Consider the following 144,179-nt stretch of genomic DNA (forward strand, 5'->3'; position numbering starts at 1 on the left):
ATACAGAAAAGCACATGAAAAAAAATAAATAAATAAACCAAACAAACATATACCATGACAATAGTCATTATATGAAAATAAAGAAAATATTTGTTTTAATCAGATGAATAAAGTCCTTCCAAACACAACATTTTATTCAGTTGTAAGGACAACGTATAAATGAAAGAGACCAAACATTAATACTGTAAATAAGTGCGAATAAGAGGAATGCATTCATCCCCCGTCCACATTCCCTTTATTTTCCACTCCAATGATCACATTAGAATATTTTGAAAGGAGCGCCTCTGTTTGCCTTATCATGCATTATTCGGCGGCATTACCTGGGCTTTAACGCCGCAATAAAGATGCACACAAGTCTATCTCCCTTTTTTTACACAGATGCATAACAGTAATAATATTCATACACAACCCAGCCTTGAGAAGTGCTTTCTTTTGCACGCGTTAGTTGGAGACATTTATCAAGTTTGAGTGACAATGAGGCGGGCAACTTATCCATTCAATGAAGAAGAGTGAAGTCATTTAGCATGCAAATACCCACAGTGATATATACAGTAATCCCTTGTTTTTTCACATGGGTTTCAATCAGGGCCGATTTTAGGTTGAGAAATTCGGTGGCCCTGAGCACTTAGAGTCCCCGGCTGGTTAAAAACTATCATTTCACAAGTGACATATCATGAGCTATTGAGATGCCAATTTAATAAAATATTTTGCTAAAGGCTTTTTATCAAAAAAAAAACAAAAAACGTTTTAATAAATTGAATGCTCCTTTATGGTTGAAGGTCATTTTTATTAATTCAATGTTATTTTTTTTAAAACTGAATTATGGTACTCTTGGGCTTTCAGAATAACATATTCTCACAATATACACTGGAATCTTTGCAGACTCCAGCGCTATGCCAAAGTGACTTGAGCTGTGCAAAAGAGGAGCAGTGCTAGGAATTAAATGGACTGAACCATTCAAAGGCAGTAGAGTATTTCAGACGCTTCATTGTTCACATTTTTTGTATGTTTTACATCATTTTATATTACAATTTTCATTATCTCTGAGCTCATCCTACCCTTTATTAAGGAAAATCGTTTTTAAATTATTTTGGGTGGTGCTTGGGTTGAATTTGTGTCACGACCGGAACAGGCAGTAGACCCAAACTCGTAAAGTTTCACACAATGCTTTATTGAGGAATTAAGGAAGTCAGGCGCGGGGAAACAAACAACAGCAATCCGGTGCTCGCTGGGCAGGAGGAGCAGGAAGCCCTCACGAATGAAGCGTAGTCGTAGAGCGAAAGCAAGTCAGGCAGCCGGGACGGGAGAACGGAGCGTGGTTGGAGGGCGAAAGCAAGTCGGGTGGCCGGGACGGGGGAACGGAGCATGTTCAGGGGGCGGAAACAAGTCGGGTAGCCGGGACAGGAGAACGGAGCGTGGTCTGATATCGGAACAAATCAGGTAACCGGAGACGATCGGCAAGCCAGGGACAGACGAGCAGGAACCAAGAACAGGGTGGGACAGGCGGGAGCCAGAGTCAAAAAGTGCTTGCCTTGCGTGTGCGGAGGTTTACTGATGGATTGACCAGGAGTGAACGAGAATGAGGTGTTTAAATAGGAGGAGGACTAATTAGGGAATGAGTGGCAGCTGGGGCTGAACGAGTGAGCACAGGTGAGGGCAATTCGCAGGCTGGTTGCGTTTCCTGCCTTGGCGAAGAGGAGAAATCCGTTCTGCCGCTCTTGGTTCCTGTCTCAGCGGTGAGGAGAAACCCCTTTGGATGTTCCTGGTTCTTATCTTGGTGGCAGGTTCCTGTTTTCCCTCACATGGGTCCAGCCACAAAAGCTCGACACCAACGATATTAAAAAAACCCGCAAAGTAGAAATCTTTATTCATTCTCTAATTACTCTACTATACATTGAAAGCAAAGGACAAACCCTAGTTAGAGGCTCAATCATTTGTTAAACCAGTTGTTTTTTTTACAAATAAATTGTGTACTTGTCAAATTGTTATTTTAAAAATCGTCTTCTTGCTATAGACCTATCGATTTAGGACACTATCTCTTTTTGACTTTGGATAAAATTTTTTCGCTATCATGTGGACGTTATTGGTAAACAAAAATGTGGCCTAAAAACTAACAAAAAAACATTCCAAACAACAAATAATAGTGATGTTCTTGTAGTGTTATTGGTATGTTGTTGAGCTAAACCACTAAAAAAAGAAACTTGACCAAAGGAAATGTGTTATTTTAGCTTCAAGTTGTTCCCTTGATCGTGAAAACTGCAACAAAGCAATACATTGGATTGAGACTATTTGCCAATATGTTCGCGAAATACAGTGCATAAACGTTACATCTTTTTTATTTATTACAATATATAGTTATTTATACATCTCAATATATAGTTATTTATACATCTTACACAAATATTTTTAGAAACATATGTACGTGTGTTTTATGTACATGTACATACGCAACGTTATTGATGCACAGGCAGACACGGGCAGAAAAGGGATGTGGCAATTGCTTAGCCAATCACAATGCAGAACACAATGCTCGTAGAAATCAGCAAAATAGAGTAACCGCAAAAAGTAAACCATACAGCAAGGTATTACTGTAATACGTTTACAGTAAATTAAATAGGTAAAATGTGAGCAAGAACATGATTGTAGATTATTGGTGGTCGGATCGATCTAAATATTTGTGTTATCTATGCTAAGCAAATACTTGGATCGGATCAATACTATTTTGTCAGGATCGATACTTCACTCCTCCACCAATTTCTCCAAATCTCCGCTTCTCAGTGCAGTTCTGTATTTCTATTTGCAAATTCTGTCAACATTCTAAAAATGTTGTGCAATGGGAGGTATTATAGCTCTCATGTTAACATTGTTATGTTTGGATTTTTGTTATATTGCTGATTTTTTGGTTTCAAGGGGGGTTACACGTTCAAGCTGAATATGTCTATTTAGGCCGGAGTCACATCAGCAGAAAGCAAAATTGCCTAAGATACATTAACACTGGAAAGTATTTTGATGTCTCAACACCCATAAGAGTTGATTGAAAACTTGTCAAGAATTACTATCTACTTTTAGTCAACAGTTTATATATTTAACATTATATCAGGGTTACTGCAAACTCTTGAAAGGTCAATGAAGGCGCTGAATTAGGCATTGAATTAATCATTCTTAAAATATGGTCTTAATTGGCTTTTAAATGTCCTTAATCCAATTGTCGAAAGTTTTAATAATGTAAACACATTAATACGATGTATTTATCTCTTTGACTAAAAATATTTTGTATTCTTTATCAATTGTCTTTATTAATAATTTACTGATTCACTTTAGTGGACAAAATCGCATGACCACAAAAATGGAAACGTTGATGTGGTTTCAGTCGGGCCTTTAAGAGCAGCTGCATGTCTTAGGTCTACCCAGGATATACATAGCAACTTTCACAAGGCATTAGAAAGTTGTAAAAAATCTTGAATTTAACTTGCCTTAAGGTGTAGGAACTCAATATATGCTGTTGGATGATTGGGGGAATACACTTCTGGATGAAAAAGTGAAACCAAGTAGAGTGTTAATTTAACACCCACTTTCCATAGCTATACTATCACAGCTTTGTTCTCAAACTGTTGTTTAGACTGTTCATGTTTGCATTGTGGCAGCACAACAGCTGAGTGGTTAGCACATCCACTGCACAGTTCTGAGGTAATTTGTTCAAAACCTGCTACCAGCCTTCCTGTGTGGAGTTTGCATGTTCTGCCCGTGCCTGCGTGGGTTTCCTCTGGTCACTCTGATTTTTTCCCACATTACAAAAAGGTGCATGTCAGGTTAATTGGCCGGTCCAAAATGTGCCTAGGTGTGAATAGGTGAGTGAGTTGTCTCTCTCTGCGTGCCCTGCGACTGGCTGGCAACCAATTCAGGGTGTCCCGTGTCCCACTGCCCGAAGATAGCAGGGATGGGCTCTGGCACCCCTACTGAAGATAAGCGGTGCAGATGATGGAAGGATTTATACATTGTAGTTATTCAATAAAAAATAGTACATTTTAGTGCCTCAAATCTTTAGGGTGTGTTATTCTAATAATAGTAAACTAACTCATGAGGAAAAGTCAATATTTCAACTTCCAAGCAAAACGTTTTGGTATCGATCAAATTTACCCGTTATTTACTTGGATCATATCAATACAAAAATTCCAAGTATCACCCACGCCTGTCGAAGATACGTACTTACCATTCTGTTTTGTTGTTTTGTGTTATTAATTCAATGGACTTAAGCTGAACATTCAACTAATGTTTTTACAGTTCACCAGTGTAGAGCCCCAAATAACTTCTGAAACTTACGTTTTGTAAAATTACTTATTTTTTTCCCTGACTTTAATTTGCGGGGATGAAAGAGCTGTAATTATAGGGACACGTACAATGAACCATATCCTGTCACATGTTATCTGCTTTATGTGAATTAATTCATTTACTCAACAGAAACAGGACCTGATGCCAAACGGACACAGCAGCGTTAGATCATTTCATGTAACACGTCGCGTTTATTCGCTAATCTTAAACGTCTGTCATTATGAGGTGTCGTCATATTGTGTATTTGTGGAGGTAATAAAAAGATAAAAAGGTAAGTTTTAAATGTCCAATATGATAAATTAAAAGTTCTAATGCCACTGCACTCCTGGCATGTTTATTGAATGTGGATTTACAGCATGCTTCATCAACTTTGTGATTGATGTAGTCCCAGCTAGCCACGTGCACGCAAAACTAGTTGCAGAAATAGCAATCCAGTTGTGATTTTCTAGGATATTTCAAGATGCAAATGAAAAGGAAAACATTTTTTGAGATGACTTGCTAGTTCCAACTATTTCTTAATTGCCCTCGCCTGCTTAAAAATGTTAAATACAAATTAAATATGAACTTAAAACACACTTCTATTCTATAGCATATGAATAACCTATATTTTATGTTGATAATATGTGTATAATTTGCCCTCATGTAGGTTTTAGATGAGTGGATGGTGTCATAATAGTCTGTAGTTTGCAATCGTCTTTGATCTGTGCAGCCCTTTGAGACTCTTTGTGATCAAGGGCTATACAAGTAAACATGACTTGACAAATAAACAGTAGTTACATCAATTGGTACTACAACTACTATATTTCACTCCCCCTTTGTTTTTTCTCTATGCTTTGTTCTCTTTTTCTCTCACTGGTTTTTCCATGTATTACTTTCTAGACCCCAGATGTCTAGCATCAAACGTTTGTAGTACGTTCCAAATTCTGCAGCGAGGCTTTTAACTATGAAAAAAAAGTTTGATCTCATTACCCCTATTTTAGCTGACCTGCACTGATCCCCTCTCAGTTTAGGATGTGATTTTGGGTTCTGATGGTATTATACAAAATGTTGAATGGACTTGCCCCCTTATATCTTTCATTGTGATAGCTGTTTACATTCCTCCGGATGCTAACGCTAGCACAGCGCTAAACCTTCTACTCGCTGCCATAAACATTCAACAGCTTGCACACCCCGACGGAGCTTTCATTATCGCTGGCGACTTTAATAAGGCATGTTTAAGGACTGTTCTTCCAAAATTCTATCAACATGTGAACTGTGCAACAAGGGGTGAAAAAACTCTGGACCGCGTTTACAGCAACCTCAAAAACGCATACAAAGCTTCCCCCCTCCCCCACCTAGTAAATTCGGATCATCTATGCCTATCCCTTACCCCCTCATACACCCCCATCCGAAGGAAAACAAAACCTGTAACGAGGACAATACAAACGTGGCCTGAGGGAGCCCTCTCCAAGCTGCAGGACTGTTTTGATCAAACTTGCTGGGAGGTATTTGAACACCATGACCTCCAGAAATTCACTGACACTGTTTTATCCTACATCCGTTACTGCACGGATGAAGTCACAGTATATAAAAAAAATCAAAAACTACCTAAACCAAAAACCCTGGATGTCCAGCGAGGTGCGCACCCTCCTCAAACACCGCAACACCGCCTTCAGGTCTGGAGACAAGGCTCTTTACGGGGTGGCCAGGGCTGACCTGAAGAGAGGCATCAAGGAAGCAAAAGCAGCCTACACAAGGAGGATCGAGCACCTCTTCGCTGGAAATGACCCGAGGAGGATGTGGCAGGGCCTCCAACACATCACCAACTTCAGAGGCCACAACCTGGCAACTGTTGAGGCTGAGGCTTCACTAGCTGAGGACCTTAATCAGTTCTTCGCTCGCTTTGAAGCTGGTAGGCCACAAACAGCCACATCACACCCACCAACAACCAGCAGCAACTCCCTCACATTTCAGGAGCACGAAGTTAGGCGTGCGCTGAATACCATAAACCCCAGGAAGGCAACTGGCCCGGATGGAGTACCAGGGAGGGTACTCAGGGACTGTTCCAATCCGCTGGCTGGGGTCTTCACCACCATCTTCAACCGGTCCCTGTCACAGGCGACCGTCCCACCTTGCCTCAAAACCTCCACCATCATTCCCATCCCCAAAAAGTCAGCAGTGGAAAGCCTCAACGACTACAGGCCTGTAGCTCTTACGCCTGTGGTCATGAAGTGCTTCGAGAGGTTAGTGTCCCGGCACATCAAAAACTCCCTGCCACTCACACTGGACCCCCACCAGTTTGCCTACAGGGCAAACCGCTCCACTGACGACGCCATAAACACAGCACTTCACACCGTGGTGAAACACCTGGATCACCGGGGGAGCTACGCCAGAATGCTCTTCCTGGACTTCAGCTCAGCCTTCAACACCATTATCCCGGAGATCCTGGTGGAGAAACTTGCACACCTAGGACTCTCTCCCTCCATCTGCCACTGGATAATGGACTTCCTCTCCAACCGCCCACAGTCGGTGAAACTCGGTACCCACGTCTCTCCCACCCTAACACTGAACACTGGCTCCCCCCAAGGTTGTGCACTGAGCCGCCTGCTTTTCACCCTCTACAGCTCCGACTGCTCACCGACCCACCCCACAAACACCATCATTAAGTTCGCTGACGATACCACCTTGATCGGCCTCATCTCTGAAGGGGACGAGGCGGCATACAGGGATGAGGTTGAGTCACTTTCAACGTGGTGTTCGGAAAACCACCTCATATTGAACACCACAAAAACAAAAGAACTGATTCTGGATTTCAGAAGGAATGGCAGGAATCCAGCACCACTCATCATAAAGGGAGACTGTGTAGAGAGAGTCCACTCGTTCAAATTCCTGGGCGTGCACATCTCCGACGACCTCTCCTGGTCTGCAAACACCAGAGCGGTGGTAGGGAAGGCCCAGCAGCGACTGCACTTCCTGAAATTGCTCAGGAAAAATAACCTAAAACAGCAGCTGCAGGTGTCCTTCTACAAAGCCACAGTGGAGAGCATCCTAACATACTGCATCACGGTGTGGTATGCTGGGTGCACAGCAGCAGACAGGAAAAAGCTCCAGAGGATCATCAAAACAGCCCAGAGAATCGTCGGCTGCTCTCTGCCCAGTCTGGAGGACATTGCCTGCTCTCGCTACCTTAGCAGAGCAGGAAACATCATCAAGGACTTTTCTCACCCCGGCCACCATCTCTTCGACCTGCTGCCTTCCGGCAAGCGCTACAGGTCACACAAAGCAAAAACGAACAGACTTCAGTTTCTTCCCCACAGCCATTACCACCCTAAACAGACACCGCACAAAAAACTGAAAACTGTTGCAAAAAACTACCTCACACGTATGTAAAATGGTACTCACGTACATGCTGTCTGCACTATGTTTGTTCACTGCTCAAACAGACACCGCACAAAAAAACTGAAAACTCGTGCCAACACTACCTCATACGAATATAATGTTACTCATGTCTTGTTCTTGCACATGCCGACTGCACTACGTTTAATGCTCAAATTGCACAATGTCTGACCATTTCCTGTTTCTGCACTATGATGTCTATGTTTGCACCAATGCATATGCTGACTATTTTTGCACTATGATGACTTTGCACCAAATGCAATATTGCACAACCGTTACGATACCAACGTTATCACGACAACCCTGTATGAAACATCCCACATGCCGACATTTCTTGTGTAAATACCATGTAAATTATAACTATAGCCTTATCCCCCTTGTCTTATAACATTATCTTCTCTGTTCCTTTATCTTCTTGCTCATACCTCACTATGAATGTGTAAAACTGGAGTGTCATGCCCAATTTCGTTGTCACAATATGTTAGCCCATTTGCAGCAATGACAATAAAGGTATATTCTATTCTATTCTATTCTATTCTAGATTAAATTTCCCCTTATATTCCTGCCTCAAGCCTTGGCTCAAGAAATGTTTGTCTACTAGTGATTCCAAGAGCCAAGAAGAACTCCGCACAATCGAGAGCATGAATTTACTTTACATTTTTCCCCTCTCTTTTGCTTTTGCTCTCTGTATTTCTTTTCTTTTCTTTTTTTCTCACTACGACTATTCATACAATTTTAAAATGTGTTGCACTTGTTAAGGGCATTTTTTTTTCTTATTTTCTCTTTTTATACCACGACTACTATTCATATTCTTTATATTATAATAAAGTGTGTTGCACATATTACGGGCAGATTTTTTTTTTCTTTTACTTTATAAAATGTATTCGTATTCATTTCTATTATATTTATTACTTATTATCAGGTAAAGCTGGTTGCGGGTATTTGTATGATGATACACATAAGAAACAATAATACTTCGGATATGCCTACAAAACCTATATAAATATACAAAAACTCTTCACTGCTTCCAACAACTTTCCACCCACTCCGATGGTAATGTATGGAATGGGTGGAAAGTTGTTGGAGGCAGTGAAGAGTTTTTATGTGAACAGCAGAGCATGTGTAAGAGTAGGGATTGAGACAAGTGAGTGGTTCCCTGTGTTGACTGGTGTGAGGCAGGGGTGTGTGATGTCACCATGGCAGTTTAATGTGTACATGGATGGCGTGGTGAGAGAGGTGAATGCAAGGGTTTTTGGCAGAGGTGTATAGATGATCGATAACAGTGGAATGGTGTGGAAGAGTGTGTCATAGGCGTAAGTTATGTGTGAATGTTGGGAAGAGTAAGGTGATGAAGCGTTCACGTGATGGCGTGGGCATGGCATTAGGAATTAGGTTGGAATGGACAGGTGCTGGAAGAAGTTGAAAGCCTTAGGTACTTGGGTTGTGATGTGGCCTCAGTTGGTGGAATGGAGTGCGAGGTATTGCACAGAGTGAATCAAGGAAGCAAGGTTTTTGGTGCTCTGACGAGATTGATGAGCAACAAGAGTATGAGTATAGATGTTCAGAGGGGACTGTATGAGAGTGTGATTGTGCCGACTGTGTTGTATGGTGCAGAGACTTGGAGCCTGAACGTAGATCTGAGAAGGAAATTAAATGTTTTTAAGATGAAGTGTTTGAGGAGTATTTCTGGAGTGACAAGATTGGATGGATTGAGAAATAATATTGTGAGAGACAGAACTGGAGTAGTAGTGGAACTGAGCAAGCGTTTGGATAAGAGAGTACTCGGTTGGTTTGGACACATGGAGAGGATGGATGAGGAGCGAATGTTGAAGAGCATCCACGGAGCAGAAGTCAATGGAAGGAGACCAAGAGGAAGGCCGCGATGGACCTGGATGGATGGTGTTAGGAGTGCACTGCAGGAAAGAGGTTTAAATCTAGTGGAAGCTAGAGCTCTTGTTGGTGATATGAATGAGTGGATATGTGTTGTAAAAGGATAGTGGGATGTTTGGACGCGTTCTAAGGGATGGGCAGGGCACCTGTATGATGCGGCAGGGGTAAACCAGTGAAAGCTGTCGGGCCCTGCTGTTGAACAAAAGAGTGTGTTGTGTCACCCTGACCCGAGTGACATCGCCGCCTTCTTGTGTCCTGTTTCATCTGGAGGGATGGAAGCATGACCAACATAGGTGCTGAGGTGCCTAACTTGTTTGGGTGTTTGGGCATTTGGGTTGGCCATGGTTCAAAAATGTTTGTGTGTGTTTTTTTGCAATTTTTTCCTTTCTTTATTTCTTGTTATTATATGTGTTTGTCTTGCTGTCGGTCACCCCTCTTGAGGGATATGACCAAGGTACATAGATAGATAGATAGATAGATAGATAGATAGATAGATAGATAGATAGATAGATAGATAGATAGATAGATAGATAGATAGATAGATAGATAGATAGATAGATAGATAGATAGATAGATAGATAGATAGATAGACAGACAGACAGACAGACAGACAGACAGACAGACAGACAGACAGACAGACAGACAGACAGACAGACAGACAGACAAACAGTGAGTTAGTTAAGGTGGGTTAATTGGGTGGGCGTTTTTTCTTCCTAAGGGGCCGGTCACACAGACATCTGCGGCTGAATCACGGCCAGAAATTTCTGCCTTTGAGGCGGACGCTATTGGACGCATTGAGAACGCCATTCAGACGAGATACAGCGGTGCTTAACACGAGGTCGGAAATTCGCGCGCGGGTGGCAGCGCGAACAAGTTTTGCGCTGCTCAATTCTTCAGAGCGCGGGTACACAGTCTTTCACGAGCGTATTGAGGCTGAACCACGGCCAGAAATTTCTGGCCAGAAATTTCTGGCCGTGAAGCAGATGCTGTTGGGCGCTGTTGGACGTTTTGAGACCGCCATATAGACGAGATAGAGCAGTGCTTTACTCGCGGTCGGAAATTTTCACGTGGTTGGCCGCGCTCAAAACTTTTGAGCTGCTCAAAAGTTTGAGCACGTGTTAAACCGCGTGCCGCACACGTGGTCAACACGAGGTAATGACGCGGAAATGATGCGGAACGACGTGCTCTGGCCGCGGCCAGGGCGTGGTTACACATGGGTAGGACGGGAAATTTCAGCGGGTAATCGTGGGTGGAGCATGGTAATAGCATGTTCTGCGCCTGTATCGCGGTGTTATTACGTGAAATTAGCGTGTTACGCGTGTGACGGTCAAACGCCTTTCTCCGCGTATAAACAGCGCGAATGCCGAGCACACGTCAGTTGTGCTCGAGACGTCAAGGGGGTGAACATGGATCCCCGTCAGCGTAGTGACCTCGTCTTAATCCATTTTTATTTCTTGACATTTCTTTTCAAGATAATAAAATAAAAATGATGCCATAGCTTGAAATCTTGATCTTCATGGGACTGTGTCTTGTGCAGTTATGATTTCTACAGCCCGGTGCCGAGATTTGCATCCCCTCGCTACTACAACCACTTTTACCTCGTTTTATCTCACTTTTAGGGAATGTAATGGCGAACATATAACCAAAACCACTTCGTCTTGCATTTGTTGGAAATGTAATACAACTTAAACCATTCCGTCTTTGTTTATGTTGTGAACGTAATCGAACGGTAAATCCTCCCCCCCTCGCGTGAACGCGCATTCTGCTGCGCTTCCAACGAAAGCGATCGTATTCTATATAAAACGCTTATTAAAACTATAAAGCGAGCTAATTATAACAATTGGGAGATCCTAGTCTATATAACGCGTTTATTTAAACAATAAAGTGCGATCGTATTCTACAAAATGCGTTTGTTAACGCGGATGAAAAAGTCAAAAGCGATCGCAGCAGAATGCGCGTTCACGCGAGGGGGTTGGGGGGGTGGTTGTGTTGCGTAGGAGTCGGATTTGGGCACAACACCGGCTCGGGAGCTTTTATACCCGTGGTCCACACGAGAAAATGACGCAGAAATGACGCGATGAGGAAGCGGAACAGTCGCCGGCGTCTGTTTTGCGGGCATACCACCGATGAACAGCGGGTTGGCCAATTTTGCGCATTTTCCATCCCGGGCAACCACGGGCAAAAAAAAAACGCAAAATTTTAGCCGTGATTCAGCCGCAAACGGCTGTGTGACCGGCCCCTAAAGTAGGTAGGTAGCTAGATTACTATATTTTGAATTTGGATAGATAGATAGATAGATAGATAGATAGATAGATAGATAGATAGATAGATAGATAGATAGATAGATAGATAGATAGATAGATAGATAGATAGACAGACAGACAGACAGACAGACAGACAGACAGACAGACAGACAGACAGACAGACAGACAGACAGACAGACAGACAGACAGACAGACAGACAGACAGACAGACAGACAGACAGACAGACAGACAGACAGACAGACAGATAGATAGATAGATAGATAGATAGATAGATAGATAGATAGATAGATAGATAGATAGATAGATAGATAGATAGATAGATAGATAATAAGCAACATTTTCTGAAAACGAGAATATTTTTTTTGAATATGTATCATTTAATTGTAGTTTTTATTATGTTTACAAGTCAATTGTCTAAAATTAAAAATTACGTGCTTAGATCCTCGTTTATTTATTAAGTTGTTTTTCCTGAATCCAATAAATGAAACCAAACATATCTAGAACGCGATTGTGCAGTATAATTATAGTGTGCATTAACATTTCATTCACACATACTGTATAAAAAAAGTTTGCAGTATTGTAGGAAATGCAAAGCTAAAAATTATTGTTGAATATCCATTGAAATCCAAGCCCAGGATTTTTGCATGAGAATACCTCGGCATTCTTCCACTCTGACCTTAAGACTAACAGCCCATGACCACAACTGTCACACGTCCGCTAAAGTGAAATTCTTGAGGCCGTTTCTTCACCTTTGAGAGACATGTCCAGGTAGCGGTGCAGTTTATGACGTAGGAATGTGGATCTAAGGGAATTTTATGAAAGTCAAGTATCGCACAAACCTTAACCATATCTGTATTGGCTTGTATACAAATACTGGGTTGTGAAATCGAATAGAAAACACACAAAAATCCCTTGTGGTGATCAAAAAAATGCTAAAACTAAAAGTAGATACAATTAAAATAAGTGCTATAATAGCCATTTCAAGTCAATTGTTCTTTAAAAAAATCCAATTTATGGAGGACACGATGCACTTTACCTCAAATGATACTTTGGCGCCATCGTGCAGATGCTATGGAAACTGCATTTATTTTACAGTTCTGTCTTACAGAAACCATTTATTTTTTTCATAATCAAACCTTTTTGAAAAAGCACCAGGGAGCCACTAGACCGACACGTGGCACCAGAGCAAGCTTAGCATATCGTGGAGTCCATTTTGTTGGTGATATAAAGCATCTTCCTTTGTCTAGCCCATCAGAATACCGAACACAATCCATGATGACAAACCGCAATAAGTAAACTACGATACAGCAAGGTTTTACTGTAGTTGTGAGATAGTGTTTCTTTAAAAACATTATTTGAGTGTTCAAAAAAGTCATTAGTTATGGCTTTAAAGTCATAGTAGTAAGTTCAAAGTTTGGGAAACATGAGATGCTACCACATAGTCTTGAGCCATCTGATTGCAGTATGTCAAATTGACATTTCTGCTCCTGTAAAAACTTCATAACTGTTTCCAATTCAAAGACATATCACTTAAGCCAAGGAGTTTTTGGTCGGCTAAAAACTAGTTTTCTTCCTCTTAAAATGTCTCCAGCTTCCCTCCCTTTAACCTCATTGCTCTCCTTCCTTCCTTGCCTGCCTCACTTCTCCCCACTTTTCCTTTCGAAGGGCCGAAGATTCCTACAGCCCCACTGAGAGAAGTGTGTGAAAATGGACAATGCAGGTCCCCCGGTGTGCCCACCCCCGGCACAGAGTGTGAGAAGAGGGCCTTGCATTTGATGCCTGACTGACCGAATCTTCTGCCAGATAGCCAGGCCTTTCTATTCCCAGTGGCGCTGTGAGAGCAGGGCCAGAAGTGGTGCGGAAGGAGAGGGGAAGGCGCAGTAATTGTATCAAGGTCTGTAGAGATTGCCCACCCCGCCTACCCTAGGCCGCCCCCTCCCCTTTTCTCCCCACCTAAGCCACCCCTCAACTGCTTCTCAGTTAAAAGGAAAAGGGTCCCTGGGTAGCAAGAAGCAACTTCTCTCCAGAACCACCAAAAAACAGTGTGCAGTCACATATGAATAACATTCAATTTATCACATGAAAGCCCATATTGAATACAACACCTACAATGTCCCCAATTCCATCTATTTTTCAACACCTTTGATAAAAAAAAAAATCCCCCCAAAAAACAATACGTAAACAGAGTTTGACTCTCGAAAATTACTTTTCGATTGTATTCTGTCGTAGAAACATTGCTCTGTGTCAAAAATGACCATTATAAGGAAATTGTTCTCACCGTGTTTTGCTTTGAATAGCAAAATATGTGCTTGTAACAATTACAAATTTTGAAATGATTTTTTAAAACAACATCCAGAACTGCAAACTATAATAGCTTTGCACCATTTGTCTAAATGACAAATAATGGTCTCATGTTTTAGTTTAACAGCCAAACAAATTTTGATCACAAAGAGTCTCAAAGGACTGCTTTTTCATCCGGCGCAACCATATTATTTTAAAAATACAATGAAAATATATATAAAAAGGTTAAAGAAGTATTACTTAAGAAGATGTCGTGATTTCAAATAGATGGCTACATTTTTCTTTACCTGCTGTTGATATCATGTATTTATTTAATTCATTCATCAAGATATTTATCAATTTAATGAAAACAGAAACTTCTTAGCTAGTGGTATTATGTTTCGAGTTTTTGAATGCATATTATCAAGTTTAGTACTTAAAAAGTTGACATCATTCATTACTTTGCTTTAATTTTGCATATCTTAAAACTAATTTGATTAAATGGTCAATAGATAAAAAGGAAACACACAATACAAATGTAAATGTCAATATTTATTGACCAGACATATCATCACTGTTATTCTAAAAAAGATTTATCAGAATATTTTCGTCCTTTGTTTTGCCTGAATGGAATGTGCAAAAAACGCAAATTATATTTTAGAAGTTATTCTAAAAAATAAATATAAACCAAACTGATCTTAAATGTATTGCATTAAAAATGGACACAATGTATTACCCTTCTTTGATTCTGAGCATTTCAAAACTAATTTGATGAAATGGTTTGTTTATAAACAGAAAAAAGAAAATAAATACAACACACTTGTCAAAGTCAGCAGGTTTGTTTATTCATAAATACATAGCGCTGACTGACGCTATTCTAAATAGACTCATCTACACTTGTTTGTAATATTTTAGTTTTTGCCTGAACAAAATGCACCCAAAAAAAAAATTAAAAAACATTTGATAGAAAAAGAGAAAAACATAGGTCAGGTTTATCCATTTTGCTTATGTAATGCCGAGATATGGGATTGAAAATAAGATCAAAAATATTTTTCCTCCGTGCCCTTTTGCTAATTGTTTCAACTGAAAACAGCCTGCTACTCAAACAGTTTGGCCACCCACCCCTGTTATATTTACTTTAACAAATTCAGTACCACACATTTTCACTCTTCTTTATTCTTACAGTTCTTTTATTGTTTTAGGTATTTCAACATAGTATTTGACAAAAAAACAGCAGTTTCAGAACACTTACAATGCAATGCAACACATGTATCCAAATAATTACTTTAAATAGTAAAAATAGATGACTAATATTGGTAAATAATGGAAAATAAGCTGCCTGTGAAGGAAATGACGGTTATTGATTGTCATGCCAAATGTAAGTAGATAGATAGATAGATAGATAGATAGATAGATAGATAGATAGATAGATAGATAGATAGATAGATAGATAGATAGATAGATAGATAGATAGATAGATAGATAGATAGATAGATAGATAGATAGATAGATAGATAGATTGATAGACAGACAGACAGACAGACAGACAGACAGACAGACAGACAGACAGACAGACAGACAGACAGACAGACAGACAGACAGACAGACAGACAGACAGACAGACAGACAGACAGACAGACAGACAGACAGACAGACAGACAGACAGACAGACAGACAGACAGACAGATAGATAGATAGATAGACAGACAGATAGATAGATAGATAGATAGATAGATAGATAGATAGATAGATAGATAGATACTTTATCTATGGTCTAACTATCTGTTTTTGTTCAAGCCAACATCATAATCAGCTACGGGATTTTCATCTCTGGCGGATGAAGATGCTTCAGTGGTCATTTAAGAGAGGATTTCATGAGAACTCCATGTACATTTCAAAGGGCCGTGCTCGCAGCTTCACATTTTCTACATCCCTTCCAATTCATTACCCCCCTCCCTACATGTATTATTCTGCCTGCTACACATCCCCTGTGGTCTCTCGGGGCCGATTTATCGGTAGAAGCAGTTTGACTCTGTTTACCTTTTAAAAGCTGGCATTTAAAGGTCAATATTTCGTCTCAACTTTAATCTTCAATAGCTCCGAGTCATCACTCGGTTTTGACTAGCAGCTTGACTTCATCGGTTTTGATCGTGATTAAGTCAATCTAAGTGTTAATGTAATCGATATTTTTGAGATACCCTTTGATACTTTGCGCTTCGGTTATTGCCAGTTTACTTATTTGTGGATCTTTGATTGAATTGAATTGTCTTTACTGTCACTGATATAACTGTATCGTTTATTGTGTTCTAATAGACAATAGACAGTGGGGTCAGATTAGGGAGGGCGATCTGTGTTGGGTGGGTGTGAATGTCTGTGTTTGTGACTGTGATAGGCCGGTGTATGCTATCAGTCAAATAGCTGCTTTGTGGATGCGCAGTCAACGTCTCCAAATCTACAAACTGGGAAGATAGCGGCTACAAGCTTTAAGCGGCTCGTTACATTAAAAAATAAATCATTGATTACATTGGCTTCTTAGATAGCCAGAAGAATGAAAATAAATACTGAACAGCTTCATGGATTGTGTTGTAAGGGATTCGAGGGAAAGTAATAGCTTGGCTGCAGGTCCGGCCTACTTCTCAGCTAGGCTAACACCTGTTGCTAGCGCGCAACTAGCCAGCACCTTGGTGCCATACTCACAGGCGTAGGTGCCTCAACGTTCATGATGGTGTGGCAAGGGTGCAAGTGTTCTGATTTCCGTGTGGGGGTCCGGGGTGCTTTTGACGTATGTTCTCCAATTTCGTTGACATTTTTTATACTTACAATGGAACCATTCATTCAACTACGATTACTCAGTGTGTGTTATCATTTGAAGATGTATGGTTGTTATTTTGTTACAGTCAGGTCAAGTCAAGTCAAATCATGTTTATTTGTATAGCCCTAATCACAAAGAGTCTCAAAGGGCTGCACGGACCACAGTCTATTGCAAACTAGAGACTATCATCACAAAATCCCCTGATCTAAAACCTACATGAGAGCAAGGGAAAAACTCATAAACCTCAACATAAGGGAAAAAAAAAGAAACCTTGAGAAGGGACCGCACATGAGGTAATCACTCTTCCAGGCTGCAATGGATGTTGCAATAACAAACAACAAAATTTAAAATGAAATCTAAAATGATTCAAGTATAATATAAAAAAAAAAAAAAAACAGAAAGGATTACCAGGTTGAAATGAATGGATCATTTGATATTGTCAACATGAAATATAGGTCATTTATAAGCTATGGAATCGAAGTGTGTTTTAAGGGTAGATTAAAACAGTTTCCCTGAGGCTGCAGATCGAATCTCAGAGGGCAGAGACGTATACTTTCTTTCTGTAATGACGTATTCTCAAGGTAATTTTTTGAAGGTGTGACTCTACTTTGTGGATTTTCACTTTTAGCGGGTGTTTCTGGTCCGCAGTGAACGCGAAACAATCTCTGTATGTTTTTAGTCACATTTAGCCTTATTTTTAGTCTGTATAAAAAATGTTGCGTATCTTTCAGTTAAGTAAGGGAAATGCATGCTGTGCAGATCCTCCACAAAGAAAAAAAACAAAACAAAAGTGAAGCCCGGCCCATTCCAACCTAAATATTTAATTCCCGAACCCTGTCTGAAATGTAGGCCGGGTTTAGGTCCAGGCCCACGATTTTACCTCTACTCGAAAGTTTAGGCTCATGTATTTTTGCTTATTATTTAGACAAATATTGTGTTTGAAAAAATATAATAAAATAATAATAAATAAATAATAATAGATAAGTAATAGTAAATAAAAGTATACACACATATATAAAAGAAAAACTCTTTGATAAAAATCAGGAATATGAACAAACACAAATTTTCTAGATGTTTTTTTTCACATGACGGCAATAACATGCTTATTACCCCCATTTGACCCTGCATTTGTGTTTTTCTGCTCAAACCTCCACAGACAGAGACATTACCAATGGTTGAAGGAAAATTAACTCACAGTGATATTTATGAGGTCATGAGTAGCAGTCACATTATGCCCCACATGAGAATGAGCATATGCATATTTTATATAGATTTATGTCACACCCTGTGGGATACGTTGATGTTTGGATATTATCACTAACAACATCATTTTTATTTATTTTGTCTATTTGTATCCACAAATATGATGGGTATCAAATGACATATTTTTCTTAAAAAATGAAAAATAAAATGGTACAATAGCAAATAGAAGCTTAAGAGGAACCCAACTTTATATTTGTTTCATATGCATTAAATACATATCCAAACAGTTAGTTCACAAAATCAGCCTCCAAAAAGGGTTACGATACTAAATATAAAACCCAAAATTAAGGGTTGAATTAATTATCCGAAAATATATCTATTAAACCTGAAAGTTTATAGTTTAATAGGCACTCAAAATAAGGAGAGAAGACATCACTGAATTTTGAATTTGCAAGTAGAACAGGATATTACTGTACAAAAAAACAAAACAAAAATACCTTCACAATGCCAAATCCCATATCCTTTACTTTTATTAAATCTCCTTGGTTAAAAATATGCAGATCCACCCTAAAGGATGTGGGTGTCAGAGATCAGCCACATGAATGCCTGTTACCAACGCTGACTGGTAATCTCCTTTGTTGAACTAAGAAGCCTCCCACATCTGAGTCTAGCGCAACTGAGAATTATCCTCAGTGGTCCAACAACAGCAACATCAGCAACAGCAGCATGATAACCTAACAGTGATAATTATGTGAATACAGTAGTTCATAGTATTCCGGATAATGAACGGACTGGCGTCCCATGCAATCTTTTCATCTGTCCAGTATTCAAAACCGGAACAAGCAGAATACACTTATCAAAACCTCAAAAGTATTGTTACTTAAATCAACTCATTTGATTTTCCTGGACGCATAGGCTCTTCTTCTTCCAAGACAGAGATGGAAAAAATAAAAATTGAGAAGCACTGAATAAGACAGGTGCATGAAGATTTGAAAAGGGAACAAACAGCAGTTAGTGATCCCAGCTATTAGTGACTGGGGTTAAAATAGATTCTAGTTGGTTGTACTTCTTGTGTTTAAATGCAGTACCTGGAAGCAATGGACACACACGTACATCCACACAATGACAGGTAATGACCGTCACAGTGGTGTGCAGCCAAGACAGAGACATAAATCTTAGTGGCCAAAAGACTGGTGTGGTAATCCAGGGAGACATTTAAAGCCCCCTCACAGCATCTTTGATTTACAGTAATTGTCATCAAAAGGAAAGCGACAACCAGTACTTTACCAGCAATTAAATGCATATGGTGGATCTCAAGCTTACATGAATGACTATTGTCATACCAAAACATACAGACCATGAAGGTATCACTGATCAGAGCGTTTAACCACACTCTTTCTTTTCAACCTATACTCCAGATCCTCGTTTTGATCTTGGATTTTCGTAGAAAATACATTTTAAAAATTGGTCTCACATTCCCTTCATTTTAGCAGGAATGTGGATATTCCGATTATCACTGTTGTAATCAGGCCAAGCTACAGCTGTGCATGGACGGAAATATGGAGAAGCACTTTCAAAATTTTTAAAAAGGCAAGGAAGAATTGCAGAAAATTTGTTCGGCAGAGCTGATAATAATAAACATATCATTACTTTAAATTTAAATCCACTTCGTTACACATCACATTTTTATAGTTCATTCAATTAGGTCCTAAAATGCCCTGTGAAATATTTCATTTGATGTTTTTGATTGTTGATATGTTTAAAATTTAGTAAACTGTCAAAATAAATAGAAAATACATCAATGAATTTTGCGCTTGCATTGAGACCAGAAGACAAAAATATGGGCAAAGATTCCAAACTGTTCTAAAAGTCCTCCCCAGGACCCTTTCTCTTTATTAAATATCCTTGGTTACATAAAGCAGATCACCCCTTATTGGTGTGAATATCAAGGAAGAAAACCATGATTTGCCAATGGTGACAAAGATTTCAAACGTGCATCATAGTCAAAAAAACAAACCACAATCAGCCAACATTCTGAAAAACAGCATGCAATACTTGTTTTTCACGGTTATGTGGACAAGAACTACCTGCAAAAAGTGAAAATCTGCAAAGAATACACGACTCTAATGAAATGACTACCATAGATCTACAAATAATACCACACAACACATAATTGAATGTTGAATGAATGGTTTTAATGTCATTAAAAAAAGCAAAATGAAATTGGAGGGCTCCTCCTTCCAGTGTAAAAAAAAACATTTTACAGAGTGGCCGACTCGCTGCGTGCTAGCATTGGGTGCCCTCAATTTAGAATCCTCAAAAAAGTGAACCAACCATAACAGAGGGGCTAAGTAGCGAAGGGTCCCTGTAATAAGCAAAATAATGACCAGTCTTGGCATCCTAAGAAATCTACTTTGAACGTGTCCATTAGAAAAAAAAAACTGAAACACATTTTTCACTGGAACAACAACAACAATAACATGACATAGAAACAATTCGGAAAAAAACATTAAATGCTTGACTTTCATGTCCCCCTTTTTTCACGGGATATAAATATATAATAATCACAAAGCATTCTTTGTAATAAACAAAAATATTCTCAATTTTAATCATTTAATCACTAAAAACAAAACAAAAAAATAACCAGATAATTTAGGCATTATTTAGCATTAGCAAGTGTCAAGTGTAAGCACTAAAAATAGTATTTTAGGAGGTAGGATAGACATCTTTAACATTATGCTCATCAATATTGCTGTCATCAAACTAGTCTAGTTCCACAAGCAGAGGGTACATATAGAGTGTACACATTTTCCAGATTTTAGTTTGTTTAAAGATGCGTAAACTGTAAAGTGAAGTCAAGTCACATTTATTTTTATAGCCATTAATCACAAAGATGTCTCAAAGAACTGCATAGGATTACATTTACACCATCACCTGATCTTAAACAACAAGCGGGCAAGGAAAAACTCAAAATCTCAGCATGAGGAAAAATAAAACCTTGAAAAGGGTTCTCACAAGTTGTAATCCCCCTTCCAGGATTACCGACGTGGAATGAATTTAACATTGGGTAACAGTACACAAGCATAGTGAACATCAATAAAAGAGAACAATGGGTAACATTATGACATTTTTCCAGAAAGTGCATGACAGCAACGACCCCTCAAGCCTGTAACATAGCCCACTGGTATTTTAGAATCACTCCTTCCTGTAAGCATTCATAGTTATACACTGTAAGGATTTCTAAAGTATTCAAAACAGACATGCCATATACTGTACATATTTGAAATACAATTCAATTCAGGTGGGCTAGAGCACAGGCCACATAGGGGTTGGTTCTTGTCGATATGTGGCCCGCAGGCTGGTAATTTGAAGGACAGTTTACCTCATCGGTAATAAGCCATAGATACTGAAAAATAAGTTCAGGTGAAACACCTTTAAGTCCCATCTAATGAGGATGAAGACCCTATAGTCTTTGGACATGGACATTGCAGGTAGTACCTAGACCAGGTTTTATGGCAAGTCTATGAGGGCAAAGCCACTGACGTCATCAGCACCATGAATTGACAAGCCAGAGTCCATCAAAGATGCAGAAAAGCCCCAGTGCCCTGTGTAAGACACAGTTTCTTCTCCTCACTACCGTTATAACAGGAAGCCTGAAGAAGACTTAAGCACCAAATAACAACACATCTCATTTCTTATAAATGCAACCAAGAGAAAAAAGGGAAAAAACGCTTGAGCGCCAAATTTTTAATGAAAATCCAAATTATCGAGGACTAAAACTGTCATGATTTAAGACAGCCCAGTGAGGATTTGGTGGTCAATTTCTCTGCTTGTCAACACCAAAAAACAACAACAACAAAGAGATAAGACGGCATTTAGGTACGAAACTCAAACAGTAAAAAAAACACTAGCGGCCATTGGATGAAAAAGGTCAGATTCTGGTTAAAAAAATGGCATACAGAAATGATTGAAATTGAATAGTAATCAGTTTTTGGATTATTAAATTCAATTCCTCTTATCCTGAAAAAAAAAAAAAACAGTCAAATCAAGTTACATTTATCTGTGTAGGCATTGATCACAAAAGTCTCAAACGGCCTCACAGAACAACTTTACACAATCCCTTGTTCTGAAACCCACACGAGGGTAAGGAAAAACTCGGTCCTCACCATGAGGACAATTATTAGGTTTGGGACAGGGGTTGGACAAAAGGTGTTTCCCCCTAAGATCACCTGGCTGCGGTAGATGTTGCAAGGGCATTAGCAGACAATACACAGTCAACATCAACATCTAATATAAGTGACAAATGGAATCATGCAAAAGGTCCAGTTGACAGCAACAAAAACTTCATGTCTCATAATCTTGATTCAGCAGGTTCTGAATGATGGCGTGCATCTGGTGCACTTAGGTGTGTCCTTCTCCTTCACTCAGCCAATGGGGAAAGGACAATAAAATAATAGTATGACATCACTCATTTGCTATATAATTTACAGTACATTTGTATCAGGCCTACATTTAAAAACTTCCGTTTAGGTTGCAGGTTTTATCCCAGACAGCAGATAATTCTACAGCAATGATTTTTTCTTGGCTCTTAGAATTACAAGCAGAACAGCATTCTCCAAGTGTAAGCTCCAAGCAGGAACATAGGGCACAATAAACTGACAAAGCCCTCCAAAACTTTTGCCCACATTTGCGCTTTGGAGATTTCTAGCATGATTGACAGGAAGGAATGTCAGTGTGCTCTGTTACATTTGTCCAAGCAGGCCCTGGTTGCATCAGTCACACCTGGTGATCGCCTAAGGCTTACCAGTCTGCAATTTCATGGCTCAAAAGTACAATCTCTCATTCTGTCAACATTACACTCCTGACGGGGCTACGCTCATTTATACCTGCTTGCCTGCTATTACTTTTTTGGGGTGTGTGAAATATATCGCTTAGTAAATTAATTTGACCGTCTGCCATCCAAAATTGTTTAAGTGCATCAATGCAGGCAGGAACAGGAACTTTCATACTAAAAGCATATGTTTACAGTTTGTATTAATTTTGAATGTGCTCACTGGGACTCTTGAGTCTGACATGCTCAGAAATGTAATGACTAAGATGTGGCACATTTCTAATAATGGTGGTCCTCTAAAGACAGTAGTGAGTTTGGCTGTAGGTTAAGAGACGCACTCCTATTCTCATTGCACTGAATGTCTTGCAGACCAAAACACCTGCATACGCTTCACTAAGCCTCAAGCATCCTAAAGAAAATATTATAATCCCGTCATAGTTTACGAAAGGGTGTTTAAATCAAATGGACAGAGGGACATAAAGCGTGATTTGCTACAAGCTGAGACCTGGACTGATATAACGATCATTTTAAAAATGGTGCATGAACTCTTGTGAACCTAATGAACCTACTGATAACCTAACAAATATTTTCTAACACAATAGAATAAATAAAGCAATAATTTATTATGGCTCTAATAGTAATCGTTCGTTTCCAACAGGCACTAAAGCTGGCTAAAACTTTTATTAAGGAAACTTAAGGATTTAGCGGCCGCAACATTTGCACTTGTATAGTTTCTGAGCTCTCTGATCTTCTTTCGGGAGTCGTTGCATCGTTTCCTTTCTATAAAGGCTCTATTGACTCACTCATGAATGAGTTAAATGCTTCCCTGGCTAGTGTCCTGGATTCCGTAGCGCCCCTATGGCTTAAATCACGATCCAAAAGATGCACGCCTTGGTTTACTGATGAAACTTGATCGCTTAAACAAGACTGGGGGAACTCTGAACAAAATTGGCACGCTAGCAAGCTTGAGGTTTTCCGTCAAACCTGGTGTGACAGCTTGTTAAAGTATAAAGCAGCCTTTGCCTCTGCAAAATCAGCTTATTTTTCGAAGGTGATTGCAGCACAAAAGAATAACTCCAAAATCCTTTTCAACACTGTAGCATCGCTAACGAGGCAAGAGATTATTTGTGATAGTTTTATCCATTGAGTTCGTGACTTTATGGTCTTCTTTAATAAAACGATTCAAAACATACGGGAAGACCATGTAAATACATCACATATCAAAGGAAAAAGAAAATACATGATTCTTGGTGTATTGTACAGTAATGAATAAAACCCCGTCTCAGGGACCAAAGAAAACCTTTTTGGGAGCTGGTTGTGGCCCACAGGCCTTGACTTTGACATAGGTGGTTTACAAGATGGTGGACAAATAACCACAGAGGAAGAAATTTGCATAGCAAATTAGTTCATATAAAATCTGATTACATTTTAATCATGGCCAGAATAATGTTTTACATATGTTAACAAAGAGAAAAAATAAATAAACAAAGGAACAAACCCATTAATCAATACAGATGTTTTAATGACGACATCTTGCAAATAAATATAAAAACAGTAAATTGTTGTCAGGTTCATATTCGGCTTTTTTATTTTAAAGGGACAGTGTGCATTTTTTAACGCGCCATAGTGGTGAAAAAAGAACTTCACTCATTGAAAAAAAAAACGATTATTGATTTAAATAATTACAAAAAACAAGGACTGGAAAAGGACAATCAGGCTAGGCAGGCTTATTCTCAGGTAGACATTTTCAATATCATTAATTTATTAATATTCAGCATGATAACAATAACACATCCATCCATCCATTTTCTGCACCGCTTATCCTCAGTAGGGTCACGGGATAATAATACATATTAGATACAGTAAATAATGTGCAATGATTGATTCACTCCGTTTTTAGTTTTCGAAACCTGTAAAATAGATTACCTAGCATGCTAATTCGTTATTTTGTCAAGATACCACAATGTTGTTTGTTATTATGCACTGTTTACATGATTGTCACTGCCGACCTTTAATGTTGCTGTGAATTGATAGCCACACTCTTGAAGATGGATCCGTTTTTGTAACCTAGTAGATTCAATAAAAAGCAAAGGGTTCAGGGGAGGGCTTTTAGAACAGGAGGGAATTTCTTATCTGAGGTTTGGTTCCTCTCCGGTTCTCCTTGTGTAAAATCAATGGGTGTCGCCATTTCTTATTATGAGTGTCTACTAAACTGCAAACATATCATACATGGTCATGAATAACTTAATTAGATATGAAAAATGGTATCTCAGACAGTCATGTTAAATAAATTAAATAGGAAGATGTATTACAATTTGAAATATTAAACAGGAGAAAATTTTTACTATGCATAATTTGCTTTTTTTTACCTTACATAGCTTTTTAATTGTGCCTGTTCACCTAGTTTGTGGATTGAAAGAAAGGTTCTTTTAGCTACTTTAACATTCAGTCAAGAAGATCTGTATCTGTAAACAAACAAATGCAAACAAGAGCTAGCTTAATGTCCGTATTCAAAGCTTGAGCACTGATTTAGTGTCACATTGAACTCCAGCAGTCGTGTGTGGCGTTGGGCCAGGGGCAAGCGTGACCAAAGTTCAAAGGTTAGGCAAAGTGCGACGCTTTATTACAGCTGAAAAGTAATTTTCTATCCATCGATTTCAAATGATCATAAGCCTTGGGGTGGGCATCAATGATTTAATACGTTCTCATAAAAAGCAATCGAAGAAGTAAATCTGTTTCGATTAGTTTGAATCTGATCTGATGTTTTTGTCCCTATGAAGAATTGGTAAACGTTAGTCCAAAAAGGAAACAAGTGCGAATATTTTTATTCGTGGTTGAAAAAAAATAAATAAGGAAAACGTTTAAGCGCGGCTTGTTGTTGAATACAAGCGTCCTGTCTGAATACGGAACAGTCTTTAGATCTGCGGCTGATAGCGTGTCACGCTCAAATGGATCCTCCTCAGCAGTGACACCCCAAGTCAGGCTCTTTGATGGTTCCTGACTTGGATGGCCCCACATGTGATTGACAGTTGGTAGATTGCCTGCCTACCAAACACAAATGTAAGGGAGAGACTGTCCTCATGGTAGATACCTGACCCACTAATGTGTCTGCATTTTGTTTTTTTGGCATCATTTCTAGGGACTGTCTCTTTAAACCGAGAAAAAAAATATATATAAATGAAACAATAAATACATACAATGTTGCAAATAAGCTGTGGACCCAAACACAGAAAGCAGGATGCATTGCAAGGTGCCCAAAAGAGATGACATTTAACCACAAAATATTTAATAAAGAAACAACACTTGGTCAAAAACAACAATAGAACTGTCTGAACCAAATAACAAAACGCAAACCTCAAAAAGCTCAAAAAGGATAGAGTGGAAAACAACCTGATATTGAGTGCTGGTCAGAATGTCCTTATAAAGGATGCTATTTAGGGACAGGTGTACTGTGGTTGAACACACCTGTCCCACTTACGTTCCAATTGGGCGCCCTCTGGTGGATGGAGGTGCGCCAGACCGTAACCCACATAATACATTTCATAAATATATACATAAATGTGTTCGGCTACCTGGCTAGTTAGATTCCCATGACAATGTACAGTATGTAAACATTTTTTTTTACACAGATAAGATTTTCCAAGCATGACAACTCCCTACTTCCTATTTGACTCGTGGAATTGTTATTGTTTGGTGTAAAGAAACCTTTAAGCTGTGTTTTCTTTTGCATCTGTTCCGCAATTGGATGCATATAGACATATTTAACAAAAAAGAATAACTTTATGACCGAATAAGCAACCACGTTATTGGACCTGATTCCATTCATGTGATGGAGTTAACCCATTTCGTAGATTTCAATTTACATTTTTTCCGAAACCCCTCCCATTTTAAGGGCCATTTTTTACAGTTCACACACTTGTTTGGCTCTTTGTTCACCTAATACACTGTTTTCTGTTTGACCAGTAGGTGTCCCTTAACCAGATGTTATTACTGTACTATTGTTTGTTCTTCACAATCACTACTTCATTATCCTATTTTTGTCTGTATGACAGGCACACTGATAAAATATTGGTGTTTTTTGCATCTCGTAAAGTATTTGTGAATAAATGGACGTGTTGGGTAAATGTAGTGTAAAGTGTTTCTCAACTTTTTCTGAGCCAAAGCAATTTTTTACTTGACACAAATCTCACTGTCCATCAAAAGCTTTGTTTTTTTTATCTTAAATGATGATATTGCCTAAATAAACATTATAAGTTTTTTCTTATAAGTTTATTTGGTTTCATTTGTGTTAATAATTTAGCTGTTAGTTAGGATTTTGATATATTACTAACCCTACTTTTTTAGTTTTAGCACTGAAGACATTACTTCCCATTTCCCCTTGCCTTTTCGTTTTGTTTATGTATCCACATCCCTTAACACTTCAGAAATGATGTATATACTTCCTGTTTACTACATCATTACTAAGCGCTTTGCTCATTGTAAAGTAAGATAAGCTCCTTTTTTGTCTTTTTTTGTAAAATAAAAAAAAAAAAATCAGCAAAATTATTAATTTAATTTTCCAGTGCAATTGGAACCCTGTAAAACCCAGCAATTAATTACAACGTGTTTATCTTTTATGAAAAGTTTTAGAAATGTTTTTTGTTGTTGATGTTTTTTCACACTAGCACAGTTATGGGTGCAATTGTTCGGACCCCAGTTATTCTGGGTAGAATACTTGAATAAAAGCCTGGCCCACAGGTACTGAATTTTCACAGTCTGCAAAACTTTAGCCGAGCAATAACACTTTTTTACCTTAGACTGGATTTATCATTTACAAGTAGAATGGCCCAAAAATGCCAGGCATTCTCCTTGGACGAGGTTGTTGGGGCCGCTCGTCCGAAAAGGACCCGCTGTGACTCACAAGCCAAACAACCCCTTTTGCCCGGCATTCGGATCCCTTCACAGCCCGGTAACAGCTTGCATAAGTACAGCTCCTCACTCTGCTGTGAAAGAAGCCTCACATGGAGCAAATGTCTATGAAAAAAAAACACACACCACCTCACCAACTCTCCCCACCAATGAGCGATGCCTATACTCACACCGACTCGGTTCAATAGCCAATTGTAACACATACATTTCAACAAACCACGGCGTTAAAGTAGAGTGCCGGCAATGCCTGGCCATGTGTTATCATTCGAATAGTGGAAGTAACTAAATGTGCCAGGCACCCAAGAAACCGACCCAGACCAGGACATATCAGGACTGGACCTATTGAAATAATGATACCGAGTGTAAGATTTGATGCGAAAACAGAAGTCCAAAAGAAGTCTTCAGTGATCTGATAAAGGGGGTGGTGAACGTGACGTGTGTTTGGCGTTGGAGACTCTGGTTTTCGGCAAGAAGGGAGTCGAGGAGCAAGAGGATAGGCAAGGGGTTACCTTCTTGTAATCAAGAATACAAATTTGACGGGTCAAACGTAGATTGTCTTCAACTAACCACGAATGAGCAACATTCAAGCACCGGTTCCTTGTCCCCAGCAGTTTTTGAAGGCTGCAGTCTTGATTAAAGGCGGCTACAGTTGAGTTTATAATGATCCTCCCTACCTGTGCTGGATGAGTTGGGAGGCTGGCCCAGAGGTGAGACCAAAGTGCAACTGTGTCAATTTTCACAAAAATCGGTTCAGCTCTTTTAGAGCCTTAAAGCCATTGACAAACCCATTTACAAACACACACGCACACAATTTGAGATTCATAAAGATTAGATAAGTAATAATAATAACGCTTTCATAAAACTTTACGAAAATAATTTATTTTCATTTAATTTCATTTTTTCCTTTTTTATCTCTGAATGCCTCCTATAACACCATTGAAGTGTTAAAAAATATTTGTTTTTTTTTCTATATCTGGGTCTTACAGGGTTAATCAAACATAAGTTATGATAAAATATAATGACCCAAACAGGTGAACGATAGGAGAAACTGTAGGGGTGGTGGAGGTCAGAGGAGGTACTCAAGTGTAGTGCAGAAAAAGGATTGCAAAGGTGGGAGGAGAAAGTGTGGAAAGGAGAGGTTGAAGTCAAGAGGGAATAAGTCCCACTGCCCCTCTTACGCATTCACCACTCAGGTCATCTATGAAGTTCCTCCTGCTTTGCTTTCAAGACGCACCTCCGCCATCCCTACCTTTGCCGTGTATTTTCCGAAAGGATTATCCTCAATTCATGTAACGCTTTGAGGGGATCTTTGCCAAGGAATTGAAAGAAAACACATCAGTGTATATTCATCTAAAGATGTATTGCCGTTGTATAAATCGCAAAGAGGGAAGGGGGTGGAGGGTTTATTGCACGAGGAGTGCAGATAGAATGAAAAGGTCATCACGTTGCCGGTGACCAGAGGGGGTATTTTGTGCAGGGAAATTGCACTGTATTGCTTTTGTGACAGAGGAAATGTAAACTGTCTGTGCGGTCGCGTGACCTCTCTCAGAGAAAGAAGGCGGGACTAAATGGCCACAAAACAGCCCTTGGGAGACTTTTCTGTGTAACTAAACCAGCTTTATTGGCATGATGACGAGCCGGCTGATTGTTCGTTGTTTTCCCACAGGTTGGCAGTTTGTAGAATGAGACTAAAAGAAAGGCAGGACCTTTCAAAGTCACACAAAAGTGGACAATGTATGCTGCAGAAACCAAATAACATGATGAATATGTGTATTGTTCAAATGAAAATGTCAGATCTGCTATTCCTTTCAGTAAACGATCCTTGCAAAGTCCTTTATTTGCATTGGTTCGTTTCTTTCAATCAAAATAGTACATCTGCAACGTCTTCAACCATGTTTGAAGTTCTTTAAGTGCATTTTTTAAGGTTGGATTATGAGAATTCAACATCTTCCTGGTCAAGGCTTGTGGAAAGAGTATAAAAGCTGCCACCTCCTGGTTTCTTGAAGTGTTGCAACTATGCCGGTGCGCACCCTTAAACGTTTCTCAGGCAATCCATCCATCAAATAGTATCGGGATTCATGTGTTTAAGTATGTTTGAGTTCCTCCAAACAATAATAATTCTAAATACATCAAACATATTATTAGTTGCACAATGGGTCATGTAAATTAAGGTTGTATCAAGTCATATTTATTTGTATAGCATCTATTCACAAAATGTCCCAAAGGACTGCACAGGCTACAATTACACTATCCCCTTATCTGATACCGACATGGATCTTATGGACAATTTTACATATTACCTATGTTTTTTTTTAATTAATGTTCACTGTGTTGTGTGTATTGTTTCCCCAATGCAAAATCGTATGTTCCTCCTTGTGAGTTTTTTTTTCATGTAAATGAAAACTCTTCATGCGCAGCTCGTCAAGGCAGAACTAAACACTTTAATGTGACATCAAAATCTCAATGCATGACCAGGCATAATCATAGCATGATAATGCTTCGACGTTTCACCGCCGACCGCATCTGCAGCCCACAAAATGAAATGAGATTTAATAGCACATGGACTACTAACCCCGGCCGCAATACAGACGCGCTTGCGTGCACACAGATAAAATACACTAATACATATCAATCTAAATATAAATGCACGTTATCTTGTGAAATCTCATATTATCGTGTTATTATTGGGAACGTTGAGTTTTTAGTGTTGATTAAATGAATGTTAAACTTTTTTTTCAATAATTGATACAATTCCTTACATCAATGTAAATTAATCGCATATTTTGGAACAAGTAATTGCTGATGTTTCATTGTTACAATTATTCTTATTGTACTGACTCTTAATAAATCATTATTTTTCTTTCACACATGTACACTTGTTTCATATTTTTTGCAGTTTGAGTCATATGAGGGTTGACAGCTTTAACTGAACCAATAGAAACTTAAATTGGCCTGCTGACATCTGGTGTCACGTATGGTGTCAGGTCAGAATCGATATTCCAGAATAGACTAGAGTGTCCCGTTACTCCTTCTCCTCTATTTCCTTTCCTCTGTCGTTCCAATATCCATTATCTCACCATCATGTATAACGGATGTTCTTTTGCTTCTGAAAACAGGGTGTCCCAGAAGTCGAATAAAATAAACAACATAAAAAAAAAACAAAAAAAAAAACAATTGTGAATGGTAGGGTTTATAACAGTTTGACATTTATAGCACTTTTGAGGAATGCAGCACAAGAGTCAAATATTAAATTATGGTTCCCCTAAAGTCTCTAAGGATTGTGTATCCATTCAAAAGGCCTGTATGGTAAATACTTTAGTTTTGAGGTCAGAAGAAAACATAACATCCTGTCTGTAACATTTTACCCGTCCCGGACCACCCACATTATCAGGTTCAGTTTTAGCGGTTCGCTTACTTGTTGCATCACTCGCCTAAAATACCCTACAAGTTTCATACGTCCACTTTCTTCCACTTTAACCCCATCCCCTTGTAACAGAGACCTCCCAGACCAGGAGCAGATTGCCCCCTCCAATCCCCCGGCCAGTCTTTAGGTTTCAACCTCCATTTGGCTGATCCGTCAGACTCCCGTCAGCAAATGATTCCAGAGCAGTTGGGAGAAAAGCAGCTGCCATGTATATCGTTCATTTATTCATCTTTACATTGATTAATGGACACATGGGTCAGAGGTCAACCTTTTATTGTGCAAGTAGCTTGACCCGAAAACAAATAAATACGGCTGGCGCCCTCCACTGCCGATATCTGACACTCCAGTTCTTGTTAGAGCATCAGTGGCTGACCTTGTTTAGTAGCAGTTGGATGGAAATGAACATCAGAAGAGATAGCAGAGCATCTGTTCCATGTTTGAAACAAGAAGGGCATCTTACAAAAGTAATCTTGTGGTTTGAGGGCCATTACTTTTATAACCTGTGTGTATTATAGTTTATACTTTATGAGCCAAACGTCAGGAGTGCAACCAGTTTGAGAGGCACTCTGAAAAAATGTAGTCTGCAAGAACATGTTTTTGAACCTGATGCCTGGAAAAAAATGTGACTGCTGGTGAAAGTTCAGGTGTACTGCGGCATACCTGTACATTGGGTGCCTTGTTCTCGGCCATTTGAGGATAAGGTGCATAGATATGAAGACATATAGTTACAATTTTATGTCATTATACCATCTATTGTATTTCGAAATACAATAGATGGGTGGATGGGTGGATGGATGGATGGATGGATGGATGGATGGATTGATGAATGGAAAGACGGACAGAAGGTCAAATGGATGGTTTGACTGATGGTTAATTGACGGACGGATGGATGATTACACAGAAGGACAGACGCCTAAACAGATAAATGGATAGATGGCCGAGAGACAGATTGATGATGGATGGATGGAAAAACTGAGAGATGGGCACATGTTGGAATTAATGAATTGATGGAGTGATGGACAGAGGAATGATGGTTAGGTTAAACCAATGAATGGATGGATGGATGATGATGGGTAGATGGCTCTACAGATGTAAGGTTAAACACATGAATAACTACTCATCTCAATACTCATTAGCTGCACCGCTTATCCTCAGTAGGGTTGCGGGGGTGCTGGAGCCCATCCCAGCAATCATCGGGCAGTGGGCAGGGGATACCCTGAACTGGTTGCCAGCCAATCGCAGGGCACACAGGGACAGACAACTCGCTCGCTCATTCAAACCTCGGGACAATTTTGACCAGCCAATCCACCTGAAATGCATGTCTTTGGAATGTGGGAGAAAACCGGAGTGCCCGGAGGAAACCCACGCAAGCACGGGGAGAACATACAAACTCCGCATATATATATATATATATATATATAGATAGATAGATAGATAGATAGCGCATGTGCGGCACAGTTCAAGTCATGGGAACCTCCTGCCTGGGTTCAAATCCAGCTCCAGACTTCCTGTGTGGAGTTTGTATGTTCTCCCCGTGCTTGCGTGGGTTTTCTCAGGGCACTCCGGTTTCCTCCCACATTCCAAAAACATTCATTTCAGGTGAATTGGTCGGTCCAAATTGTCCCTAGGTGTGAATGATCGAGTGAGTTGTCTGTTCCCGTGTGCCCTGCAATTAGCTGGCAACCAGTTCAAGGTGTCCCCTGCCCACTCCCCCCGCGACCCTACTGAGGATAAGCGGTGCGGCTAATGAGATGATATATATATATATATATATATATATATATATATATATATATATATATATATATATATATATATATATATATATATATATATATATATATATATATATATATATATATATATGCTGAAATATAGAAACATTCACAAAGTAAAATGTTTTGTGCTGAGGATAGATGGGATGTTGGAGGTTGCCTCCAAGAAAAAATATATCCATTTTGTAATTACACAATTTAATAAAAACAACCTAATCGCAGTGTATACAACTGCATTTCTTGTTAAAATTAAGTACTTGCAACAAGCAATGCACTTAAACAAAGATATTGATTGTGCAATATCATATTTGATGGATGTGCACTCCTTCGGAAACATAGAGTTGAATTCAGGAAGTTTAAAACACATTCTAGCATAATATGACTTTTGAGCATTTTAAGGCACCTTTATAATGCTTACCCAGTCAACTATGAACTAAAGGCTCCTAAAGCTGTGTGACCGAATGTCCGATATCCCTCTTGGCTGATTGACAGTAATGCTATTTAATCAAATGTCAACACCTCACGTTTATGATAGGCCAGCCAGTCTTTCAGTCGCTGCTGAAAGAAATTTGTGTGTAAAGCGAACAAACACGCACTTGGCTGAAAGCAGTCCTGAGCTGTCTGCCTATTATGTGTGTGTTTTTAAAAAATGAAAGGGGAGCAAAAGTCGTCAGTTCAACATCTTGTTTATGTGCTTGTCATTTATTCCCTGTCAATGGTTGTGTATGAAGGGGAAATTTCACGTTTTTCGAACACTCCCCTGCCACCTCAGAAATAATTGGCCTATGTTATTGTGCTGAATGGACGGTGTCCAGTAAAATTTTGTTTTTGTTCCCGCCACAATGCAGCTGCCTAGTGTGCTCTCCGTCACCTCTTTTCTTGCTGACAATGTGTCAACATGAAGATGTCAGCAACAGTGACAATAAAAATGTGATCTGAGAATGTTTGAGATCTCTCTTTGGTCAGTTCTTGTTCACTACTGTACAACAGTGGGAAGTTGGAACCAGAGTGTAAATTGAGAGAGAGAGAAAAACATGACTTTTAGTTCACTTCCAAATGTGTTTTTATTTGTGTTGCAAATGCTCCCAAGAGGAACTTATAACAATAAAATCCAGTATTTTTTTCTTTACACACTTAACATTTTGGCGGCCTGCCGGGAATTTGGTAAGAAAATAGGTGTCTATACGATGTCACGAGTCACTGAAATTTGTCACGCAACATATAATTGGAAAGCTGGATGCAAGAAATGACGACTCTTTCAAATATACTCATTACAGAAACATCATAATCAATCTAAAACAGGATAACCGGATACTATAAAATCTGCCTAACTCATCTAAGATTTTTCTTTCAGCCATCATATGCTATGTAAGTACGCAGGTATGGCCTCCTTACATCTGCAAGAGTCTAGTGAATCCAACAGTGTAAAATATTTACCCCAAAACACACGATAATGCAGACAGATAAAAAATATTCTCCTAAAAGCAAGTCTGCTTCGTTCAATGTGAAGTTTAGTCTAGCTTAGTTTAGTTTAGTCTAGCTTAGTTTAGTTTAGTTTAGTTTAGTTTAGTTTCAAAACTCCCCTTTAACAATAAACTGACTCATCTGATGACTTATATGGTATATATTAAATGGTATATCCGCTAGCCTCTGACCTTCCGATTGACACCCCTCTCGGCCAATTGTTGAGGTTTTTTCACTAGCCTATACACTGTGTTCATAGTATACTGGCTTGTTTGATTAAAGGAAGAATATCTTCAGCCAGTAGAAAAAAAATTGAATGATTGACACATTGGTTGGCTAAGGAAAATCCAAAGATAATTGTAAACCATTTTCCAGTGGTGTATTTATATCAAAGCTGAAAATAACGTGCACAAGGCAATCCGTGATTAATTCTTACCCACCATTTTTACGCGCAAGTGTGGACAATCATTGTTTTGACTTCTACATAGAGAAGTCAAACATTTAAAACTCACCATCCAGAAAAAAATTGGCCAACATAAAATACACATTTGGAAAGGTTTTGGATCAGCTCTAATTGGCCACTTTTGGAAATGCCTAAACGTACCCTTAGAAAACATGTGTAAAAAACAAGTTTACTTCTTAAGAGTGTGATCAATTTTGACAGGTTACCTGGTGGGCCTTCAAATTATTATCTTACCTGTTTTCCAGATAAGATGATCATGCTACACTCAACTGAAGGCATTTAATTGCAAAAAGAAATTCAGGCAAGAATAAAAACTGTGTTCTCACTCACATTATTCTATAGAAGCAGAACTTAGAGTGATAATTTTATGTTGGGGCAGAACTTAGGAGTTTACCTTTCAAAAGTGATCAAAACCATTCAAATGTTCTAAATCACAGGTGTCAAACTGGCGGCCCGCGGGCCAGATCAGGCCCGCTAAGGGATTGAATCCGGCCCGCGAGACAACACTCAGAGAAGCACAAGATAAAAACAAGCTGCAGGTTGAAATATGTCAACTTGATGTTGCTAAAGAATGGTGCTTCTCACAAAGACACTACACTTGTATTTATTTATTTATCTCTCTCTCTCTCTCTCTCTCTCTCTCTCTCTCTCTCTCTCTCTCTCTCTCTCTCTTCCACTCCTTTTCTCCCACTCCCTGTCTCTTTCACTCTGTGTCTCTCTTTTTCTCTTCCTTTGTTGCTCTTTGTCTCTTTCTCTTGCTGTCTTTTTAACTTATTTTGCTGTAATTTCCTTTTTTTCCTTTTCTCTCTTTTCTCTTTCTCTCTTCCTACCCTTTGCGCTTTCTTTTCTCTTTTCTCTCCTTCTGTCTTTCTATTTCTGTTTAGATTTCTTTCTTCCTCTCCCTTTCTTTCCCCCTCTCTCATGACTTCTCTTTTTATCTCTTTTGTTTCTCAGGCTCTCCCCCTCTCTCTCTTTCTTTATCCCCCCTCTTTCTCTTATTTCTTTATCTCTCTTTTTCTTTCTCTTTAATCTACTGGTCCGGCCCCCAACAGAATGTTTGTTCTATCGTGTGGCCCCCGAGTTAAAATGAGTTTGACACCCCTGTTCTAAATGGTTCAAGAACAGCGTTAATTTTACTTTGGGTAGTTTTGGATTGGGGTTTTAGGCAAGTGTTACAGGAATGTCAAGGGGTTAAAGACCCAATATGTAATATTTGACCACTAGATGGCACTGTGTTGTCTGTTGTGAACAAGGATCAGTGCCTCAGAGCACAGCGTGGCGGCATCCTACGAGACAAATATTTTAGGGACAAAAGTGGAGATTCCACTGTGTGAAAGAAATACACATTTCCTAACCTATGATTTAATAATTGCCTTGTTGTATTACACAATTAGACAAAGGGTATACTTTTTACTTGAAATAGTCACATATTGGTTTACCAGCTGCACAAGAACCCATTTTTTTCCTCCTGATAAAATCATCACTAAAGTACCATCCCGAATGTTTTCAGGAAAAAGACGAAAAAAGACGAAATTACCATGCTAAAAAATAGTTTCACCCAAAATCTGATGGCAATTTCTGATAACAAACTTCAATTTCCATGTAAACAAGTCACCAACTATGTTACGCCTCCATGCCATCGAATGCAAGGTTGCTATTTTCCACCAGTTGTCTGACTCACTGGATTCATAAATCCCTCTAATAGTTCTCTAGGGTAGCATATCTATTTTACACACTCACACGCGTTATCCACCTCCATCATGACTAAAAATGAAGAGATGCTTAAATGGCTGTGCCAGAGTCCCACAAGCAGCTGTAATAAAATATCTCCAGCGTGCATTCTGATCAATGGAGTAGAGAAGAGACGCAAGCTGGCAGGGTTAATGGGGCCCTCTCTATTTAAATACCATCCGAGGGACTCTGGGGAGCAGAGATTGAGATAGAACAGGAGGAAAATGAAAGGAAAGGAGTGAACATGACTTGGCAAAGTAAAAAAAAAGCAATTGTCGCCAATGTATTTTATGTTCAATCATGTATGAACGAAACAGTATAAATCAAATTTTGGCTAATGTTTTCACAAAATATGTACATCATAGAGCAGTGCACACAGTGAGGTTTGTGTCTAGTCAGGCACAGTCAGATTCACAAATAAATGAACCTACATCTTATTACATATTTGATTGGCAGAGCAAGAACACCAAATATTAACACTAGCAAGGTCAATACATGTTTTATTGTCTTATCCTAACTCATAAATGAAGTCTATACGCTTCACTTTTTAAATAAAAGCATCAATCCTTGGTCTCATTATCGCCTCCTGCCGTGAGGCAAGATAATTGCATGCCTCTTCCAAATCTTTGTAAATATTTGGGGAAACATATGCATTTATTTTTGAAACATCTTTAAACAAAACAGTCTTTGAAAGTTGAAAATGTTATTTTAATTTTCTGATAAGCTGTAAATTATCCATTAACTATTTACTGATTGTTCAATACTTACACTTGGACAAACACAAGTGTTCCCTTTCGGTTGGAACAGCTGCAACCGTGAGCACTGATACCAGCATTGATCCGACCTGGCTTTTTGTAATGGTCTCCAATAACAGCTCCATTACTTTTGGCTCTCGGAATTAGTGTGTGCGGTTGTCTGGAAGATTAACCACTTGGGGGCCCCTACAAGAAGGGGACCCACAAGCTAACACCTTAAGAATGAAAGGAGAACAAATTTGCCCATTTGCACTCACAGAAATAAAGTGCGAGTGCAATATATTAAAGGTGACTCGCGTCGCTTAAAACAAATTAAAGACATTTATTGATCTACTATACCTTAAAACCTTTTGGTCAGACTTTTTCCATTTCATGTCAATTTAAGGTAATTCACAAACTATTTATTACCGTTTCAAAGGTACTTTGATTAAATGTACTAGTCGAACATGTAAAAAAAAAATAACTAGGATATACCTTGTACTTTGTATAAACTAATTGCAAAAGTAGTTATTATCCATCCATATATTACCTGCACCACTTATTCTCACTAGGGTAGCGGTGCTGGAGCCCATCCAAGCTATTTTCGGGCAGTGGACCGACGACACCCTGAACTGTTTGCTAACCAGTCGCATTTAGTTATTGTTATTATTATTATTATTATTATTATTAATTATTGTAGCTGGCATAATTTATCAACTAATACAGGGCAATAAACTAACTTATTTGGTGAGTTTTAAAGTCAAACAATAAGTGACAGAACTTATATTGTCACTTAAGTCAAAAGTATAGTAAGAATGTTTTTTTTTTCAAGAAAGCCGAATCAACATTGACTTTTGATGACCTTGCGACGAACATGGCCACAAAAAAACAACATATGCGTGCAGGGCTTTTGCGTGAGTACCTCACTCCGGGCACCCAAACCAGAGCGCTTTTTGACCTCAGGGTAAATCGGGGATTCGTGCATCCGTCAGCAAGCTTCGCCTTCTACAAGCACGGATCTGAGCCCCGGTTGTGCAGCAGTCACAGCTACAAGGCCAATAAAATAGCAAGTCTTCGCACTGGCAGATGGCTCACTTTAACACTCAGTTAGCCTTTAGATAATTGAGGCATTGACTCGGCAATGGCCGTAAAAAACGGATGGCTTGTTTATACGATTCTCCGAAATAGATCAGCAGAGGTTAAATAAATGAAATCCCATTTGTCAAGAAGAAAAAGCCCGGTAATAATAAAGGCCGACCCCCCCCGCTCCTCTTCTGCAAACACCTCAGCTGTTTGGCCTCATAAATAGAAGAGGAGAGGCAAGATGTTCCCCACTCACCCCATCAGGCCCCGGCGCCTTTCTGCCATTGATAGCGGAGCCGTGCTTAATGACACGCTTCTTCCTCTTGCCCTTGCTCTCTTTTCCGCACTTGTTTTTGGGTTCCTCCTCCCTCCTGCACATAGTGTGATAAGTAGCGAACCAGTGAAGCCTGTAATTACAATCTTAGCGAGGAACCCTGGCCCAATCTGTGTATAAATCTCACCATCCAATTACAAGATGTAATAATTTTGCAGTCAAGCTGGTAATGAGGTCTAATACTCATGCATGTGATAATCCTCCCCCCCGGATGCTGACTCTATCAGATGTTAGCTTTGTAATTATACTGGCAGAAAATCATTATTTCATGTTCAGCAGAAAAATGGGCTTGGTGGGGGGAAGTTAATTTTCTCTATGCTCCGTGAAGCATAGACTAAATTTTAATGATCTAATCATTACCCCCGACTATCCCCGTCTGCAATTGACCCGTGTTACTCGCGTGAAGCAACATTTTGTATGTTTAAGAGTCCCTGATACGCAATAAAGGTTTGCCAGGTAGGAACCATTTTATTAAGCAATTATAGGACAATAAAACTATCGTGCTAATGATATGGAAATCAATATTGTTGGGAAGTCATGTCATTTAACAACTGCTCGGAACATAAATCACATTTTTAATTGTAAGCTGTTAACATTTCCATATTATTGCTTTGCAGTTTTTCCCCTCAACCATTAAAGATTGTGTGCGTGTGTGTGTGTGTGTGTGTGTGTGTGTGTGTGTGTGTGTGTGTGTGTGTGTAGATGTGTCTGAAGAGCTGACATCAACCATGAGTGAGAAGGTCAAACATTGGCATGAACATGTAAACATATCTGTTTATTTCTTCTTTGCTCTTTTTTTGACTGTTGCGTATTCTTGGAGATCAACAATATGTCATTGAATACAGTAACCCATTGTGAGCATATTACCTCGCTTTATCTTGGACCATTGTTGCTACATACTGTATAATCCAACTTGAGTGTTGCATATTCTCTAAAGTATCATGCAAAATAAGCACATATACCCCTACAACTTCTGTATTACATTCCCAATATTACTTTATTATCAGTTAGTAATACAGGTATCTGATTAACATTTAAAGTAACATTGTGTGTTACTTAGCACATCTTAGTGGTAAATACGTTCATTCATTTAAAAAAAACAATATCGATTTGAATCGTAGGTAATAATACATAAACTATTATGTAAACCTGCATTTTTTCTTAAATACTTATAGGTTGAGGAACTGAATTTATTTTTAATGACATGAGGCTCACACAGAGGGAGCATTTATGCTTGTCCCCCACCTTGTTGTTATGGGTACCGCCAAAAAACAAAAACCTAGTAAAAGGCTGAGCAAATGATTGAAAGGAAAACATGCTTTGTAGCATTGGTTTTCGTCGGCACTACACAATACCGCGACATCCTTTGGTCAAATATTCAAAGTGTCTGATAAATTTAAACTCTGGTGGACACTTAAAAAAGAGGAAAGACGACAATGGATAGTGAACTTGTAAGCATTGCAGGGAGAGAATAATTCAGAGAAGGAATCCAACCTGTTTTAGAGGCCCTCTCATGAGCCCTTTTTTTTTACCACATATTTCAGGGTACAGAGGCAGATTAGCCCTAAGGGGTGTAGATATCAGAGAACACCAACATGATGTAATAGTCAAAACAACAAACAACAGTGCACAAAATAGTCAAAATAAGGAATTGGAATTCTATTAAATCTCACTTGTTCTATCTATCTATCTATCTATCTATCTATCTATCTATCTATCTATCTATCTATCTATCTATCTACCTTGGTCATATCCCTCAAGAGGGGTGACCGACAGCAAGACAAACACATACAATAACAAAGAAAATAAAAAGGGAAAAATAGCAAAAACACACATACACATTTTTGGACCACGGCCAACCCAATTGCCCAAACACCCAAACAAGTTAGGCACCTCAGCATCTAAGTTGGTCATGCTGTCAAATGTTAAGACTGAATAAACATATTCATATTCAAAAATTCATATTCATGTTCATTCAAATTCAATTGAATGAGAATATTTGAAATACGTAAATAAGAGTTTTATTTTGATCACAGTTAATGACTTACCATAAGACCGTAATCGTAAATTTTATATCTGTTGTCACGAGGCTGCGTGGAAAAGGCTGACCGGACCAGAACGGATGCAGGAGGCAGGAAGGGAGAACTCAAATGCGTTGACGATCCATAGGTTTTATTTAACAAAATAAAAGTTGTCCATAACTCTGGGACATGACAAAACAAACAAGTTTCTTCAAACTCAACTAAACAAGACAAGGCATAACAGAACGGACAATGTTTAAAACTAAAACAGCACAAGGCATAACAGACCGGGGAATATGTAGATATGTATAATGAGCCAGCCCCCGCAAAGCCCAGAATCCAGCCTTAGATAGCAGACACAATTAGTTGAACTGCTTCAGCTGTTGCCCAGAGGGCGGGGCAGACTGGTCACCAAGGCGACCATGACATCTGTTTGGTATTTCTTAGGTACATTATATTTTATAGACACCGTATAATGATTTTGCACCGTACAATGTCTTGCGTTTGCATTTTACTATTCATGTACTTATTGATGACTAAGCATAAGGGAAAAATCAGGGATTAGTGTCTTGCTCAATGATAATTTTATATGCTCATTGTGGCAGCCTAGGATCACACCCTACAACCTCTTTGAGACTAAACTTGCACCTACACTCACCACCAACAATGTGTTTTTTCCAAGTTTTCTTCGAAATATCCCACAAACTAATTTGTCATTCCTGTGATTTGGAATCTGCGGGAAATAATCAGAAAACTATGACTCTGGAGATTTGCAATATATAACCACATCCACGAAAACAATTCAAAAATAGAAAATCATCAGTTTTCCATACAATTCTGAAATGAGGGAACCATTAAGAACATCAAATAAACATTGTATACTGTGTTTGAAAAGAAGCAAGGATATTCAAAACCAATTTTCCCCCCACTAATTCAATATTCAGTCCCTGTGTAATCATTGATAGCTATACATACTGTATACCACTTGTACCTAGAATCCACCCTCCCCTCAAATATGGTTTAAAAAAGAATATGCATCAATTCAACTATGCATGTCTCTAAATTTAAACGTTTGGATCCTAACTGTAAAAGCAGGCAATAGAGGGCAGCCAATACTGGTATCGGCCATGATCACCGATACTAATACTTTAGAATAAGGCTGGTAGCGGCATTGAGTAAATACCTCATATTGTTACTCACCTATCTACGATTAAAATGCAAGAAAACAATACGATACAACAAAAACAGAAATTTTGAAGCAAATAAGATAGACTTTATTCTCTATTATTCATTTTGAGTTCCCGGTTGTAAAAGCAGCCACTAGAGGGCAGCCAATGCCAATGTGCATGTACATCCTGGTGGTGCCCATCCCTCTCCAGGCTAATTTTGGGTAGGAGTTTGGTTCCCCATATAAAACATATGGTACTGGTTTCAATAGATACCAGTGGCAGGAGAAGCCTCTTAATCTGAAAGAACCTTCATCATCTGGTTGTGGTTATTGTCAGTTTAAAGAGTCCTCATGCTCATCAGAGATGAGCCAGACCAGATCCTAAATTACTAGTGAAATTATTTTTACTGATACCTTAAAATAAGGCTGGTAATGTTACTCACCCGCCTCTAATAAAACAAACAAACAAAACAAAATAAACAAACAAAAATTCCCCCGAAAATGAACAATTTAAAAAAACGACTGCTCTTTTGAAGACTGTCAAACAGATTTGTCCTAATTAATATGTTGATAAATTATATATTCAAGGACATAATATGTTTTAATGTCATATATGCATTGCGAATATGTAACTGATACAAAATGTAGCAGTGCTACTAAATACTCTGATTCTTCCATAGTTTACTAAACCAGTTTATAGCAAATCACCAAGAGAGCATCTTCCATGAAAACTACATAAGAAGGTGAAGAAGAAGAAAGAATCAAGAGTGATAATTTTTGTTTTGACAGTTGTTGATAATGCATTACTGCTATCTGCTGGACACTTGCAGTAACAGCAGGTTTGATGTGCGGAGATAACATTGTCTAAGAACTAGTTAAAATGGCACTCTTAAATGTTACTAGAAAGACATTTTAAAAATATGAAAATTTTCTGTTTTTCATTCTGTAATATGATTATCAGTATTTGGCAGCTCTGAAGTAAGTGGATCATCAATCACTCAGTATTTCATATTGTGCAATCCAGAGTTTGGCCACTGGAGCACTTCTGGCTTGTCTAGGTTACAAGGTGCCCAAATGTGCGATGGCAGCAGGCCGATAAAAGGCAGACAAGACAATAGGTGTCTCATAACAGCAGCGGCGGAGACAGGAGAGAGTTGTACAGTAACAGTGGCTTGTCAGGGAAAGGAAAACGCTGCATGCATGCTGCGATAACATCTGAGCTCAGCTGTCTGGGGGTCATGGCTGGTGGAGCGCGAGATACGGCCGTTATTAGAGATGATTGATTACTGCGGGGTGACCCAAAGGCATCTTTAACAGGAGGAATTAATATAACCATGATCAGTGTCTTTCATAAAAAAAGCTGGGTTTTTTTTATTTGATAAGGCGGTGATAGGGGATGCAGATGGTGTAGATACAAGTAAGGACAGAGGTTAGGCTTTTCGACAGATGTTTGCCTAATCTGAATGTCAGCAAATGTCAAAGATTACACATATTTCTTTGTGTCCCGCATTAAGTTCCTACATATTCTTTTTGCGTTTTTCCTCCCATATCTAAGCTGTTTTTCATTAAAAGCCTGAAAATATCCATGCTGCTTATTATAACTGATTGATCTGTAAATTGTGTTGTCAATCAATCGAATAATCGGATAAACTGAAAGGGTATTTATTTCAAACTATGTATTCTTAAAGGAAGATTGTATAGTATTTGACTACTTGGTGTCAATGTATTGTGTAGTGCAGGGGTAACCAAACTTTCAAAAATTAGGCCAGATTTGCTAAGCTGAAAATGTTTGACAGCCTGGAATTCTTTAAGCAGTCTTTAATACATTCACCCTCTGTGAAAGGTTTGCATTGCTTGGCAATCCTTGTAACTCGCCATTTTAGGATTTTAATTTTACTCACAGGGTCTTGGAAAAAAGTGCTGCTGGGCCGTTAAAACGGCTTCCAGTTGCCTCACTTTTTACAGCTTTCAGTTTCATTTAGCTTTTCTGTACTCAGCATGTTTTGTGTGTCAGTGCTTCTTGCTATTACATACTATCAAAACAGCCACAGCCTCATTGCAAAATAGGAAAACGCAGTTGTGCATATTTTTTCTTGTATTTTGTTTTTTTGCACAGCCTTTCAACACAGCTTCTGGATTTTGTGGATACCCGTGAGAGCAAGATGGTCGACAAACTTGTCAGCTCCCTCTAGGTGAGCCTTACGTTATGTAAAATATATTCACATCTCGACAGACAAGTATTCAAAAACAATCACTATTTTTTACGTGAATCACATTTTTAGGGGAAATTTATTTGAAAAAAATCTAATACCAAAATCATACATGTCATCCTGAAAGGCAATTCAAAATAAAAGTTTGTACACAATACAAATGTTACATGATTAACATGTCTGTTAATTTCTGTAACAATGTAACATATCAGGAGTTATTTAGATAACTAGCATAAAGATAATGCTTACCAAATGATCAGTTTCACTTCAAATCACTAAATTCAAATAAATGTTCATCCTCGGTGTCACAGTAAACAATTTGCCGCTTCCGTCCTCCGCTTCTACGTGGCCAACATCCGTCTCATCGTCACCTCCGCTTTCTGATTTTCAGCCACATACTTCATTAATTGCAGCTCCAAAATCTGAAGAATCCGATAATTTCCTGTGCCATATTTGTTCAACTGTTTTTGTAAACTACCGGTGTCGTTGCAAAATATGCCCCTGCCCCCTTTGGTTAGGATATTTTTACCATCACTGGTATAGATCCAATTGGTCTTTCAATGGAATCCACTGGTATCGGATTAAGCTACTGAAAACTACTACCACTCTGACAGTGTTATTGTACTACAAGGGAGATTTTAATATAGGGTCCTTCAAGGAGCCCTACACCATTCAGCTTTGCAATGATCACCAGGCTACGTGTCACTACTTGCTCTGTGTGATTGATGAGGGTTCTACACTTAAAGTGATATGACTGATTATTTGATGATCCGCCATCCATAGAGAAGCAATAATTTAATATTCGTTAGAAATGCATGAAACTAAATCATACCTATGACCTATTGCTTTCCGAGGAAGCTGAAGATAGGTGGACTGAAAAAACAAAGGCTTAGGAAATATATCTACATTAATGATGAAGCTAAGAGTTTCATTCCTTTTGTAGTGGCTATTGACCAAAGACTAGAATCTTAATGCAATGGAAGTGAATGAGTTAGTTGTCTTTCCCACAAGACAAAAATTGAATTAAATAATTCATGATTAGTGACGGATATATCTATCTACCCTGCTCATGTCCCTCGAGAGGGGTGACCGACATCAAGACAAAGACAGATATACACATGTTTTTATTCACAAAGACTGGCTCTTAACTGTTTTTTAATTGAAGGGAATTTTAAAAATACATAAGACGTTTTAAATAGAAAGAGACAAATCTACTCTTGACTCCCTGCCACAACAGTTATAGATATCAAAGATCCAGTGAATAATTCAGCGCCATTAATCCTCCATGTAAGTATGTTGGGGCTTTGTCTCGATCTTTACTAGTACCAATTACAGTTCATTATTCCATCTTGCCCACCATCATCCCCAGGAAGGCATCAGTGGTCAGCCTCAACAACTGCCGGCCTGTCGCATGTGGTCATAAAGTACTTTGAGAGGTTGACATTCCAGCACATCAGACCCCCTACACCCCACACTTTTCAGGGTGAACCACTTCACTTCATACAGCACTAAGCAACCTGTAGAACGGAGGGAGCTTTGTCAGGATGCTCTTCTGGAGGTTCAACACCATTATCCTAGAGATCCTGGTGGAGAAACTCCATCACCTTATCGACTCATTTACTGCCAATGACTGCCATAAACACAAATATTTCTTTACAATCCAATGCCATTGACAATATCTTTAAGTCGTGTTTCGTATTTGCCTGATAACTAGATACTTTTAATATAATGTAATTCAATTACTAACTCAGTTACTTCTTGGAAGAATTAGTGAGTAACTACAATTACTTTAAAAAAAAATATATCATTCCCAACACTGGTTATAGGTGAGTAGTTGTTTTGCCGTCTCAGTACACGACAGGGAATTAACTCTACAACACTGTAAAAAAAAAAAAATAATAATAATCATCGGGCAGTGGGCTGGGGACACCCTGAACTGGTTGCCAGCCAATCGCAGTATATATATATATATATATATATATATATATATATATATATATATATATATATATATATATATATATAAATATATATATATATAGATATATATATATATTTAAAGTGTGATTGCTCCCTGTAAACATTATACATACATGTTTACGCTTGGCGCAGTGACTACTACTGAGCTGGGCACATGAGCGGGGAATTGTCCCATATTTAGGCCCAAGCATCCTCAACTGGGAGTCTTTGCTGTGCTCAGGTACAGATCAATTGTGCTATTTCTGAAATCTGGACTTGAGCGGTGAGCGTGCTTGGGTATGGTAAATTTGCCTTCATGTGAGCGCACACCGTAAGTGGTTGCGTCGGGCTAAACATCAGATGGTTCAGTGTCTGAACCAAAGTGTTAATTTGATATCCCCTAAAGTCTCTATCCTGTTTCTGTCTGTATCCGTTTCCTTTGAATAGAAAAATAGGTATCTTACCTATTTTACAATTATGTTGGTGCTAAATGTCATTGCACTATTAGTACGATGCATTTACAACAAGGGAAGTCTCCAGCCACTACCTTGTATTTTTGCCTTTTAATCCTGACATTCTTTTTCTCCTATTTCCTCTTTTAAGTCTTCATTGCGCGTTTATCTTAGAGTGCCAAGTCTAATCTTGTTGCAAACATTGATCACTGTCTTTGTAATTATTGACAATAAAAACAATTCTAATTCTAACCTAACTAATCTTGGATCGTAAATTAAGAATCAGATTCAGATATCTAAAAGTAGTAGCTAAACAAGAAGTGTTCCGCTGGTTCGAGAGCGTTCTCCATCCGGGCACCGGTGTTGTGGAATGCTCTTCCCCCTGATATCCGATCTGCAACCTCGGTGGAAATGTTTAAATCTAGGCTTAAAACTCACTTCTACTCTATAGCATACGAGTAACCTAATCTTCTTATATGTAATAACTTGTGAAGCCCTTAGAGACTAATTGTGATTAAGGGCTATACAAATAAAAATGACTTGACTTGACTTGACACGCACTAACACAAAACACAAAATCTGACAATCACCAAAAGTGGAAAGCATTTTAAGAACTGTGGTGGTTCCTAACCTAACTTTTTGGATTGTTGAAAATGGAGTAAATTGGGAAGAAGGATTTTCATTGGTGCAATCTCACGAGGCCATTTCAGAGTCTATTTATTTAGACTCCATTTGCCGTTCAAAGTTTATCCAAACATAATATTCATGGCACCTAAGCCTCGCAAAATATATTTAGTGAGCATTTTAGTCACACATGGAAAGTTAACCAGATGGTTCTTGAGGATTATTTAGACAGCGCACTCACAGTCACACAAACATGTAAGGGAAAAACTCCCCAAAAAGAGCAAGGAGACGATGACGATCCTCCTTCCTTTTGCAGCGCTTACCCTCGATATCATCTTCCGTACTATCTTCATGCCAGTCCATCTCGGGACACATTATTTTAAACCGATCTAATCAGCCGTGTGTTAAACAAGAGTGGATCTTTTATGCATTGGGTGTTAGGACATGGAAATCACAGCTGTAGATCAAGCGAATAAACAACTCCGCCCTGATTCAATTACAACAGTCCGGTTGGCGCTTTTATCTGGCACTCACATCGTTTCAATCAAAATGTAAAACAATCCAATCCAATAGATTCAATAGCCCAGATAGGGCGCAGACTGCTGAGCTCGGTTGTTTTCGAAAACACGGCACAAATACAAGGCTTGCCGCTTGCATTCTCCTCCTTCCTTCTGGCTGCCATCAAGCAGTTCCCATTTCCAAACTATGTCCATAAATAATAACAATGAAAACAACATTGAAAAAAATAGAATACTGTAAATTCCAAATTCCAGAGTGAACCTGATTAAAAGCCGCCTATGCAAATTGAAGGAGAAACTCCACTTTGGTTTTGTACAAGCTGCACCGGAATTTAAGCATTTAAAACAAAATCAGTGGGAAAATGTCTAATAGAGAAAAGTAACAGAGTTTGTCGCGATTAAAACACGGTTGCGTATTGTGTCAGTACCTGTCAATCTCAATCAACTAGCGCAGCAGTCAACATTAAGTGAATTGCCATTTACATTGAGACAGAGGTACGATGAAAATGTTTACACATGAATGCTTGTAATCTCTCTAACAAGTAGTGTCGGCAAAGTAAATGATTTAGTTTCGCTGCAGGTGACTAATTATTGTTTGTTTTTCCCCCTGGGCCAAAAACTGTGATGTCATATTAGGCTGTGATCGGTCTGGTAGCCGTCAACCTGATAATTATCTTGTCCCGCTCCTGAGTAACTAGTGTCGGCATATAAAAATGTGTTATTTTCTTTTTTAATATAGTAGCAATACTTGGTTTCCTCTCTATCACTTTGCCATGTGCGCAAGGGATTAAAAGTATTTGCATGGTATATCAAATGTACAGGCTGTTGCGATAATACGGGCTTCTGAATTTTAATTTACATTCAAGTTTTATTTTGAAAATGATTTTGTCTTATGCCTGCGTTTAGGTTAGAGCCAATTCAAATTATTTTCACTGCTGCCCTAGTTGATTGAGATTGAAAGCTGCATACGGAGTCCGCAAACAAGTGTCTTATTCAAGGCACAATTTGTTACTTTTCTGGACTAGACATGTCCCTGCTGATTTTGCCAAGATAGCAATCTCACTCCATTGCGAGAGTAAGAATCTCATTTATCACTTCATGCACGTCCCTTATTAGATGACGAGGCATTTTACCACGAAAATGAGTCAGTAACACCCACTGTTTATCTGTGCTTCATTAATATTCTTCACTTTGACATTCAAAGCTCTTGGCAGAGATCACATAGCATCATCACCCGGGATGCTTTGTTTTATTCAAACAGTCGGATTGGCCTGGTCTGCACCAGTTCTAAGACTGCAACGGTAGATCCACGGAAAAGGCCCAGCACATATTAGGAGGGACCGCTGGCATTCTTTTGACCATCTGCCTCATCAAATCATATCATAGTGTTTAAAATCTATAAAAAAGAAGCAGCTTGTAGTCCAGAATTTATAGTGATTCAAAATAATAATGTAAATGGTATTATAAAGCCACTCTTTTTCCATTGACACAGGCTGATGCACATTTAATTCATTTAGAAACCCCATTTCCCAATCCTATCATGGGTCTTTCTTAACTTTCCAACATGCAGTAATTATTGTCAAAGATCTTACTTTGTGAGAATTAAAAAGTTGGTATTAATGCTAGGTTCATGTAAATATTTTTTTCTCCATGCTACGGATTTGATAGCGGGAGGTTACAGGCCACTGGACTTTAGCCGATTTTAATTAACTAAGCCAAAAGCACCATGACACATATTTGGAACAATCTTAAGAAGGACGGACAAGAAAAAAAGAGAGAGTGTGATTTAATGGAAAAGAGACACTCACTTGCACTAACAATCCATGTTTGAGAAAATTGAATGTAAGGAAATGTAATATTATTAAAGCATGGTCTCATCTACAATAAGGTAATCTAATAGGAAGCAATTAATTTAGGACACAGGCCACTGCACATTGCACCAATTTAATTAACATGTGGGATAGTTGCAAGAATATTAAGCATTATAGCACACGGGGTGGAGTAATATGGCCCATAATTAAATAAAGTGGAACTTTGTGGTCCTACTGCTCATTGAATCCGTCATAATTGGTCATATTAACTTTTTGACACAACCTCAAGACAGTTTCTCTTCAGTAATGTTTCCTATGTTTTTTTTTTTTTCATCACAACAATTTGATTCTGACATTGTTTATATCTTTATTTGAGTGTGTGCAATTTGAGTCATTTAAGACATTTTTAAAAGTTATTTGAACAGTTGTTTATAAAAAATAAAACAAAGAAAACAAATTAGTTTAGCAATTACAGTAATGGAACATTGCTATAAGATTTTTTAAAATTAAAACTGAATAATTAGGCCACTTAATTACCAGTATTCTATAGAAATATGAACATGTATCTATGTATTACTAATCATTAACAGTTAACATATACCCATATTCAAAAATAAATCATAAATAAGAATAAAAACATGTCACATAAATCATATCTTTATCAATGAATTCATTTTGAACATATATAAAAATAGGCATGCAGACACTTTAAAGAAAGAGAAAAGTATTGATAATAAAGCGACAGCATATAAATTAATATGAATTAACCTTAACACATGTTTGTGGAAGGAGAAGGCCTCGGTGTATACTTTATTTTAATGAATCCTGTGATATATCTTAATCTAATTCTAATTTAATAATAATAATTTGTTTGGAATCTGCATTGCAATGCATATACTGTATATTTATTTATGAAGAATATAAAATTCCAATTGCTACTATTAAAATGTAATGAATACATGAACATGCAGTCCTGTGTAATTTTGAAAAGAAAAAGAAATATATATATTTTATTATTTATGTATGTATACATTCATATATGTTTTCTCATGAACAAGAGCATAGGTAATATCGTGTATATTTTTTTGTTTAATTCAAAGTAGCACACCTTGTTTCTTTTAATTTTTTGATCTACGCAACCCCAAATAAAGGTTATTGAAGTAAGGCAATCATTTTTTTTTCAGGTTTCTTAACATCCAAACAAGCATTTTATAATTCATCACCAGGCCATGACAGATGAGTCCTTCTGGAGAATATTAGAAAATGTCTCAAATCTCATATATATGCTAATAGTATGCTGAGACGGCCTGGAAAGTGTGGCACACTTTTTAATCTGTTCTTGGTACTAGTAGGACCGCTGTGTGAAAGTGGAAGGGACAAGTCATTGCACTTCAACAATTCATGATGAGCATTTCAGGTGTATGACAAATCGTCAGAGAGAAAACGAGAGAGTGAGATTATGTATTGTTGTTTAAAAAACAAAAGCTCGAAATGTATAGGTCATATTTATTTGTATAGATCTGGATCACAAAAAGTCTCAAAGAGCTGCACCATTAGAACATTGCCTGATTTGAAACCTTACTTGGTTTCCATAAAACTTTCACTTTGATTTATGGCATTTATTGAATAACAGTTTTTATGAATCATGATAAGCATGTAGGCTTCATGCTCTGATGTTAGCTCAATACCATTATTTAATTGTGGTTTGTGTCTCGTAAGGCCCAGGTAGCTTTGCCCAAAAATGAACCTGCTTTATTTTCAGGACTATAAATCGCTACGGAGTAAAAGTCGCACCAGCCTAAAAAAAGATGGAAAACATTTAAGTCACGCCTGGAGTATGAGTCCCACTTTTGGGGGAAATGTATTCAATAAAATTCAACACCAAAACCATACATTTCATCTTGAAAGGCAATTAAATAAGACAACATCAACTGAAAACTATTATAACAAATATATATATACAAATGAAAATGACTTGACTTGACTTGACTTAACAAAATGAGTTCATACCCAACTATTTCAAGACCGAGTAAAAGTACTTCACACAGTGCAACACTTAACAATATATTTTCTATATAATATGGAATTTGGAAACAGCAGTGGATTATTGGTCTGTAATATTTCTGATCACCTGCCAGTCTCTAAAGTGTATGATGAATATTTGTGTCTTACCTGTCCATCATGAAAATATGAAAGTAAAAACATCATGAATAGTTGGTATTTTATGTATTGTTTTTTTCAGGGTTTTAAAAAAATGTCCAATGAGACAAATTCATATAACAATGCATCAGTAAAGCATCTGTGAATAACAAAGGGTTTATACGGTGCAGAAGGGACATTTATCCACTTGAAAATACAATTTGATACGATTAATCACAATATGTTTAAAAAAAAACTGTAACGGTATGGCATCATGGGAGTTGCTTTGGGATGGATTTAAAATTAATTGACTGGGAGGCAACAATACGTGAAAATGCAGGATTTGACATCTGGATACTTGGACATCTGTTGAGGAGTGGGTCTTGGGTCAAAGCTATTCAATTTCAATTTTTGGAATATATCTGTTGATTTAAAACTATTAAAATTTGTCATTTGGTCCAAAATTTTTTGTGTGTTTTTTTTGCTATTTATTTCCCTTTTATTTTCTTTGTTATTATATGTGTGTGTCTTGCTGTCGGTCACCCCTCTTGAGGGAAATTACCAAGGTAGATAGAAAATTTGTCATACTTGCAGATGACACTAACACTTTCCAACCTCCCTGGCAGGAAGCCTCTGTATTATGATGAAGATGATGATGATGACTATTATAACTGCTATATGTTATTATAAGTATTAACTTGACTATTATTTTTGTTGTTAATATTATTATCATTGTCAACTATATCTCATCTCATCTCATTAGCTGTACCGCTTATCCTTGTTAGGGTCGCGGGGGGGCTGGAACCCATCCCAGCCATCTCCGGGCAGTGGGCAGGGGACACCCTGAACTGGTTGCCAGCCAATCGCAGGGCATGTCAACTATATGACTACTCTTATTTTTATTGTAAAGTTTTGGAATTTGTATCAACTTTTCACCATTGTACAATGCAAATGTATCATAATAAAAAAAAAAAAAGAGGTATATACATATGTTGGGGATAATGGTGAAAACTAAACAAAAACTAAATTAATGGGGATACAATAAATCTCATCTCATCTCATTAGCTGTACCGCTTATTCATATTAGGGTCACAGGGGGGCTGGAGCCCTTCCCAGCCATCTATGGGCAGTGGGCAGGGGACACCCTGAATTGGTTGCCAGCCAATCGCAGGGCACACGGGGACAGACAACTCACTCGCTCAGTCACACCTAGGGACAATTTGGACCGGCCAATTCACCTGAAATGCATGTCTTTGGAATGTGGGAGGAAACCAGAGTGCCCGGAGGAAACCCACGCAAGCACGGGGAGAACATACAAACTCCGCACAGTAAGGCCGGTAGCTGGATTTGAACCCATGCAGGAGGTTCCCACGACCTCAGAACTGTGCCGCACACGCGCTAACCACTGTGCCGCCGTGTTGCCCCGTATGCAATAAATAAGAACACAAAATAGACAATGACTGTACAACTCATAATTAAGGCAGACAAGTGGGAGCTATGGTGCTGGAAGCCTCTGGTTCAAGCTCTCATTTATTGTTTTTTTAACAGAACAGGACAACAACCAATCGGTGGTCCTGCTGCCTGGAGGAAAGCACCCCCCCAGACCAAGCCTCACCTGACTCATCTGACTGCATCTCACTGGATTATATTATGTGTTCTCCTACATGCATACAATTATACATTTATGTTTGCATTATCATACATAATTTGTGAATCATAAATGTATACATGTTTATTGTATCATTAACTTTTGCAATCTGTTTATCTGCCCTGCGATTGTTGGACTTACCATGGACATTTCTATCCTCGAGGGCCGCATATCCTGCCAGATGTTGGAGGTCTCTGTGCTCCAATACAGGTGATTTCAAGCCTAGCTGGTGACTAGCTGACAATTTGTGTCGCTTGAATTGAAAAAGAGAATCCTAAAAAATCAAGCAGGAAATGCAGCCTTTGAGGACCGGAGCGCCCAGGTCTGCACTATGCAAATATATATTGAATTGTAATGCAATCACTCAAAGCAGCCGATTCCTTGCTCTATCAAAGCTTGAGATTAGGCTTTGATAACAGTCAGCCAGGTCCTTTATTTTGATTAAGTTACACGTGTCGAATATGAACCTATTAATAAGGGCCCACATGAGATATCTGAGACAATGAATGGTAAAGAAAAGTAGCACTTCCACACAGAGATATGATGAGTGCAGAAACCACTGTGCATGTACAACTGAAGTTTACATCGTTAAGGTTCTAAATTAATATAGAACATACATCCACAATCTGTGTCCCTGTTCAACTTTTACTATAAGAAATGATCACAGCTCACAATTTATTCAGCAATTATTCTCAGGTGGGTGCCAGGGGTAATGAAAACTGTCTACTCCACTGAATGTCCAACTCATTGGCTACTCTGTTAGAACCTCACAGTCTTCTGTAATTATCTTTTCTTTTAGATTTTCTGTTTTTAAAGTGCATTTTTTAATTAATTTGTTGTTTTTTTTATCACATCCTTCTTCCAGTTATTTATCATTTGTTCTACAATTACCCTAATAAAACATGACACAAAAACAAATATGAAAGTTGTTAGGTCTAGGTGTATAGGATTCAAATGTGAACGCATGTGTCAGGTTTCCAGTCTTTAATAAGGACCAGGAATATAACGAAAGGTGTTGCGAGACGGAAGTGAATAGAAAAAACTAGTACCAAAAAACACAGTCCATTAAAGGGCAAGGTTAGAATAAATAATGTTTTTTAAAAACAGCGAGGCGTAGAGAGCTTTCTTGAGGACAGTGTCAATGGTCAAAAACATCAGACAATCCCACAAAGAATGTTAGTCAAAGCTGTCCGCACAGAACCCTTACAAAAATGCTTTTCCGAGTTGATCACTGAGTCTTGGTGTATTTCAATGGAGTAATGTTAGGAAATTGATATGTGTCACTGCGTCTAGTCATAATTGTGTGAGTTTTTCAGGTACCGCTTGCCGGTATCAATTTCATTCTTTTAAATCTTCTTATAATTTAGCAGTATTGTATGTACATTATGCATATGCATATATATGAATGTACTTATTTACATCTTGTTTTATTCAGTGGGTGCCACTCTATATTTATTTATCTAGATGTTACATGGTCTCAACATCGTTATGGTGGACTTCTGATTTTTCTGCTTTGGAGGGAGGCCTTAAGTCTTACCAAACCACCTGCAGGATTCAGTCCAAACAGAGGTCTAGTGTGAAGCTGGTGCATAGGGGATTTTCCACTAACTTCTGTGTTCCACCCCTCAGGTGTATAAATCTTTGTCAACGATTTTGAAAGTGCAATGTTTTTACCAGCCCAAAATATGTTCTGTTTTGTTGTTTTATTTGTTTTATTGTATAGCGCGTCTGCCACACAGTTTTGAGGTCATGAGATTGAACCTTCCTGTGTGGAGTTTGCATGTTCTCCCCGTGCTTGCGTGGGTTTCCTCCGGGCACTCCGGTTTCTCCCGCATCCCAAAAACATGCATTTCAGATTAATTGGCCGGTCCAAATTTTGTGTGAATGAGCAAGTGAGGTGTCCCTGTTACCTGCGACTGGCTGGCAACCAGTTCAGGGTGTCCCTTGCCCACTGCCGAAGATAGCACCCTGACCGAGGATAAGCGGTGCAGATAATGATTGGATGGATGAATGTTTTATTGTAATACAAACCTCAATGCAACTACTTCCAGCGATTGTTTTACATGTCTTGTCTCTCAACTTAAATGATTATTTGAACACATGGAGGAAAAATAATCCTCCTTCAGTAAACCTTTTTTATATTCTCACTAAAACCATAAGAGTAGAACTTATTGTAAGAAAGGACACCTTTTACTACAGTTTTCAAATGAACCATTACAGTTCAGAGATTCCTTTTTTATTAGCCCCTATCAAAAAAAATGTCAATTGCCTGATATAATGTCAAAATGTATATAAATTAAGACAACTAATGGGTAAAATGTGCATCAAAATTGCCAAAACATACTAACATAACCATATAGTGACTATTACCCTTGCTTTCAACTGTTTTACATTAGTTTTTGCAGCTTGTACACATTTTTAATTCATCCATTCTACTGCCACATAAATATTTTGTTTGTTTGTACATGATTCAATTGTTTGTTTGTTTGTACATGATTCAAATTGAATCGTTTCTTCCGGCGCCGTCACGAATGGCAGCCACTCCAGCAGCTCCCGTGTTATTTTTCCTCGATTGTTCTCAGCTCAGGGATGCTGCTGGAAATGTGAATTTCCCTTCGGGGATGAATAAAGTATCTATCTATCTATCTATCTATCTATCTATCTATTATTTCGTCATGAGGACCAAATGTGTCAGTCATTAACAAAAGTGTGTCCATAGAGACTGACCAATGTTGTACCTCACCAGTTATTAGCAAAACAACCTTCCATCAGTCTATCACGTTTAACAGAATACCACTTGGATATTTTGCAACACTCGTCGTAGAACTCATTGATCGAGATCAATTCAGACTTTCGATCTCCCTGTCATTTTGGTGTTCAGGTTTCCAAAAACATACCTGTTCTGTGTTATTTTGTAAGACTGGCAAGAGACCGATCTGAGATAAGTACAAAGAATAGACAGCTAATAGAGTGTGAGCTATAATCCCCTACTGAGTTCCTACTCTTTGTTTAATATCCAGTCCTCCCTTGCTGCCTGGCACATTATGCCTCAGTGGGAGAATGATGATGAATCGCTTGGCCTCAAGGAAGCAAAATGTATCCCGTCCAAATGGGTTGGGGAATTGGTTAAGTACTTCTGCAGAGTCTTGACCTCATAATCACTTTGAGCCTGTGAGGACCTCCTGATTTATAAAGTAGGTGTTGATTAATGCGCTTTTAAGTAGACAAGGCGGGCCAAAGCAAAGGCCCTACCATTCAAACGTAAACGGCATGCGTGAGGAGGGAGAGGCGTGTGTGTGTGTGTGTGTGTTTGTGTATTGGTGTTAACATGAATCGCTTGCTGTGGATATGCAACTTAGCAGTCTAGGTAATTGTGGCCTCGGTAGCACCCAGTCACATCTTCCTAGCAATAAATCATTCCTGTTTGGCCTCTCTTTGACATCAATTGCTACCTGTCCCCGAACGCTCGCCTAATGCTGCTGTGGGTCACCAGCAAGCTCTTTCAACCTCTTTTTCAGTGAGTCAATCACTCATGCTGCAAGCCCTGGACTCAACAATGGCAGTGGCAGTAATGTAAGAATTTACAATCTGAAAACAAAAGTTGTAATGATAACAAGCATGATGGCCTGGGGTAGTCAGGCTTGGGGTTGCCAGAATTGGCGTTGCCGGGCATTCTGAGCTCCAGAAGACCACTAAGCTACTGTAACCTAGCTAAAGACAAGACTGGAGGCTTTAAATACTACTGTGTACATTTTCATGGAAATCGATTTTGCCCTTTCGACACCTTTACACCACATACAAATACACACACAGAAACATGCAAACTTTGATTTGTATAATTGTCTAAATAGATTTTATTCATCACAGGCTTTATTTTTATTGAACAAGCATAATGGCCCGGCGTTGTTGGAGATTCTACTTGGTTAAGGTTGTTGGGGCCGTGGTTTGTTGAAAATGCGCCAGAGAGCCACTAAAGCGTGCCAATGAGCCACATGGCTGCATGCAGTTCCAGAGCCACTTGTAAAGCATTTTTTGTTATCTGTAACCAATAATAAAAAATAATAAAAATGCTTGAATCCTTTGAAAATTATGGTATTAGTTTTGATTTTCAAAAATGCAATTACTTTGGTGGGTCCTCTCTCTGTTAATATTCTATTCTACATTTCTAAATTTTATCATATGATGTTTTTGTATTTTTTGTACATTATTGTTGTTATATTTTCAATGTATGTACCTTTCCTTTAGTCACATTCCTTCAAGACTGATACATGCATGTATTTTAGGATGGATACTTGTGAAACCGTCCTCCCCAGTACTGAAGCATATTCAGGGTCAGAGTCGAAACCAGAGATCCAGGGGAGTATTTGAACACTGAGAGAGCAAGAATAACATGAGCCCAAAGACGAAGTTTAAAGATAACAAGCATAATGGCCAACAAGTATGAAAAAAATGACCAGGACAAAATAGTAAACACCAAGTTAGGACACAGACTTGAGGTGACGTAGGCAATGAGCTGACCATGACCGAAAGAAAATTGAGAATTAAATACACATTCAGGGATGAAAACCTTTAAATAAGAGACCTGATGCTGAGGGAGCTGATTCACCCCCCCCCAAAAAAAAAATATATATACTCAATGAGATAAACAATGATTAATACCAATACAACCATTGAACACGTAAAACCAACTAAAATCAACTTAACAAAAATGCAAACAATTAAAGTCTGTTTGTTTTATTTTTAGAAAAGATTGATTCAAAATGATAGTACATAACGAGTAATCATAATGACTGATAATTAAACTCTAATACAATAACACCAACAGTGACATTAAAATGGTCACATAGAAAACATGGTGTATATTTCTCGAAAAGTCTTAGGACAAATACTTCTCATCTCATTAATTTACCTTGATTGGACAGTGTCACTTTCAATTTAAGGGGCATCATCTTAGCTGGTAACTCTTTATTCTCCCTGTTTGGTGCAGTGAAACGAGAAACTGTCGAAGCAACAATTAAATATGAGACAGTTTCATTTGTGTCTCTTCTGTTCACAGATACCATAATCGCATGGGTCACCGGGGAACAGATGAGGACGCGACTGTCAAATGCCTTCTTCAAATCAACAAAAACATAATAGAAGAGAAGAGAAGAGAAGGGAAGAGAAGAGAAGAGAAGAGAAGAGAAGAGAAGAGAAGAGAAGAGAAGAGAAGAGAAGAGAAGAGAAGAGAAGAGAAGAAAATAGAATAGAATATACCTTTATTGTCATTGTTACAAAATGGGTTGAACATATTGTGACAACGTAATTGGACGTGGCACTCCAGTGCCACATTTTACAGTGAGGATAAAAGAAAACAAAGAAGATAAAGGGACAAAGAAGATGTTTGTATTGTCCTTGTTGAATGCTTTGTTTTACTCCAGTGGGGGGGTGTATGAAGGGGGTGAGGGATGGACAGAGATGGCCGGATCCAACTAGATGTTTGATATTACTGTACCCACGGTCCAGTGTTTTTTCCCCTGGTTACTCAGTCCACGTATTGAATGAATTTGGGAACTACAGTCCTTAAGCATGCCTGATTAAAGTCACCGGCGACAATAAAAGCTCCATCGGGGTGTGCAAGCTGCTTTTTGGTTTCTCTGGTGTTGTTCAAACTTCTAACATATGATATACGATTACAAATCTGTTCTGTGGTGCTCCTTCCCTCAGGGTCTTCTAACTCCAAGCATTTGTCCTTAAACCGTTTCTCCTTTGCTTCTCTCAAGCTTTTTCTAATTTTCTTGTTGGCTGCTTTATCCTTGGCTGCTCCTCCAGGGCTAGTTCCTTTCTTTGTTTCTCGCCTCAGGTCGCACTGTTGGAGAATTCCGTTTCCCACCCATGGCTTTATCTTCTTCTGTCTCTTTTTAACCACGAATAAACAAACAAAAAAAAACTTTCAGTGTTTATTTACACCAGGGGTCAGGAGCCTTTTTGACCCAAAGAACCATACTCGCTTAATATATGTTCAATTTTTCCAAAACAAGGTGCAAGCACAGTTCTTTTGTAATCTCACAACATTTTACAAACATATCAACCTTTGTTGCAGATGGTGCTGGGCAGAGAAGTGTGCTGTGTGCATAGCTTAGCCCAACCCTACCCCTAACCCATTTAAAATTGGCCTTGGCTAGTGTTTTTAGGTGTTTACAGTTTGTTTTGTGGGTTTTTCTCACTAAGTGTCTCAACAGTGAACCTAAATCAATTAATGAACTTCCATATAAAGGATTACTTCGCGACATACAGCCAAAACGGGGTCTGTTGGGTCCCTCGAGTGGTCATATTAATCCCTTTGATGTGTGTCTGACTCTCAAGTGATCCTTTAGTTGTTATGTGCTCATATTTGTGTCTTTAATTCTGTTCAATTCACATTTTATCAAACTGTAAGTATGCATGCATCCGTGTGTTCATTCATGCGCATTTTAACTTCATACATTTGTTGTGCAGATACGTACAAACGGATGATTCACCATTGCACTTGCTCACACTGAGTTGCAGGTGAAAGCACTTTAATTTTTGTAATTTATTTCCCCTTTAATGTAGCACTCTTGTTAAATCAGCGCAAGCCACTACCATCTGCATATTGAACAGGTCAGATGCGGAGAGGCGACACATTGTAGGGACACTGTAAATGTTATTCATTTTTGTATTCATTTTTTAATTTTGTATTTAATTCTTATATTAATCTCACTGTAGATCACTGTGTTGTGTTGCTAGAATGTTTCATTTTATGTTCGTCAATGTTGAATTTGTTGTCAATATGCAGACCTGGATGATCGCTGGTAGATTGTACATATATCTCATCCACCACCAAATGTTTGCCACACTATGTTGCAGTTAAAAAAGGCAGACATCTGCACTCCACCTGGCTTTTGTCCTGTTCATCAAAACCAAGTGTTGTGGTGCTGCGGTTGACACTGTTGAAGGCACACCCCGTCACATACCTTCATACTGTACATATAATTTATACATAATAAGTATTAGGGCCATACAATGTTGGCCAGAAGTGGCCTATCTCAGATATACCAATACATATGTATAGTTCTTCAAGTAGAAACTTTCTGTGTTTTTTTTCTAGAAAGCACTGCACTTTTAGATTGACAGCTTGCCCCCAGGAGAGGAGGCTGGCAAAGTATATATGTTGCATTCCGTTCTTTCGTTTTCACCTGTGGAGAGGGAAATGGCGTAGTTGCATGATAGAGATGCAGCCACGGGAGACGAGACTCGGGGCTCAGTGAAAATGGCAGTGTCAATTAAATATCACTTTCAATTTCCTTGTTTTATGATCCCCGGGCTACTAAGCACCAATAATAGCCCCCTAGCAGGCCCTCCTACCTTGTCTTGAAGAAGATTGATTACACTTGTCGTCTACTATGAAAAAGACATTTACATGAAAATAAGAAAACAAGTTCTTTGTTTGCATGGAAGTGAATCAAGGAGGGGCGTAGAAAAAAGCCATTCCCAATTTGATTTTCATACAATGGCCCGGCGAGATAACAATCACACGGCGTCTCATCTGAGTGAGTTTTAGAGTTAGCGCGGAGCTTGGATGTATGTAGATTGAATAAAGCCGGCAAATTATTTTCATGCAACATTGATGCGTCTTGTCACTCACACAATGAAGATGTCTGCGATTCCGCAGAACAGATTGCCTTGGATGGCTGTTACATATTGTCTGAGCCCAGATGCATCTGTCCTCACGGTGAAAACAATGAATAAAGAAAATAAATTGTCAAAACATTTCATGCTAAAACCTAAAAAATGTATTTCTTATTGAAATGTATGTATACACACACACACACACACACACACACACATATACGGAGTTACAAACTCCGGGTATGTATGTATCTATCTATCTGTCTGTCTGTCTGTCTGTCTGTCTGTCTGTCTGTCTGTCTGTCTATCTATCTATCTATCTATCTATCTATCTATCTATCTATCTATCTATCTATCTATCTATCTATCTGTCTGTCTGTCTGTCTGTCTGTCTGTCTGTCTGTCTGTCTGTCTGTCTGTCTGTCTGTCTGTCTGTCTGTCTGTCTATCTATCTATCTATCTATCTATCTATCTATCTATCTATCTATCTATCTATCTATCTATCTATCTATCTATCTATCTATCTATCCATCCATCCATCCATCCATCCATCCACCTATCTATCCATCTATCTATCTATCTATCTATCTATCTATCTATCTATCTATCTATCTATCTATCTATCTATCTATCTATCTATCTATCTATCTATCTATCTATCTATCCATCCATCCATCCATCCATCCATCCATCCATCCATCCACCTATCTATCTATCTATCTATCTATCTATCTATCTATCTATCTATCTATCTAGCTATCTATCTATCTATCTATCTATCTATCTATCTATCTATCTATCTATCTATCTATCTATCTATCTATCTATCTATCTATCTATCTATTTATCTATCTATCTATCTATCTATCTATCTATCTATCTATCTATCTATCTATCTATCTATCTATCTATCTATCTATCTATCTACCTACCTACCTTACTATTCACCTCCCCAATAAGAATGTAACAAATTACACACTCTTGTCACAGCGTTCGACAGGTTTAATTATTTATGTCTGTTTTTCGTACGTTAAACAGCAACCTAATAACGCAAGTTTTCAAAATCTCGATCGTGTTTGCGAGAAGTTAGCACAAATGTATTGAAAAACTAAAGTTAAACTAGTTTTACACATAATATTAACTTGAAATATAAAATAAGCGTAAATATTTGTAATAAATAAAAAAATCATAATTTCAATGACCAAGTAATGATAATAGTAATGTTAACAATACTAATGAGTGTAGTATAGTGCAGTGTGTGTAGTGTAGTGCAGTGTTTTTCAACCTTTTTGGAGACAGGGCATGTTTTTTTACATTGGAAAAATTTTGCAGCACACCACTGACCGAAAATGTTATAAAATGACACTAAACAGTATTTTAAATTACAATATAATTTGTACTACGCCCAATTTTTACAGCATAAACACTTGACAATGACATAATATTTGCATAAAATGATTCATAAATGTTTTATAAAATTTTAATTTAATTTTGTACTCATGTTTATTTTCTAATGCCATAAAATTAATTTTAATTTTGTGCGCCTTATATATCAAAAGAAAGCATACTATTTTAGAAGGTGCACCTTATAGTCCAGACATTATTATTATTATTATTAAATGAACAAAACAACAGCTACAGTCCAAATTGTGTTGAAAAGTTACAAAAGGATTGAGATAAAAAGGGGTTATTTCAAAAACGATCAGCATCTGATGTTTTTTTTTGTGTTTATGAGAAAAGAAAATATATGTAAATACTTCAAGTGCATATATCTACAATCTACAACAACATTGAGATAAATAAACAAGCACCTGATGTTTTTTGCATTTATAGCAATAAATTAATCAAATAATATTTCAAGTACATTTATAATGTTGTTACAACAAGAGTAACAAATGAATAAACTAAACAAGAGCTACAGTACGAATACTGTTTTCAATTTACAACCACGGTGAGATAAAACAATCAGCAGCTGTTGTTTTTTATTTTGCATTTAGGCCATCTTGAGCCATCTGATGCCATCTCACTCATTGTCGATGAGCTTTCATCAGGTCCCTTTCCTCACATGCTTAGTCTGTGCCTTGCCATAATCATATTTTATTTCCATTTCTATTTATTTTGTTTTTATTTTATTTTAACCATTGTGTTTGCCTGTGTATTAGGTGTGCCTAGGTTTTGGTGGGAGATAAACATGGCAATTTTATTGTTATTGCAACAAAAAGTGTTTTACATAGGAATTTTATTTGCTTTATAAGGAAAATAAATGACCAGAGAATACTTAAAATACATTTAAAAAGTATTAATAACACAAGTAATAAATACACGAACAAAACAAAAGGTAGAATATACATTTTGTTAAGAATTTACAATGACATTGAAATACACAAGGGGGTATTTCTCAAAAACGATCAACAGCTGATGTTTTTTTTTCATTTATGGGGAAAAAAAATAGTCCCAGACAGATGAGCTGGAAGCAAATCTCCCCCGTGCACCTTTAAGTCTTTTGTCAGTGTCACGGTGGCTGTGTGTGCGGAGCGTGTTTACATAGAACACAAGAGCATCCGTGTCCAATAATTAGTGTCTCACATGCTCTTTCACTACTTAAACAGGGTCAGAGCGCCAATGAGAACAACGGAGTTATACCCCCACCTAGCTGACCCCCTCCGCTCACTGCCCAACACACATACATAAGCACACATATAAGTAGATCTGCTCTTTGAACAGTAACATATTGTGGCCTCCTGTGTGCGAGCCCAGATAAGCCCTGGCGCTAATGCGGCCCGTAAAACACTAATAAATAAACAGTGTTTAAATTGGCCTGAAAAGAGTCACTGATGCGTAGGAAGCACCCCCGACGCTCCAATAGCTTAATCTGCCGCTTTCTCACTCGGCTTCATCACTTTCTCACAACAGATTAGTTTGTCAATGAACAGACAAAACGGGATTGGGATCTCCTTGACACTACGACTGTTAAGATTTTGCGGTGGAGCGTCATGTCTACATGTTTGCAAGGAGCAGAAAGCGGGGCAAGGTACTCAAAAACTATGGCATCCGATAACAAAGTCATCAACAAAGTAACAAAAAAATGTTAAAAAATAACAACAAAACTGTGAGAATCAGAAACAAAAACCAAACCTCAAAAATAAGTATGACACTGGAAAGGGCCGTGATTTTCTAGAGGGGGCAAAGTAATGTGGAAAATGTAATTCACCGGACACCGGGCGCTATCCAAAATGTCCTCATGCAGTGTCAGGCTAAATAGGGACAGTCAAGTCAAGTCATGTTTATTTGTATAGCACTTGATCACAAGGAGTCTCAAAGGGCACAAATACCACAGATTGTTGCAAACCACAGACTATTATTACACCACCCTCTGATCTAAAACCTACAAGAGGGCAAGGAAAAACTCAAAAACCTCAACATGGGGAGAATGAAGAAACCTTGAGAAGGGACCGCACATGAGGTAATCCCACCTTCCAGGATGACTAGGCTGCAACAAATGTTGCAATAACAAAAAATATAGTACACAGATATTGTCAACTTGAAATATAGGTCATTTATGAGCTATAGAACTCTTGGATGACAGGGGTGGTTTAGTTATCCCAATTCCAAACTGATTGTGAAATAGAGTTGAAATACATATATATATATATATATATATATATATATATATATATATATATATATATATATATATATATATATATATATATATATATATATATATATATATATATATATATATATATATATATATATATATATATATATATATATATATATATATATATATATATATATATATATATATATATATATATATATATATATATATACAGTAGGGGCAGCACGGCGGCGCAGTGGTTAGCGCTTGTGCGGCACAGTTCATGTCGTGGGAACCTGTCGTGGGTTCAAATCCAGCTCCAGACTTTCTGTGCGGAGTTTGTATGTTCTCCCCGTGCTTGCGTGGGTTTCCTCCGGGCACTCCGGTTTCCTCCCACATTACAAAGACATGCATTTCAGGTGAATTGGCCGGTCCAAATTGTCCCTAGGTGTGAATGAGCGAATGAGTTGTCTGTCCCTGTGTGCCCTGCGATTGGCTGGCAACCAGTTCAGGGTGTCCCCTGCCCACTGCCCGATGATTGCTGGGATGGGCTCCAGCCCCCCGCGACCCTACTGAGGATAAGCGGTACGGCTAATGAGATGAGATGAGATATATATACAGTGCATCCGGAAAGTATTCACAGCGCTTCACTTTTTCCACATTTTGTTATGTTACAGCCTCATTCCAAATTGTATTAATTTAATCTCTTATCTCAAAATTCTACACAAAATACTCCATTATGACAATGTGAAAAAGTTTTTTTTTTTACTTTTTTTGAATTTATTAAAAATAGAAAACTAAGAAATCAGATTTACATAAGTATTCACAGCCTTTGCTTAATACTTTGTTGATCCACCTTTGGCAGCAAATACAGCCTCAAGTATTTTTGAATATGATCCCACAAGTTTAGCACACCTATCATTAGACAGTTTTGCCCATTCTTCTTTGCAATAAGTCTCAAGCTCAATCAGGTTGGATGTGAGACATTTGTGCACAGCCATTTTCAGATCTCTCCAGAGATGTTTGACCGGATTTAAGTCTGAACTCTGGCTGGGCCACTCCAGGACATTCACGGAGTGGTTCTGAAGCCAATCTTTTGAGATCTTGGCTGTGTGCTTTGGGTCGTTGTCCTGCTAAAAATGAACCTTCGCCCCAGCCTGAGGTCAAGAGCGCTCTGGAGCAGGTTTTCATCCAGGATATCTCTATATATTGCTGCATTCATTTTTCCTTCTATCCTGACTAGTCTGCCAGTTCCTGCTGCTGAAAAACATCCCCACAGCATGATGCTGCCACCACCATGCTTCACTGTAGGGATGGTATTGGCCTGGTGATGAGCGGTGCCTGGTTTCCTCCAAACATGGCGGCTGACATTCACACCAAAGAGTTCAATCTTTGTCTCATCAGACCAGATAATTTTGTTTCTCATGGTCCGAGAGTCATTCAGGTGCTTTTTGGCAAATTCCAGACGGGCTTCCATGTTCCTTTTACTAAGGAGTGGCTTTCGTCTGGCCACTCTACCATACAGGCCTGATTGGTGGATAGCTGCAGAGATGGTTGTCCTTCTGGAAGGCTCTCCTTGCTCCACAGAGGAACGCTGGAACTCTGACAGAGTGACCATCGGGTTCTAGGTCACCTCCCTGACTAAGGCCTTTCTTCCCCGATCGCTCAGTTTAGAAGGCTGGCCAGCTCTAGGAAGAGTCCTGGTGGTTCCAAATGTCTTCCATTTACGAATAATGGAGGCCACTGTGCTCATTGGGACCTTCAAAGCAGCAGAAATGTTTCTGTATCCTTCCCCAGATTTGTGCCTCAAGACATTCCTGTCTCGCTGGTCTACAGACAGTTCTTTTGAATTCATGCTTGGTGTTTGTGCTCTGACATGCACACTCGACTGTGGGACCTTATATAGAAAGGTGTGTGCCTTTCCAAATCATGTCCAATCAACTGAATTTACTGCAGGTGGACTCCAATTAAGCTGTAGAAAGATCTCAAGGATGATCAGTGGAAAAAAGATGCACCTGAGCTCAATTTTGAGCTTCATGGCAAAGGCTGTGAATACGTAAGTAAATGTGATTTCTTAGTTTTCTATTTTTAATAAATTCAAGAAAAGTAAAAAAAAACTTTTTCATATTGTCATAATGGAGTATTTTGTGTAGAATTTTGAGATACGAGATTAAATTAATACAATTTGGAATGAGGCTGTAACATAACAAAATGTGGAAAAAGTGAAGCGCTGTGAATACATTCCCGATGCACTGTGTATATATATATATATATATATATATATATATATATATATATATATATATATGTATATATTGATTAATTGATTGATTATTGCTCCAGCGAAGGTCGAGGGGTCCCGTCCCTGTGCGTTGAGCCGACCAGATGAACCAGGTTTTTCCAATGCTGGCGGTCTTGTGCCAGCTGTTCTGCATCCTCTACAGCAACTCCGTGTTGTCGGAGGTCACCCGCAACGACGTCGAGCCATCGAGTGCGGGGTTTCCCTCGTGGTCGTCTCCAGCCTGCGGCCTTTGGGTCAAACTGGAGAATGGCTCGTGTCAGATGGTCTGGTGGTAGACGAAGGACATAGCCAAACCAGCGGGTGCGGCGTTGTGCGACCAAGGAAGATGCTCTGGGCTGGCACGAGCGGGCTCTGAGCTCTTTATTGGAGACTCGCTGGGGCCACCTGATGTTCTCGATGGTTCTGAGAGCCCTGCTATCAAAACCGTCGATTCTTGTGGCCAGGGTGTGGTTCAGGGGCCATGTTTCTGAGCCATAAAGCAGGATAGAGAGTACGGCGAGGTTGTAAATGCGGAGCTTCGTCTTGCGTGCGATGGTCTGGTGCCGCCAGATTGGTTTCCAGAGAGACTGCAGAGCAGATGCTGCCAGGGCTCTTCTGCGGAGAATCTCTGGTTTTAGGTCCCCATTGTCTGTCACCATGGACCCCAGATACACAAAGCTCTTGACAGGCTCTACGATGTCGCTACCAATTTGGATGGGAGGTGGATCTGGTCTATCACCGACATACATGAACTTGGTTTTCGTCCAACTCACTTGGAGGCCAAGCCGCGCTGCCTCTTCGCTGTAAATGCCCAGAGCGTCTCTCAGCTGGCTGTAGGAAGTGCTGAGCATGATGGTGTCGTCAGCATACTCCAGGTCAGTCAGGTGGTAGTTGCCGAAAGACACTCCGGGGATGCGCTTACTAACCCTGAACATCAGATGGTCGATGATGTAATTAAAAAGGTCGGGAGCAGCCACGCAGCCTTGACGAACGCCGCTGGAGATAGTAAACCAGTCGGAGTCAATGCCGTTGATACGGACACAGCTCTCTGCGTTGCTGTAGAGCAGCTTAAAAAGGGCTATGATCTTGGGTGGTGCTCCGAGAGCTTGGAGGATGTTCCACAGTGAAGAGTGGCAGACGGTGTCAGAGGCGGCCTTCAGATCAATGAATCCGATATATAGATGGCGATCTTTACGAAATTCACGGGTCTTCTCTATCAGCAAACGGACGGCAGAGATGTGGTCCGTTGTGGAGCGGTTGGGCATAAAGCCAGCCTGCTGGGGACGGCGGCAGCTTCTGATTGCTGGTAGGGCACGGCTGAGCAAGATCCTGGTAAAGACCTTGCCCGGGATGGGGAGTAAGGTTATACCTCTGTGGTTTCCACAGACAAGCCTGTCACCCTTGCATTTCCAGAAGGGCATGATGACTCCTTAGGTCCAGTCGGTGGACAGCTGCTCCGATTCCCACACCTGGTTGAATAGGCAGGTTAGCCACTCCACCATGCCATCACCGCCGGCCTTGAGCATCTCGCCGGTAATAGCACAGATGCCGGGGGCTTTCTTGGTGTTCAGCTTCTTCAGAGCAGCTCTCACTTCCTCGGGTGTTACAGGGTCTGTGCAACAGGCGTCGCTAGGAGGTGCCGTGTTTGCAGCCACTAGGAGGGTGGGATCAGCCGGGATGGTGCTGTGCTGCAAGAGGAGGCTAAAGTGCTCCTTCCAGCGCGCGAGGCAGTTGGCTTCTGTCATGATGAGGTTGCCGTCTGAGTCTTTTACCAGGGCTGTCTTTATGTGTGGGCCGCTACGGGCTTGGCGTAGTAGACTGAATACGCGGATCATGTTGTTGTTGTTGTTGGCCGCGGACTCAAGCTGTTGGGCTTCTGCCTGCCAGAACCTCTCCCTATCTTCAGCAATGGCCACATTGCGCAGGCGGTTCAGTCTCCGATACTCCGTGAGGTCGCCTCGGAGCCGGGCCTCACACCGCTGGTCTATGATGTTTAGTGTCCTCTCTGATATCCAGGGCTTTCTCGGGGAGGATCGCGGGCGTCCGAGGACATTGTGAGCGGACTGGAGGACACTTTCCTTGAAGGCCGCCCAGTCTGTCAGCTTGTCAGGAGCCAGGGCATCGAGAGTGCGGCGGATGGTCCAACTGAAGTCTCTGGCGATGTTGGGGTCGCTGAGTCTGGAGGAGTCGGGGCGAGGCACAGTCTTGTGCTGGTTGGCTCGGAGCTTTAGCTTGAGCTGGGCCACCAGCAGACGATGGTCTGTGTTGCCAAGCTGTGCTCCTTTGAACACCCGGCAGTTGGTTACAAACGACTTCTAGCGTCGTGATATCAGGATGTGGTCCAATGCCTTCCTGGTTCTGCCATCTGGGCTGTACCACGTCCAGTGATGGATGCATTTCCGGGGAAACCAGGTGTCAGCAACACAAAGGTTGTTTTGGTGGCAGAGGAGGAGGAGGCGGTTGCCATTGTCGTTTGTTGTGCTGTCAACGAAGGTGGTGCCGACAGGTGAGCCGGGGGACCGATCATTGCTGGATAGAGTGGCGTTGGCATCAGTGAGGATGATGGTGACGTCGTGTGGTGGGGCTTGGTCGACAGCCTGGTGGAGTTGGTCAAAGAACGCGTCCTTCGCATCCTCATCAGCGACATCGGTGGGGGCGTAGGCGACGATCACTGTCATCTTGCCGTGGTGGTGGAGGAAGCGAGCAGACAGTAGTCTGTCGCTCATTGGTGTCCAGCTGATGAGGGACCTCCGGAGGGCTTTTGGAATGGCAAGAGCCACACCGTAAAGGCCGCTCCGACTCTCGGGGCCACTCCAGACGTAGCAATGGTTGCCAGCTGTTGTTTCATCATTGCCTTACCATCGTACTTCACAGAGCCCTGCCAGGGTGATGTTATAGCAACAGAGCTCTCGGGACAGCAGGGTGGCAGCTCCGGGGCGAAGGAATGTCTGGACATTCCAGGTGGCGACACGGGTCTTACGACGAAGGTCGATCCGTAATCGTTGGTCGGGGGCAGGCTGGGGTCCGTTACCGTGTTGGTCAGTCCGGCTTCTTTCTCTGGTCAGTTTCATAACAAAGGGGGTTTCTCCTGGGTGAGTCGTCAGCCCTCCGCAGGATAGTCGGTTGGTGGGGCTGCCACCTCACAGCGTACCGACACGCTGGGGTCTTTGTTTGTCTGGAACCTACCCCGGAGACCGGCCCGCCATGGGTGACCCTACCAGGAGCAAGCTCCCGACGGTATCGCTCTCCAGGGTCACTGGAACACGCAAGCCCCCTCGCCGCATCAAGGCCAGACCCATCCGAGGGGGATTTATATATTATTTATTGTATTTTTTTTTTTTTTCAAGTACGTCATTTCAAAAAGGTTTACGAGCCCTGCACTAGTGTCTCCTATAAAAAGCAATACCCAAATACACTTGATTCTTCATTCGCATATTCATCTAAAACACGTATGGTACACATTTTTTTCATTTATATAAATTAAGTACAATTTTAAAGTTATCATCTAACTTGTTGTATTAATGAATACCTTTTTTTACGTAGTGATGACTTTCCTATATCGTGCGAGAATATTGGACCTTGGTGTTATAGAGAGTCTGCTATGTGGAGAAACACATGTTGAAAATGTGTTGGAAGATGCCTACTCGCTTTGTATACTACTACTAATAATACTTTAAAATTAGCATGTTGGTTTTTATCAACAGTTATACTAGAGGTAAGTAATACATATATTGCTGATATAATCTTAGTCAGTCATCAAAAAACTTCTCTCAATGATAACCAATTAACAATACAATTCTTATTTTTTCATTTGACAATTTGTAAATTAGCTTTGACATTTAAAACGGTAATTTTCTCATAATTGTTTCCACGTATGCATAAAACATTAATGTTTGTTATCTTAAAAGGAGTTCTTCGATTGTACCATTTTTAGATTATAGGTAATATTTTATAATTGCTAATATTGTGTCATAATTGTTTGCATAGATCCTTTACTTTAGTTGTGTTATTGTTTCTGTTGTTGTTTTATTCCAACAAAACTGTGCTTCCCTTAAAGGGACAGTGTGTCTATTTTGCGTGTGTATTATTCATCACCTCCTGCTGGTGTCATGATACTGATGTGGTATGAAAACAAAAAAAAAAGGCAATAATTAAATTTTGATAAAACAAAAAGAATATTGTTTTAAATAATAAGCAAGCATATATAAAACATCAACGTGCATTTGTAAAAATACTTGGTGTTCGAGAACTAAGGATTTATTTGACATGATGTGATCTTCACCTAGAGGGAGCTGAAACGATTACCCTGAAAACTGTCCTTTTTTCTTGTTTTTTTCTTTTGCACACAACTGTGTTATTTATTTATTCACATTGCATTTTTTAACTATGTATATATATATATATATATATATATATATATATATATATATATATATATATATATATATATATATATATATATATATATATATATATATATTTTTTTTTTTCTCATTTAAATTTTCATTTTTTATTTATACTTTTTTCCATTTATCTTTTCATGTGCATTTCTTGTTCTTTATTTTATTTACGTTTCCCTTTTCTTTCTTTTTCTTTCTTTTTTGTTATTTTCCCCTTTTCTGGCTTTCTTTCTATTTTTATAGTTCTTTCTTTTGCCCATTTCCGCTTTCTTTCTCTTATTTACTTTTTCTTTTCTTTTTCTTAATGTTTCCATATTGTTCTCTCTTTTTCCCCCTTTTTCTACTCCCCTGTATTTCCCCTTTTCTCCTTTCCTTTTTTCTTCCTTGTTTCTTTTCATCTTCTTGGTGAAAGTGTCACGGAACAGAAACAGAGACAGGAGCCAGTAGCGTTCGTTTACTCGTTTTTATTGATAAAGAGGGAGAGCAGGGCTTGCTTCCACGATCCGATGATCGATGGACACGGGTAGCAGGTGGCTGGAAGTGCCCCTTCCGTGTTGAGCGAGAATAATCGTAGACTGCAGGGATACTGGTCATTAGCCGGGACGGGAGAGCAAGGGCGGTATCGAGTTCAGAAACAAAGTCGGCAACAGGTTTCAGGCAGAAACGGGTCCAGAAACAGGTCGGCAACAGGTATCAGGTAGGAGAAAACGGGAAAAATGGCTGAAGGTATGAGCTTGCCTAGCTGGGAGCATCGGTTCGCAACGATCTGACGGCTTCCTCTTGAAAGCTAGGGGTTTAAAAGGAGTCTCTGAACCAATCAGCTCTCAGGGCTGTTGGCGCCAATTGGGCAGTCACAGGTGCCCTGAATCAGCAATCATGACAGAAAGGCTATGCAATAGATGAATAAAAATGATTCTGTATTTAGATCAGTTTCTAGTCTCTGAGTTTGTATTCTGTCTTGTGCATTTAGCATATTTTTTGTTTTGACAAAACCACTAGTGGTCAAATATTACACACTGCACCTTTAAGAGAGGAAATTACATTTTTATGAATATATTTCCTACATTATGAAGTAACTTTTTTAATACTATTCATGGAAAATCAGTATTATTTTATCATTTACCAGATGGCTGAATTTTTAAGCGTTTAATTTTATCAATTCTTCATTTCCTTCGGTATTGCTTTTGTGTGGGTGGTATATGCCTGTCTCCATGTTTCCCTAGAATATTTTATGTGAGGAATAATCAAAGAACATTAAAAAAGCAAAAGAACATGTTTGTTCAAAAAAGCATCACTTCATATATTACGAAGACTGATTTAGCATTTATGAATAACATTATTTATATTTGCTTTAAAAATCAGTGTATAGTCCAAAATAACACTGAAGAATCTCACATAAAAAATAATGTGTATCAGCTGCAAAAAATAAGGAAATAATAGATTTGTACACACAACATAAAATATTGAGGTATAAGAAAAAAGGTCTTTGGGACAAACCCTCGCTGGACCTAACATGGTGCTTATGAAGGTATAGAATCCCTTTAATCTTAATAATAATGATAAGAGACTGTATCTCATAAGTAGGCCAACTGTGACCTATAAACTATGAGTAAAACTCATACATTGTGAATTTTGAACTAAAACAAGTGCAGTTCACCTCTTTTGTTGCTGTACTGGTTGACAACTAGAGGGCAGACGTGACCATTTGTATCAGGTATGCAGTGTGGATTGAACAGAGTGTGGAAGTTGTGTGTGCTTGAGTAAGTGTGCGCGTGTATTCGTTTGCGCTACGTTTATTGTAACTCTATTCGTAATTCCAGTTAAAATTTTAACATTATTGTTGTTTGTGTTTAGAGCTTTTTATCATGATAAATATAATTTTTAATTTAAATACCGGTCGAACCAAATAGTTTAAATTTGATTTGATGCAGCTGTATATGGATCAGTGTGTATGAATGTATTTTATCTCTTCTCAAATAGAATTGTAGCAGGATTCCTTAAAGGGACCGCGTATAATATCTAGCAGCACAGCAGCACAGTGGTTAGCGTGTGTGCAGCAAAGTTCTGAGGTCATGGAACCAAACCTTCCTGTGTGGAGTTTGCATGTTCTCCCTGTGGTTGTGTGGGTATGCTCCCACATTCCAAAAACATGCATGTCAGGTTTATTGGCCGGTCCAAATTGTCCCTAGGTATGAATGAGCAAGTGACTTGTCTGTCTTTGTGTGGCCTGCGACTGGCTAGCAACCAGTTCAGTGTGTCCCCTGCCGAAGATGGCAGGGATGGGCTCCAGCAACCCCCGCGACCCTACTGAGCAAAAGTGGTGCAGATAATGGATAATGGATGGATGAATGTAATATCTAGTGGTACAAAGAACCACTGCGCCGCCGTGCTGCCCCGAACCAGATAGTGGGATTCTGGACGCGTTCTTAAGGATGGGCTGGGCACCCGTATGATGCGGGAGGGGTAAACCAGTGAAAGCTGTCGGGCCCTGCTGTTGAATAAAAGAGTGTGTTGTGTCACCCTGAGCCGAGTGACATGGCCGCTTTCTGGTGTCCCATTTCATCTGGAGGGACGAAAGCATGACCAACTTGGGTGCCGAGGTGCCTAACTTGTTTGGGTGTTTGGGCAATTGGGTTGGCCATGGTCCAAACATTTTTGTGTGTTTATTTTGCTTTTTACTTCCCTTTTATTTTCTTTGTTATTGTATGTGTGTGCCTTGCTGTCGGTCACCCCTCTTGAGGGATATGACCGAGGTAGATATATAGATAGACAGAGAACCTTTATTCATGATTTAAAAAAAAACATTTATTTGAATACTAAGCAAAAATACATATCATAAAAATTCTGATTATACTAAACAAATCCTTGGTCGCGAATTTTTGTTATTACCTTTACTCGTTGGCATCTATAATTAGAAGTCGTTGCCATGTCTACCTCAGGTCTCATTGCTACGGCTACTCAAAGCGACAAAAATTCGCTATGTATTTAGCAAAGCTCCCGTTTTGTCTACAACATGAAGAGCTACCACACAGAAAAATGGTGCGTCCCGCTCAAAACATTGACTATGTGTTCGTGTTTTGAAGAAAATAATATGCCACTTTGTTATATTCAACTTGTGTTTTTAGAATTATTTTCTGACCGCTACTGCTAGCCATGTTATCAGCTTCTTATTTTCAGATGAATGGGACCAACAGACACCCTTGATTTATTCTTACCCGGTAGAAATAGTTTGTTTTCATTTTGGAAAAAAAGATTGCACAACTTTTGAGACGATTATTTTCCTAGAGTTGTTCGCGAAGCAAAACCATCGATCCATCCATCCATTATCTGCACCACTTATCCTCAGTAGGGTCACGGGGGTGCTGGAGCCCATCCCAGCTACCTTTCGGGCAGTGTCAGGGGACACCCTGAATAATTTGCCAGCCAGTCGCAGGGCACACAGTGACAGACAACTCACTCGCTCATTCACACCTAAAGACAATTAGGACCGGCAAATTAACCTGACATGCATGTTTTTGGAATGTGGGAGGAAACCGGAGTTCCTGGAGGAAACCCAGGCGAGCACGGGGAGAACATGCAAACTCCACACAGGAAGGTTCGATCTCATGACCTCTGAACTGTGACTCACACGTGCTAACCACTGTGCCGTCGTGCTAAAACATTCGAGCTAATTGTTAGCTTTACCCTAGGCGTTTGATCTTGATATTGCTTTTGTGTTACATGATCACATTACCTTGGACAACAAAATATATTCATGTTTAATGTTTTTCATATGAAAATCATTAGCGTGTGTAAAAAAGAGTGGGGTACATGTTGAAAGATGGATTGTGTTCTTAATGTCAGATATGATATACACTCTCAATGCATTAAAAGAAGGCCAATTAAACAGGTATATCATGTCACTGCAAGAAAAAAACATCAATGATACTGCAGCTTGTTTCTATAACCTTCGTTGAACAATTTTTTATTTATCTTTTTATACTGATGAGCGCAGCACAGAAATGACTACCACATTCCTTTTTTTCCCCATGTTAATTTTTTTCTCTTTCTTTTCCACAAAACAAAAACTGAACAGTTACAGTTGCCCAGTTCAAATAACTCTGAACTTCTGATTGAATGACTGCGCCCCCTTTTGGACAGTTCCCGGATATACCAATTTGCCATGTACCATAATGAAATCTGATAACATGTAGTTTTGAATGTAATTAAAACATCGAAGTCTATGTATTGACAAAATAAAATTCTCACCTTACGTAATTATGTCGATTGGAGGGACATTCTAAAGTACAGAACATTATGCAAATGTCTCACTTTTTTGGCTTTCTAACATGTATAGCAATTTCAAAAACCATCATCCTATACTGGTGGGATCAGATATCTGAGACTACGCCCAAAGAGGCTTGAACTGGTCGAGCATCACTGGTCCATATGAAAAGAATAGCTGATCGATAAAAACGTAAGCCTATAACGAGGGTAAAAACAAAAAATATTTAATGGCCATATATAAACACTATACATTAAATCACAAATTAAGTTATTGCACTTCCAACCAAAACTTAAGTTTGCCTACAAAATTGAACTCTGTGTTTTAATGTGTAATGTGGAGATAACTGAAATGCAAATTGTGCAATATGATGGCACATTGTTTCAAACATATGCTTCAGAATAAAGGCTTTTGGATGTATTAATAGCCGAAAACATCAATTTATATGGTAGTCGCTCACAACGATCATGCTTTCCTTTAAAATATCATACTGGTCTAAACGTGTATCACTCACTTTCTCTCGAGATAAACGAGTACTGAATGAATGTGTAACAAATATGGTAGAAGACATGGACAGAGAAAGATGGCACCTGTTTTATAATTCGGCGTAAAATAATTTTTAACGCGAAACACAATGTAGCATGACAAGAAATTATGTGTAAACTAACATATACTTTTTATGTATGTTGTTTCATGTATGGTGCTTGACCAACGAACAAAAGTATGACTTACAGTCCAGGAAATACACTGTGTATTACATATGCACTTGGTATTTCCACTCTTTCGGAGGTCAAAGTCCCTGTTGTTCTACAGTATTGAATGTGGAAGCACTGTGTTCAAATACATCATTGTCACTGTGCTATAGAAGTCCATGCATTAAGAAAAAAACAAAAAACAAAAACGTGTTCCTTCCGGAGTGCGATTCATCAGGTTTTTTTCCCAGAGCCCTCCCAGGTCAAGTTTTTATAGTGTTTGTTTGGTTTCCAATTGCTCCTCCAACACCCCCTCCCCTGCTCTTAGCCACCCTATAGTGTCCAAAGTTGTCTACATTTGCCTCCCGTGTTTTTGTGCATGCTAGATGTCCCTTTAAAAAGTCGCATCTCAAAAAAGTCTTTATTCTTGTTTTGTTGGCTCATATTCACTGTTTTCATGAACTCTGGCCTCCACCATGGCAACAGCTTGAAAAATGTTAACATTGATTGACAGGATTAAAAAAGGCCCCCCGTCCCCGTTACGCATTTCAAACGCTGGGGTAACAATGGCGCTTGGTGTGATTGAATTAATGAGGTATTGCCGACTGTCAAAAGAGCACACATACTTTACATAAACCTGATTATCTTTGCATGGCAGGGAGAGAAGAAAAGGGTAAGTAAGGGAACTGAAGGAGGAGGATATATCGAACAATAAAGTGACGAGAGAGGGGGTAAGATTTGGATTTTGGTGGGCATTACCTCTTGAAAAAAAAGGGAGAAAAAAAAGGCATCAAAGTTAACCTAGAGAAGTGATGTTCTGGTTCAGGCATGCCTTTACCCTCACCCGCATGCCTGCACTCGGTTAAGCATAAAGCGACCATAGGGGCTTTAACAAATCTATTCAAGAAGCAAAGGGGGCCCCAGAACAACATTTTTCACAAGCTGCCACCCCTGAGCAAGGCTTGCATTTGCAGGGCGGCTATTGTTCCACTTGAACTGCAGCAACATTTCATCGTTTCCTCGACCCCTCGAATATAAAAATGAAGCCCCCCCTGGAAAAGCACCTGTGCCTCCCGGTGAATGACACCTTCTGTTTAAGGCAATAGTTCTGTTTTCAACTATTTCAAATGCTTCCTCTAGCTTTTTGTTGTCTTTTTTGACCGTTTTCACACTACAAAAATGATTCCCACTCCACTTGTATACCTTTTCGGTGTTTTTCTTTTTCTTCTTTTATGAAAATGTATTATTTTTCTTAGAAAAAAGATTTGTTTGGTTAGAAGATAATAAATCGTTCTGTCGTTTGGCAAAATATTTTTGAGAAAAATAAGACAAAAAAACGATCTACCACCTGGATGAGACATATTGTGTATTTTCCAATCACCTTTAGAAACATTCCTTTTTGAAAGGTTTTCTATGTACGGTAATCCTTTGCTTTTGCTTTTTTATTTATACTTTACTGATTTTGAATTTAATTTATTGTCATTGATGTCATTATGTTCTGCAGTAGACAAACCAAGCAACTCCAATCACGGGGCAGGATGCCTTGTCTGTGGATTAGGCGTGACTCCAAGCAGGACTGTGATTGGCTGGTTTATGCTGTCAAAGAGCTCATGTCGATGGGTCCCTAAACAAACAGCGAAGGAAGCCAGTTTTTTTGCGGCTTGTTACATTGAAATAAAATTAATGAAAGTCAGAAGAGCAAAAATAAATGATGATCACTAGAGGGTGCTCTGTGGACAGAGGCAGTGTCGAGAGAGAATGCAATAGCGGGTCCGCAGGTTCGGCATACTGCTGCAGCTACATAACTAGCCATTTTGGCGTAGCCTGTATCTCACCGATGCCTGATCCACTACCCAGGAAACCGTGTGACCTGGAGCTACACCATTTGGGAAATCTCTACATTTGTGACTCCTGTATTGTAATCATCACAAAGAACCTGGTCATACCGAGGATCCCTGATGCAAGTCTCCGGGTTGCGCCCAAGAGGGCAGGTGCATGCTTCACCTAAAATATGATTCACACCAGGTTTCTTCTATCATTGGTATTGGAGAACTGGCTTTAAACGTCCTTATAGAGTGCTTGTATTTTGCCATGAAAAAGGTGTACGAACCCTGTTTAAAGTTTGAAAAATATGTTATATAGCAAAAAGAAGAGAGCCAATTACGCTGTCCCCCCCCTCTCTTATACGCAACCTCACTTCACGAAAATCCCAGACAGCTGCGGTGTGATTCCACGCGTTGTCAAAAGTCATCTTTGTTTGCTTTCTTTTCCGATGAATGGCGGAGGATTAAAAGGAGGCGTGTTCACGCGTCAAGCCGTAGGTGGGCTTTGCCTCGAGTGCTTTCCGTTACGGGGGGAAATCGCACACCATTACTCCAAGGCCTGCTGAAAGGAAAGAGAAAAAATAAAATCACACATTGCTTTGGAGGCCCCCATTGTCTTTGCAACTAAGCCCGAGCCTATCAGATGCCTACAGACCCACCAACCCCCTCTGCATGGAAACGTATTGCTGACAGCCTGCAGAGAAAGATACAAATTGTCGTCGGCGCTTGAACACTTTGAGAAAGGCGGCATTGTCGTCACTGAGTAATACACTTTGTGTTTTTTGTGATGACGAGCAGATTAAGTGATGCTGGGTGGTAAAACAAAACATAAACTCCCTTAAGAGTACAGAATTGACAAAGGTGATACTTTTGGTGTAATGTATTTTGTCATTTACAACAGTTATGGATTGTGAAAGCTTTCACGTGTGCACTTATGACAACAAAACAAATGACAAAACCATGAATACTATATTATGTGTACGGCTTCTGCGCAGGACAAATCCGTTTTTCATGAGGAAATACACACATTATTCGTATCATTGCCCAAAAATATTCATTTTTTTCAATTATTTCCCGTTTTTCTTTTTCATATACTATAAAGCAGGGGTCTCCAACGCAGTTATCACGGGCACCAGGTAGCCCTTAAAGACCACCTGAGTAACCCGGATTGGTTCTAAAAATATATCACGGGTCATTGTGATGTTCTAAGAAATTTGATCTCTAGTAGCATGATGTAAAGTGGTTGATTGTGCCTGTTTTAACATCTGATAAATTAAATTCAACCTGGTATTAACATAGTCGTAACAAAGTTATAGAATAGTATTAACATAGAAAACAACATTGTAATACCATTTTGCTCTCAGCTTCAAAAAGGTAGGTGGACCCCTGCCATCTGGCAAGAAACAGTGGTTAAATAATACATGGTCCCTTTAAATTTTAAGGAGAGTATTTTCACCCACACAGCCAAGTTTTTGTCACGAGAGCTATGAGAGTTGCAGCATATTTCCAATGTTAACACTGGGAATGCTCACATCTTTCCTTTTTTTTAATTATTTCCCCTCTCTTAGCCAATCAAATGCATCGGAATAAAAACATGAATGTTTTGTTTCCTTTTAAAATTCCATGTATAATTTTTATGCCATTTTGTTTTAGAGATAGGCATAAGTTATTAAACACTGACTAAATGGTTGATGGGTGTGTAAACAATTTGAAGAAGTTTGCAATATCACAGCAGGATAATACATAGGACTCCTCCGACCAGGCCACCACCCCTTTGACATGCTGCCCTCTGGTAAGCGCTACAAATAGGACTAACTCATTGATACTGATAGTGATTTTTCTTCCAAGGCCATCACCACCCTTATAACGCGCACAAGACTCTGAAAAATATAAATCCTATGGAAATAAAAACGGTGATTCATATCTTATTTATCAACCTATTTTGGTATTTTGTTGATGCTCAATGTTATTGCAGTATTTTTCATTGCACAATTGTAATGATGCAGTTTCAGCTTAGGACAGTTTCCAAGCTAGTGAATATATTCGCCTATTTATCCCCACATTCTTTTTAGCTTGTTTTTCTCTTTTACATCTTTATTACGTGTATCCTAGAGTGCCATGTAAAAAATGCTTAGTATGTTGTTATCAATCACAACAAAGACAATTCCAATTTTAATTGTATGATTTTTTTTTTTTTTTTTTAGAAGTAGTATTTATGGGGAAAACAAATATCCCTAAGCTCATTGTTTCTTAAATAGACCGTACGATGTATTACTACCATTCAATACTTGCGGTTATGATGACCGAATTTATTCCTAGGACTGAATTTAAATCATTTTTTGGACACATTTTTTCCAAGTACGTCTTCTTGATAACAGTATTCGATAGATCTTTTGACAGATAACATATATGTCAGCAATCTTACATTACTGCAGACTTGAACTAGATCGCCTATTTACAGTAAATGCCGTCCAGACTCGAACATTATTAAGAATTTTTTTACACATTTTATCAAATCATCAACATTATATCAATAGATTACACACAAGCACACACACTCAAACAGTAAAGATTAATGTAAAAAAAGCTTAAAACCCCAATGTGCATTATATGACCGCTAGATGGCACTGTGTTGTTGGCAAAGTGTGGCAGCATGATGCCAAAATTGGTTAATGTATTTTTGCCGAGTATTCAAATGAATGTTTATTTTTTTTCCTAGATGAAAGTATTTCGTACCACTAGCAGGAAGTAAATATTACGCACTGTCCCTTTAAGCAAAACATTGTGTTTTATTCGTCATCAAACTCAGTTGTGGATTTATTACAAAGCGATCAAATTATGTGGGAATTTTTTACCATCTGCTTCATGCATTATTTTGTTCTTGATTCTTTGGTTGTAAATACAGGCTCCTTCCTCAGTAATTAATCTAGGGTTTGATAAATTACATTCTGCCAAAATAATGTATTTCTGACTACAGCCTAGACTGTCCCATTCTGTCAATACTTTCTTTCCCCCGGTTTTGTCTCACAATCAGACAATCTTGTAAAAGATGACCCCAAACACACACGTGTAGCTTTAGGTTGTTGGAGTCGCCAGTAGTAATTAGGCAGAAGGCCCTGACTTTTACTGTCACTATTCGGGTCAAGTTATAATTTACTGAACCGGACCTTTTGTGCCACTTAAGTGCTTCATTTGCAGTTCGTAGTTTGCATGAACCCTGCGGACATCTCCATCCTCTTCTCCATTCAGAGACGTCCAATTAGTCCCTGTGGATTGATCAATATATCATGTATAGAACATCTTGAACGTGGACGTCTGGCTCTTTTGTGAGCCTCGAGATAATGTTTTTTTCCCTATTCAAACTGGCTTGTAGGAACATGGAGATAAAGCAAAGCGCGGAAGTTATACTGCTTGCAGCCATAAGGAGGGACCTATCTTGCCCAGATTATAAGTGGGTGAACTAAAAACGCATAAAGAGAGAGCATTCATGGTGAAGAAGAGCACAGCGCTGGGCTAGAATGTAACGATCTAAAGACTGTAACTGGCACGTATTAATGCCCTCAGGATTCCAGGAGCAAATACATTAGCCTAGATAAAGCAGTGCATATTGTGAACTGCGGTACCATATGACATATTCGTTTTACCTGTGTAGATATTATTAAATGGGTTTGACCCCATACTACAACTCATGAACACTTGAAAACTGTGTTTATATATAATGTGGACAGTGTTCGTGGAGCAGGTATGGAATCTCAAAATGCATGGTCAGTTCACTCATCCCAAATGAGGAATTCTGATAATATACAGTCAAAAAATGTTGCTTGCCTAACTGTAGAGGTCAACAACACAAATATTTTATATGCAGACGACCGGAATCCGCCGTGATAAGCAGCAATGCAATCTATTGGCCAGTGTTTTACAAAGGGGTGCTTCTTCTTCGATGTCAGAGCAGGAGAAAACAAGAGCCCATAGTTCTACAAAATACCATCAGGTAAGTACAAAAGTAAAAAGTTACATTTTGCCTTATTGATTGTGGTGAGTGACATGATTATACTAATAATTAATTTTATGTATAAGTTAAACGCAGAAACTAAGTCTAATAACATTTACCTGCACGTTGCTGCTTCCAACAGCCTCATTTCCAAATGCCATACAAGCTGAACTCTTGTTAATAGTCGTGTAAACTAAACATTCTGATTAGTCTGAATATTGAATTCTTATCTCAATGTTAGTTAAAAGGCTACCTGAAACTCACCAGCTAATCTTCTATTTATTGCCGTTCTCTTGTCTTTTTTGCTTTCACTTTTGGACACATGTGTGGCCAAGAACACTTACAGTAGGGACGAACTTATTCGGTTGGGTGGGCGTCTAAATTTCGATTTTTCGGGCACTTTTTATACCGGCTATGATATACCGAGCGAACTTCAAAGAGACCCGGCATCCTTGTGGACAGCTATTCCTCTTAATAAACGACGGCAGCGGCGCCGTAAAGAAAGGAAACAGAAGCGTGGTTGCTGTGCAGGTAGATGTGTGAAGCGTGTGAAGTCCAAGCAGCAAGATGGACGCGAGGATGTAACTAATTCCACCATTCATTCCTCGCCGGACAACCGACGCTTTAAACTCAGCGCTCACGAACGGCCACAACGCCGGGAGCTTTTGAAGATCTCGACAAAGACTACAAAGAGTTCAGCTAAGTCAAATGATTCAGCAAAGCTGAAATTTGGTCTGTTAAATATTAGATCGCTTGCTCCAAAAGCTTTACTTGTTGATAACATTACTCGTGATTATAAACTTAACTGTATGGGTCTTTGTGAAACGTGGTTACGCCCGGATGAGCACTTAGCGCTAAATTATGCCTCTCCCCCAGACTACGAGAGTAGTCATATAGCACGCACGCTGAAAAGGGGTGGTGGTGTTGCGCTAATCTCTGAAAAATCGCTCAAATTTAATACACGTACCTCTAATAATTACAAAACGTTTGAGGCTCTTGTGATGCGGTCCCCTCAATTGTCAATTGATGTAATAACTATCTATCGTGCACCTGGGCCATACACAACTTTCTTAGACGAATTTGCTGAACTTTTGTCTGAACTAGTAACCTATGCAGACAAAATTATAATTATGGGAGACTTTAACATTCATATGAACTCCCCACACAGTTCACTTACTATTGCGTTTAGTTCTCTAATTGATGCATTTGGTTTTACTCAACTGGTTGACTTGCCAACCCATAAAAATGGGAACACGCTAGACTTGATTCTGACTCGAGGAGTTTTAACCTCAAACATTATGGTGCTACCGTGTACTACTGTTATCTCTGATCATTATTTAGTGACATTTGAGGTGCTAACTAAATGTAGAGTTAATAAAGCTGAGGGATTTAGCGGACGCAATATAAGCACTGGCACAGTTTCTGAGCTCTTTGAACTCCTTCCTGGAGCAGTTGCGTCCTTTCCTAAATACAATGGCTCGATTGACTCACTCATGAATGAGTTCAATACCACCCAGACTAGTGTGCTGGATTCAATAGCGCCCATAAAACTAAAATCACGTCCTAAAAGACACACACCTTGGTTTACTGATGAAACTAGAACCCTTAAAAAAGAATGCAGGAAATGGGAGAGAAAATGGCGCGCTACCAAGCTTGAGGTTTTCCATCAAACCTGGTGTGACAGCTTGTTAAAGTATAAAGCGGCCCTTGCCTCTGCAAAATCGGCCTACCTTTCGAAGGTGATTGCGTCTCAAAAGAACAACCCCAAAGCCCTTTTTGACACTGTAGCATCGCTTACAAGGCAACAGGCTATCGCAGACAGTTCGACACACTCTGCTCAGGACTTAATGGTCTTCTTCACTAAGAAGATTCAATGCATACAGGAAGAAATTGCAAAAGATATTGTTAGTACCGCACGTATTAAAGGACTGAAATTTACAGATGCACGACAGGGTGGCTGCCCTGGGAAAATGGCCGGTTTTAGTGAACTGTCACTTGATGATCTCAAACAAGTGGTGAATGCGGCCAAACCGACAACTTGCCAGTTCGACCCGCTCCCAGGTTCACTTATTAAAAGTCTTTTTAGCGTCCTTGGGCCTTCAGTTCTAAATATTATAAATACATCACTCTCCTCAGGTGTAGTTCCAGCAGCTTTTAAGTCCGCCGTTATTAAACCCACACTGAAACGACCCAACCTTGATCCAGAAATATTAAGTAATTACAGACCTGTGTCAAACCTACCTTTCCTCTCTAAAGTACTCGAAAGAGTAGTGGCACAGCAGCTGAATGCTTTCATATCGGAGAATAACCTTTTTGAATCCATGCAATCAGGATTCAGGGCTAACCACTCTACTGAGACAGCTCTGATCAAGGTAACAAATGATCTCCTAATGTCAATGGATTCTGGCGCTTCATCACTTTTGCTGCTGCTGGATCTTAGTGCTGCTTTTGACACAGTGCGCCACAATATCCTACTAGAACGGTTGGAAAAATGGATTGGTCTCTCAGGAGCCGTCCTCTTGTGGTTCAAATCCTACCTCTCAGATAGGACGCACTGTGTTAAATATGGTGAAACGACATCTGAGCCCTTTAATGTTACCTGCGGTGTTCCGCAGGGTTCAGTGCTCGGCCCCCTACTTTTCAACATTTACATGCTTCCATTAGGTGATATTATTCGCAAGTACAATATCAGCTTCCACTGCTACGCAGACGACACTCAACTATATCTTCCGTTGGAGGAATCTTCCACACTAAACTGTGGAAATTTGGAGGCCTGTCTCACTGAGATAAAAGAGTGGATGTCACTCAATTTCTTGCGTCTTAACTCTGAAAAGACCGAAATGTTAGTCATTGGTCCTTCTAAATGCCGGGACTTATTCTCAAAAACTGCTGTGAACATTGACAAATGTCACATCGCACAGAGTGACTCAGTTAAAAATTTAGATGTCATATTTGACCCTGATCTATCCTTTGAGATGCATGTAAAGCAAATTACTAGAACTGCCTTCTTCCATCTTCGCAACATTTCTAAAATCCTTTCAATACTGTCTCAGTCTGATGCGGAAACAATAATTCATGCATTTGTTACCTCCCGTCTCGATTACTGCAATGCACTACTCTCCGGTCTCCCGAAGTCCAGAATCAAGTCTCTTCAGCTAGTACAAAATGCCGCAGCGAGGCTTTTAACTAGGACAAAAAAGTACGATCACATAACACCGATTTTGGCTAACCTGCATTGGCTCCCAGTTAGCCAAAGATGTGACTTCAAGGTTCTCTTAGTATTGTACAAAATCATACATGGACTTGCTCCCTCTTATCTTTCAGATCTGATCTGCCACTATGTCCCGGTCCGAAGCCTACGATCTGAGAGTGCTGGTCTTCTGATGATCCCGAGAGCAAAGAAGTCTTCTGCTGGTTCGAGAGCGTTCTCCATCCGGGCACCGGTGCTGTGGAATGCTCTTCCCCCTGAGATTCGATCTGCAACCTCAGTGGAAATGTTTAAATCTAAACTTAAAACTCACTTCTACTCCATTGCATACGAATAACCTACTCCTCTTGTCGGTTGAAAATAGTTTGTGTAATATAGTGTAACAATCTGTGAAGCCCTTTGAGACTCTTCGTGATTTAGGGCTATACAAATAAAAATGACTTGACTTGACTTAACCATAGAAACTTGCATAGCATATTGAAAAAAACAGCGTGTCATGGAATACCAATTAGTTATATCAACTGAACTATCTGATTGTTCCGAATCCCGATTTCTGATGAAACGTAAAAAAATAAAAAATGACAACCAGAAACTCAAAGCGAAACAAATAAACAACACCATAGAAACTTACATAGCAAAAATGGCTAATTGGTGTATAATGAAATACAAATTTAACAACACATGTTTTTCTTCCTCTGTGTGTTCTTTTGAATTGCGGGTAGTGATAAGTAGGTTTTCAAAATAATACCTTAGAGATGAGCATGTCCTTTGTAGGTTTTATTAAATAACATTCTGGGCACAAATGAGCTACATGCAATGGCTGTAAGAATTTACAAATGCAAAGACTGAGGTGGTTTACAGTAATTCTTATTTAAAATGTGCAGTCCAAATGAATATTGTAAATCTATTTTAAAGTTAAACATTAAAGGGGCCCTACAGTTGAATAGAGCACTAATGATTGTTTCGTAATCTTCTGGAAAATCTTGCTCAATCCTTTCATCCTTTGCCTGAGGAAATCAATTGTATTTTGCTCTCAGGGACACTTCTGACTACAAAAGAAACAAACTGAAGTGACATATTTACGACAATATAAACGAAGTAGTTATAAATAGAGAATATCTTAGTACAATCAACTAAATATGGGCAGTGACATAGTTCAATATTACAACATGACAAAGCACAGCTGTTTTTTTCCTTAGTGAGGATTGGCTCCTTTGCTAATATGACATTAGAACGTTCCACGTTGACAGCCCCCAAAGATGCCTAATTTTAAGTAATTTTTTTCAAATAAGAAGAAGGGTCTTATAAGAGCGGGCCTGAATGAATATTTTTCTGAGCTGGCAGAGCGGAGCAAGGTACAGCTGTCTTCCCAACAAACGTACCATCCTTTATTTATTTCTTCTGAAATATTGATGTGTGTTATGAAAGGTTTAAAATAATGCGTCTGCCGTTTTCTGTTGCCCCAGCACACTGTTTTCTAATGCATAAATAATTCTTGCCATGGACCCGGTGCGGACACTGGGTCTGCCACATTATGTGGGGTGTATCCGCTGTATCGCATTTTTTCTGCCTGAGAGAAAATACTCATCCCAAGTAATTTCCTACACTTACACAATCGGGGTTGACGTTAAATAATTCATGTCTACATTTAAGGGCTAAAACTCCAACACAATATGACTACATGTCAAGGGTAAGTCCCTGAAGATTTGAAGGCAAATCATTTCGCAAAATGGATTCTTCCTTGTGGCAAAATGGATATTTTTTGATGAGTTACTCCCTTCCGTTTGGTCACCTATTGCAGAACCCAAGCTGGATTATTTTTCCCTTTGTTCTGATCAGGCATCCAATCTCCGAGCGAGATGAGCTCTGGGTCTGCTCTCCAATATGATGAGGTCAATCATTGCATTGCCAATGTGACATTAACTATTTAGCTTTTTAATAGCGTGTTGTTCTTCCAGACAAATTGGATCGTCAGTCCTACATTCATGTGGGTGTGCATGTGTGTGTCATTTAAAGAACAAGAGGAGGGCATTGTGCAGTCACTGCCCTTTCACATAATATGCTCGAATGTATGCTTATGTCTACATGTTTGCAGAGACAAAACAATGCAGGGACGAGAGATAAAAGAGGAAACATTTGTTTTTTTTTTTGTCTTGATGCTCATTTTGGGACCAGGAGAGTTGTGTTATGAAACCCGACGCTACAGCGTTGGCAAAAGGGATACAATTCTGTAAAAAATAAGACATATTCACAATTATCAGTTGATCGACTGGGACTTGATGTAACTTGTTTGGCAAGCCAAAGCTTCTGAGAAAATGGAGTCTAAACATGCTAATTTTGAACAGGAAGAATATAGATTACACACACAAAACAAACAAGAAAGAGAACGGGAATGTGAACGTGAACGCAAGAGCAAGAGCAAGAGCAAAAACAAAAACAAAAAGAAGAACAAGAACCAGGACCAGAACCAGAACCAGAACCAGAACCAGAACCAGAACCAGAACAAGAACAAGAACAAGAACAAAAACAAAAACATGAACAAGAATGATGATCTTTTCAAAGGTACTGTCAAATCTTCTTTTCAAGATTTACACCCCAAGACATCAAGTTTCCCTCTGCAGCGGTTCTGGTGCCACACTCCCTTCTCATTAGTAAAGTAGTTGTGTTGCTTTTCTTAAATAATTTGATCGCGACCCTTGTATTTTGTCTCCTTGTTGTCCTGCATTTGGGTCTTTCCAACACCTTTGCAGGTGACATAGGAAAACAGCAAGCTTACTTCTATCTATCTATCTACCCTGGTCATATCCCTTGAGAGGGGTGACCGACAGCAAGACAGAGACATACAAGAACAAAGAAAATAAAAAGGGGAAAAAGTAACAAAAAAAAAATCACACACAATTTTTTTTGAAACCATGGCCAACCCAAATGCCACAACACACTCTTCTGTTCAACAGCAGCTTTTACTGGTTTACCCCTACCGCATCATACGGTGCCCTGCCCATCCCTTAGAACGCGTCCAATCATCCTACTATCCTTTCACAACACCTCTCCACTCATTCCTATCACGAACAAGAGCTCTAGCTTCCACTATATTTAAACCTCTTTCCTGCAGTTCACTCATAACACTATCCATCCACATCAATCGCGGCCTTCCTCTTGGTCTCCTTCCATTTACTTCTGCTCTGTAGAGCCTCTTCAACATTCGCTCCTCATCCATCCTCCCCATGTTTCCAAACCAACCGAGTACTCTCTTATCCACACGCTTGCTCAGTTCCACTATGAGTTCTGTCCCACACGATCTCATTTCTCAATCTATCCAATCTTGTCACTCCTCACATACTCCTCAAACACTTCATCTCAAAAAATAATAATTTATAGATTAAAAAAACCAGAAACAATTATTTTAGCATGTTTTTTAGTTCTTTATCCACTTGCAGTTAATTATGTGTTGCGTATTATGCGTACATAGCACTGCATGATTTCACAGAATTCAACTATTCTACAGATGGTTTTACAATGTCAAAGAAACTGTTACAATGTATGCAGCCCTTTGAGAGTACCTGTGATCAAGGGCTATACAAATAAATGTGTTTAATTTGAAACAAAAGTGTCATATCCCACTGTCTTCCTATACCTTATATCTGTATGTACATGCCTGACAACAATCTCACTGTTAGCATTGGGTGGCACTGGAGGGCAGAGTAGAACTTGGTACATCCCCTTCATCAATGGAAAGCAATTTTTCATTCTGAAATATTTTTCCACTTCTCAATTAAAATATGTATGGCAAAAAAAAACCTCTGGATAAATACTGCACCAATATTAGCAATATATGATGACGTTGTCGTCTGCAGCCAATGACCGAGATGATCCGGATCAGAGAACATGATGTGCAAAAAGAGATTGGTCCAACAAAAATGAATATAGAGTTTTTGTATTAATATATTTAAACAGAAAAAATAAAAAATCCAGCAGAAATACTGTTATATGGCGTACACAATTTTTAATGATTAAAACATGTATTAAATACAAGGGAAACGTGTAAATTGACAGCTATGTTTTTTGCTAATGGGACTTTTTTGTTTTGTTTTTTTTGCAGTATTTGTACAAAAGAAAGCAATTTCTGTGACTTTGATTCTAATTTTAAAGCAATCAAAAAATTCACTTTAGTCATAGCCATATTTGAATAAGACTGCAGTAGGGAGTACCTAATAAACAATACATGTTTGACAAACATTACAAAATAATGTTTTCTTTGTAATAAAATTTTAAACTAATTGAAACCTGTTTGACAGTGACAACCCTCTGAGACATCGATGAAAAAGATACCCATTTGGAATTAAATTGTCAGCGATCACTACCCAAAGGCTACCCTCGAGATATTTGTCTCTCCAAGACCTCGCACGACCTTCTCAAACCCTTTGAGTAAACAATACCCTCAATCTTTCTCTCGCCGCAGCGAATTCAGAAACAAGAAGCCGTCTGAGCTTTGCTGCATCTTCCCTTCTGACAATCTCCGGATTGTTTGATGTGCGTTTGTGCATGCGTTTGTGCATGTAACCAGGCCCTCCAGCATCCCCTTGATCACCTTGCGTTGTCATTACCAAACACAGCTGCCACCTGCTTCTCTCTTGATCCTTTCCTCTCTCGCCCGTCTCCTCTCACATAAAAACAGCTATGATCCCAACAGTGGATCCTAATGTCTCTGGCCATGATTAATCTGATAAATAATAAATACATCAATCTCCCGTCATGACAAGGACTAATTCTAACCAGCGGGAAGGTGCAAGCCTCTTTAAACCCCTGCCCGGGTGAATTATTTAACGGTTATTTTTTCATGAATTGAGAAAGTTTTGATTAAAACTGTCCGGGCATCTGTCTTCACTTGCTAGTAGAGGTGGGCAATACGGGAATTGTAACATCAATTTGATCTAAGTGAAAATGGTGTATTATTGATCGATACTGATCCAATACTGATACATTTTGCTTTGATTGAATTTTGAATGATTGAATAATTGAACCTTTTCCCCTTGAGTTAGTTTATAATCACAATAAACACAGCACAAGGACTTAAGGCACTAAAACTGTTTCATTTGTTTATTAAATACCTACATTGCAATCTTTAACAGTATAATAAATACATAGCAATCATTTTATTACAATTGTTTCAAAACTAAGAGAGTCAAACCAAAAAAGTCCCAGTGTAACAAAAATATCAATACTGCATAACAATACCAACAAGACACCTGAAATACATTCTGTTGCACAATATTTTGAAAATAAAGTCAAGATTGCTAATAAGAATCACTTGTCTATCTTTGGATGTGTTGCCATTGTGACAGCAGATTTACAGGTGTGTGTTCAGAAACAGTTACATGTTAATAATTTCGGTTGTACCACAATGCACTCTGCAGGGTGAGATTTTTTCATGTGTTATGTAAATGTGTGGTGTTGCCACAGAAGCAGACCGCTTTGCCATACCAATTCCCCCATCGCGTTGTCCTTCTCTGGTTTTTAACTAGACTTATCAGAGAGCTGCGTTACCTATTTGCCCAAGGAATTTTTAGCTTGACATTTTCTAGGCCGTCTTTTCTGCCTTGCAGGCAGGATGTAGCAGCAGGTCAGGTTGGGAGACGTGCTAAATATGTGCCTGTCAATCACTACTCAGGCATAAACCTGAAGAGTGTCTGAGTGCACTTGGTGAGTGAGAGAAGGGCTGAGTTATCTACTAGGAGAAGCGGCGCTTTGAGAAAATTGGTGGAGCGAAGTATCCAACCCAGTACAATTGCATCGATCTGAGCAAAGTATTTGCTTAGTATCGACTGTATCGATATTTGAATCAATCCGTCCTCCCCTACTTGTTAGACGTAGGTCGAATAATTCAATCTATACCGGATCTCAGTCAACCCTTCTAAAAACCCACCAACAATCATCCTCGAGTGAGAAGGTGAAAGCTAAGGCGTTTTAGCGACAGGCTAACTTTCACCCGGGTAAGATGTAGAATAGCTCACAATAAATTACATGAGGATCTCAAAGGCTCTCATCCTTGAACCTTAAATCTCATGTGGACGTGAGGTATGTGCGTGCGTTTTGAACCTATTTACTAATGGAAGCCTCGAAGGCCCCCGAGTCGCCCTAAATTATTAATGATGTCAAATTGTCAGTTGATTCCGCCGTCGGCTGGTGAAAGGAAAAGCAACTTGGGCTCAGATGCAAATCTAGTAAAGTGTTACTTTGCACAATACAAGATAAGTTGAAATTCTTGTTGTCAATAATTAACTCACATGCATTCAGGGGAGGCAGGTGAGGCTCTGTCTCACCTATCGACATGGAAATATAAAATAAAAAATATATTAAATTGTTATATCTATTCAGTTAAGTTATTTCACAGCCTTACACACTGAAGTATTGTATAGTTTGAAAACTACAATAAAAGCACTGTATGTTACGTGTGTCCCAGTGCTACATTAAGCTTTCTTCAATTTTTTTTTTTCTACTTTAAAAACATTTAATTTTTGATGGAACCTATAACCTATCACCTTTTTTTCTAATAGTATATCTATCATTGTTTGCTTCTATGCTCAAAATTGTTGTCTCCATCTTCTCACAGGTTTCCAAAAACCTTGCGTCATCGCTGCATTAGTCACAAAAATGCCACTTATTTATATTACTCTCAATGCAATTATGCATTTATGGTCAAGTTTGAACTTTTACCAAATTTGTGGGTGAAAAACTTGAAATAACATAAGTATGCAAATATCGGCTGAAGTAACGTCAAAGCTCCCATGTTCCCTATTATTTTTTTCATGCACTTGTGTGATATGAATGATTTTGGCAAATCACCCTCTAATTTCTAATTTCTCCTCTAGAAGAGTGTCATATATGTGTTAAGAGCGCAAGCATTGTGGAAATGCTCAGCTTGCTGTTTTCCTATGTCACCTGCAAAGGTGTTGGACAGACCCAAATGCAGGTCTGAGACGAAAAGCTTGAAATCTTGAAAGTGGGGAGAGACTGGGAGAAACTTTAAAAAGGGGGTTGGAGTGGCAGGTCTTGGAGTGGGTGGGCTTGGAACAAGGAGGGAACTGAAGAAAAAAAGAAGCCTATAGTCTTGGCCTGTGAATGTCTTCAGGAATCAAAACAAATTGGCAGTGTGAGGTGGGAGGCTGCAGTCATTATGTTAGAGATGTCCATTGGTCTCATTAGGATCACAGTTTTTTTAATAATAACAAAAAATACTTTACTAGGAAGAAGGGAGTGTGATACTGGAACTGCCAAGGAGAAACTCTTTAGAGGGATCCTTGGGATGGTAAATGTCTTCAGGAATCTAAATGCATCAGCAGCTTGAGGTGGGAGCACAGAGTTGTTATAGTAGATATGGGGAGAGGAATGGTAAGAGAGACTGGAAAATAGGGTAATGCCGCCATCTTTGGAAAAGGAGAGGGACTGCAGGTGCCAAACCATGACAAAACTCTTAAATATGTTTGATATCTGATGCCACTGGCACCACAATATTTTCTTTCAAAGAGTGCCTCCCGCACACCTGACGCCAAATGCCTAGTGCACGGAGCTTTAGACAATAAAACATTGTTTCTATGCTACAGTCTATGTATTGCTTTCCTAATTATAATAAAAATAATTTAATAAATCAAGCAAAGCAAAATTGTACTGCATCTGTCAGGGTTAGGGTCCGCAATCCAATGAATACATTTCAATGTGTTACTATTTATTGATTTTTCACACATAATCTACATGCACAAACACAATAGGGTAACAAAAGCTCACACCCATAAATGAATGTCTCCATTTGAGGCAAAAAACCGAGGGAACTTCCTGTTAGATTGACAGACTGCATTGTCTGAGTGAGACTTCGTGGTTGTAACAAGCGGCAGACATTAGAGCAAACAAAAGACGTATTGGGAGAGTCATCAATCAACCTCCTGGCAGTTGACTTCGGTCTGTTTGTCCAACACTCTGCATAATATGTGATTGGATCTCAACTAATTAGATACCGGCTCATCAATCATTGCCAACGAGGCACGGCTGCCCATCTATTCCTTTGCATATGCCCGTCAAGAGTGAAGATACAAATAAATATGGCCAAAACGTGATTCACACCTGGGAATCATACATCCGTGTTTCAGTACAAAAGAAAGTCACTGAGGCTGTGAAGAATGATGGGGTGTTCTATCCAAACCAATTACTCAAATATTTACTTAAGGTCACATTCTTGAGCACTTAACAGTTGTAAAAATACCTTAAAAATAAATACAAAACTGATAATAAGCAAAAATACATCAACTATCATTTAAACACGTTTTTTTAAAAGTACCCTTAGGTTTAGAAACTAGCATTTATTTTACTTGAACTGAGCCTTTCCTTAAAAGTGGTGCGGTTTCTTAACTTCGAGTCTCTGTAGTATGCTGTCTCCCATGTGCCGTACAGCAGCGTTTCTCGACTTATGGTCCGGGCCCAAAGGTGGGTCATGCAAAGGTTTCCGTGGTTCGTGGACTTTTGCCTTGGCAAAATACTGCTAAGAAGAAGTAAAAACAGAGGGTCAATTACACTCCTTAATAGTATATGGTGATAGTGCCCTGCTCGAGCCTTTTTTTTGGGGGAGGGACAGTATTTCATTTTATTGTAATTTTGTTTTAATTTCCTTTTTCAGGCCATATTGATGGGTCCCAAGAAAGGTGAGATAAGGGAAAAGTGGAAAACAATGATTGACAGGAAGAAGGAAATTATTGCAAAATACCATATCTGTCAACCTGTACGGTTTTGCCGTAAAACGTACGTTTTTTAGGATTTTAAGCCGAGTACAACGTACAAGGAAATCTGTACGGAAAAACGCAAATTTATCAATGATGGGTAAAATCCGGTACACACCGACTATCACGAAATGGCAAATCAATCAAGTCAAAGGTGTTCGCTGCAGAAGCCTCTATCCCGGTATCGTTTTTTTCGTTGCAAACGAAGCGAGCGGTTTGATGCTAATGTGCGCATGCGTCTGCCGCCTGGGGATTTCCCATCATGCATCATTCAGAAAAAAAATATGGTGTACGATTATTTTGTATTTTGTACGCAAAAACACAACAGTTTGTACGAGGATGGAGCCGTGGAGGTTGACAGGTATGAAATACGAAGTTCGTGTCTGGTGAGACACAGTCAGATTTAGAAATGATTGAACATGTATCGTATTCAATATTTGATCGGCGGAACGAAAAAGCAATATACAAACTGAAGAATAGAAATGTTTTTTACTGTTTTACCGTAACTTATAAATTAAGTCTACATGCTGTTCCTTTTGAATGAAAGCCTCATAAATAGCGGTCAAGCATGGTGGCTAGGTGGTCAGCCCGCAGCCCCACAGTGCGAAGGACCAGGGTTTGCATCCAGCTACTGCGGCCTCCCTGTGCAGAGTTTGCATATTCTCCCCGTGCCTGCGTGGCTTTCCCCCTGGGCACTCGGCCTTCCAAAAACATGCATGTAATGTTAATTGGCGAGTTCAAACGGACACTAGGTGTGAAGGAGTAAATGAGATGTGTGTCCCTGTGTGCCCTGCGACTGGCTGGCAACCAGCTAAGGGTGTCCTTGCCCATTGGCCGAAGATGCCTGCACCCTGCGACCCTTGTGAGGGTAAATAACGCGGAAATTTGATGGATGGATGGATGGATGAATTAGGTAATTCTAAATTATGAATAAGGCTAATGCAACAAGAAAAAACATACTGGATGGTGTGACTTGCTAATAGTATCGCTATGTAGCTATTGCTACCTGCCATGAAGCATGAAAATTTTGTGGTTCACACAGTGATACGTTGCATATTAATTGCATTCAGGAAGATCAAAATGTAGTTTGAAAATTCTGGAATTCTGAATAGAAAAGTGTGACATTAGATAAGAAATACATCTAAATAGGAATATTGATAACCATTATCAAAAATTTGCCTCACCTGCCTCCCCTGACTGCACTTCACTGGTTGATTTAACTTTTCCTGCATGTTATTTCTCAGACAAACCAGAACAATAATGTATGTTTTAACTTTCACTAAACTGCTGTGCAATGCACAATGTGTGTTTTGTCACCAACAGCAATAGAACACAAAACAGCGAGATGGTAAAATTTACAAGACATGAGAGCAGATGGTGAAAAAAGTGCAGTAAGGGAAAGACAAGAAACACATGTGTCACAGGGAGCGGGACCACTGCTTAAGGTAGACGAAACTGGTACTTATTTATTTAACTTTGCACAGACAATCTGTAAGTAAGTGCAGCAACCAGCTGGGCCTCAGTCTCTCGGCAGTGTGTCACAGACTGTCACGGCCTAGACAGCTACAAGTTTACAACAGCTGCCGACTAATGTTTGATCAGTGATAAAATATGCCAGGGTGACAACACCAGGCTGTCCATGCATTTGTGGAGGCCTTGTGCATTAAATATTCAGTGGTTGGCAAGTATTGAGGGGCCCGGTGGTCTCAGTCCCTCCCAGGGATGGAGTCAACTTCTCAAGATGTCGGAAAGCATCTCAGGGCTTGAGTTTACAAAAGTCTTATACTATGGGTCTCAAACTCTCAGCTCGGAGGCATTTGCGACTCTCAGGATGGTAGTTGAAGGCCTTGGCCTTTATAAGAAGTTCAAAGGGACGGACAAAAAATGATTGCTAAAAATCTCAAAATAAAATTAAAATTCCGGAGACTCAAAGTAGAGGTAAGATTGAGACCTAGTCCTGCCGGTATTAAAGCCCAACCCGGCCTGACCAGACTAATTCACAGGATTTGCAGAACTGAGCCATACGCAAACTTGTAATTTCATATTTTATCCTTTTGAGGACTCGGGAGGAGGAGAAATTATTTATGATAACAAAATAAGCCTGTATTTTGTAAGGAAATCCATGTTAAACAAGACTGCATAAGCATTAACATATCTTATTTTTCTGTGTCTGCAGAGGTTACATTAACTGATGATTTTCCATCATTGAAAGGGAGTGTTTAAGGCCGTCCGTCATTTTTTCGGGTATGTCCTTAAAAGTCTAGAGCAAAGAAAAAGAAGAACCATGCCGGGAGGATGATTTTTTTTAAAAAGGCAGCGGCTTAATGTCTTATCTCAAGTGAACCTTTTTTTTTTTTTTTTTTGCCCATTTTTCTGCCAAGTTTTTTTTTTGTGTGTACCTGTAGCAGCATGATGCTGTATACTTTTATCATTTTCTTCAAGGTGGGGCGTGTGATATGTGAAATGTTGAATAATTTTTTTTTTTTCGTTTATGAATTTAAATACATACACTTCTATAAGGTAATTTATGTATTTTAGCTAATTACTGAAATAGATATTCCTTTTTCTGAAAGAAATACATTTTTTACCACTGGGGGCACTGGATAAGAAACACTGTCCCTTTAAGTGCATCCCTGACTGATTGTGGATTCATTTATTACTGAATGATTGTTTTATTGATTGACTTACATATCAATTCTCAGTGGGTTTTTTTCGTGTTTTGTTTTTTTAATTATTATTTTTTTAAATCTTGTTTTGTAGAAGACCCAATTTGGCTGAACCTTAACCAGACCCTAGCTCCAGCGGCCCCCAGGTAAATTGAGTCTGAGACCCTTGTTTAAGAGAGAATAAAACGTCTCTTCAGTTTCAATGTTTGACTCGTGTATTGGCATCGGGTCATAAGGAATCAATCAAAATGTGATCCAAAACCGGTTTCCACAGACCTCTTGTAGCCTTGTAAAACATACCAATGTCATTAAGTTCCCAATAAAGTTCTAAATTTAAACATATTTTGCACTCTCCCTGTTTTCTTTTGCCTTTTTAAATCAGCAGGAAACCAGCTAGCTAAGCCAAAAAAGACACTGAAGGTGGACGTCAACTGTCAAGGAATTCATGCATTCCATCAGTCTTTCTCCCCTGGAAATTATGGCATCAAACCCCTTGAGATAACTTGATGGCAAAGTATGTGGAGGAAGTCATGCTAAAAATGTAATAGAGATAAAGAAAGGAAGAGAGAGAGAGAGAGAGAGAGAGAGAGAGAGAGAGAGAGAGAGAGAGAGAGAGAGAGAGAGAGAGAGAGAGAGAGAGAGAGAGAGAGAGAGAGAGAGGGAGAGAGAGTGAGAGGGAGAGAGAGACGATGTGAATGAATCAGGTTTCACGTCCAATGTGACAATGTCCTCTGACAGTCTCCTGCAATAGGCAGGTATTGCAAGAGAGTATTTGAGGACATTTGTGTAATTTGACATGTCAATATTGAAATTACGCTCCCACAGCATAAGCCACGGCTGAGAAATTGGATTCCAGCCTGGCCATCCAGATGTCCTTGAGCCTGTAAAGTTCTGTGTTATTTTTTTTTTCACCTGGGGGCTTCATCTTTCATGTGAGGTGGTATTGCATAATGTCCAGAAAAAAAAAATCGATGTACAACCACGAGGCACTCGAATGCAGGGATGCCAACGCAAAGCCCGTATATATACAACGGCTGTCATGTTCCATTCACCTACCACAATTTGTTTGCCTACATTTGTGGCTTGTACACACTTAGGCCTGACAATGTAGCACTCTATAGCGTCATAACAGCCTAAAGCCCATGCCAAAAACTATTCTTTCTTAGACTAAACCAGTTGTCTCCCATCAGCCTATGGCTGATCACTAATGACTGACAAAATGGCAAAACAAAGTATTCACACGTCCCGACTATCAAAATAAGATATTTATTTTCACTCATTGCTGACAAATGAATAGAGCAATACCAAATTAGACACCAAAATAGCATGCTTGCCCCACTTTCTCTCCAAAAAGTAATTGAAGAAATTATAAATTGTGATTTTTGCACATATATCAGTATAAACATGTTTGTTTTGTATGGAGACAAACATACAAAGTTAACACATGAGGTCTGATGTTGTATGTCGGTGAGTCCTGTATTTGGCACTCTTAATGTGTTGCGTAGGCTTTCATTCTAGCATTGAACTCCATGTAATGTCCTATTTTAATACATTTAGGACAGGAGTGAATCACTGTTTTTATACTACTAGTGGCAGGAGAGCTGTAGCCTTTTTTACCTTTAAGCCCGGTGAGGAGACATGTCTATAGGATCTTTTCTGTGTTCTAAGCCATTCCGATGGATAGGAACACGCACACAAGTGTGTTGTTTACCTTCTACCATTTCCAGGGATATGTTTTTTAAGCTTATAATTTGTGCAAAAAATGACGAATAATTAATGAGGACATATCGACTTTTAACACTTACGAAGTAGATTTTAAATATGTCAAATATCTATAAGGGAGAATAGAGGACCAATAGAGACGATTCAATTTCCAAGTTAAAACCGAGACCACGTCACATTGCAGAAGGTGAATACATATATATCCTTCTCATTTGCAATATTTAATAACATTATTATGGAACAACTCTATTGGCACCTGTTTTGGAAACCATTATTCACAATGGAAATGGCACTCAAAATAAACCTCAACGTTTTAACTAAATGAGGTAGGGGGAGAAATCTGCTCTTTTCCTAAAAACTTGCAACTCAATGGTTGTAATTTTTAAAAATAGAATTGTTGAGATGGGAATTATTTAATATATGTTTGAAATATTCTGCTTTAATTTAATTTGATTTAAAAATATTCCCGACCTCTGCTTCAACAGGAGGAACAAGAGCCCTAACCCTCACCTTCTATTACTTTATACCACATCCTGAACCATTTTGTTGATACCATGTTCCACTGCTGCTCTCATTTAAATTATTCAGTTTTTTGTAAAGTTAACCGAACGTGCCAAAAAAGAGCAAAGGACAACGAGATAGAGCTTCGGTTTCAATTACGTCTTTTGTACCAGTCCATAGAGAGATCAATTCGGTTTGCCAGATTAGCTCTTGTGTGATGTGTCTACTCCATTTTTCTTTTTGCTAATGTTGTTGGCGTCTTTGCTTACATCCCTTCGTCATTACCTTGAACACCAGGTATCAAGTGTTTACGTGTCTGTGTTGTGTGTGTTGTGAGTGTTTCACGTCCGTAGGTTTTGGGTTACCCGGGATCAAGTGACGACAGAGCCCCGGAAAGCTGCGGCTATTGTTCACGGTTGCCGCGATAGCGCCAACTAATTGGATGAGGTGTAAGTCAAGCCAATAGGTCCCCTACTTTGATGTGTCTCCAGACGTCGCTGCTTCAACCTTTTGTACACACCTCACTCGTCTCAGTCGTGCACTCAGAGACACACAAACGCCATGTAAATAGGAAGCGATCCACTTTGTTTATGTACATGATGGTTCTGTTTATGTTACTTCATTAATTTTTGAACCCCTCCTTCGGTTTCTTTATGTTAAGCTGCTTGTGTTTCCTTTGATTTGCCTTGTTTGTTTGGACTGTCACTCGAGTACACGGCTGTTGTGGAGGGTCATTAAACAAAATGCAATAGTTTTGTAACAATAGCCCGTTCTAAAATGCAAATGGCATCAATATTGATTTACTTGATAATTTTCAAAAAGGACAGATATAAAAGTTATTGTAACATTTATACAATTGAATAGCTGTAAGTAGAAAGTGAAATTACTTGGAGTATAACAGTAGTATGTATTAAAGTACATTAAAATAATATATCTTAACGTATATTAAATATATATCAGTAAAAATTGAGTACATTCTTTTCTCGTTTAAAAACATAATTTATTATTATTTGAATCTAGATACACAAATATCTGAAATGCAAAGTCCTTAAGAAAGAGTCTTTATTATATCACAAAAGCAAAGGACGTAACGTCATTGCAACAAAGTTTGTTTTTCAACAAAAATATCATAGCCAAAAGTCATGCAATGTGTAGTATTGTACAATATGATACTCAAAATTTTGGAGGAAAATATTGTTTTCCCCAATGGATCTAGTATCAGTATTGTCACCCGCCAGTGCCTGTCAATGCCGAGGCTCATCTCTGAAGAGCGGAATGGCGCTTAACACTGGAAAACAACGGTGATGATGAAGGTGCTGTTTCTGAGTGAGATCAGGATGATCCTCCTGCTATTCATAACTATCTGTTTCATGTCACATAGAAAGTGGTACCCAAGAGACACTGGTGGTTAAGTCAAAGTCAAAGTCAACTGTATTGTCAATTCTGCAGCAAAAACAGAAAATTGAAATAGAGTTTCTCTCAGCCCTCAGTGTCTAGAATATCAAAACAAACACAAAAACACAATGCAAGGACACACTACACTAAGACACACATGTAGACAGTACGGTAGATAAATAGACCGTGCACACATAAGTCACAATGCGACATGTGAACTGTGAACAGTAGACTTAAGTATCGGTCATGCGCAGTGAGGTTTGTGTCTGGTGAGATTTCCAAGTAAATAAACTTACATCTCGTTCATCATTTTATTGGCAGAGCAAAAAAGCAATATATAAACTGTAGCATAAAGTATATGCATGGCTCCTTTTGCATGAAAGCATCAATAGATAGGTAATCCTCCGTTATGAAAAAGAGTCTATGCAACAAGAAGAAAAATGTTCGATGGCTTGACTTGCTCTTAGCTTGCTAATACCAGCGTCCTTAATCTCTCTATTGGTGTCTGCCATGAGGCAAGAGAATTGCATGCCTCACTCTGGATCTGCATATAATCAGCAGAGTATTACGTTACATACTATTGTATTAATACTATTGATATCATGATGTGAAAATTCAGCAATTTTTAAAAATAAAACGACATTGAGAATTTGAATAAGAAAAACTAACACTGAATACATCTATTTATTACAATTTTTAATTTTATACTTCAATGATGACAGGTGGTGCTGTGCCTTACTTGCCTCCCCTGACTTCACGTAACTGTTAAGTGTGATTCTGATCCACTTCCTTCTTTTAAGTGGCCCCTTCCCAAAGGTTGAGAGGCAAGAGTACCCGTGTGTGTTTGTTGTTTAAGAGTAAACACTTTTGTTTTTGTACCGATTTTCGTTATATCTCACTTTTCAACTTGGGCACAGGCAGTTTATAGTCAGGTTAGGTGTTGGGGATAATGGCGTAACAATTTACACAGTTACGTAACACATTACTTTTTTTTCTGTAACGGGATAACCAAACTGACGGTCAAAAGTGGTGCGTTACTTTGACTGTAGAACGCCAACGGTGGCCAAGCCCCGCACACCTGATGAGTCTTTTCGGGTCACCGTTCAAAATAGTGACTGTGATATAGTCAGCTAGTGATTACGAATATAGTTTTCACTAATGTGCTGAAAGAAAGGGCGAGGAGGGCTGAGTTGTGAAAAAATTCCCATATTTGACAGCACCCAACTCTTGTCGAAACATCTCTATGAACGGGCTCTTGGATGTGAACGGAAGGAGCCGGCTACCCACACATTAACACCTGGTTCCCTCCAAAAGGTCGTTTTTCTTTTGTGATTGGTCAACATGCTTTTATTTGTATTCTCTGCTGTTGACTCTGCAGAAAAAATGTTTTTTTTTGTTTTTTTGTTATTTGTTTTTGTAGATTTATATATTATTAATATTTTCTTTAAACTTTCTGTATTTTACGGTGTTAATGTGTTTATAAATTCATATAATATCTATGATATAATATATACATTTAAAAGCATTTTTTTTTCTTATTTTGTCTCTCTTTTTCATTTTGTTATTGTATTCGCCCTTTGTTTCTTTTGTTTTCCCCAATTTTGTTCTCATCTATTTTTCCCATTTTTAGTCAATCCGTGCATAATATTACATAAACAATAACTAATTAATCAATTCATAATTAATTGGTAACTCAGGGATTAAAGCAATGGAAACAATTCTATAGAGCCTTTTGGGATATGAAAGATCCTCTTCAGTGAGCCGAGCCAAAAAAGCCACTTCTCTAAAAATAGTCGAATTCCCATCTCTGCATGTGAACGAGGTGTTTTGTATTTGCTCAGAATATTTCTTTTTTTTTTTTCTTTAAGGTAACTAAATTGTTGTTGTTTTATTAGTATCTAATTAATTTCACTATTGAGTAATCAGTCACTAACTTTTTGGAAGAAGTAGTGAGTAATTATAGCTACCGGTATTTACTTTTTTAAAATAACGTGCTCAACACCTGACTCAGGTCTAGGATTTGTATGTAAAAATGTTTTTTTTATCCTTTGAAAATCTCAATCATTGCAGCTCAAAATCATATGTGGCTATAGTCGTTAAATTACGGGACATCATCAACAAGTGATTTCAATTAAAAAAATAAAACACAATGTGTCCCCTTTTCCAAATGTGTTATTGCTTTTCAAAAGCTAACACAGCCGTGCCTAAAGTGAAAAAAAAAAAAACAACAAAACAATAAATTAAAAATCCACCTTCAGGAGTGTTTTGAAACAGTAAAATCACGCTCGAGCTTTTGTTTGTCGAGGGGAGTAAACCACCGTGTCACACATTGTTCAAATAATCCCTGTAAAATGTGTTGGAAAAATTAAGTTACCATAATCCTTTAAATCCTGTGATTACAGGACACGAAACACATAGAAAATGGGTATTATATCTTGCTTAAAATTGTAGTGCTTATATTAGAAGTAGCAATAAAATGGTTTAGAGGTAAAACAAACACTTAAAAACACACTTCACACTTCTTTGTTTGAAGTGCCACTGAGTGTGTTTTAATACTTAGCAGATTGTGCAATCACTTGAGTGGTTGGGCAAGAAACATTTGAGATTCTGAGTGCTGTTTATTAGCTCCAAGCATCTGTGCTTGCATCTTGTGATTAATTGGGTTGAGGTTCCCCAAGAACCAGGGTCAGCTCTCACCAAGACTTTAACACTCTTTTCTTTTAAATCAATTAGCAGTAAGAGGGAGAGCTTTGCACACAAAAGGTGGCATTCAGCTGAGTTGTGATGAGAATATTTAATATACATTTCAGCAAGAAGCCATTATATAATTGAATGCAAATAAGAGGTTTTGCAACATTGTCTAGTGTCATTTTAATCAGCAAATTAATAATTATCATAACACCAGAAGAGAAAAAAACAAAGGATGGACAGTAACTCATGTAACGTTTTTCATATTTACTTTTATCAACTTGCATATATTATATGATAACCGATGTGACTTATGTTATCACCTTTCGGTATTGTGGGCTTTCATAACTTACAAATAACCAAGCAATGAAACTGAAACAAAATATTAGAAAGGCACATCCTTTTCAACACATCAGACCAAAAGGCTTTTTAGACAGACTTCGAGTAGGCTACTACTTTCTCTCACTCACAATAATGCAGTACTTTTTAATTGACAGAAAAAACAATATACCCCCTCCATGTGAACAATGTCTATGCAAAACGTCTTACATAGTGTTTATACGCCCCCTGCCATTCATGGATCGAGATGAAGTTGGATTAGTATCTACGTAAGTGGATGGGATTCTTCAGAAACAAAACAGATGTGCCACAATATGTATCCTTTCCACTTTTACAGTGATATAGTGATAAAGTAATAGTCTAAAACCTCTTTGTATTCCCATAGTATTTTGGCTTCCATTACGATTATTGTTATTATTTTTTGCACGATTAATTAAAAGTTGAGAAAATGAAATAAAACTAGTGTAAAATAAATTTGAATGCTATGGGGATGAGGACAAATCTTAAGTATCTTTCAATGCGTGTACAAATAAAGGTAGGGCAATTATTAACTATCTGCACATGTGCTGTGTGAACAATACGAAAGATCATTTTTATTTATCTTGAAAAAAGTTATCATTTTAATTCTATAGTAAAAATAGCTAATTTATCTGCCAAAACAACATTACAAATGCTACTGGAATATTTTAGTTTAATGTTTTGACACGATGTACAAAAAAAAACATATTTTGGTAGTTCCACAAACCCCCCCAAAAAAACATACACAATCCAATCTTCAAAGATATTGAAGTTATTACCTCATAAATGCACCTGTTTTCAAGTGGTCCTTTTTTAATTCAACAGTAATAAAAAGAAGAGTAACAGCTACAACATTGTGTAAGCAATACCACGTCTATCCACTTTGAGAGCAATAAACTCCGGAATAAAAATAGCTAGAAAATACTAATAAAAAAAAAAAATTGAACACAATGTCAGGCCACATTTTCCCTCTGGGATCAGATAAGGAAACAATATTCGGACGAACACATGTTTTCGCCTGTAGATTTTGACAGAGCACTGTTATTTCCTGTATGAATACACTTTCAATTTCCGGCCCGCCACTTTAGTTTTATTACACCGATAACATGATACCATCGGTAGGAGCTGTTTGTAAAAAAAAAAGTTTGTACAATAGAGAATGTGTAAAAATAGCAGAAAAGAAAATATATGAGTGAGTTTGCTACATTTTCTTTTCTTGTAACAATCCCAATCTATATTGTATTAGTATTGTGTCTTACAACTGCAAATTGAACTCCTATCATCAATTATGTTTGAAAGTGACACATTTTATATTAGACACACTCACAATTTATAACACTGTGAGCACAAGGTTGAGTAAATGAATTCACCTCTTTAGCCAAATACATGTTTTTTATTATATGTCCTTCTGGGGTACAAGTTGAACTCAGGCAAAAAGTGAAAGTCTGCAAAGTAGTGTCCACATTTTATTTTTTTGGGAGGCCTTCAAGAGGGGACCTGCTGACTGGGAGAGAGAGAGAGCATGAGAGAAAGAGACAGAGAGAAGGATAGAGAGAGGGGGGGGGGGGGGGGGTGAGGATAACGAGATCAAGTGAGAGAGGGGCAGCAAATATTTTAAATGAGTCAATAAATATTTATATTTTTCTTTGGACGAACCTTGATCAAAGGGACTACACAACCAACCAACAGAAAGAGAAAGTGAAATAATGAATGAGAGAACGAGAGGTAGAGAGATTCAGATAGTTCGAGATGGAGAGAGAGAGAGAGAGACAGAGAGAGAGAGAGACAGAAGGAGAGAGAAGGAGAGAGAGAGAAATAGAGAGATAAAGAGAGAGAAAGAGAGAGAGAGGGAGAGAGAGAGACAAAGAGAGAGAGAGAGAGAGAGAGAGAGACAGAGAGAGAGAGAGAGAGGGAGAGAGAAAGAGAGAGAGAGAGAGAGAGAGAGAGAGAGAGAGAGAGAGAGAGAGAGAGAGAGAGAGAGAGAGAGAGAGAGAGAGAGAGAGAGAGAGAGAGAGAGAGAGAACCAAATTGTTATTAACAATACAACGCTGGCTAAGCCTCAGAGGTCAGCAACGTAACAGACCGACTCACTGGACATCTTTCGATGCCGGAAGATAACCCGCTGCACTATGACAGTCGTGGAGTAGCAAAGATCTATGCAATACAGTCCGCAAATTTCCTGGCGGGTTCCAGGGTCTGAAGGTTGGCCCTCACTGACCAGGCTATGGACTAGCATTGCATTCCCTTGCACGTCATTATAAGTTTCTATAAAAGCAATCGTACCATCCACGAGGCTGACATATTAATGGACGAGGAACCGCAGAGGCTAGAGTGGAAGCTCCATCTTCATCGCCAATGTTATGTTTTGTTTTTTAATTTTTTTTAGAACTGTTTTATTTTCGTTTAGTCACCTGCACAACTGCCATACAGGACCGAAACTAGGCACTGAGTGTCGACAAACCCATTCCTGGCATATAGTGGGCCGGATATTCATAGAAGAGCTGTACCAAATACTTGAGAATACTTTAGAAAGTAAAACAACATAAAACAACTTATTTTTACATTTTGGCAACCAAGGAAAACATTTCTGAAAATATATTTCAATGTTATGGCACATAATGAATTCAGTTTTTATTTATTTTTCCCGCAAATGATTGAACCAGCGATAACTGAAGTGCAGAGTATAAAGGGGTCTATCACAGTCATGCACACAGACAGTCACAACCACCCAACACAGAGCGCCTTCCATGTTTCCCTGCTGTCTTTTTTCTATTGGAACAAAAAGCACGATACAATGATGTGACAATAAAGAAAATATCAATTAAATTCAAAATCCGCAATGGAGTAACCCAGCGATTACAGAAGCACGAGGTAGCGATGTGTCTCTGTATGCATACAAAAAATGTGTTTGCTAGTTTATCATTGATCGCCAAAAATGCTATCAGACAAATGTGGATGTAATACACACTGTGCACAGAAATGCACGTGTGATTTTTTTGTTCACCCTGTCAAGGTCAATGTCCACAAACCTATTTCCTTGTGGCACTGCACATTTCCAGCCAGGTCCTGATCCCCACTTAGACCAATTGGAGTCAATTTGTTATTGCAAATATAAATTTGGTAACTTGTAATATCAGTGAGCCCGACGGGGGCGGCCAAAGGCAAAGGCTGATGCTATTTTCACTTCTGACCCCTCATTGAGGCAATCCTTTGTTGGTTTAAGCATTCAGCTGCCAATCTTGGATGGTTTTTCATTACATTTACTTGAAAAACTCCCCAATTCCCAAAGGGGGCAGCAACCAGACAATTTCCAAGCATGGGGAACATTTACTAGGAATAAGTAAGGAGCAAATACGGACCGGCTTTCAACACTATGTCTGAACAAAACACATTTGTCAGTTAAGTGTTTGTATATCTGATTTTACAACTTAATTGTTTTATTTCTGCAAGATGCACAAACACAACTGCAAACCCCATCACACTCTTTAAAACAATCATTACAAAAAAATGGTTACCAAACAATTGAGCAATCTATTCTGAATTTTTGGCCCTGGGCAACCTACACACACATACTGCTCAGGTCACTTTTCCCCTGTAGCAATTGACATTTCCCACACAGAAGGATAATTGACGAATACAATTTCTGTTACACTTTAACATCCTCCCTTTGAAAATGATTTCTTATTACCAAGATGACGGCACTTGAAGATGCAATAATGCAGTGTATGTCGAGTTTGTTTCCATTTTGCAGTCAAGGATTCACTGCTGGAACAGACTTCAATCAGACTAACAAGTACAGCTTCACTCATAAGAGGATAATTGTACTATGTCACACAAAAGAATAACAAGCAGCACAACTGTCAATTAGTATAAGATTGAAGTAAAAATAATGACTTCTTTTTTGCCATGACTTGCCCACAATATCTGACACTGGCGCACACAGGAGCATCTAAACTTAGATTCAGGCCATGTTATAACTAAGGTTGGGTACTAAAACCAGTACCAGAAAGGGCATTGGTTTTGATATAGATGGTAGTACCGATACTCTGCCTGTCGAGGTGAAACTTTATAACGAAAAACAGTCAGATTTAGAGGATTATTCTGCAACGGGTAATTATAGAAACTAGTACTAACTGTTTTCAGGTAAGGCAGCAAACTGCTACCAAAAGAAAAAAAAAAAAAAAAAAAAAAAAAAAACGGCCTGGAGACAGATGGGCGCCGCCAGGCTGTACTTGCCCAAGACAAACGACAGAAAGTGGTACCCCTACAACCCTTGTGGTTAAGGGATCAGAGAAGAAATAAACACACTGAAGAAAAACTCACACATTTAAGTGACGGATTATTTTTACTTCTGCTCTTCTGATGTGATAGTTTTAGAACCAAAACAAAGGTAAAAACGTCCGTGTCCATGCACTTTTGGACTTCGGTAATTGTCTTCCTCAGTGAGTGAAATGGTACGGATCACAACCACTATTGTGGGAAAGTGTGTAAGTGGCAAAAGGTGGACGATCTTGTTCGCTAATTTTATAAATTGCTTGCATAGTACGCCACCATCCTCCAGAGGGCACAAGCGGACAAATTGACTGGCTAGTTACCCACGCCTGACACTCAATATCTACCCCACAGTTACAGTAATGACTGTGCCGCCAGCAGGAAGCTAGCATTGCCTTCATTGTTGTATTTCTACCTGCGCTTGTTTCGCAACCCTTTGTTTGTGTCCAACTAAAGACTGCACACATTTTGTTAGTGACTTCGTCTTTGCTTCCTTGACTACTAGCTGGTTAGTCTTGTTCATATGTTCTACGTTAGTCCCCGTCTTATCCAGGCTGTGTTTTGTTGCCCGGTGCAGTGCACTTTTTGTTATTTCCCTTTCCCCCCAGATAAATATCTCAAACCCGTTCGTGTGTCCGCGTTTGGGTACACCCACCAAATCGTAACACATAGAGCCTGGTTATGGCCTCATTTTATAGTCCACTTTTAAAAATTGCAACCATCGAGTTGCAAGTTAGCACGGCGGCGCAGTGGTTAGCGCTTGTGCGGCACAGTTCATGTCATGGGAACCTGTCGTGGGTTCAAATCCAGCTCCAGACTTTCTGTGCGGAGTTTGTATGTTCTCCCCGTGCTTGCGTGGGTTTCCTCCGGGCACTCCGGTTTCCTCCCACATTCCAAAGACATGCATTTCAGGTGAATTGGCCGGTCCAAATTGTCCCTAGGTGTGAATGAGCGAATGAGTTGTCTGTCCCTGTGTGCCCTGAGATTGGCTGGCAACCAGTTCAGGGTGTCCCCTGCCCACTGCCCGATGATTGCTGGGATGGGCTCCAGCCCCCCCGCGACCCTACTGAGGATAAGCGGTACGGCTAATGAGATGAGATGAGATGAGTTGCAAGTTTTTAGGAAAAGAGCAGAGTAAGGTGGTTGAAAATAACATATTAGAGGTGTCCCCCCCTTCTCTTAACTACAGCATAAATGTCAAACTTCATTGAATACTTGTAGTTTTTTTATAATCCATTCTTCAGATTGATAAAATGTGTAAATTAAGATACCTAAAATGTGACTGAATTCGACTAATTTTTCGGACAAATCTAATAATTATGGCTCTTCTTTTATTCATGCCACAATGCAAATTTTGGCTTTGCAAATTGGCCATTGACTTCACCTTAGCCATCAAGATCTATCACTACAGGTTATTGCCATTTTTCTTCATCAGACAACCCAAGCACTCTCATTCACACCATCTCACTGAGAAACCTACTGTCTCCGACTGATTAATGAACGAAAGGATTAGTGACAGGTATGCTTTATTAAAGCGTAATAAGATTTTTGGGACATCCTTCACATGGCAAGGGATGTCATGAATCAAAGGATATTGGCTCGCTGTATCTGATGAACGCATCATTTACCAGCCAGGGAGTTATTTGGAGGGAGCTATTAATTTAAATCACATTTATCTTCTCTGTTGAAAACATGAAGGAAACAACACCAAAGAAAGCTGAGTTCAATAATAATCATTTACACAATCGGATCTAAAACAAAGGCAAAACATTCTGAAATTGATTAGTCCGAGCCTGGGGTTTGATATGTCGAACGAACGAGTGAATGGCGTCTTGTCTTGAGTCCGAGGCATCCCTCTATCTTTGACCCTGGTAAAGCCAAGTCGCAAAACGTTGGTGGTCCCTCATTTCCTTTTTCCTGTAAAGGGGTTTCCAAGGTTATCCAAACATAGACTTGAACGCTCATGTCAACAAATAGCCTTATCCAGACATATAATCATGTATTTTCAGTTATAGAATAGTTTTAATTCAGAACCAATTGAGCAACAGTGAAGCTTAAAAGCCAGAATGGGACTATTAAAACCCTTATTAACTTAAAGATTTTTTTTTTTATCCAGAACCTTTTGATTTCCTATTAAAATGGGTGTTGATGAATCAAATTACAGAACTCAGAGCCAAGCTTATCGAAAGCTTACAGACTAGCTATAAACTAATTAGTTCATCGCACCGGTATGTGTACTGGATTTGACGAAAGTTGACATTTACACCTTGGATAATAAGGAAAAGTGATGACAGAGGGTTAACTAATGAAGGAGACTTTAATTGATAATGACTTGTGAGTGACCTTAACGGTCAAGACCACAACAAATTACATGAGCTCCCCATGAACCTGATTTTATTTACCATAAGCCTAAGCTATAGATAGGCGCATTAAGAATAAAGATGTGTGCACATCCCGACAAAACCCTAACTCGGGTATGTTTGCCTAACCTTGCTGTGGACTCGAAAGGTGCATCTGGTTATTGAAACATAACAGAATTAAGTTACAAATGTTAAACAGAGCAATGTGTGTACAGTAGACGCACATACAACATTCGACGTAGAACATGTTTTCATTTAATTAGTTTTTCATTTGGCCCTGAATTCCTTGTGTCAATATCAGACTCATTGGTGTAAAGGCTTGTTTATGTGCAATGAGTCACAGCTAAATGGTAGGGTTTATGCTCCCCAGGTGTCAAAATATGATATCAAGATAAATTAATAGTTACTGTGTTTTGCACATTTTCTTCCATTCCAGTTTTTTTCTGAATATGATCACTTTACATCTAAAGTTATCCAAGTTATCTGATTCATCTTCTGATGCATGTAGCGCATATAATAAATGACTGCCCAATATTTTTTTTTTTCATTTGAGGTTGCAAAGAAGTGTGCGTGGTTGTTGGTTATGTTTTCCTTGAAATTCACACTCACTTTATTTACAAGAAAGATATTGGTGTGGTAACTCTGCTGTTGGAGGTCTTCTAAATGGATCATGCCATTAAAATTGCGATGTATGTTTTGTTTTAATCCTAATTAAACAGAAATAAGTTGATCCAAGCTGCACCATTGTACAAGTATAAACTCTGCATAACAGTCTTGGGGATATGTTTCTTGTCTTTCTTGTCCTTACAAATGTCTCAACCAATGTAAACATCTCCAAACCTCAACATATTCCAAAAATAAACGTATACATGGTTCCAATTTTACATTTACAGAGTTCCCACCAAACAACGCGAATTATCCTCAAAGTCCTGTTCATTTTCAATGAGACATTCAATTGATCCCTGTTTAAATCATAAACAGTTTCAACTTTCAATTCTTGGACTTTTTCACACAAAAAAATCACACTTAACAAGAGTACAAGACTGTGGAAAACGTTTGCCAATTTATGGAACAATCTGCATTAATATCTTATTTATTGACTTGATTGGAAGTGGGTTGCTGCTATGCTTGCTATTATCACACTTTTTTCCCAATTGCATATTGCTGTAGGTGGCAGAAGGGATCCATGCCATGCTGCTCTAGCACGTCTAAAATATAATGCACAGTTATGGCCGTGATCCATTATCCCTGTTTGACCATTGCTCAGAGCAGGGGCGGGCTGAGTGCACTGCCTCGTAGATAAGGTTTACCCAATTATCCTGGCATTCCTTTTTATCTTTTTTGTCTCTTGTTAACTTTTATTAGATGTTTCTCCTGGAGTGCCATGTCTAATCTTGTTGTAAAGAATGTTTTTACCAATGAAAACAAGAGCAATTAAAATTCTAAATATAATAAGAATATTTTTCAATTTTCAAAATTAGAATCAATTTTGCAATAAAATGTAATTATTTTTTTGCCTTTGTTTACTCATCACTTGAAATACATTGTCGTTTATTATCCACGTTTATTATTTCACCCGCAGACAGGTGTGTTTCACTAGTATTAAAAAAATACCCCAGACAAGCTGCCCTGGAACATTTGTTTTGTTGACTCATTTACATAAAAAAAAAAAAAAAAAAACAGCACGAGAATTACTGAACAGCTGCCTTTCAAATTCGAGTCTCAAGTAATTTTGTTTTCTCCCTGGATTTTTTACATCTCGAGGTTAATCGTTACCGATACATATACGTCCAAACAATTACATTTTGGGCTCTTCGTACCCCAATTTCGGGATTTTAGTCTCCGTCTGGACTCAGTCTTACTCTTTGGGTTTTTCATTCTCATGTGCCAATGACCCTGACAAAAAGGGAAGCGCCTCCTAAAAAATGATTTCGATTCGCAGGTAATGCTTTAATGATGCACAACCATTTTAGTTCACTCATTCATTGACCAAAACCATTTTTAATAAGACAATTGTGATGACGCGCTATGATACGATTAATGCCTCGTGCCTAATCTTGTTGTAAACAATGTTTACTATGTTGTTATCAATGACAATATAGACAATTCTTATTGTTATTGTATTAATTGAAAAAAATAAAAAACGTTTTTAAATGTGTGTTTAAGTATTTATTTTTTAACCGTCCTCCTTCACCGATAATGAATGTAAAAAGCGAATTCCAGGTCCCCTGTCCCTCTTGGCCGCATGAGTGATTATCAGCCTCCTTCAGGCGGTTCTCATGCAGTATGGGAAGCTACAAGGTGCTCCCGTTTTTTGTCAGGTGAAGAGCCCCAGGAGATGATGTGTTGCGCCTGGAGGTAGCCCAGGTGTTCACAGGTAGTCTTAACTGTCCCAGTTAGAGACGAAGCTAAAGTGTGTTTGTATTCCAATGTGCTGTCAGGGTTGAATGACTGACTTCTTTGCAGTCTCTCCCCCTCTCGTCTCTTCCAATTTCTCCTGTGTGTGCAGAGACAAACCCTTTACTGTCATGTTATGTATTCCTTTGTCATTGTTAGAGAACTGTTTGTTTTAGAGAAGCCACGTTTTACTATTTTTTTGTTTTTTTTGCCTTAAAGCTTTAACAGAGCTTTTCATTGTTGTTGAAGATGGGTCATTGTATCTACAAATGCAAGCAGGGAAGTGGAATGGACTCCAAGACACACAACAGACACTAGAAGGCTCCAGGTAATATAGAAAGATACCAAAATTAAACTAGCTCTTAGTTGGACAGATGGGAAAAAAAACCTGACATGCACGTTTTTGGAATGTGGGAGGAAACCGGAGAGCCCGGAGTAAACCCACGCAAGCACGGGGAGAACATGCAAACTCCACACAGGAACGGATCTCACGACCTCAGAACTGTGCCGCACACGCGCTAACCACTGCTCTACCGTGCTGCCCTATGAATTATATTGAATTACTAAAAAAAAAAAAAAGTATAGAACGGTATCTAATGTATTCACCCAAAATTCCCTAATCGGACAGAGATTTGAACGTGCACCTTATAAGCTTGTGTAGCACAAAAAAATGGGAATGTGTACTGCTGAATATTTGAATATTTTCACTGACCACAATTGCATGCCAATGGTGGCAACAGGGATCAAACCAGATAAGCGAAAACTTAACCAGTAGGCAACTAGAGACAGGGATGACATAGGAAAAGGCAATAGGTCTCAACTCATTATAAAATTTTAGTCATGGTACCAAATACACATGTTAGAGAAATGTGAAAACAGAAGGTGATAAACAATCTGTAAATAAAACAAAAAGTGACAAACGTTGTTGAATATGTGCTGCCATGTTTTTATTTACATATTTCAGGATGATCGGATTACTTTCCACAATGCCTTTTCTCTTCATCCGGTACAAAATGTATTTTGACTGCTTAATCAATTCACAAATATGGTACTTATTTTTTCTTAGTGGAAGCCTTACCCTTACTGTGAATTGCATTTGATCTCTTATATATGAATACATATATCTCAAAAATGATGGGGGGTGTGCCTAATAAGCTGGTGCACTTTATAGTGCAGCAAATACAGAATATGAAATTACAATAAACGCTATTGTTCAATAGGTGAGGGACACTGTAGCATAAATGATGTCAGATTTTGAATGCACTATGGGACAACACTGTTGCATAAATAATTTAGATCACAGGGAGTATATGCTGGACAACTCTTACAATTGCCGCGGTAATTGTCTAGTATTAATTATAATACTAGTAATAAAACAAACTAGATTTGTCGAACACCTATTCAGTAACACATCACAAAGTGGAGGCATTCCTGTGTAGTTGGATCCCAAAGCCAAAAAAATCATAATAGGTTTAAAGTGCGTCTTACTTTGCAAACAGTATAAACAGGGAAGTCCGATTTTAAATGAAAAAAAAAAAGATTTGCTTACACCGCGGGATCCAATGCAACCAAGGTTTCATTCAAAATAAAATGCATAACATATGGCTATTATAGTACATCAAATAAAGGCTATTTGTGTACAATTAGTTGTGATCGTGGATATCCTAGTGTACATTGATTTGTCTCCGGTGTAGGTGACTTTTTCTTTTGCGTCAACAAACGCATTTTGTAGAATGTGCTTTATTGTTTTAATAAACGCGTTATATAGACTATGATCGCCTAATAGTTTAATTAGCTCGCTTTATTCTTTTAATAAACTTATTATATAGAATGCGATCGCTTTTGTCGGAGCGCAGCAGAATGCGAGTTCACGAGAGGGGGGGGGTTAATTTATCTGCCTTTTCAGACTCGTCCTTGAATTCATGTTCATATTCCATCTGGTAATGACGTTTAACACTTGACGTGCAAGATACAACGCTCTCAAGGCATAATGCACAAACAGCACAGACATTTTTTGCACAAAGCCTCATTCGTCTGTCCACGCTGGCTGGAAAGAACGCGATTTTTCAGCTCGAGGAGCCGTCATTTATCGCCCGCCAGTGTTTCTGTGGGAGGGTTAAAACAGATCTCTCCTCCTCTGCGAGTCACCGGGCAGACACAGTAAAGCCGCTAAACAAAGAAAGCACGCAATGAAAATGTCTAAATTTCAGGCAAAAATGCGCATTTAAAAAAAAATCATTATTACTTTGCTGGACGCTCGCGTGCCACTGGTTAACCCCTCGCGTGCCATAGGTTGCCATCCCCTGGACTAGCGTGTGACGTCATCCACTCCGCTGCTGCTAAATTACTACACAGCACCCCGAGGCCATTCTGTTAATTTTTTAATAAACAACAAAAGGATACTGCTGGAAGTGTAATCAAATGCAACAAGTGAGCAAGCAATTAAGCAACCTAGCAAACATAAGGGCCAGCAAGAAAGGAAATTAAAATACTCAAAGTAAAAAGTATAAAAACCTGCTCAAGTGGCAAATAGTATGCATGGTAAAAGCCCAGTTAGAGAGACTCAACTGCAAACCCACAAACACAGCACCTGGAAAATAATAATAATTCCACTAAATAGTGTTCTTGTTTTATTAAAATATAACATGTTAAAATGGAGCTAAATGAAAAATGTGTTACAACACACACAAAAAATACTCTTGTATGATGAGAAAACTCATACTGAACTCCCAAATGGCAAAACTAGCTAATATTGCATCTGGCTGATGGATAAGTCTGTTTTTAACATAATCATTTAACATAAACCATTTAAATAATGTTGGAGTGATTATGATAGAGCGTTGTAAATACCAGGATAAATAAATACAGGTTTTAAAATCCTTCAAATTTCTTGTTTTTATATGTCTTTTTGAGGTCGATTACTGTCCCTTTTTCTCAAGAAAGATGAAATAATTTTATAATCAACAGAGCAGTCCAAGTACATCTTACGTGCAGTATTACACCCGCTACGCTTGCTAAAAGCCAATTGCATAGGTGATGGAATATCTATTTGCGTCCGTCTGACAATTGGTTATATATTTCCCGAGCATATAGATTAATGACACTCACAGTGTGCTTCATCTCGAAGCTTTCATTACACGCACATGCACACACGTGCTCATTTTCACTCTATTCACCACAAAAAAACGGAGGACTCCGGCAAAGGCACAACATGACTCATTGATTATCTCTAAAAGGAAAGAGCAGGATCATAATCGCGCAAGTGGGGGCAAACCTTGAATGTGGTTTAAATATGTTCTCAAGCCTGCTGAAATATTTATCACTTGAGAAATGCAATTGGGGCATTTGCTTGGAGTTTATAACGTTTCCCTTTACTGCCACGCGGGGAATTAATGGGATAAGGAGGGAATATAACGTATTGGTCTTTATCTGGATCGTCTCAGACAGCCTTGTTAGGAGCCACTTTATTATGTACAGTGTTGGGGATCCTTGTCTCTTGCGCAAATCTCAGCATGAGCATTAGCTGAGAGAAATGAGGTTTATACACGTTTCCATGACTTGAGTATTGCCTTTTATTTATGCGGTGTGATTTCAGAAGACCTATCTCAATTATTGAGATAAAGAAGCTGCTCAAAGTATAAGTGTGGACGGTTTCTCTTCCCTGTGTAATATCTGTAAAATATGAGACCGAAATAACTAAACACAGAAAAACACAATCCCATGTGAATATATAACAATCATGTTTGGACAGATCTAAATGTTCACAGCTACTGTATAACCAATAAGGTCGTGGCTACTATAATTTATCTTATCGTATTACTTTTGATGAATTTGATTTTAATATAAATACAAGTAAATGATACTGTATACCTTTGTTTATAACAGGGAAGATAACCCTCTCCCCTTTATATTTAACATGTTTTCTGCCGGTCCCAGCTTGCCGCAATAGTCGACTACTGATAATTGATCATGCCTAATTGTTTCAGGCCTTGTTTTTCTTTTAGTTATTCCCTAAAATATTTTCAAGAGACACATATCCACTCCCAAATGCAAAATTCTTGTAAAGTGACCTAAATATGTGGATAACCCCAACTCCTATCTGGTTGACCTAAAATTGGAAATATGAATGAGATCAGGGCCCGACTGAATAATTGCTGCCAAATTATGTTTAAAAACTGTCCAAAAACAGTCGGCCACACAGCCAATCATTCGTTTAAAATGCCATAAAACAAAGAAGGAATAACTTACACATGTTTTGAAATAACTTCAAATGCGCCATCAGCAACAAAATAGTAACAATTGCGATGTTTCTGTTGCTCAGCTTTTTCTAAAATAATGTAGTACACCCATTTTGAATATACTTTCAGACTCAGCACACAAGGATTGCCTTACCCTTATTTTCAGACACACTGTATTTTGGCATTAGCCTTCGAAACTTCCCAAAACTATTATGAATTATTTATCACTTATACAGAGACTATAATGATATTCTCATGCTTTACGTCGGGTCAGCGGCTGTATCGGATAAGGCTTTCCTGTTGTCAAATATTGACAATGTATTTAAATAAGTAGCTAATCGCTACTTTCATGTAAATAATATGTACAGTGATCCGTTGTTTTTTTTTGTTGTTTTTTTTTTTGCAAGGGGTTGTGTTACAAATTAACCCATGATAGGCAAAATCCGAGGAGTAGAAACCGTTAATATATATATATATATATATATATATATATATATATATATATATATATATATATTTTTTTTTTTTTTTTTTCTCTACAATTAGTACTATTCAATGCGTTTAAATCAAAGAACAAAAGTTTTACAGGCCCACACATTTGTTTAAACATAAACATGTATGTATTAATGACCCATGACTACTGTTTTTGGGACTATGCGACCAATCAGAATGAAGATCACAGTGCATGATACAAGTCCGTGAAATAGCAAAACAGTGAAGAATAAACAACAATATAGTAAAAGATCACTGTATCGACATTTTTTAACATTTTCAAAAATATGTTGCAATTGTGGAATTTTTACAATGTAAAACATAGGTCTTTTGCACATGATATCGAAATACCCCAAGTATTTTGAAATAGTTCGGTAAACCAGTCCAGACTAACTATAATTTTTGGCAGCACTCTGATGATAGATGACAGATGAGTCCAGCATTTTAATTTGTATTAATTTATTTGTTTATTAATTTGTTTTTGTGAGGAAGGGTTTTTTGCACATACACCTTGTTGACCTGTTTTTGTGATAAACTCATACTGTAGGTTTATCACAGTTCATTTTTAACTGTATTTTTTCCTTATTTTCCTGCAACCCACTTAAGGATAAGCGGTTAATTAATGAATAAAATAATGAATAAAAGGATAGATATTTTTTTATTTTGTTGACAAAAAACATTTTATGTTTTTTCTGTTGTTCACAGGCATCCATTCTTATCCAAAGCTTTGTACATAACAGGGAACCTGCCTCCGAGTACATAGGTTGAATAATGAACTCAAATGTAAATAATAATACAAATAATTAATACTGATATATGTAATTCATCTGTTTCCAGCTTTTCTCTTCATTAGGACCATTTTAAAATTGTTCTTGGGATGTGGTTAGGTTGCTTTCATCAACTGGACACGAACCGTTTTGTGTTTGCTTTGTATTCAGGCAGAACTAATACTACAGGGAGAGATGTATTTATGTGGTGATGTTGAAGCTGGGCTCCTCTAGGGCTGGCCTGGGGCTTGAGCACCAGACAACTGGACCGGCAGTCCCACGCCACTTTGCTGATAGCATATTCCAGCGGAAAACACGCCACAGAGGAAAGACAATTGATGACCTTTGCAATGTGCAAAGTCCATTGGCATTCTATATTTTATATGTATTGATTCATTTTGAGGGATGTAATTAGGTAGTGATCATGCACAACAGCATCCCTTGTACACCCTACTTGTATGCATCAAAAGTTATTCAAAGAGCAACCTTATAATTCATCACGATGCAACTCCAATCATGTCCTCCGGCATAATATGTAATGTTATATGCATCTGACCTAGAGAATGAAAATCTATGAATCTATGATAGTATGAAAATGCATTTAATACAATTAGGATCAGGGTTCATTGAACTAAGTGCATGGACACCAGTGACGTGCAGAAAGGTTCGTGTCTGGTGAGGCACAGGTAGATCTATAACTAAATGAGCCTGCACCTTATTAGGAGCTAGCAAGGAAGCAATACATGTGCTATCGCCTGAAAAAGTTGCACTGTCTTACTTCAACTTATATATGAAGTCTATAAAATAAAGCATCAAAAGAAAAGGCTTCTGGGCAGCACAGCGGATGAGTGGTTAGCGCGCAGAGCTTCGGGGTTCAAGTCCAACAATCGCAGCCTCCCCGTTTGGAGTTTGTATGTTCTCCCCGTCTGCGTGGGTTTCTCCTGGGCACTTCGGTTTGCTCCCACGTGTTTCAAAAACATGCATGTCAGGTTAATTGGCCGGTCCAAATTGTCCCTAGGTGGGAATGAGCAAGTGAGTTGTCTGTCTCTGTGTGCCCTGCAACTGGCTGGAAACCAGTTCGGGGTGTCCCCTGCCCACTGCCCGAGGATGGGCTCCAGCACCCCTGTGACCCTACTGAGGATAAGCAGTGCATATAATGGAAGGAGAAAAGGCATATTTTGTTATGAGGAAAAAGTCTCTGCAACAATAAAAACGACTGGAAAGCTTAACTTGCTGTTAGTTTGGTAATATCATCATTAATTTGATTGTTTGGTGCTCCGGTGTGTGCCAAATCAGAATCATTGGTCTCACGAAATACAGTTTAACCATATAGTAACCATATATTTTAATTTAAGATATTATAAATTCCACTTTTTCATGATATCATGTGTATATTCTCACTTGATTCCTCTGACTAGACGTCACAGTTGGGCTCATAACTAAGTGTCCTTATAGAGTCTCATTCCTTTGTAATGAGGGTTTTTCATTATTATAATTTAGAAAATCACAGGATATGCACTTTGTCTTGGTGGTAGGTTTAAGCCAATGAATGAATGAATGAATGAATGAATGAATGAATGAATGAATGAATGAATGAATGAATGAATGAATGAATGAACGGATGACATTTCATTTCAATCACAGGGTAACAAAAACACAAGAAAAGACAGGTCACACTTATGTTGCTTGGCCTTTAAACTCAAAAAAAAATATCCGGCAGGGTTTCAAATCTAGATCAAAATAATTATATCGTTTCAAGGCACCTACATTAATGGATTATTTTTACTGTGGAATTTAATCTCTCAGTTTTTTACTTTCCTCAAAGGTTATACTTATCGTAAATTATTTTTGCTTAAATGAATATTCTATACGAGTAAGTAAAGATTGACAATGTCAATAAAAAAACTGCACAATTAGGTTCGGCACAGAACAGTTATATGTTATGCATTGTTTATAAAAACACTCACAATGCTGAAATTTCCGAGGATTGTGTAAAAGTGTGTCAACATGGCAGCATGTTCTCTATTCTAAGCTATCGAAATCATGGGCAAATGTTGATAAAAACCAACTCTGGATAACGCAAGTATATTTGACCATTGAAATACATGATTGATCCACTATGTGCCTGACGTGTTTGTTTGTTTAGGCATACAGTAGCTCTGCTCCTTCTTGTATTAAATATATTTACAGCATTGACCAAGTAAATAAAACATCAATAGAAATTTCATAATGTATTTTGAAAGTAGTCCATGCAACAATAAAACAAATGACTGGACAGCTTAACCTGCTGTTAGCTTGTTGATATGATCAATAATTTGATTCTTTGGTTTTTCAGTGTGTGGCAAAGGAGAATCATTGGTCTCATGATATTTCCAAAATTGTGAAGATCAATGAAAAATAACTATAACAATGAATTAATGCAGTTTATTGTTAAAGTTAAAACTTATATAAACTCTATGTTGGCAGAATTACTCAAATAAAAACAAGCATTAAGGTAAATACATTTCCCAAGCGGGAGAGCACTGTCCATCAGGGCCACAACCTCGGCAGCACTGGCGCCTCCCGTGTGTGTAGTTAACTTTATTCACACAGAAAACAGAAAAATACACCGGAAATCCGACTTCAATATAAAAGAGTACAAGACTGATAAACGTACAAGAGATGCAATTAGAATGATTATTGAAACGTTACTTCATGTGTGTGGGTGTGTGTGAAAGATTGTTTTTATATTTAGGAATATATAAAAACAAGTTATATTCACACAGTAAATTCTGAGAAATATTACAACCAAAACGACCAACCGATCATTTATCCATATATTTTTATTTAAATTATTTTAAATTCTACGTTTTTATGGTACCATGTGCGTAGCCTCACTTGCCTCCTCTGATTAGACGCCATTGTTGTGCCCATTACATAGTGTCCTTATAGAGTTTCAATCCTCTTGGGGTTTCATTATTATCATTTCAAGAGTAATGGCATTTAAAATTGCATCAAACATCCATGCAGATTAAACGTATTTATTTATATACACTTATATTAGGATATACGCACCTTTACCCTCCCAAAACTCTGTACATCACAGCGTACATGTGCAAGATTTTCAAATGAAGATAATAAGGCCTGTTTTAAGACCCACTTAGACAATATAACAGTTCAAATACCATGCATTTAAATGAGGCTTAAAGAGGCTTATATTTCCTTGTTCACACACTTTCAATGTGAAAACTGCATTTGTGCATATCTATGCATGGTTGGTCAGCCATATAGATGCTCATCTACGTCTTTCATCAACTTGACAGGTTTTCTCTCCTCTTTCCAAAGATAACATTTATTATAAGTGTAAGCAATACATATTGGTGCTGAGTATGTTTGTGGCACATCCCCGCAGCTCGTAATCACAGCTGTCCACAGTTAAGTATCCTCCATGATCTATTGACTCCATTTTTATTCTCTGAATTTTTGAGCCTGCAAGGCACTGGAAGGCAGTTAACAGCGGAATGCAGAAAAGCCATAATTCATGAACGGTGGATGAATTAAATGAAATATTTGAAGGTAAGCAGTGATATGTCAAGTTTTAATGAAATAAAATGTGGACGTGTCTTTGCAATGCTCAAAAACGTCATAAAATAAGCAGGATACACAAAAAGCACAGTGACACAGATTCCAAAGGTTTTTTTTTTTTTTTTTTGGCATACAATAGCTTAACTCCTTGTATTATGGATATTTACCAAGTAAATAAAGAGAGCAGCAATTACAGATAATTATAAAGACTAATATGACAATGAACAACTGAGTTGTATGACTGAATTTTTTTGAATATCGAGTTACAAATTTAAATAAATTGTACATAAGTAGAGTGGTTGTATTATCATCATTAGTATTAGTATTGGTATCAGTATTAGTATTAGTATTAGTATTAGTATTAGTATTAGTATTAGTATTAGTATTAGTATTAGTATTAGTATTAGAGATTAGTATTAGTATTTTAAGTACAAGACTGACAGAAATTAACTTTTTTTTTTATATTAAGTCACATATTTACAGAACGGCCATTGGATTGTACAACCCCTAGCAAAAAAAGTATGGAGTCACAATTCTTGGGCAAGCCCTCACATATATATCTTATTTTGTAGAAACAAGCTCACATCACAAACATAAAACAATCTTAAGGTCATTCCAAAGTACAAGATATTTGCATTCAGAAACACTAAAATAAATTAAGGACAAATATTGCAGTGGTCAGTAAATGTTACTTTTATTGCGCAAGTGCAGGGAAATAAATATGGAATTTCTCCATTCTGAGGAAAAAAAACATGGACTCATGAAAAACAGACAAAGAAACAATCAAAACATAACGCAAGTATTTAGTTGCACCACCTTGATGAGTCACAAACGGTATTCTTCATTAATCTGGTGCCAACTCTCTTGGATTGCAGTTGCCAGATCATCTTTGCAGGTCGGAGTCTTGCTGTAGACAATATTTTTCAATTACCGCCACAAGTTTTCAATTGGGTTGAGATATGGGCTAATGCAGGCCATGGCATTGACTCTCTTGTTGGAGCAATGATTCTTGCCAATCCACTTAATCCAGAAGCCCACCAAGATGTGAAAGCTTCTCTGTTATTACCTGGTGACTAACAACTAGTCTTAATCTAAGCCAAGAGCCCACATACGGAATGGAGGTGTCTTTATTTTCTACTCAAAATTCACTCGTTCGATATTTTTTTTCCTTAGAATTGAGTAATTCCATATGCATTGCCCTGCACTCAGTAACATTTACTGAACATTGCAATCTCATCTCATCTCATCTGGGGGACCTTCTACAGCGCATCTTCAACCTGAACCTTGAACAGGGGAGGGTCCCTCAGCTGTGGAAAACATCCTGCATCATCCCAGTCCCAAAGAAATCAAGACCTGAGGAACTCAACGACTTCAGGCCGGTCGCCCTGACATCACATGTAATGAAAACCATGGAGCGGTTGCTGCTGCACCACCTGAGGCTACAGGTCCGTCACGCCATCGACCCTCTGCAATTTGCTTACCAGGAAAAGGTGGGAGTGGAAGATGCTATAGTCTACATGCTACACTGATCCCTCTCTCACCTGGATAGGGCTAAGGGGGCTGTGAGGATTACATTTTTGGACTTCTCCAGTGCCTTCAATACCATATAGCCTCTGCTACTGAGTAGGAACCTGACAGAGATGGGAGTTAGCTCACACCTTGTAGAATGGATTACGGACTACCTGACAGGCAGACCCCAGTATGTGAAACAGGGGGGCTGTACATCGGACACTGTGGTTAGCAGCACAGGATCTCCGCAGGGGACCGTGCTCTCTCCGTTCCTATTCACTCTGTATACATCGGACTTTAAGTACAACTCTGAGTCCTGCCATGTGCAAAAGTTTGCCGATAACACTGCGATCGTGGGATGTATCAGAAATGGGCAGGAGGAGGAGTACAGGAAATTGATTCAGGACTTTGTCCGATGGAGCGACGCAAACCACCTGCACCTGAAAACTACCAAGACCAGGGAGATGGTGGTGGACTTCAGGAGAACTAGAACTCACCCGGTTCCTGTAACCATCAAAGGAGAATGTGTAGAATTTGTCCAGATCTACAAATACCTAGGTGTGCAGCTGGACAACAAACTGGACTGGACTGCCAACACAGAAGCTCTATGTAGGAAAGGCCAAAGCCGACTTTACTTCCTCAGAAGGCTGGCCTCCTTTAAAATCTGCAAAAAGGCCCTGAAAATATTCTATGAGACAGTTGTGTCAAGCGCCGTCTTCTATGCGGCAGCGTGTTGGGGAGGCAGCTTCAAGAAGAAGGATGCCTCTCGTCTCAATAAACTGGCGAGGAAAGTGAGCTCTGTTGTGGGCACAGAGCTGGACAGCCTGACAACAGAAGCTGAGAAACGGGCACTGGAAAAGCTGCGGTCAATCATGGACAATCCATCGCATCCACTACACAGCATTATCTCCAGACAGAAGAGCAGTTTCAGCGACAGACTGCTGTCACTGTCTTGTACTACGGACAGACTGAAGAGATCTTTTCTTTCTCATGCCATGAGGCTCTTTAACTCTACCCGGCAGAGTAAAAACCCACATTAAACCACACCCCCTACATTGCATATTACCGAATTTTATTGCAATATGTATTCTGTGTAGCACTATTTAGATATTCTATATAACACGCAACAGTGGGCATTTGCACGTCACATTGGGTATATGTATATTGTATTCTTTTTGCTTTATTGTTGTGTTGTTCTCAGCTCAGGGATGCTGCTGGAAATGTGAATTTCCCTGCGGGGATGAATAAAGTATCTATCTATCTATCTATCTATCTATCTATCTATCTATCTATCTATCTATCTATCTATCTATCTATCTATCTATCTATCTATCTATCTATCTATCTATCTATCTATCTATCTATCTATCTATCTATCTATCTATCTGTCTGTCTGTCTGTCTGTCTGTCTGTCTGTCTGTCTGTCTGTCTGTCTGTCTGTCTGTCTGTCTATCTGTCTGTCTGTCTATCTATCTATCTATCTATCTATCTATCTCATTAGCTGCACCGCTTATCCTCAGTAGGATCGCGGGGGTGCTGGAGCCCATCCCAGCAATCATCGGGCAGTGGGCAGGGGACACCCTGAACTGGTGCCAGCCAATCGCAGGGCACACAGGGACAGACAACTCGCTCGCTCATTCACACCTAGGGACAATTTGGACCGGCCAATCCACCTGAAATGCATGTCTTTTGAATGTGGGAGGAACCGGAGTGCCCGGAGGAAACCCACGCAAGCACGGGGAGAACATACAAACTCCGCACAGGAAGTCCGGTAGCTGGATTTTAACCCACACAGGAGGTTCCCAAGACCTTAGAACTGTGCCACACATGCGTTAACCACTGCGCCGCCGTGCCTGAACATTGCATTAATTTTCCTAATTTATTTTAGTGTTTCTGAATGTGAATTAGTTGCACTTTGAAATGACCTCACGGTTGTTTCATTTTTGTGATCCGAATTTTTTCTACGAAATAAAATGTCTGAGTGACGGCTTGTCCTAGACTGGTAAGTTTATACTTTTTGCAAGGGGTTGTGTAACTGTTTGCTAAATGATGCTTAGGACCTGAAAATGGAAGTCCTTTGTTCCCTTTTAAAATTGGTATTGTGTTGTTTGGTTGTATATTTTTTTATTCTGAATTAATGGAATTGAAACAAACATCATACTCAAAAGGACAATTAATAAAGGGGTTATCTCAAAATTGTATAAAGCTCTGCAAATGGATCTCAGTAATGATGGGATGGAGGTTAAGGAAAATTGGGAACTAGAAGCTGATGTAGTGATAAAGGCCGAAGATTGGGAGAAAACTTTGAAAGACGGACACAAAATAACCAGCAGTCCGACATGGAGGGAGTTTGAATGGAAAGCAAAAATGCGATACTTCTATACACCCTCTATCACCTCAAAATATAAAAATACATCCAATCTATGTTGGCGTAACTGTGCGAGGGTCGGACATTTCACGCATATTTTCTGGAGTTACCCTGTGATATTAAATTTCTTGAGAGGTATTCAGACTGAGATAAAATTAATTATTGGTTGGGAGTTGCGGTTGGAGCCAGTGACCTATGTATTAGGAATTTTGCCAGAAGAATTATCGACTGGTCAACATAAACATGTACCAAGAGTTATGCTTCTGGTAGTAAAGAAAATGATCACAATTTCCTGGAAACCCCAACCTCCTGACTTAAAGCAATGGAGAGAAAAATTAAAGCAAATGTACATTAGGGAAAAAAAATCACTGCAAGACTTAAACTGAAACCAGATGCATTTAAGAAAAGATGGAAGCTTATCACATAATTTTTACTTGATGTCTAAACACCTCACCTTTTATTTTATTTATTTTATTAACATTTTTTGTAGTTGTTTTTTTTTTCTGTTATTTATGGGAATGTCAATTGTATATATTTTGTGGTTCGTGTTACTGTATGATGGGTTACCAGACCCTCTGTCAAATTGTGTGTGAGAAATAAAAAGTTTAAAAAAAACAACATTTTTTATAAAGTATTATATATTTGAATATATTTGCATATCATAAAGATTGCTATTGTGTTCTTTTTTTCTATCCTGGACATTTTGATTGGATACGAATCATGCTTGTTTGCTAAGTTTCTGCGTCTATTTAAAAAAAAAAAAACAAAACAATAATTAAACTATTTTGTAAGAATTATAGTGGAATAAACTGTCTATTTCATTTGGTCTGAATTCATCCTTCACTTTTATGGATTCTGAGCACCACAAAAGGGGTACTTTCTCCATTTTCTACATTGTTGGCTGTAGAAAATATAGTAGGTGAGAAAATAGTTGCCTATAATATTAAATAAATGATTGGAGGTGGTTTATTTCTCAATGATGTTTGTAGCATCGTGTCACTCTATATCCATCAATCCATTATCCGTGTCGCTTATCCTCAGTAGGGTCGCGGGGTTGCTGGAGCCCTACCAGCAATCTTCGGGCAGTGGGCAGGGGACACCCTGAACCGGTTGCCCGCTGGTCCCAGGGCACACAGAGACAGACAACTCACTTGCTCATTCACACCTAGGGACACTTTGGACCGGCCAATTAACCTAACATGTATGTTTTTGGAATGTGGGAGGAAACCGGAGTGCCCGGAGGAAACCCACGCAATCACGGGGAGCACATGCAAACTCAACACGGGGAGGCCTCGGTAGTTAAACACTGAACTTGGAAATATATATATATATATAAAATTATCATTACCATTATCATTATCATTATCATTATTATTATCATCATTATCATTATCATTATCATCATTATCATCATTATCATTGTAACTTTCGTAATCAGTGTGAAATAAATAAAACTGTAAATCAAAATCAACACATCCATTCAACTAGTCTTTATACAGTGGTATTCTTATTGGGGGTCTCTCTTTGATTCTTATCAACCCACTTGCAGGATTTAGTCTGGATAAAGGACTGGTGTGAAGCTGCAATTTTGGTCATTTTCCACTGATTTATGTTTTGTTTTTTTCATAGCCTGGCGTATTCCCCCTGGGTAAATATTTTTTTTTCAGAGATTTTGAAACCGCTCTTGAGAAACCAGTGCAACCTTGTTATTGTCATGAACCAGAACGGACTCTCGGATCCAATAGCGTTAGTTTCAGAAGAGTTTTTATTTGAAAGAGTTGTTGGAGATGGCTTGTTGATCGTCAGCCTCATCGGGCGGAATGGCAGCTCCGTGACGGGTAGACGGAAGGTGCAGCTTAGCGGGTAAGTCGATGGCCGGGGCAGGAGAGTAGGTCGCAAAACGTGGAACGGAAACAGGTCAAAAACGGAGGGCAGGCATGAATCAGGCAAGAGGAGTCGTGGGTACCTTGTAGTCTGGAGAAACACTCAGGGATACAAAAGGTACACTTGGACGACCATCTCTGGACCAGACCGCTTAAGTGGAGAACGTCAGCCAATCAGGAAGAACGCTCCAGCGCGCCAAACGATTGCCCCAGGTGACTTCACTTGGGCAATCACGACAGTTATGTACTCACTGGTGCAGAATATTCTGCTTCATTTGGTTTTATTAGTTTGTATTGTAATACAAACTTCAACAGAACTGACCCTAACCCTAACAGAACTGCTTCACACCAGCGTTTGGTTTACCCGTTGTGTCTCTCATTGTTAAAGAAAAATGCAAAGACAAGTCTGTCCTCCAATATATTACCTGTACTGACCTTTATAACAGAGTTGCTGGCTTTAAGTACAGTGAAATAATGACATACTGTAGACACTTTGGCTGTTCTAATATTGCTATAACATTGCAGTAAATTACTGATATGTTTATATCTTAATCAATGTACAACCTATACAACAACTTGCTTTTTATATAACTGCCTCATTCAAGAAAAAAAAAATCATTTTTTATTTTGGGCATTTTCAAATCAGTTCACGGAAGTTCAAACACAATGTAAAAAATATCTGTATTCACACAGAAGGGTATGTTTTATTAATTAAGTTTAAGATAATATATGGGCAGCACGGCAGCACAGTGGTTAGCGCTTGTGCGGCACAGTTCATGTCATGGGAACCTGTGGTGGGTTCAAATCCAGCTCCAGACTTCCTGTGCGGAGTTTGTATGTTCTCCCCGTGCTTGGGTGGGTTTCCTCTGGGCACTCCGGTTTCCTCCCACGTTCCAAAAACATGCATTTCAGGTGAATTGGCCGGTCCAAATTGTCCATAGGTGTGAATGAGCGAATGAGTTGTCTGTCCCTGTGTGCCCTGCGATTGGCTGGCAACCAGTTCAGGGTGTCCCCTGCCCACTGCCCGGAGATGGCTGGGATGGGCTCCAGCCCCCCCCGCGACCCTAATGAGGATAAGCGGTGCAGCTAATGAGATGAGATGAGATAATATATAACAACTGTGATTTTACTTCTGTTCATAAAATAAATACAAGGTAATGACATCTCATGAGAGGAAGGCAGCTCTTTAATTGATCATGAAATGAGCTTTTCTGCTTTAAGCGCTTCTGCACCGGGGGAGCAGACATTGTGTTGTGTTCACTGCTCGTATTGTTAGCTCTCGGAGGGATAAGGCATTGTTGCCCCCAGCATTATGCAAATATTTTTTGGAAGCTTTATTAACTGAGTTTACAGCAAATATCCTGGAGGTCAAATGAAAGTCACTCGCAGATGTGATCACTTTTCCTAATTTAATTCCTCTTTTCTGTTTATTTTCACAGTTAATATTATCTTCAATAAATCATTTGGGATCACTTTGATGTTGGACTTTTTTGGTATTTAAATAAGGATGAAAGTAGTGCACAAACATTTAAGTTTCCTGTTATTTTAGATAGATAGATAGATAGATAGATACTTTGTTCATCCCCGAAGGGAAATTCACATTTCCAGCAGCATCCCTGAGCTGAGAACAATCGAGAACAATCGGAAATAACACGGGAGCTGCTGGAGTGGCTGCCATTCGTGACGGCGCCGGAAGAAAAGATTCGATTTTATTCATTTAACGTATTTTCCGGACTATTAGGGATACCTAAAAACTCCACATTGGTCAGAAAGTTGAACGTGCACCCTGTAATCCGGAAAATATGGCGCGTAAAATTGGAAATGCATGATTACAAATGAGTTATAATGTACACTTGTCATGATTGCTGATTCAGGGCACCTGCGAATGCCCCATTGGCGCCAACAGCCCTGAGCGCTGATTGGCTCATTGACTCGTTTTAAACCCCCGGCTTCCAAAAGGAAGCCGCCAGACCGTCCCGCGAACCAACGCTTTTGCTAGGCAAGCACCGTACCCTCCTACAATCTCGTGCTCTGTTTTCTCCTACCTGTTACCTGTTGCCGACCCGTTTCTGGACCCGTTTCTGCCCTGCTTTTCCGTCCCGGCCATCGACCTGTTTTGCCCTGTTTCCTGCCTGATACTTGTTACCGACCTTTTTCTCGACTCGATTACCGCCCTTGCTCTCCTGTCCCGGCTACCGACCAGCTTTTCCTACTCGATACAGGAGTGCCACTGCCATCAGCTTCACGTGTTTGACGATCATCAGATCGTGTAAGCAAGCACTGATCTCTTTTTCAATAAATCTGAGTTAAACGAACGCTATTGGGTCCTGTCTCCGTCTCTGGCTTGGGACAATGCTGTCACTTTTCGGCCTTTGAGAAGCACAGAGAGTGGTCCTTGAGTTCCCTCTTGTGGTTAACATGTTAACTGCCTGTTGCTAAAAGGACACAAAAGAGAAACTTAAAACCTTTATGGCAGCTCAAATGCAAACTTTTGACTTCTCATTCTACATTCTTTATTTTTTCTTTGGACAATAATTGTCCTGAAGTATGGAACGCATTGTGATTATTAACATAAGGATTTCTGTTTATGTTAAAGTTTTGTACAAAATTATTGATTCTTGTTTGAATAATCGCCCTAGCTTGGAATGAATCTGTATATATAGCAAACTAGTGGGACTTTTTTGTACTTTTTTTTTAGTTTTAGGGTAACCTTACAGAGGTAACGGTTGAGGCCATTGTGTCAATAAACAGAAACCTAAGAAAAAATCAGCTTTTTTTTCAGGACATTGTAACCATTTATTAATTGATTAAGTCATTCCGGTGGTGAAACAGGATTTTATAATGTTTATGTTCTCAGAAACCCCGAATTAGGCAGAAATCTGAAAGTGCGACTTATGTACTGCAAACTATGGCAGAAGAGAATGGAAAACATTCAGTTTTTATAGGTGTGGATTGTTACACGAGGTTTTACGGTATTCTATGGTATTTGAGCAATCATTGTTCAGTTGGTAGTCATCACTGACACAAATCGCAATACCACTAGACTACCAGTTGTATGATTGACATCGGAGCTTATCTTTTTATCACACTATTCTTACTTAGTGCAAGAAAAACGAATTTGCTTAGTCCATTTTGTTCTTTATTCTGTTACGTCTATTCACTCCTTCACCTGTTCATACTATAAAAGTTATTTTGTTTACGCATACATATAATCCAACAATATTGATGCACAGGTGAAGAAGTACAGAGTATCAGGATGTAGAACAAAATGCATCATTCAAATCAATGTTTCTGGAAACATAAAAGTAATGTGATGATGAGATAATCTTCAATGCCGTTTTGTATGCCGTCTTTACTAGAGGTGCGCTCATCGCCAGGACCAGTGTTCAATTCAATTTTTTTGTGATATTAATTATTGACTCATGTCCACTGATCAATTATTATACTATAGAATGGCATAAGTTTATAAAGAGCCCACATGTTATACACGAATAAAATTGGTATGTCTTATTGTAATGAAAATATGTTGGTTTTTTTGGGGGGGGGGTTTCGGGCTATCATAATAATAATAATAATAATAATTTCCTTTGTAACAATGTACACAGAACGAAATGTCGATACACCTGACCTGTTGTAGCGAGTCGATGCAGCCGCAGCCAGAGGGCGGCGCCATTATATCAATTAGGTATGTCTCGGTCGAGGCGCGAACCAGCGACCTCCCAGTCTCAAAGCCGGCACACTACCATCTAGGCTACTGAGCTGGTATCATCCGGTGCGCTTTATAGTGCAGAAAATATCGTATTTTGGGGGGGCGCGTCTTATAACCCGGTGCATCTTATAGTGTAAAAAATACATGCTTTTCTGGGGGGGAGGTGGTTTAATACTTCTGTGTGTCTTATAGTGTGGAAAATACGGTATTTTGAGGGCCGGGTTGTGTTATTTAATACGGTGTGCCTTGTATTGAGAAAAATACGTTTTATTTTGTTTTTTGCTCACATGCTAATCATTCACCAAACCTTATGAGTGCTGTGGGTTTTCCTAGCATTTCTTTGGATTGGGAAACGAGAGTTTCCAGCTTAGCCAAGCCAGCACGCCATATGGCGAGCGTTGCCATGAGGCTCTCGAGGGCCCCTTGTTGCATCTAGGCCGTGGTGACTTTCGATTACCTCTCTGTGGCAGCTCCTTTCCCAAGCTGCCACGACTTCTGGCAGCTTATAATAAAGATGCCTCTTTCACAGTGTGAACTGCTCTCTTATGGCTAGGAAGGAAAAAACACAGACACACACACATACACTCTCATTTCTCACTTCACTCACACACATATGATTGTTCTTCATGCTAAATCCACACAGACATCTCACAGCATTAAAAAGGGGACTGACGCGACACTATGCTGGGCGCTTTCTGACTGAATGGAACTTGAGGATTAATGGATATTTATATTTCATTATGTTTTCATAACGACGGAGGAATAATGTATCACTCTATGAGATGTACCAAACATATGTCAGCTCCTATACACTTATGGATGTTATTTACTTGGACTGTGAACGCGCTAATCAAATTCCGTAACAGTCGAATACATATTAGGAAATGTCACGTGTACAGTTGAACATAATACATGTGGCTTGCTTTTGCGAGAGGTTCAGTTTGACATAGGAATGATAATTGATAAATAGGTGCACGGCATTTTTTTTTAAATTACAAAACTTTTATTTTGGAGTAGTGTTTCTCAACCAGGCAGCACGGCGGCTCTGTGGTTCACGTGTGTGCGGCACAGTTCTGAAGTCGTGAGATTGAACCTCCTGTGTGGAGTTTGCATGTTCTCCCACATTCCAAAAAACATGCATGTCAGGTCCAAATTGTCCTTAGGTGTGAGTGAGCGAGTGAGTTCTCCGTCCCTATGTGCCCTGCGACTGACTGGCAACAAGTTCAGGGTGTCCCCTGCCCACTGCCCGAAGATAGCTAGGATGGGCTCTAGCACCCCGCGACCCTACTGAGGATAAGCGGTGCAGATAATGGATGGATGGTGTGTCTACTGTGCCACAGTAAATTGCCCAATTTCATATTTGCTAAAAAGTATGCCACTATTCTGTATAATTGCTTTCTTCCACTAACCAGCTAGAAGCTGTAACATTCATCCATACCAGTAGATGGCAGCAAATTGCTATTCTTCTTCTTTATGTGTTCTCGTTGTCTTCTCATGAGGTAGTGCATGGAGATGTATTTAATAACTTGTTATCTTAGCTGAAGCTCTTTAAGACTGAACTTGAAAAATAAAATAAATCAAATAAAGTAAAAATATTGCCCATCACTTTGCTGATTTTTATTATTTTCTAAATCTAATAAAAAAACAAAACAGTAAAAATGTTAGAACTTAGTAAAACAAATATATATATATATATATATATATATATATATATATATATATATATATATATATATATATATATATATATATATATATATATATATATATATATATATATATATGCATATTTAGTATTCTCCACTTGCAGATATGTTTTACCTATTTAAAGTATTTAAAGTATTATTTTTTTTCTAGAAAGCAAAGGATGAAAATATAGTAAAACTTGAAAATAGGTTGAAAATGTATTAAAATCCTTAATGAGAGCAAAACTATTAACCAAAAAGAATAACCTGAGTTACCTACTAGCCACAGTGCTCACAAAAACACTATATACTGTACTGGATTATTTAATTCATGAACAACTTTCAATAAAATAAAATTAATTTCAATTTGAGAGAAATTTACTCTAGGGATTTTTTCATGAAAGTAATGCACATGCATTAATGTGCATTAATCTTGTATGTCATGTGTATTTCTCATTTCCCGTTACTGCATCTGTACGCTAAAACAGTGTTTCCCAACCTTTTCTGAGCCAAGGGACACATTTTATTTTTCAATTAAAACATCTCGAGCCACACTGTCTTTTCAAATATTTCAAAAAATAATTATTTAAATCTTAACTCCTTACTTCACAGTGGGTACATTGGAAAAACTCAGCTCAAGAAATTTGAGATGAAAATAGAATTGTCCTTGCTGGGCCAATACAAGATATACATTCAGCTGATTGGAGTGGTTGGGAGTCGGAGCTGCACCTCGCAAATTGGGCCCCAGGGAGCGCTAGAGACCACACAAAAGCATGCCACATAAAAGCAGATGTTTATCCATTTTGTTTGTATTTATTGGGGTGCCTTGTCACGGAAGCTATCTAAAGACACTCACATAGGCCAAGAGTAGAATTGTGTAAATGTTCTTGAAAATGCGTTAAGCCGTTTCTGAGCCTATAAGTCACGTACAAACACACGCTCACACATCGGCATTGAAAAAGTAGTTAAGATTTAGATAAGACAGATTTTTCCTTTCTATAATGTTTTTTTGTCACTTTGAGCTTATTTGATCTGAGTCAAGATCATTTTTCTCAAAGTATCATCCCTATAAAAATATTATTTTTTGCAAAAGATCATTTTTCCCGATAGCGCATCATACTAAGTATAATTTTACATATATTACCATATTTTTGCAATGCAAAATAATTAAAAATGGGAATATTTATGTTAAAAGAAAGTCAATGAAGAAAAATGTGTCTTTAGCGAGAAAGTGTGTATTATTTGACCCCTAATTCTCATTGCATTGTGTAATGAACCATCAACGAGTGCTAATAACCATAAAAAAAAACACTTTAAAGACTTAACGTGACAAAAAAACATAACATTTTACTTCTCTTTTTTTGCTGAGCCTTTTTTAGGTTCATGGGTACCGTACAAGCGAGAGGACACAACATAATAGCAGCTCCCTCCAGGTGAGGACTTAAAATAGAATTTCCTGAGTAGCCATTCAATTATAAATGCATGTTTATTTGATGATCAAAATAATTTAACTAAATATAGCTTCTGAATGAATTAATTTTTTACCACTCGGCACAAAATAATACACATGGTCCCCTTGAGAAAGGCCAATTATCATAGCACACTTAAATGCAGCACGCGTACACAGATGTTAGGCAATATGTTTATATTATAACTCTTTTAACTCTATTGTTTAATTTTTGTTTCAGTCATTGTAATAATATTATTATTATTATTATTATTATTATTATTATTATTATTATTATTATTATTACTATCATTTTTATCTTCTTTATCAAAATAAATGAATGGCAGTTATTTTGTTGCATAATTTGTCTTGTATAGTTTGTGTAATTTTTTGTGTATTTGCTCATGAATATTCTTGAGTAATTTGACATGTACTTTGTCAAGTATTTTGTTGGGTATTTTATTGCATAATTTTTGTGTGTTTTTTTTCTGTATATTTTTTTATATTTTGTCAGCTTTTTTTTCATGTATTTTCTGATGTAATTCGCTGTGTAATTTGTCGTATATGTTGTCATTTATTTATGTTGGTATTTTTTTGTCGTGTATTTGTTGAGTATTTTCTCATGTATTTTATTTTGTATTTTGTTAGTTATTTTCCCATCGTATTTGTTGTTTATTTTATCATTTACTTATGTTGGTATTTATTTTGGTCATATGTTTTATTGTGTATTTTCTCATGATTTCTGTATTGCATTTCTTTTGTATTTTCTTGTGCATTTTTTCATGTATTTTCTTGTGTATTGTGTTGTGTATTTCCTTGTACAATTTGTCGTGTATGTTATCGTCTTTTCCATCGTGTACTTTCTCGTTAACTCTATTTTTACTCTTTTTTCAGTAATTTTATTGTTATTTTCATCATCCATATATTATTCAATATCATTATACTTGTTGGTATTGCTGTATCATTGCAACTATCGTAACAAAAATGGTAGTTGTTGCTTTTTTTTTACTTTATTATTGTTATCTTTTATCTCAAACACAATTGGGAAATTTATTTCTGTTTAGAAAAAATCAAATAACAACATAACAAATGTATTTAAATTGGTTACTAAGACTCCAGGTATCAATGAAAGTGTGGAAACCTTTTGTGAATTGTCGCACACTTCCTCCCTTACCTACTTAGATGTCGGTGTGGGTTTGTGCACGTCTCCCTCAAACTGTCACTCTACACTTGGCTCCTTCGGTCTTGCGAGTAATCAATACAGGGCCGAAAACGCCCCCCATATTGCCTGTTTTGTCCATCACTAAATAATAAATAAGACACCCCTTCAAATGCAGTTGTGTGACTCTTTGTCGCCTCTAATGACACTCCGTATTGCAGGTAACGCTTTTAGCGGTTTGGAATGCATGTATACAATTTCCGACAATACTTAAACTCAATGTGCATAAAATCGTAAGCTTAGTTTGAGTCTGCCTGGCAGGCCAACATCAAGGTTAACATGTGTCTCATTTGCTGATCACTGATCAATAATTCAAAGATAACTCTCATCTTGAAGGGCCATTGGCTACATAGGGCAGGGTTTTACAACCAGTGTTCCGGGGCACACTAGTGTGCCGTGAGACATTGTGCAGTGTTCTGCTGGATATTATCCGATTTTATCTTTTCGAAAAATCTAATAGAAATGCCAGTTGTCAGTATCTTTGCTTTGTTCCAGTGCTCAGCATTTACCTAAAATGCAATCTTAATAGATGGCAGCAGATTTTTGTTTTCTTTTTACATACTAATCATCTGCTCAGAAGGAAAATTATTTCAATAACTAATATAGTTTTGACAAAGCTTTTCAAAACAAAACATTTTAGAAAAAGGTATATTCTTGATTATAATTTTGCCGATAGAAAATAGAAGAAAACAAGTTTTTTTGTTCCACTGGCAGAAAATACTTGCTCATTTCAAGTATTTTTTTAAACAAGATAAAAAAAATAGTAACACTTGAAATGACAGCTTAAATATATTGCAAAATCCTTCATTATTGCAAAATGATTCAGAAAAATCAAGAACCAGTTGGCTATTACCTTCCACAATAACCACAAATGCTAAAATCTCTATACTGTCAATTTGTATGTCATAATAATTTAAAACATAAATCAAAAATGGAATATCAAATTGGTGGTGAAAATTAATTTTCTACAGAGCGCCCTGAGATTGTTAAAATGAAAAGGGTGCTGTCAGGCACCAGGAACGGAGACGGGAACCCAATTGCGTTAGTTTCTTAGTTTTATTGAGAAGGAGACGTAAGCTGGCACCTACGATCCAGTGATGGTTGGTTGGGGGGAACAGGTCGCTCGGGACGCGGAAGTGGCACTTCTCAGGCGAGCGATAGCGGTGTCGAAGAGGGGAAAGCATGTCGGGTTGTCGGGGCGCAGGAGCAGAGTAGTGATCAAACGGAAACAGGTCGAAGTCAGGAAACGTACAAAGGCCAAAAAAACAGGGAGTCAGGTGCCTTAGAGGGAGCTAAAGTTTTGCAACAACCGGACGCCGGTAACAGGGAGCCGGGGGGTTTAAAAAGTGGCAAGGAGCTCATCAACACCAGATCCATTACCCATGAAATGGATAACCTGGAGCTTCAATTTTGGGAAACGGCTAAATGTATATATATATATATATATATATATATATATATATATATATATATATATATATATATATATATATATATATATATATATATATATATATATATATATATATATATATATATATATATATATATATATATATATATATATATATATATATACTATATATATATATACAAACATGCAAAACTCCACACAGGGAGGTTCTATCTCATGACCTCAGAACTGTGCCCCACACACGCTAACCAGTGATTAAAATACAAGAGTCATACATTTAGCCGTTTCCCAAAATTGAAGCTCCAGGTTATCCATTTCATGGGTAATGGATCTGGTGTTGATGAGTTGTAACATAGCCGTAGCAGTAGGCCGGACCTGCAGCAGAGCTATTGCTTCCTCTTCCGACACTGCCTCAGTCTTTTCCCAAACCCGCCAACGATCCATGCATCACCTGATGGTGATCAGCATTTCATTGCGCTCTTCCAACTTTCCTCAGCGTCCGAGTTAATTGATTTTTTTTTTTTCAACGTAACGAGACGTAAAATACTACCTGCTGCTGTGCTTGGCAGATTGTTTTGGGTGGACACATTGATTTATGTGCCTGCCCTGCTCTTTGACTGACAGCCTACACCAGCCTATCACAGTCATGCAAGCTCAACACACACACACACTCACACACAAACACACACACACACACACATTGTCAGACTGTCAGTAAAAAAAAAATTGATTTGAATACTAGGCACAAATACATGGACCATCATGCCAATGCTAATTTTAATTAAAAAAAATCGTAGGTGGAGACATTAGTTTAACTTTAACATAATGTAATTAATACCTAGTGGTCACTGCCATATTTGTCAGGAATTGAGCGATCATTTGTTTGTGGTTATCCTTCGCATTAGACAACAGGGCCTACTACTGGTCATATATTACACACTGAGACTTTAAATGAGCAAACATTATCTGTCAGTTATTTTCTTTTTTTAAAAACCTTTTGGTTAGAATAATAAAGTCATCAACGGTGTGTGCAAGATTTTTACTTTATTTATATTGGGATATTGTTTTTTATCGTTTGCGGTGCAATCTTAAGCGTTTTCATCAAGCAAAATAGGTTATTGAACATACTGTGCCACTTCATGAGCAAATAATGTATACACAAAAAGAAAAAAATCCCTGAAATAATTTAAAAAGATCCTCCTTTTGTAGTCCGGTGGAGTATTGTAGATCTCAATTACGTGAAAAGAAGTCTTCGTTGCTCTGGTCGGTGACGTCATCGTCAAACTAGCGTATGTTGTAGTAACTGAATCGGGGCTTCTGGATTGACTTTTGAGTTTCACTCAAAGACAGCTCTCCAAGCAGCAGCTGTTTGAGGCAACCTCAATCCTCTTGCACCTTGTGGTCATTGCAGTATGCCACCACAGTTACTTAGGCGATCACTGGAAGAAAGCAACAAAATTGAGCAATGGCAGGCATTTTTTGCGAATATAAGGTTGGGCAAGTTCCTGCGGCACACTAGACAAAGTGTCAAGGCAAACTAGTGTGCCCCAGCACACTAGTTGAAAAACACTGATTTAAATCCTATATTTTTGAATTGTCTGAAGTGTTTTTACAACCATGAGTTACTAAATAAAATGCATTAAGTTAATTATTCCAAACAAAAACACTTAATTTCTCCATCTTTATACATGCGAGAAGTTTATCTGGACCAGCACATTGAAGGTTATTTACTAAAACTTCCTGCATTTTTTGGGGAAACGTTGGGTCACAACTGGGCACGTATTTCCATGTAAGCGTGTGTTTGCGGTTGAAGGATGATTTGCCAAGCTCGTGCGGAGTTTGTGATAAATTGACGGAGACGTTGCTGATGTTTTGTGGGATGTCCAGCTGCGACCCTGCAGCTCCCCTTTGGCACGACAGCGCTTGCTCTTTGTCCTGATAAACAATGCACAATCTACTTCAATATGGAGGACCAATCCTGCCATTTGTAGAAATACATGTATTAATAAATAAATACTAACAAATATGTGATATAAATAAAATAAAGCATACATAAATCAGGTAATACTTAAATATATTTGTTTTGTCAATTCATTTGCAATTTGCTTTTTTTGTTTGTTTTTCGTGTGTATTTGCTCACATTTTACGTCTTGTAATTTGTCATGGATTTTGTCGTCTATTTTGTTATGTAATATGTTGTGAATTTTGTTCTGTATTTTCTTGTGCATTTGTCATGTATTTTATCATGTTATTTTGTGTGTTTTGTTGTGTTGTGTATTTTTTTGTGTAATTTGTTGTGGATTTGGTCATGTTTTTTGTCGTGAATTTTCTCGTGTATTTTATCATGCATTTTCTTAATTATTTTGTCATGCATTGTATTGTGTAAAAACGGTCCCCCACTCTGATAAATACGAAAAACATTTTCAGGATGTCGAAAAATATCTGTAAGTTATATTTTGTATTGTGTGCACCTTTTTCCAAGTACAGGGCAGTACTGCTGTGCTTCTTACCGCCGACACCATTGTGTGGCGCTGTGAGAGCTCACCCAGCAACCACCCGGTAGAAAAAAAAATCAGCGTCCTCTTTCTAGTCCGTGTGTAAACCTTCTTTACTGTATCTCCAGCGCACTAAGAACTTAGACATACAATATGGTTGGTGTAAAGTGTAAAGAAGAGGCGAGCCGTTTGTTTTGTCAAGCGGTTGAGGAAATGGTGGATTACTTTTCTTTGGCCACTCTCTACCACAGAGGGGGAAGTCACCTAACTCTCGAAGCTCATCTTTGAAAAGTAAGTTAAACTTGACTATATATATATATATATATATATATATATATATATATATATATATATATATATATATATATATATATAGTCAGGAGGACCAGAACAGAGCAGGAGACCCCAGAGCGTACAGGGTTAGCGGGAGACGCGATGACCGTCGAACGTCAGCAGCAACGCCGTGAAGACAACTTCGGAACACGTAGCCAATCGTAGCGTGGGACGGAAGCAGGTCGAGTTTACCGGGACTGGAGAGAAGATCGTAGCGTGGGACGGAAGCAGGTCGAGTTTACCGGGACTGGAGAGAAGATCGTAGCGTGGGACGGAAGCAGGTCGGATCGGAGGCAGTCAGGCAGAATCAGGTAAACAAGAAGGCACAGGTAATCAGGAGAGTCATACGGGGTACAGAAGTAATCCTCAGACGAAGAGGTCTCGGCATAGCCTGCTTAAAAAGGGAACATGAACCAATCAGGAAGCGCATTCCAGCGCGCCAGATGATTACCCCAGGTGGCTCCACTTAGGTAATCATGACATTTATATACATATATATATATATATATATATATATATATATATATATATATATATATATATATATATATATATATATATATATATATATATACATGTTTTGTTGCAGGATTGTTTTTTCATTCTTAAACACATTTGCTGTCAAGCACTTAAAAATATAAAGAGAAACCATTGAAAAGCACACCCAAAGGGCAGGTATAATATCATCCTTTTAATGAATTGCTATCAAGAGACTGATAATGCTTACTGCATTAGGAATTCCAAATCCCTTTAAATCACTCATGGGAGTGGGAGATTATAAGGAATACAAATGAAAGGGAAAAAAAAACATTGAGAAGTTAATGATAAATAAGCCACACGAGTAGAATATTTGGAAAATTTCCCATACAATGAGGAGCATGTAAGGAAGTGACACAGCAAGAGGACAAGGAGGAGGTTTTACTTGCTATAAGGAGCGGCGCCCCTGTTGGCCCAGCACTGTAATTAGATCTGGCAGCCGCCCCATAATGATAAATGCTGCAGTGATGAATGGAAATGCAAATGCATGTGAAGAAGTTCAAGCCATCTAAGGGGGGATATCATTAACACTTTCCTCTTGTCAAATCCATCATATAGGCAAGGGTGACTTCATGCATTCTTCAAGTCGCCCTGGGCGCCGAGCCCTAACACTTTAAAGGTATAGTGTGTCATATGTGACCACTAAATGTCTCTGTGTGGTGTTGTGCAACCAAAAACTTGCAATTTGAATAAATCATATTTTTGTTTTTTTTCAAATTGAGTTTTTTTTACCACCAGGAGGTGATAAAAATAAACGCCCCTTTACAAGTTGAAGACCACTACATATCGCTGTATTGTGTGTTGTGCAACCTAAAACGAGGGCTAAAATAAAGTAGAAAGAAGAATCCAATCTCTGAAGACTCAAAGTGACCAAACTGCACCATTTTTCTCCTCAGTTTTTTGCCAAGCCCCTTTGACGTTTTTTGGTGGACAAGTGTGTCAGCTCCCATTAGGTGAATCTCATATGAATATTTTGAACAATGAACATTTCAATAATAACCCATGTGTTTTTGACTCTTTTTCAAATCAATAGTTATTTTTAATGCATTGATTTCTTTTAAATCACAAGCAAAATGTCCCTTTAAATTTGGAGTCATACCATATATTCTTGGACACATTTCAGCCCAAACGCAAAACTTGCTCTCGAGACAAAATCTATACTGTATATTTTTTAGTGCATTTCATTTTACTGCGTAACACAAGATAATTTTATTAAAAAATAAGAATAAGAATAATGCCATAGCATGTGTTCCAAGTAAACTAATACACCACTTTAAACTTTAAAAGGAGAGTTATTTTGTAAAATGTCACAAAATACTGCAAAGGTTCACTCTGACGTATTTACCTTCAGTGCAGACGGCACTGCGTGGAGAGAAGTATGCTCACCCAATTGTCCTGTGTGCTTGGCTTCAGTTTTTGGCTGCATAGTTTTTTGGGGGGGCCGGTTTTCATCATAAAGTGTCTCAACAGTGAACCTCAATAGTTTACTATTGTTTGTGTACTGTAACTCAATGCTAAATATATTCCACCCTGGTCATCCTGGAAGGGGGATTACCACTTGTGAAGCCCCTTCTCAAGGTTTCTTTTTCCTCACGCTGAGGTTTTGAGTTTTTCCTTGCCCGCATGTTGGTTTAAGATCAGGTAATGGTGTAATTGTAATCTTGTGCAATCCTTTGAGACATTTTTGTGATTGAAGGCTATATAAATAAATGTGACTTGACTTAACTTGACTTGAATGGAGTGGGATGGGATGGAATGAGATGGAATAAAATGGAATGGGATGGAATAGATTAGAATTTACAAAAATACAATATACTAAATAAGAGTAGAGTAGAGTAGAGTAGAGTAGAGTAGAGTAGAGTAGAGTAGAGTAGAGTAGAGTAGAGTAGAGTAGAGTAGAGTAGAGTAGAATCATCTTTATTGTCATTGATAGCAATGTAGTGAACATTGTTCACAACAAAATTAGATGTGGCATTCCGGGATAAACACGTAATAAGACAATGTGTATGCATGTGCGTGTGTGTGTGTGTGTGTGTGTGTGTGTGTGTTTTATTTGATCTTCAAAATTACTCCTGTATAGTTACCTTACCAACACAAACATGTCCTTGCCACAAGGAGGTGCTGGGGGATATAAAAAGTGAGGCAGGTTTTTTTTTCTTGTTTTTTGTTCTTCTTCTTTTTAACAGGGGGTTGGATGAGCCAAGGCAGCTTTGTCTGACACCTTGATGTAAATTATTGAGTAGGCAAGGGGTGCTGACAAGATGCTGGCATGACATTAGTGCTTGCTGTTGTGGCTCCTGCCCAGTGTACCCTAACGTTGTCCTGGGAAGTCAGGTGTCAGTTTATGCACATCCCAAAAGAGAGCGCTTAAACTCGATCCTTGTAAAGGAGATCCGGTAGAAGAATGGAAAACATGAACGAGTGTCGTTAAAAGTTCAATGTGTGTCAGTGTCTTAGTTAATCATATTGAGGCGTCGTTAAAAAAGTTGAAAGATAAATATGTTCTCGGTTAAGTATGTGTAAACAATAGCCAACTTAGTTCAAGGAGTCCTTAGGCTTTTATCTTACTCTTAGCAAAGCTGTTTGGGGCGGAACACATTAAGTAGGCAGGATTGAATTGTCTTTATTGTCATTGATAATAATGTGAAAAGTTGTATGCAACGAGATTGGACATGGCATATATAATAAAGACTTTAAATGGAAAAAAATGGATGGATGGATGGATGGATGGATAGATAGATAGATAGATAGATAGATAGATAGATAGATAGATAGATAGATAGATAGATAGATAGATAGATAGATAGATAGATAGATAGATAGATAGATAGATAGATAGATAGATAGATAGATAGATAGATAGATAGATAGATAGATAGATAGATAGATAGATAGATAGATAGATAGATAGATAGATAGATAGATAGATAGATAGATAGATAGATAGATAGATAGATAGATAGATAGATAGATAGATAGGTGGGTTGGTGGGTTGGTGGATGGTGGCAGCGATTGAAAAGTTCCAAATTCTGAAACAGCTCCTTTTATGACTGACAAATTTAAAGTACAGTTTCAGAGATATGTTTTTAATAATGAATAGAGGGATCTCAAATCTCTCATTTTGATCCTATTGTGTCTTATCTGAATAATGTTCGCAAACACATTGCTTAATTTCTTTCGATAGGCGTCATAATTGTTTCCAGAGACACTGCAGTGTTTTTAGAGCACATGCTTTGTGGGAGAGAGCAGCTCGACACTTTCCTGCCTACTGCCCTGAAAAAAAAAAATGAATAAGCAGCGCCAATAAGCAATCCACAGTGTTTAAAATGCAGCAAACAAGTAACGTCTTGTAGTCCAAAATTTACAGTACAGTATTCATAGTGTATTAGGAGTTTATAACACACATATCTCATATGGTTTCATATAGTGGGGGCGGTCTGTTGTTATTAATCAGATACCCTCATTTACAATTCAGTGGATCAGAGGTTCAGTGGGATACTGTTGCATTACAAAGTGTCTGTATGCAAGTTAATTGAAACATACAAGTTGGAAGCTGTTCTTGCTGGAGCAGGTCGAGCTGGCACTCCAGGTCCATGCTTGTGTTGCTCACTCACTTGCAAATAGGACGACGTAGGAACTTTTCTAAACTGGAGTCCAATGGCGGGGGCGGTTGTCTGTAGCACCACGTATGAATAATTTGGTAGGCGACTCTGCTTACCGGCGTCTGTTGGTGACTAAGAGGTCATCCGTGGAACCAGCAGGAAAGAAGATCTGTATTACACAACATTGATACTATACCTCAAGGCAGTGTTTATCAACCGCTTTCGAGGTAAGGTACTCATTTGTCATAAACAAATCTCTCAAGGCACACGGTACATCAAAAATGTTAAAAATCAGTACATGGGACCAGTTCCATGTGTTTTTTTTAGCTTAAAGGGACACTGTCGTTTTTGCCCGTGAGAGCAGAACAGCCCCATAAACATTTTAAAAGGCACGTTCCACCTGGATTACCACCACGTTGACCTGTTGCTATCAGATAAGCACTCCAGGTCA

This window comes from Urocampus carinirostris, chromosome 2 (genome assembly GCF_059441175.1).
Source record: "Urocampus carinirostris isolate Australia breed hairy pipefish chromosome 2, RoL_Ucar_1.0, whole genome shotgun sequence".
NCBI classification, from domain to species: domain Eukaryota; kingdom Metazoa; phylum Chordata; class Actinopteri; order Syngnathiformes; family Syngnathidae; genus Urocampus; species Urocampus carinirostris.